The following is a 144179-nucleotide window of genomic DNA, read 5'->3' as shown; positions in this document are numbered from 1 at the left end:
TAGATTACTAGATTGCAAAATTTCTGTGTCTACTCCACCGAAAGGTAACTAACTGCTCTTAAGAGTCAAGGAATAAATGACTGCAAAATCAGCATGATTGCTTTCTGTGTAATATAGATACATTTGGAAATGGCTTGTATTCAGAAACCTATTTGCCCCAGCGATACACTTTTCCTCTGTTTTAACTGACACTTCTCCTTAAGCTTATAACAGTGAATGGAATAAATTTTTTTCACCAATTAAACATTAATAAAGTGTCATTCATTATTATTTTTGCCATGACAGTTAGGGTTCATAGTTCATATGATTTTAGACCTAGAAAGAGACTTTAAAGGTTATGTGGCCTAGCCATGTCATTTTACAGATGAGGTAACTAAGTCACAGAAAGATTTAAACTTTCCTATAGCTAAAAAGTCAAGAAGAAGAAAAGCTTGGAGTAAACTCAGGAGTCACTACTGAGTCCAAATTCTGTCCTTTTACAACTGCATAGTAGTAACTGTTAGAAACAGAAATGCTAGGGATGAAGTAAATATGAGACATCATCAATGGCTTGTAACAGGAAAAAACAGCTAAGGATTACAGGTAGAAGAAAACTAAAGATCCTTCTAAATAAAGTTAGAAGTATAATAATTGAAAGAATGATGGCATTAGTAATGAGTAGAAAGTCAGGACTAACATTTTGGGTTATAAAGCAGTAGGTTTTATTTTATACATAATAACTACATTTTATATGGAGGATATGAACAGGAAATGAAGGACCATCTTCAATCTATCACAAAGGTAAGGCTATGGGGATTTGTTTTATTCAATCATATCCAACTCTTTACTATCTTATTTTGGGGTATTCTTGACAAAGATACTGGAGTGGTTTGTCATTTCCTTTTCCATTCATTATACAGATATGGAGCTGAGGCAAACAGGATTAAGTGACTTGCCTACAGATAGTCTGAGGCCAGAGTTGAACTCATGAAGATGATTTTTCCCAATTACAAGACTAGTGTTCTATGTATCATATCACATAGCTGCCCAAGGTTCTTAGGAAACTTAGTCCTAAATTAGAAAATCATCATAGGCTAGTTGGACAGAAATATTTTGTTGGAAATGATTCCCTTAATGAAGCATAATACTCCAGTATGGAATAAACATTCTCTTGAAATGTTTCTTCAGGGACAACGTGTTCTGTTGTTCAAACACTACCACCCACCTCCATATGCACCAGTTTATTCTCTGCCAAAATTTTTTTTTTGTATCATTTGTATAATGTTGGGTTTTTTTTTCTTAATTTGGGAGTGAGATGGATATTTTTGTTTGTCCATTATTTAAATAAGGCCTTAAGAAGTTGGCAAATGTATATTTCATACTTTAAGGTATAGTAAGAAATTAAATACCAATGGGGAATTATTGAATTTATTCCCATTGCTCAGAAACTATGGGTACTCTTGCTAAGTTACTAGCTTTCATAGCAAAACTAAGTTGAACCTTCCAGATAATTAATACAAATAACATTTTTATGAAATATGCCATTTTCTCTCTTTCTTTTGAGAGAAATAGCTTATTCTCTAGGGGGAAAAAGTCTGTCATCTTGCATTATTCCTTTCACTATAGTGTTAGCACATCTTCTTGGCAGTTGATTAAAGCTTCAAGTCAAAGCCATGAAGATTAGTCTAAATATCTTATTATGCCTTAACACCAGATTTCTGTTCAAACCAAAGAGATCAAACCAAACATTCATTCATCATCATTTGCCTGAGAGTTTTCAGCATGCCAAAAATAATAAATACTTGTGGAATATGTTGTAATTGAGAGAAACAGTAAATTACATTTTAAGTGTTCATCAAGGTGAGAATGAGATACTTCAATACCTATTCTTTTGTCCTTGTTAGGAGCTTTGCCAAAGCAGAGAAATGTGTAGTTGTGAAGTCTGAGTTATATCTCATCTACTCTTCTCTTAGAATATCATCAGTCCACATAAGTACTTTCTTTCAACACATACTATCTCTTCATATGTCAAATTGGCTTTACCCAAGCAATTGACTTGAATTCTGCCTCAATTCAAGAATTTTAATGCATTTTAATGCCTGTTCCAAAGCCCAAATTAACTTTACTTTTGTTCTTCTGCCACTTTTATAAAAAATGATCTACTGAAATTCATAAACTTTATTTTTCTCTCCTGGGAGAAAAAAAAAGATAACTAAGGAACAAGGTAAAAGAGTAAATGGAAAAAAAGAACTAGAAGTCACAGGAACTCATTCTAGAGAATAAAAAAAAAAAAACGGGATTTGGGGGACAAATTTACATGGAAAGATAGGACTCTCACTTTCAGCTATAATGATGTTAGCTCTCTGAATTGAGGCAATAGAACTGTCAACTCCTGCTTAGCAAATAATGACCTCGGCTTGAACATAGCTGGCTATTGGAAATCTATTCTAATGAAATATAACTAAAACAAATATATACATATACATATATATATGTGTGTGTAATATATATTATATATATATATATATGTATGATCTAGATAATTACAATTACAGGAATTAATAAAAATGTCTACCTATATGACTTTTCCCATTTGGTAACTTTTTTTTTCTCTTTCTTTGTTTTTAATTATCACATTGTAGTTCTTCCTGTTAAGTGTTCCCATAATTTATCATGGTCTTCTAACTAGTAACAGAAAGCTTTTCAACATTTTGTGTTATGATTTTTTGCTGTTTCTTTTAAAGCTAGGTTTAAAATAATTGCTATTGACATCATTACCAGATTCCTTATTGAAAGAAAAAAAGGGCAATAGAGCCTTTTTTTTTTTTTCATCTTCTAAATCATTAGGGTAAATATGCAATGAAATTTTGCTCCTGTTATGTTGGCTCATTTCTTGGGCAGTTATTACCTTCTCTTTCACAATCATTGAGTCTAATTCACCCCTGCACATAAAGTACCAACAAGACATTTGCAAGTATTCATGGGAAAACAGTATCTCTATTTTTCTTTTGATATCTAAATAACATGGATGATTCCTAGTGACTGAAATGTAAATTTTTAATCTGTAGTACATATTTAAATAGATATATTTCCATTGAATTTTAACATACATTATTTGATTTGTAAATTTATATATATATATATAGTTACATGAATTAGAAATAATATTCTAATAAGGGGTACATAATCAAATTTCCAAAATATACCATAATGCAAAATAATAGTAATAATAAATAATGTTAAGAATACCTGATCTTGTTTTTTTATGTACTGGGAGATGAAACTAATTAACCACATTACACAATATATGGAGTGGTCTCAATGGAAATGACAATGAAATTTTAGCACCTTTGCTACTTGGAGAGCACCCAAGCTTCATGCATATAAAAATCTCCTTTATGTCACTGTCACTAGTATATTAGAAAGAAATAGTGGATAGATATCTACATCCATCCCCACATTCAGAATCTATTGTTCTTATATAAAGTCAATAGATTTTTCAGACAATTCCTGGAAATGAATTTCAAAGAAGGTATATTATTTTCTAATGCCATAGGTCAATGGTTCTCAAATTTTCTTTTCTCATAACATCCTAAACATTTAAATTCACAAGAAAGAAGTTTTCCATGAAGTTTAAGAATCCAGATGAAATCATGAGGAAAGGAAAGGAGAGGAGAGGGAAGGGGATGGAAAGGGAAGGAAAGGGAGGGGAGGAAAGAGGAAAGGAATAGGGAAAAGAAAGGGGAAAGGAAAGGGGAAAGGGAAGGGAAGGAATTAGGGAAGAAAAGTATATTTCATTCTGCATTAGTCTCCATCAATTCTTTCTCTTGGAGGAAGATAGAATTTTTCAACATTAAGTCCTTTGAAATAGTATTATATCATTTTATTGCTGTAAACAGTTAAGTCATTCACAATTGATCATTGTACAATTGTTTCAAAGATTATTATTTTGGGGTATAACTTGAAAGCTTAGATGTTATGGGCCAGAACTCTGTAACTTGAAAGAAGGATTATTATAAGGTGTTAAGTTAGTGAAATTACAATGCTTATCTAGTTTAGCATGGTGACTAATAGTTCTCTAGTTCAGTACATGTACTTAGTATTTAATATAGTTCCACAAGATTTATACCTATGATAATGTAATTATAGTAGATTATATAATAGTCAGCAAAGACTGAAGGAGATTCATTCCATCTTCAGTCAGGCTCCTACTGGCTCTCCTGGGGGACCTAGGGACTGAGAGACAGATTCATTCCATAGTCCACCTCTGTGGTGACTGGAGGCTGAAGCACAAGCCCTCGGACTCAGAGACAGATTGATATCCTTCTGCATTTCCTCAACTGAGACCAAGGCCTGTCTAAAGGACCTCCAGAAAGCTAGCTAGACCCCAGACAAGGAAACTAGACTGTGAAGGAGATAATAAAGGATTTGGACTTTAACACCTGGCTATTCTCTTGATGATTATTCTACTGAAAGGAAGGCTGCTCCCAAGACTTCCAGAAAACCAAGAACACTACACTTAGACTCCTGAACTTTCTCAACCCCATTTCTCTCACTTATACACACACATACACACACACACATATCTACATACACTCATGTATATATATGTGTGTGTATACATATATATGTGTATTGTATGACATTATATTATATCATTATTCCCTTGAAAGTCTTGATTGTTCCTCCAGATGAATTCTATTATTGTTTCTAGATTGACAAAGTAATATTGAAGTAGATTGGTTTGCATAACATTAATGAGTTAAATTAATTTAGATTGTATTGTTATTTTTATTGTATTTACTCAGTCTACCCATGAACAAGTCATATTTATTTTATTATTTCAATGTATATTTATTTGTGCAAGAGTATTTTATAAAATATTCATGCAATACCTATATATGTCAAAGCAGTTAAACTTTCAAGTATTTTACATTTTCTGAAATTATTTTAAGTAGAATTTATCTGTACAGCTAGATTTTGTGCATAGAAAGAAATGCTCATGATTTATGTTTTTAATATTCTGAAATTTGACTAAAGTTAATTATTTCAATGAATTTTTGGTTGACAATAATTCTCTAAATAAATTATTATATATTCTTTAAAAAGAGTGAATTTTGTTTTCCCTTTGCCTATAATGATTTCTAATTTCTTTCTTCTTCTAGTTATACCTAACATTTCTAGCATTGTATTGACTAGTAATCATGCTATGGGAAATCCGTTAAAAAATCCCACTAATTTTTCACAATGTTGTACTTTATATTTAATCAGATATTACTTATAATATTTTAAAATTTATGTTATTCTGTGGCATTTTAATGATGATGATAATGCTGCTGTTTTAAAACAGAAATGGATTATAGGTCTTTTCATTATCTTTTTTTTCCCCATCCATTGATTATCATATAAATTTTATTGTTCTTATTTCTAAGATGGTTGACTAAATTTAGAGTCGTTTTAATAATGAACCAGTCCTGTAGTTCTAGAATCTGTACTATCTAGTAACATTGTATTATTTTTGACATGTTTTATTTATCAGGATTCACTAGGGATATTGGTTTATATTAATTTTTTCCCTGTTTTGACTCTTGTGTAAGTATCAAGAATAATTTTGTATTACAGAAAGATGCTGGTAAAATCCTCTTCTCTGATTTTTTTCAAACAGTTTATGTAATATTGTAATATGTAATAAACTGTAAACAGTTTAATTTTTGATAAAATTTACTTATAAATCCATCTAATTATTATTTTCCTCCCTAGAAGTTATATTATAACTATGAGTTTTCTTTTATTCCTCTGAGAATGGCTTAAGACATATATTTCTTGCACTGTTAATGTGATAATTTTATGTTTTTGTTACTATTTATCCACTGTTCTTAGATTGCCAGTGATATTTGCATAAAACTGAGAAAATATATCCCACTAATTTATTTGTTGTTCACAGGATTTGAATTTACTATTTGATATTGATACTGGTGATTTGGTTTTCTTTTTTCTATTTAAAAATGGAATTTGCTATTTTTTTCTGTTTTTAAAGACATAGTAGTTTTATTTTTTATATAGATATTTGTTTTCAATTTTTATAACTCTTGATTTTCTGGATTTAAATTTTAGTTGAATTCTAAATTCATTGATCTGATTATTCTGTTTTATTTATGAATGTGTTCAGAAATGTATTTTCCCCTAAGGATTACTTTTAGAGAATCTTTAAAAAATGTTATATGTTGTCTAATTATTGCAATTATCTTTCATGAAATTACTGAAGGACTCTAAAATTCATTCATTACAATTAAACTATTTAGGTTTTGGGTTTTTTATTTTGTTTTGTTTTGTTTTTACTAATTTAATCATTTCTTCAGTACATATTTATTGAAAATAACTTTTATTTCATTGTAGTTTGTAACATATACATACATTTTTTCTGCTTATTGGTACTTCTTTGCTTTTATGCTATGGCATTTGGTGAATTTTACAAATTCATGTATATATATATATGTATATATATATATATATATATATACATATGTACATATATACACACATAAACATGATTATACTAACATATATATTAAGTATTTCATATTTTTATATGTAAACATAATGTAAACTTTCAATTATCTATCCCTAAATGTCTGATATTTAACTTTTCTAAAATTCTATTATATCTTTTTTCTTTTCTTTTTAAAAAAATGTACCTAGTTTTTGAAAGAAATAAATTGATATTGTTTTATTATTCATTTCTCCTTATAATTTATTTAAACTTTCTTTTATGTATTTAGATATTATATGATTTTGTATATTTATGTTTAGCATTGATATTATTTCATTGTTGATATATTTCAGCAAAATATAATTCCCTTTTTTCTCTTTTCATTAAATGTCATTTTGATATTTTTCTGTATGAAATCATTATTGCTATTCCTTATTTTTTCCTTCAGCTGAATCATAATAGATTTTGTTCCAGTTCCTTTTTTAACTAGATGATAATTATGTTTCTGTTTCAAGTGTATTTCTTGTAAACAATATATATATATATATATATATAGTCAATTCCAAGTTTTATGAGGGTAACAGTCCTAAAAGACAGTGAGAAAATTAAAAATATGAATATTGGTACATTGAAGTTATAGGAAATAGAATTTATATTCCTGAACCACAAAAAAACTTTTCATAGAAATTGATGAAAATACATTTTTCTTCATTCAATTCTTTATAAAACTTTGATTTCAGTAACACCCACTTTTCCAAACACAACAATCATGAAATAATCCATAAAATGTAGTACATAAAATAAAATTGGTAACATGTAAAATAGTTTTACTTGTAATTCCCTAGAATTCTGCAAACTTTTGTGCTATCTCAATTTTAAAGAAATTCAGACAATATTCACTTTCTTCTGAATTGTTTGATTGCAAAAACATGTAGAACAAAAATATATTGAAAATATATTCTTGGCTTAAAAAGAGAAATAAAAAAATAATAAATTGTTAGATAAGGAATAATGTTGAGGTAAATAGAAATAATAATTATGAAAACAATTGTTGGGGTGTTAGCTGAACTTGACTTTCTGAGAACCTCTAATGTATTTCTTCCATTTTTCTGTTCTAGTTTTTAATGCATGATTTTCTTGTTAGCTTTTTTATCTCTTTTTTCATTTCATTAATTCTACTTTTCAAGGTATTGTTTTCTTCAATGGATTATTATTATTATTGCATTTAGTCTATTGTATTTTTTAAGGCATTTCTTTCTTCAGTGGATTATTTTTTCATTTGGCCAATTGCATATTTTAAGGAAGTTTCTTCCTTTTCAAAGCTGTTGACTCGCTCTTGCATAACTCCTGTTTCTTCTATCATTTTTAATTCTACCTCTATTATTTGCCTTTTAAAATCCTTTATGAGCACTTTCAAGAAGCCTCCTTGACCTTGAGTCCAATTCATATCACCCTTTGAGATTTCCTCTGTGGATATTTTATCTTTGTCTGAGTTGGTATTTTGGTCATCCCTGTCACCATAGTAGCTTTCATTTCTTTTATTTTTTTATTATTAAAAAATAATAAAGCTTTTTATTTACAAGATATATGCATGGGTAATTTTTCAGCATTGACAATTGCAAAAAGTTTTGTTCCAACGTTTCCCCTCCTTCCCCCTGCCCCTTATCCCAGATGGCAGGTTGACCAATACATGTTAAATATGTTGAAGTATAAATTAAATACAATGTATGTATACATGTCCATACAGTTATTTTGCTGTACAAAAAGAATTGGACTTTGAAATAGTGTACAATTAGCCTGTGAAGGAAATCAAAAATGCAGATGGACAAAAATAGAGGGATTAGGAATTCTATGTAGTGGTTCATAGTCATGTCCCAGAGTTCTTTCGCTGGATGTCGCTGGTTTAATTCATTACTGCTCCATTGGAACCGATTTGGTTCATCTCATTGTTGAAGATGGCCATGTCCATTAGAATTGATCATCATATAGTATTGTTGTTGAAGTACATAATGATCTCCTGGTTCTGCTCATTTAGCTCAGCATCAGTTCATGTAAGTATCTCCAGGCCTTTCTGAAATCATCCTGCTGGTCATTTTGTACAGAACAATAACATTCCATGATATTCATATACCACAATTTATTCAGCCATTCTCCAATTGATGGGCATCCACTCAGTTTCCAGTTTCTGGCCACTACAAAGATGGCTGCCACAAACATTATTGCACATAAAGGTCCCTTTCCCTTCTTTAAAATCTCTTTTAAAAAAAAAAGCCCAGTAGTAATGCTGCTGAATCAAAGGGTATTCACAATTTGATAACTTTTTGAATATAGTTCCAAATTGCTCTCCAGTATGGCTGGATGTATTCACAATTCCATCAACAATGTATCAGTGTCCCAGTTTTCCCACATCTCCTCCAAACATTCTGTATTATCTTTCCCATCATTCTACCCAATCTGACAGGTGAGTAGGGGTATCTCAGAGTTGTCTTAATTTGCATTTCTCTGATTAATAATGACTTGGAGCACCTTTTCATGTAGCTTGAAATAGCTTGAATTTCTTCATCTGAGAATTGTCTGTTTGTATCCTTTGATGATTTGTCAATTGGAAAACGGCTTGATTTCTTATAAATTAGAGTCAATTCTTTATATATTTTGGAAATGCATCCTTTATCAGAATCTTTGACTGTAAAAATGTTTTTCCAATTTATTGCTTCCCTTCTAATTTTGTCTGCATTAGTTTTGTTTGTACAAAAGCTTTTCAATTTGGTATAATCAATTTTTTTTTATTTTGTGATCAATAATTATCTTTAGTTTTTCTTTGGTCATAAATTTCTTCCTCTTCCACAAGTCTGACAGGTAAACTATCTAATTTTCCTCTAATTTATTTATAATCTCAATCTGTATTCCTAGATCATGAACCCATTTTGAATTTATCTTGGTGTACAGTGTTAAGTATGGCCAACGCCTAGTTTCTGCCACACTAATTTCCAATTTTCCCAGCAATTTTTGTCAAGCAGTGAGTTCTTATTTCAAAAGCTGAGGTCTTTGGGTTTGTCAAACACTAGGTTATTAAAGTTATTGAAAGAACTTGGACTGCAGACAAGAATAAACTACCCAGCTAAGCTGAGTATTTTTTTTCCATGGAAGAAGATGGACATTTAATGAAACAGAGGGATTCCATTTGTTTCTAAGGGAAAAAAAAACAGATTTAAATAAAAAATTTGATCTCCAACCATAGGACTCAAGAGAAGTAGAAAAAAGGTAAAAAGAACTCTTGAGAACTGTATTTCTGTTGTGGATATACATAAAAACCACATGTATAATTTGATTTTACTGACATAACAAAAAAGGAAAGTAGAAATGGAAAGGAGATAGTGTCAGGAAAAGGGGAAAGGGGAGATAAAAAGAGGGAAACTACATCCCACAAGGAGGCAAAGGAAACCTATCATATCTGAGGGAACTTAGAGATGAGGAGGAACATTGTATGAATCTTACTGTCATCAGAGTTGGCTCAAAGAGGAAATAATTGACATATTTGTTTTACAGAGAATCTTCTCTCACCTCATTAAAAAGTAGGAGAGGAAAAGGGAAAAAGAAAAAGAGTAAAAAGGGAAGGGTGCAAGAAAGGGGAAAGGATTTAAAGGGAGGAGGGAGGGGATCCCATAGAGGGAGAGCTGCACTAAGCAAGTGGGACCCATAAGTTTAATACTAAGGAAGGGGGGAAGAGGGGAAAGAAAAAGAAAAGCATAATCTGGGTATATTAGGATGGCAAGAAATACAGAATTAGTCATTTTAACTGTAAATATGAATGGGATGAACTCTCCCATAAAGCAGAAGCAGACAGCAGACTGCATCAAAAGTCAGAACCCTACAATATGTTGTTTGCAGGAAACACATTTAAAAGAGGGAGGTACATACAGAGTAAAGGTAAATGCCTGGACCAGAATCTATTATGCTTCAGGCGAAGTCAACAAAGCAGAAGTAGCCATCCTTATCTCAGATCAAACAAAAGCAAAAATTGATCTAATTAAAAGAGATAAGGAAGGAAACTATATCTTGCTAAAGGGTAGTATAGACAATGAAACAATATCAATACTAAACATATATTCACCAAGTGATATAGCATCTAACTTACTAAAGGAGAAGTTAAGAGAGTTGCAAGAAAAAAGAGACAGCAAAATTACACTAGTGGGAGATCTCAACCTTGCACTCTCAGGATTAGATAAATCAAACCATAAAACAAATAAGAAAGAAATTAAAGAGGTAAATAGAATATTAGAAAAATTAGGTATGATAGATCTTTGAAGAAAACGGAATGGAGACAGAAAGGAATTCACTTTCTTCTCAGAAGTTCATGGAACCTATACAAAAACTGACCATATATTAGAACATAAAGACCTCAAAATTAAATGTAGGAAGGCAGAAATAGTAAATGCTTTCTTTTCAGATCATGATGCAATAAAATATACATTCAACAAAAAGTTAGGGGTAAATAGACCAAAAAGTAATTGGAAACTAAATAATCTCATCTTAAGGAATGATTGGGTGAAAGCAAATTATAGATAGAATTAATAATTTCACTCAAGATAATGACAATGATGAGCATCATACCAAAATTTATAGGATGCAGCCAAAGTGGTAATAAGGGGAAATTTTATATTTTTAGAGGCTTACTTGTACAAAAAAGAGAAAGAGAAGATCAATGAATTGGGCTTGCAACTTACAAAGCTAAAAAAAGACCAAATTAAAAACCCCCAATCAAATACTAAACTTGAAATTCTAAAATTAAAAGAAAATTAAAAGGAGAAATTGATAATATTGAAAGTAAAAAAATCTATTGAATTAATGAATAAAACTAAGAGTTGGTTTTGTGAAAAAGAAAACAATAAAATAGATAAACCTTTAGTAAATCTGATTTTAAAATGGAAGGTAGAAAATCAAATTGTTAGTCTAAAAAATGAAAAGGGAGAACTTTCCACCAATGAAGAGGAAATTAGAGCAATAATAAAGAATTACTTTGCCCAACTTTATGCCAATAAATTTGATAACCTAAGTGAAATGGATGACACCTTCCAAAAATATAGGTTTCCCAGATTAACAGAGGAGGAAGTAAATTACTTAAATACTCCCATTTCAGAAAAAGAAATAGAACAATCTATTTATCAACTCCCTAAGAAAAAATCCCCAGGACCACATGGATCTACATGTGAATTCTACCAAAAATGTAAAGAACAATTACCCCCAATGCTATATAAACTATTTGAGAAAATAGGGAATGAAGGAGTCCTACCAAATTCCTTTTATTACACAAACATGGCACTGATACATAAACAAGGTAGGTTGAAAACAGAGAAAGAAAATTAAAGACCAATTTCCCTAATGAATATTGATGCTAAAATCTCAAATAAGATATTAGCAAAAAGACTACAGAAAATCATCTCCAGGATAATACACCATGATCAAGTAGGATTTATACCAGGAATGCAGGGCTGGTTCAATATTAGGAAAACTATTAGTATAATTGACCATATTAATAACCAAATTAACCAAAACCATATGATCATCTCAATAGAGGCAGAAAAAGTATTTGATAAAATCCAACATCCATTCCTATTAAAAACACTTGAGAATATAGGAATAAATGGACTTTTCCTTAAAATAATCAGTAGCATCTAATTAAAACCATCAGTAAGCATCATATGTAATAAGGATAAACTGGAACCATTCCCAACAAGATCAGGAGTGAAACAAGGTTGCCCACTGTCACCACTACTATTCAATATTGTATTAGAAATGCTAGCTTTGGCAATAAGAGTTGAGAAAGAGATTAAAGGAATTAGAGTAGGTAATGAGGAAACCAAATTATCACTCTTTGCTGATGATATGATGGTATAGTTAGAGAACCCCAGAGATTCTACTAAAAAGCTCTTAGAAATAATCCACATCTTTAGCAAAGTTGCAGGTTACAAAATAAACCCACATAAGTCATCAGGATTCTTATATATCACTAACAAAATCCAACAGTTAGAGTTACAAAGAGAAATTCAATTTAAAGCAACTACTAATAGTATAAAATATTTAGGAATCTATCTGTCAAGGGAAAATCAGTTAACTATATGAGCAAAACTACAAAACAATTTCCACACAAAAAAGTTAGATCTAACCAATTGGAAAAATATTAAATGCTCTTGGATAGGGCAAACAAATATAATAAAGATGACAATACTGCCTAAACTAATGTATTTATTTAGCACTATACCAATCAGATTCCAAAAAAAAAACAAAAAACAAAAAACAAAAAACTATTTTAATGACCTAGAAAAATAACAACAAAGTTCATATGGAAAAACAAAAGGTCAAGATTTCCAAGGGAACTAATGAAAAAGAAATCAAATAAATGTGGCCTAGCTGTGCCAGATCTAAAATTATATTATAAAGCAGCAGTTACCAAAACCATTTGGTATTGGCTAATAGTCTAATTGGAATGGGTTACATTCAAAGTACAAAACAGTCAATAACTTTAATAATCTAGTGTTTGACAAACCTGAAAACCCCAGCTTTTGGGATAAGAACTCATTGTTTGACAAAAATTGCTGGGAAAATTGGAAATTAGAATGGCAGAAACTAAGAATTTTCCCACACTTAACACAGTACACCAAGATAAGGTCAACATGGGTTCAGGACCTAGGCATAAAGAATGAGAATATAAATAAATTAGAAGAACATAGGATAGTTTACCTCTCAAACCTGTGGAAGAGGAAGGAATTTATGAGCAAAGAATAACTAGAGATCATTATTGATCACAAAATAGAAAATTTTGATTATATCAAATTGAAATGGTTTTGTACAAACAAAACTAATGCAGATAAGATTAGAAAGGAAGCAATAAACTGGGAAAGCATCAGAACTCAAAGGTTCTGACAAAGGCCTCATTTCCAAAATATATAGAGAATTGACTCTAATTTATAAGAAATCAAGCCATTCTCAATTTGATAAATGGTCAAAGGATATGAACAGACAATTCTCAGATGAAGAAATTGAAACTATTTCTAGCCATATGAAAAGGTGCTCCAAGTCATTATTAATCAGAGAAATGCAAATTAAGACAACTCTGAGATATCCCTACACACCTGTCAGATTGGCTAGAATGATGGGCAAGATAATGCACAATGTTGGAGGGGATGTGGGAAAACTGGGACACTGATACATTGTTGATGGAATTGTGAATACATCCAGCCATTCTGGAGAGTGCTTTGGAACTATACTCAAAAAGTTATCAAACTGTGTATACCCTTTGATCCAGCTGTAGTCCAAAAAGGCCTGCGCTACGGCATAGTCCTTTTCATTACATCAGAAGTTGTCTTTTTCCTAGGCTTTTTCTGAGCTTTCTACCATTCAAGGGAGTGATACTACTGAGTTTATATCTCAAAGAGATTTTAAAGAAAGCAAAGGGACCTATATGTGCAAGAATGTTTGTGGCTGCCATCTCTGTAGTGGCCAGAAACTGGAAACTGAGTGGATGTCTATCAGTTGGAGAATGGCTGAATAGATTGTTATACATGATTATTATGGAATGTTATTGTTCTGTACAAAATGACCAACCGGATGATTTCAGAAAGGCCTGGAGATACTTACATGAACTGATGCTGAGCGAAATGAGCAGAACCAGGAGATCATTATATGCTTCAACAACAATACTATATGATGATCAATTCTGATGGACATGGCCATCTTCAACAATGAGATGAACCAAATCAGTTCCAATGGAGCAGTAATGAATTAAACCAGCTACACCCAGCAAAGGAACTCTGGGAGATGACTAAGAGCCATTACATTGAATTCCCAATCCCCTATATTTTTACCCGCCGGCATTTTTGATTTCCTTCACAGGCTAATTGTACACTATTTCAAAGTCCGATTCTTTTTTGTACAGCAAAATAATGGTTTAGACATGTATCCTTATTTTGTATTTAATTTATACTTTAGCATATTTAACATGTATTGGTCAACCTGCCATGTGGGGGAGGGGGTTGGGGGAAGGAGGGGAAAAATTGGAACAAAAGGTTTTACAATTGTCAATGCTGAAAAATCATACATGCATATATCTTATAAATAAAAAGATGTAATAATAATAAAAAAATCTCTAATCTTTGCCTTGTGTAAAATGATATATTTCAAGTTCTCTCCATTGTAGTAATTGTCACTAAATGATATGTAATGCTGCTTATGATTTCTTAATATGTGGATTCTTTCTTTCTGGATGCTCATAGTATTATTTTAACCTGAAATCTATGGATTTTGATTCTAATATTTCCTGGGTTTCTGTGGTTTCTATTAAGGAAGTAACTGGTAATTTGTTTCCCTATTTTCACTTTGCCTTCTGATTTTAAGAAATGTGGGAAGTTTTATATTTTCTTAAAATATGATGCCTAGATATTTTTTTTTGTCATAACATTCAAATCAGATTTTTCTCAATCTATTTTTAGGCAATGGTTTTTACTACAAGATATTTTCATATTTCTCCTATTTATTTTTGTCTTTGACATTTTTTTATCTGGTGGAGTCATAGTCTTTTATAAGATTAATTCTAATGTTCAGAAGTTTGATTCTTGGGTAATGTTTTGTATCTCTGGTTCTAGGATGTTAACTCTTCCCCCTCCCCCAATTTTTCCTTATATAACTTTCATTTCTCTTCCCATTTTTATTCTAGTGCTTTCATTTGGTTTTTAATATAAATTTTAGCACTTCAAAAAAAGGAAAAAAATACTGCTAAATCACTTCCAGGAATTTTATTAGAATTTTTGCTCTAGCTATGTATTTCTTTTAATTTTATTTTATAGCTATTTTGGAATTTTTTTCCTCTCAGTGTTTTGAGCCTCTCTGTTGTTGAGGTTCAAAGGAGACTCCCCAGAGTTTGAAGTTTCAGACTGGTGTTAAGAGGTGTCTCAAAAGAATTTGCAGGCTTGGATACATCTCCAAATCAAGTGGCAAAATGTATTACAATCGTAATGCCAATTGAAGATGGCTAAGTTCCAAAAGACTTTACCAAGGAACCAGGAACAGGAAGATAAATTTATAATAAAAAAATTAGAGAGATTAGGTCCTTCATGTCACTGACATGTTAAGTTTATGGCTTAGAGGAGGATTTGAGGAGTGCTCTGGTATACACTTCATGAGCCACACATTGTTATCTGATAGCCAGCAACATTTGTGGAACAACAATATTCCCAAGGCCAGGGGACCTTAATGTTGTTGCAATATCTTCTCTAGAAGCTAGGGGAAGAAATACATCATTTCTAATAATACCACTCCCAAGACCAGATGGCCTTAGGGTTTTTGCTACATCTTCTCTATAAGGTACACCCCAACACTGTTACCAAACATTCCTTTTAAAGGGATTTCTTTGTGTGATTGCTTCTTCATTCTACTTCCTAACTTCAAACTTCATGTTAGGGCTATGCTCTGTGCATGGTTTGTGCTTGTGCCCTCCTGTGTCTAGTGTCTAGTATTGCTTAAATGGGAAAATGATTATTGCATTATTATAAGATATCAGGGACATTTTAGACTGGGGACTTGCAAAATTTCAGTGTATTTAAAGTGGTCTGATCCAGGACAAAAGTATATCATTGCTGCACTTGTATGAGTTCTACAACTTTCTGATTTGTGTCTGAGCCTGTTAGATACAATTTTTGACTTGCTCCTTGTTGAATTTTCAATAAATTACTGTTGGAAAGCTTTTCAGGTTCAGAAAGATATAACTATAGGATTCTGAGATTCTATATTTTGAGAATACTACCCTGTTTTTCTTCTGCAGGCCTGAGATTGGACTAGAGAGTATAAATGAAATCTGTTCTGCTCTTTGAATCAGAACCATATTTGTTTGTTTTTTTAACTTGCAAATTGCTCAGTACATAACCTATTGCCTATATATATCCTCTCCTTATCTTAGAATTCCTGAAAGACCCCTTTAACCCTAGGAACAGATCTTCTCTTCATTCTATGCTGGATCTGAGCCCCAGAACTTCACTGTGAATAACAGAGCTATCATTTGGCATCTCTTCCTCCATCTTCCATTCTGCCATCCACACCACATTCTGCCTTCTTCTCTATAGTTCTAGGCCCATTTATTTCCCTGGGCGTACCTCGGTACTTTCAGTTTACTGAAATACACTGTAATGTTCTATATCGTACATTTCTAGTGAAATCTCCCTTCCCAGAATTTACAGAGTTATTCATTTCCCTCTGCTTACCTAGGCTGAAAAATATGATTTGACATTTTTCCCCTTAAATGGCTGATTTTCACTTAGTTTGACACATTTTCTACATATTGCCAAAGTATTTGTGCTTGAGAACCTGGCTATACCTCTTCCTGACACTCCTCCAGCTTGACTCTACCTCCTCCTTTTTGAAATTAAAGCTCTATACATCCTGGCCCCAACCTATCTTTCCAACCTCATTGGGATATAATGATCTTTCCACTCTCTCAGATCCTCCCCAACTGAATATCCCATCTCTGTCTTTTACTAGACCTCCTGCATTCCCACAATAGACTCTTTCCTACCCTCTGCCTTGTAGAGTTTCTCTTTTACTTTAAGGTAGAACACAAGTATCATATTCTGCATGAAGACCTTCTGATCCTCCCTTACTTCCCAAACCTTCTTGCATTTAATTTATTTGTATGCATTTAAATAAATTATCTTTATATTTTTCTGCATATCATTTATCTATATCACATACCATATCACATAACTAAATGTTTACAAATATGGTTATCTCTATATTTATATGCAAATGCCTATAAATACATCTATACAGCCTTGTCAATCTAGCTTTCCCTTTCTATATAGACAACTATGTAAAAGTAGCTATAGACATGGACATAGATATAGATACAGATATGATATAGGGATAGATACAGATAGATTTGGATACAGATTCAGATAGATATAGATAAATACACATAGACATATACATAAATATTGGCAGAGACATAAAAATAAGTATATATTTTATAGTTTTTGTCTCTCTAATCCAATTAGAAAGTAAGATAATTCCAATAAAAGGCTGTTTCTTTGTTTTGCATTTATATCTCTAGTTCCCAGAACAGTATCTGGCATGTAATAGGCAATTAATAAATATATAATAATTTATAGATCAATTCTTAATATCAGGTAGGAAAAGGAAGCAACAATTTGTTTTCTTAAAATCTGGTCTCTGATGTTCCATAACATTAAAATTGCAAGCTCAAAAGTACCTGAAATTATGGTCAAGGCCAAATCAGGTGGTTGATAATTCATGAAGTTTAAATGGATATATGGTGAGCAAAATTGCCAAGCACTCCTAGAGAAGCACTTTGCATATTAGTGTACTAGAACACGTTTTGCTAATTAGTTCCCTGGGTGATAGCAACAAAATTTAAAGATAGTTTCAGCATTATACTAACAAGATACACTATTTTGGTTATGTTTTTGTTTCTTAGTATTAAAATATGTTTTAATTGGATAATAACACAAGGAATTTAAAGATATCCTCAATGCTACAAATAGATATTCTGTCCTGTTTTAGAAAAAAAAAACCGGTGCTGGGTTAGGACATAGATACATTCTGGTTTTCAGTAACATTACCTGAATTTATTGTGTGAACATGTACACATCACACTTTTTTTCTGAGCCTCTTTCCACAACTATAAAATTGGAACAATAATACTTACTTTTAAAGACTATTAAAAATATTGCTATTAAAAATAGCAAGTCTGCCAGCCATCAGTCATTAGATTTATAATTTATTAAGTGAATAATTTTAATGATTAAATAAATCATGTTCATGTATATCTTCTTCCTTATGTAGTATAGGTACTTCTGGAAAAAAAAGTATATTTTATATTTTAAATCATATTTTATTATTTGTGATTATCATTTAAAGGAATCCTATTGAGGGTAGTTTTCTTAAGCAAAGAATCATTTCTTAATGTAAATAATAACATATAATTTTTCTTCTGTGTGAATCAAAAATTTTAAGCAAGTTTTGTTGAAAATGAGTTACATATATGTATTGCCACAAAGTGAATAAATAATCATTGCTATTATACCATAATTTTCATATATGGCCTTTCTTCTTCCACTATTTACTGAGAAATCCATCTCTTATGTAATTAGGGTTTGAGAAATGACCAGTGTCATGATATTTTCAGTCCATAGGGACAAACATCTTTCTTTGAAGAGTATTTGAAAAGTATTTTGTGATTTATAGAGACCTTTGGCTCAGAAAGAGAAAATGACATATATACACCTATGAGTGTGTATACATATATACATATATGTAACTATGTATGTGTGTACAGATTGGATATGGAGAAAATAAATGAGAATGAGGAATTTAATAAGACATTTAAGCTGTAAATTTGAGTGACTAAAAAGGGGTTTTGCGGAAATTGCAGCTTTGTATGATGTGAGACATCCCATTAAGAAATCAGGAGAAAAATTGAGACTGGGTAACTATATCTGAGACTCTTCTTCTTAGAGATGAATCTTAAATACATGGAAGCTAATTAGATCAAGAAGAGAAGTAGCACAAAGGGGAAAGAAGGAAAGGAGAAAGAGAAGAGAAGAAGGCCTGTGGTAGTCTTGTGGGATGCTCATTACTAGCAGACACAATTGAATAAAGAGCAAGCAAAGAAGAATAAGGAGTCAGAAAGGTAGTAGAAAAACCAGCTGAGAACAGTGTCACAACAGCCTGAAGAGAAGAAAATTTCAAGAAGAGTTTCGTTGGCAGGGTCAAAGGTTTTAGGAGGTCAAAAAGAATGAGGAAGGAGAAAAAGCCATTAGACTTGGGAATTAAGAAATTATTAGTATCTTTGGGGAAATGATGTGGAAACATTGATTGAAGATAGCTTTCTTGGAGAGGTTAGGAACAAAATAGAAAAAATATATAGGATAATAGATACCAAGAATGGATTGATGAAATAAACATTTTTAAAAGATATACAGAGACAGAGAAAAACATTTCAGTAAAAACAAAAAAAATGCATTAATCAAATGTGGTAGTATATATAAAGTCATATTTTAAGTTCTTCTGCAGAGAAATATGACTTTTCTCATTTTTTGAGAAAAAAAACTTTATCACCATAATTATAAACCATTCAGTTTCATTTTTTGTTTTATTCATCCCTAGCTCTATTGGGTGCCCTTGGACAAACTATTTAACTTTCCTGAGCATTAGTTTTCTTATCTGTAAAATGAGAAGTTTTGATAAGAAGAATTTTCAAGGATAATCCCAGGAACGCAGAGTTTTGTTGTTATTCAGTTATTTTCAGTCATGTCCTACTCTTCATGATCCTACATTTTGGATTTTCCTGATAAAGATACTGGAGTGGCAAAGACATTTCCTTTTCCCGCTCATTTTACAGACGAAAAATTGAGATAATCAAGAGTAATTTATTCAGGGTTACACAGCTAATAAATGTCTGAGCCCAGATTGAACTCATGAAGATGAGTCTTCCTGACTTCAGGCCTAATACTCTCTTCTCTAACACCTAGCTATTCTGGATTTAGAAGTAGTCTTTAATACTAACTTTTGATAATACTGAACATTTCATAAGATTTATTGTAACAATTATTTAGTTCTTTTGATGAAAAAATATTAGGAGAATGTCAAAATGCCAAAATATCTTCCTTATTTAATGAGCATTCTGTGTGATCTTAGGTTTTTTGAGCTGGGGTGCAGTGGAATGGGAAGGTAGAATGATAGACCTTGACATCAAGACTATGTTTCTGATTTGTCTCTCAGTTTATGAGTGACTTTGAAATTCTATATTTTTTTATTTTTTCCCTTTGAAACTTAGCTTAGTCATATTTGTTTACTTAGTGTGAGTCTTAAGAATTCAAATGTTTTGTAAAGATCTGCAAGAAAAGTAGCTGCATTTTTCCTCACCATAGACTTTCCTTTCACTATTAGCACTTCAAATATTTCTTGTTTTAAAAATAATTTACCAGTTTCTTTTTCTACAATATTTCTCTATATTATAATATTCTTTATATAATATAATTTTATATCATATTAGTATATAATATAATGATGTAATATTCTCTATAATAGATAACATGATATTCCCTAATATTTTGTCCTTTTAAAAAACATTCTCTACCTTCTTTAAATTAGCCTATATGACAGATATATAAGCACACACACACACACACACACACACACACACACACACACACTGTTGAATAATTCTCACTCTTGCCACCTCATTCATTTGTGATCTTATAATTACAGGTATTGGATTTTGCACAAAGCTGAAATCAAGGATAATCAGTTACTTAATGCACTACTTTCAGCACAACATAATTATAAAAGATTTTGAGCAAAATCTGAGGAAAGGTCAATTCATTATCTTAAATCAGGAATAGTTTCTGTGGAAATAGTTATTTATCCAAAATTACATTAGAACAATATTCTTTTCTGGTGTTTGACTTGACTCTGAAAAATCCATAGTTTTAACAACTATCTGAATCACATAACAAGACTCAATTACACCAGGTGGTATTGACTGATGTATTTAATAATGTAATAAATATGCCAACCTTGACAGAATTTGTTAGTTTGGAAATAGGGCAAAATGCCATTAGCCTGCTAAGTTGGCTAATGAGAAATATTGCTTGCAAAGTGATGAGACCTGTCAAGCAAATTTATGGTATACAATATTCATAAGCTACCACATATTTTAGTATAGGCTGGCAACATAGGCAGCATGCATTGCGCCCGCTGTATTTACAAAGAATAAACAACCTTGATGGTTGGAAAGGGCTGACCAGGAAGCAATCCATATAATATTCTAATTGGACACCACTAACACTGTTGGTATTTCTTTGATCCAAAATTTTCTGCCTTGTGTGTCTATATTCTAAATGAAATGTAGTCTTTAACTTTCACATTACTTAGCCCAAGGAACTAAAAGAGATTTTAGTTCCTCCTCTCTTGAAGGAGTTTAACACTACAATTCCGATTTAGTTACTTTGGGCCTAGCAGAAACTTGGCAAAAGATGAAATCAGCTTCTGGGTTGCCAGGATTGATGGCCTAGAGCCAGTTTCTAATTCTGAATGTGTGGCATGCATTTCTTGGTCTCAATTAAACCATATCTGTATTTCTAAATGCAAAACTCAGAAACAACTTTATATAACACACATATTAAGGTACTGGTCATCAGAAATCACATTTGAGTCCTGAAAATATAAAGCAGCATGTGCACATGCATGCGCATGTGCATGCGTGTGTGCATGTATGTGTGTGTGTGTGTGTGTGTGTGTGTGTTTAGGGAGAGAACAACAAATTTCCTAGTCTTAGTTTGTCCTCCTCTTTTCACCTCACCCAGACTAAATTTTCATACAACTTATTTTGAGATCTTCTAATAAGAAAAATAAAGGGGAAAAAATTGTCCCATCCCTCAATTGAAACAAAAATTAGAGAATATGTGAAAATTATCATGTCTCAGTGTTCTTTGCTTCATCCAATATAAGTTAGACATAAAAGCTTTTTCATAAAATTTCAAGCATTAGTTCTTTAAGCTAATTCTGAAGAGTTATAAAACAACATGTAAACTGCAGATCAGAGAAAAATGAGTTTCAGTATCCAAATAATGAATGAGAAAGTTTGTTGGATTATCTGTATTGGTCCCTAATTTGCATCATAGTGCTGTTTTACTTTGTGGTACCTGACTAGAATATTTTTCCCCCTAGATTCTTCTGGGAAGAGAAGCAGATGCTTTGGGGAGCATGTATAAGTCTTCTGGAAGCAAAATATTTTCAAATGGAACTATAGAATATACCAAGCCTTGTTTTGGGGAAGAAATCAATGCATTCATTCTTCCCCATTCTTATATACGAGTTTACAGGGGAGCCAACCTTTTTTTTTTTTTTTTAATGTGGTTGATATTCCAAATGAAAAATGGGCGTTAGAGCAACAAGGAAACACAGTAGATTGATGGACTGTCTTAATGTACTGGCCTTGAACTCTATGAACTTGCCTGTGAATCCACCCCAGATTAGGGAGACAAGAATGAATCAGATTCAGATGGCCATAAAAGTCACAATAAAACAGACAACTCTTGTATATTTATGGTCTGGGAGCCACACACAAGACCCCTGTTGCAGTAATAATTAAAAACAACCACAACAAAAATTCTCAACTAAGGAGGCTAAGTCGAAAAACAAGGCATAAGAAATTCTGACCTTTTTGATCAGTCAAAAAATCCCATTAGTTGAATGATTGATTTTCTTCTTAAATTCTTTTTTTTTTTTATTTTTCTTCCTCAGCATTTATTTTTGTTCCCCTTTTTCTGTTCCTTTTGTGAAATAGCCTTAAATAGTTTGTCACCCCTGTATATTTAACTGAAAAGAGTGGGTCAAGAAAACAGGAGACCAAAGAAGCAACTTGATTTGGATTTCATTCTTAGCTAAGCTTCTTTAACCTTCACATTTTATCAGGTTGGATGTCAGGAATTATCCTGGTTTTTTTCAAAAAGAGAAAGATCTTGGTCTAAATTTTGCCATTTTTGCCAGTATGGTCACATTTTTTCTTAAGTAAACACAAACAGAATATTTTGATTCTTCCAAACAATAACCCCGAACAGTTTTTTGAAGTAGTCATTGGCATGACTTTGAGTGGACAAGGATGATATTGTGTGCATTGAGGTCATATATAATGTAGATGAGACTGGTAGAGATAGACATCTCTTAATTTATTCATTGTACCAATGTAATGCCAGCCACCCCCTGCTTTTATTATACCAATTTAATGCCAGCCATTTCCTGTTTTCATTAGACCATTGTAATGCTAGTCTCCTACTGTTCTCATTAGAGCAGGACTGTGTAATGGCAGCCACCTCATGTTTTCATTATAACAGAGCTGTATGGTGCCAGCTGACACTTGTTTAACTTCATTGAAGAGCATTTGACCAGAGAGGGTATTTTTCCTATGAAGTAGTGGCACGTGAGACAAAGGCCTCTTTGGGTTCTTGGAGAAATGATGGTGAGTGCTGCCATCATATAGTGAGCATTGACAGGAAAGACCTGACTGATCTTATTAACACCAAGAAAATTAGATACTGATGTAGATGGCAAGATTGTTCTAAGGAACATTTTAAAAGAAATTTTAACCATATAATGTGTGTATATATTTGTGCAAGCGCCAAAGTTGTTTTGTTTTCCTTTAATTCACTTAGGGTATATTTTCTATGAAAACTTTGAAATATAGTCTCCTTAGAACTGAAATAGCCTTTATTTCCATTTACCTTTAAGCCTTAATGTTGCACAGGACAATGTTTCTTAGAGTAGCCTGCTAGAGGGGAAAGTACTCTGGACTCAGAGGACTCCTATTGTTGTCAAATAACTTAATCTCCCAAGAGCTCAGATTCATCATCTAAAAATTATACAAGTTCATAAGTTAGCAATAAGGTTTTCTTGTTCTTTTTATTATGTATCCAAGGATATTAAATAATCAACAATATAAAAATGAAATGTATCTTTTTAAATGTCTAAAATCATTCCTTGAAAAAAGCGGAGAGGTGATATTTAAATGTAAGTTTGTTTCATGTTTTTCATCCCTTAAAAAGGAAATGTTATAGATTAAAAAAGAAAAAAGCTTTCTGTCATTCGCAGATTACTAAATTATTAGCATTTCTGAATAGGGTAATTGACATATGCGTATAAGTTTTGTTAAAATGATTAAAAACTGTTGAAAATCATAACCTGACAAGGTTCCCTGGGAAACAAAGACCTATCCATCTGTTAGGGAACTCTCTAAATGACTGCAATGAGTCACCTCTAAAATGATAGCTGTCACCCCAGGATTTGAACCTAGAAACAGAAAAAATATATATAACGAATATGATTCAGCTAAAAGGAAAAAAAAATCCCCACTTTTGATAACTTTCTGTGGATAGAAAGAGGTCTAAAGTTTATAGGGCACAGTTACCTACAAGTACAGATCTTGTCAAAACCAAGAAAAAGCAGTTCTTCATTTGGCATGATTTTCACATCTGATAAGCCATATCTTATCTTTTTATATATCATCATTTGTCTTTCACACTTCACCTCATGATGATAGAGTACATTAGTATCATTTCAGAAAATGTGAGGTACTGAATTTCAGCAACTTAAAAATAAAACACCACTAAAATGCTGGAATGAGCATTTTCTCTTTATGCAAAATCATGAGTGACCATTTTACCAATGAGCAACAAGGTTAATATTGGTAGAGCCTAGGAAAGAGTCTATCTTATTTGTTTTTTCTTTTTCTGATTTAACTGTCCCAATCTGATCTCCTCTATTCTTGTACACTAGAAAAAAGATGACAGGTGGACTCATAACATTCTTTGAGAAAAATGTGTGTTCCAGGATGCAAAGGAGCTATTAAGTAAGTAAATTAGATTGAATAATGGTGGCAAACCAGCAATTATATTGTTGTTGTGTTTTTGTTGTTTTGTTTTGTTTTTAATAGGAAGATTACAGAACAAATAAAATTGAACAAGTTTTCCATTTACATTTGGACTAATAATATGAATCACCAGTGGAAGGAAGAACAACCAGAGAGACTGTGATATGTATTACTGGAGCTAGTATAAGTTGTAAAATGCAGCTTTTAAAGACAAAAAGTGTTGCAAAAAGCACTCCTGGTCTGTTGGCAAGACTCAATATTAATTACAATTTATAATAACTTCAATTTTCATCAAATTATTATATATTAGGACATTCTATGCCAAATAAAATCCTTATTATGGACTGGGGATGGTGATTAATATTTGTGCTAGATTGCCAACATGCTTGCTTTTAACACTATCACTGTCACTCTTTCAATATATTATCATTATTATTATTATTATTAAAGCAGTGTCACTTCAAGGGTAAACTCATAAAGTATTTAAACTGCCTATCAGTGCCTATAGATGTATAAAACAATACATATAATCAAGAGACTCTTTTTTTTTTAACTTCCCCTAAGCTATCCCCTATCCCTCCTAATTTCACTTTAAAAAGCTATTCTGTGTTTTTGGTACTCAATAAATGATCATTATGATAATCACCAAAGGTAATATCTACATTTTATATTTAAGGAGCTAAGAGTATAAGAAGTCAAATGATTTGTTAATGTAAGGAAATAGCACATAATCATATAATTTTTCATGGACAACATTCTATTTACAATTCTCTTAATATTTCAGAAATTGTTTCTACATTTTCTCTAACGCTTGACTCTTGAGTCTCTCTTTCCAGTGAAAGGATTAAGATATAGTCTGCATTTTCTAATATTGTAAATAATTATTGGAATGTTCCTTTGCTGAGCTTGTCAAATTTTATATATGTATGTGTATACACATGTGTACATGTGTATACACATACACAACACAGACATGTATTATATACTGTGCAATGTACATATGTAAACAGATACACATGTATGTATATGCATACATGTGTATGTGTGCAGTGTATATTTATACATGTTGTGTTCTTATGCATGTATGTGTATATATAAAAATGTATGCTTATATATGTGCATTAAATGTATGTAATTTCACATAAAGATACATGTGTCTGTTAACACATTTTGTATTTAACATAATTTAAAGTAAATTAACATAATTTAAAGAATTGTCCCATGACTCCTCTAATAGCGGCAAAAAGTGAACAAACAAAACAAGAGCTAAGTGGGTTCATGGAAGCTATGCATACCAAGTGTAGACTGCTAATCAGAACATTTGGTATATATTTATTTCCATGCTTTCCTGGGATATAGGAATTTGGGATCATAAATTTAGGTCAAGGAAGGCTTTGGGGCAATCAAGTCTAACTTCTCCCTTTGTAAATGAGGAAAGTAAGACTCAGAGAGATTAAAAGATTTTCCAAATTCACACAACTAATTAGTGCACTGCCTTTGACCTTCTTGCAAGGATAGCATAGGAAGTATTGTTAAAAATGAGAATAATAAACTCCACATTCCATCTGCATTATTCTGTTTAGTTATAACGGATGATCCCCAAATATGTGATACTTGAAATTGAAGCCTGGAGAGAGGTAGAAAACAATTCAACATCATTTGAATATAGAGATATTTTGGAGAAAAATAGCACTAAAAGGTTGAAGCAACTCCTTCAGAGAGAAATGTATGAGTTTCTCAGTATTCATAGTAAAATAGAGAATGGGGCAGAAAATTAGGTTTATTCTAACAGAACAACTGTTAGAAAAACTGAGATATTTAGCAAGCAGTTGAACAACATCAATCAATATGCTTTACATCTCATAGTTGTGTAGAACTTGGTTTTCTAAATCTTAAAAGTAGTTGTTATCAGTGATGAATCATTGAGGTATTTATTTTTTGCCTTTTGAATTTACTTAGTAATCCTTGATAAATTATAACTTCTTTTAGAATAAAAGTGTCTATTATTTGGAGGGACAATTTAAACCCAAGGAAAAACATTGATTATTTTCTCAGTACATCCATTTTGAGAAATACATGTCATATAACACAAATTAAAAATGGCAACTTGAAGAGAGTTTCATAAAAGTTTCCACACAATTAATCTCTTTAAGAAAATACTATTTTTGCTGTGAAAACTGAGGAAAATAATTGAGGAAAATAAACTAACTCTGAAATTTGAAGACTAGAAAATTGCATCTTTTAATTCTGGATAGCACAGAATCTAATCATTACATATAACATGAGTGTTACCTGGAACTATTATTTTTAAACATAAAAATGAATAGAAGATGTTATTTTTTCTTCTGTGAAGTCTGCTATAAGCATCCTGGAAAGTGTACCTTAAAAGGCTTAAAGATGGTTCATTAACTTTCTGGTCTGTTTCTATGTGCACTGCTGATACTATCCTGACCTTTAAGAATTCAAGCTGCACATCTCCTGCACAGAATATTCTGTGTTATTGTCAAGGAAATCCAGCCTTTGGGTACTTATGACTGAAAATATATGATTTAGGTAATTTTCATATTTCACTGATGAGGAATAAAGCTGGGAGAGCAGTCCTGTGCATAAGTCTCTATAGCATATTCTGAGTGACTGGAGATCTAGGAACCTCTAGTTAATTAGCTACTACTATATAACAATGGACTCTCTACTAAATGGTTTTGATGTGCAAAGAACTACACTCATGAACAGTTTGAATTAAGAGTGCCATCTATATATACATAGAATCAATGATTGGATTGCTTTAAAAAAAATGGGCCTTTCCTTTAAAGAAGGTATTTAACCAAGTTATTTATATTATGCTTGAAGTTAGTGACTGCAAGAGACAAAAGTTAATGTTATATACAGTATGGGACAGTTGGCAGGACTATACTAAAATGATGTCTTTGGTTTTCAGATTATGCCAGTTTAATATAAAGTATAGCATATTAGGCTGTGTAAATCATGAAAGTTTTTTTTCTCGTTTCACTTTTATGATTTTGAATATCACTTTTCCTCTCAATGTGATACTTCTCTCATCTATAAAGTGAGGAGATTTAAATAAATAACCTCAAAGGTTGCTTCTAGCTATAAAACTTCTAAGAATATTTCAGAGGAGCTATGCAAATACTAACCAAAGTAACTTTTTTTTCCTGTTAGATGAAATCAAAGTCTTACCTGACATGCTAAAGATGTGTTGTAAAGTATAGACCTATTGTAAAAATTGTAAACTTATTGTAAAAATGAAAATATTTTCAAAATGCTACTAATTATACCTTAGCCATATTGATCTGATTATGATATGACTTGAAAAACTGTTTTCCTGTTAAAATGTTCCTTTCTTTTAGTGACTTTTCACCAGGAGATTACAAAGATTAATTCCCAAATCTGTCCATTTCTTTTTTAACTATATTAATTACTTTTAGATTGGCCTGAACAATGAAGCACATCTTTTATATGACAACCATAAGAGTGTGATTTTTGTCAGTTAAAAATGTGAACACTCAGGCTTGAGGTCACTAAAAAATAGTTTGTTTTTTCATTGATTTCTTTGAGATTTGACTTGTTGCGGAATCTATATTAGTTTATATTTCTCCAGCCCCATGGTTACTGCATGATTGACATTTTGAACACTCTAAATCTGCAGATTCCAAATTGTCCTTCTGAGAAAACACTGAAATACTATTTCTGATCTACAAAAAAGGAAGATTCATAGGGTTGTCCATATCTTTTTTTTTTTTTTTTTTTTTTTGGATGAGCAGAGAACTAGCAGTAACAATTGCATTGCCACAAGTTGCTTTTCCAAAGTAATTACACCAAGCTCCCTGTGGTATGCAGTGTTTAACACATTGCTTCCAGTGTTAATGAATGCAAGAAGAGGCAACACAGCTATTAGTAATTGCTTTTTATTCGTAGTCCTCATTTTCCAGATAGATCACATTAAACACAGCCATTAGACAATAGCGTTGAGATAATCCATACAATGTATGCTGCTTTTGTTGTCCTTGTTCACCAATTTCTTGGTGCAGCTCAGAACTTTATGGGAATGATGAAGCTGATAAATGGAATTGCCAACCTGTGGAAAAATGGGGCCAGGGGAATCAAGACTTGAATCAGGTCGCATTCAGTTCTGTTTCAAATCCACAAATCTTGATAGCCAAAACTCTCATCTGAATTAATGCTCTGATAAATGCTATCTGTTGTCAAAAAGAATGTAATTAGACAATAATGAGTGCATGTATATTATGTCAGACCTTAGACTACTTGTTGACCTCAGCAACTTCTACTCCATTAAGTAACATTCAGTTTTAAAGCTGGTTTTAATAAAGCATCCTGCTCCATTACTGGTCATCACATGATTTTTATGGCCATATTTCTAAATGGGTACCATCTACAAGCTCTAATGGCACATCATAGTTAAAAAGGTCTCTGTTAATTGGGGGTATCAGTGTAAGCCAATTTTCTGACCATGAATCCAGTTAATTTATGGTGTGGTGAATCAACCTTAACATATTATCATCTACAGTAAGGTTCATTACAGACACTAAAGCAAAACTATTAAAATATTCTTTGAAATTGTTGGATTTCCCCCTTTAGCACTTACTTTGAGAAAGACCTAAAAAACACTAATTCTCCTTCCTTCTAAGTATTGTATGCAATGTTATTAGCAGTAAACAATTGTCGGAACATTATCTTTCAAAAGTTTCTACAAAATGTCATTTATTTTGCTTGACCTCAAAAATAGTACTTTTTTAGTAAGTGAGAAATGAACTAATCATTAAACTTTTATGTATGTATATGTATGTGTTTGAATAGGGTGGAGCTCAATTTGATGATGAGAGGTTTTTTTCCCTGTTTTATATATGATGTAAGGCCCCTTCAAATTCCACTGGTTGATCATGCATTGCCGGCTGATACAGGCTGTTTCAAAAGTGTGAAGTTGGCAATCTCAGATGGCTTCATGGGAAGCAAAGCACCAGAGGTCTATGACAAAGGTAGCTGCTGGCCAAATGAATGAAAGCAAGATTCCCTCAACTCAGCTAGAAAGCTCAGAGTCATGGGTGCTGAATTACCTCAGTCAAGTAAATAAATAATCACTACTAAATACATATAATGTGTTAAACACCTAAAAATAGTAAATCACTAGTGACAGAGAGCCTAAAGGTAAATTCTTCTTACATTGGCACAACCAATTCTTAAAATCTCATGTTTCGTGGTTCATTTATTTTGAACATATTCAGACACATACAATGAATGGTGTAGCTGGTTGGTCAGGGTTAGGAGTGTTGAAAAAAATGAACCCTATTCGCTCTTAGTTAATTTCATGTAAACACCACCTTTTAAAAAAATGTGTAGTTCTCTGTGTCTAGTAAAAGAAAGACAATGCTTAGTAGAATTAAATAGCACAGTCACTTCTCCATTAAATTTTAGCTATCAAGCTAAATCAACCTGTAGTCTCCTGGCAAAATAATATTGTATAACAGAGACAACACATTTCAGATACATAAATTGTCCAAAATACAAAGAGCAATTGGGTTTAACATGTACAAGTTCCCTTGTTTATTTTTTTTGTTTGTTTTGTTTTCTAATTTAAATATTTAAGAATAATAAAAATCAAGAGCAGTACTTTGGAAAAGTTATTACCAGGAACCAAAGACAATTCTTTGCAAGATTGTAAGGTTGATGAGATTTGATCGTTCTTCCCTCTGAAAACAGTTTTGCAAGAGGTACTGTCCAAAATCACATCTGAAATTGATGGAAATAGCTTAAATAGAACTTTGTGAGGTCTGAAATTGCAAAATTGAATTTGCATCATCATTTTTAAATGTAAGGACTCCAATAAATTTATATTGTTTCTGAACTGGCTTGGTGACCAGAAAGAAAGGCACGGAGTTCTCCCCTACTTTCACAATAATGTATTTCTCTGTTCCAGTGCACAAATAGTTTTCATCTAACTCCACAGCACTTTTTAAGGTATAGTTCTAATATTCTGTTATGAAATTGTAAAAAGCCAGATATTTAAAAACTCAAGGGGAAAAAATAGTCAAATCGTTTTCTCATTTCCTGATTCCTCTTACTGGGTTAATTTCATGTTTTGACCATCTGAAATTGGAGGGTTTCCCATTATTATTTGTAAGTAATTTTGATGTTCGCTTAAAAAAAAAAAAAACAGTAGAAAGTAGGGGGAAAAACACTCTTAAGCTACTCCAACAAAGAAAGCAATTGAGCTCTTCAAAATAGAAAGAATACTATTGTTTTAAAAGCTTGTAATTTTCAGATTGCACATAAGAAGAAACCATGGGCATAGACAGTGCTGGTACCTAGACATGCACATGGCAGCATGAGTTTTGAAGTCCTTAAAATACTTATCAGGGGCAATATATTTACACAAACAAAAGCTAAGTGTATTGTTATGAGGGGAGAAAGAATCCAAGGACGTTCCAGGTATTGGTTCAAGTGTAATTTTTTGTTATTAAACATGAATTTTCAATAAGAAGCTTCTACAAGGACTTGCACATAACCATGACTGATGGATGTATTTTCTGACCTTTTCAGTTAGCTCCATCAGCTCACTCAAATACATTTTGAACAGATTATGTACTGTAGTACTTGCTAGACCATACATTAAACAAGAGACTTTGCTCTGAGGCACTGCTTCCCACACTCCATGGGGAAAAGGAAGCAGGAAAAAACAAAACTCATAGAGTTCGACAGCTACCGAGGCAACACTTGCCATTTACAATATAAGCCCAAATATTTTTGCAACACAACTATATATTAATTTAATAAAATACACAATATAGCTCTTATACACTCAACAATTTGGCTCATATGCACTGAATCTGCAATAAATCAATAAAAATATGTCATTTGATGTAAACACATTGAATCTTCTTACATTTGCACATTTAAATGGTCATGTGATTCATGTATGTCTAAGACATTTTCACTTTCCTGAGCTATTTTAGTGTCCACAAATGGATAAAAAAGTGTTAATAATGTTAATTTTCTCTGTATAGTACCATCCAATGGTAACTAATTTTTTTTTTCTGAAAACTTCTCTATAACTTCAAGTTTAAAACATTGATCATTATTTATATGTTTGTTGGACACTAAAATGCTAAATAGGCATTTAAACCTTTAAAATTTTTCATCTTTAATGAAGTGAAATAGTAAATGTGTGTGCAGGACAAAATGGACTATATCATTTTTACACTTAACTTTTATATGGCAGGAAGTGTATTACGAATGACCAGGATATGCTTTGTTGACTAATGATATGGAATGTTCTTTGTGTATTCATGTGTGGCAGGTAACTTTATACAGAAACGTTTACCACAAATGTGTGTTAATGTTTGGCGTAGCTTGGACTACTGCAAAGATCTTTTCAGGACTTTCAGTAGAGACCTGTGATGACTGTTGGAGTCACACATCAAATTTTGTTAACCCTGTTTTTCACGGGGTTATAGGTAAACAGTAAAGTCAGCATTAACCATGGAGGACAGTCTTTCAAGGATCAGAAAGATTTCATTCCTCTCATCTTAGACTTTCTTAACAGATTGTCAAAAGATGTTTCTCCCTCCCTTGTTTCCTTCCTCTCTCTTTATTTTTATTTTTTCCGTCCTTCTTTAAGCATACTTGACTCTATCCTAGTGTAAGTTTGGTCAAAATGAAACCAGTGTTATCTGTGAAAAAGAAACAGCAGTGAAAAGAACATACTTGTGGGCACTTCAGATGTTCACTAAAAGCCTTAAAGCAGCATTGGTCTTCCTTCATCCCTGTCAAACTGTAATAACCAGGGGGGGATTGTTTCTAAATCAACAGAAGAGGCAAGAAAATGCCAATGCTTTTTTTTTTTTTTTTTCCTTTCACTTTCTCACTGCCACAGGGTCACTTCCCCGGCAATCTTGTAAAAGCTTATCAATTTCTCTCACAACTTCCTCCGCATCCACTGACTCTCTGCCTAGATCCTGGTTTGAATGGTCTAACTGCTCAAGAACAGAGTCCATCTCATTGGAGTCTCGACTCACTCGGGAATGCACATCCGCAAAGACTCTAGCCATCTGATCGGAGGCCACGAACGTAGTGTCTCTTGACTGTTTACTAGGCGACAGATACTGACTGTCAGCAGACAGGTATTGGTTGCTTGCTTCTGCCAGAGTTCCTGGTTTGGCGTCACAACCATCTATCGGTCCTTTAGTTGAGGTGCAAGGCTCAATGCATGTCTTGGTTGGGCTGCTTGATGCTGAGGGAACCTCTTGGAGAAGAGGGCTCAGGGCACGTTTGGCTTTTAAATAAGGTTTAACATTGGCAATGAGAATAGTGTGCTCTCTCTTGTCTTTTCCAAATGTACAAAAAGTCTTTTTCCCAGTGGGATTCACAGTTTCATAAGTCTCAGTCTCAACGTTAGCTTCCACTGTGGGTACAAAGAGATTTGTGCGGTAATCTGCATTTTCAGCCTGATTGGTTGTAGGGAACTGGGGCATCCAACACCTGTCAGAATGACCAAGGACTCGGCATTCATCTGTACAATTAACACACTCTTCTTGCTCTGTAAAACAAATGAGAAAACAAGTCCAATCATTAGATATTCCTTTAAATTTCTATAGAGGCAGTGATCAGTCTCAGTGGGCTTGCTTGACCCCTGGTCTTTTAATTAAAAAAATAAAGAAAACAATAATTAAAACATTTCAGTAGGGTTGCATAAACCTTCAGGCTGAGACAATAGTTTTATTTAACACTATTCTCTAGATATTAAAGAATTCCCATAGCCCAGAGGAAGTGAAAGGCTGCCACTGGAGAATCATTCTCAACAGAATTGAGAAAGCTTCCCCATAAACTAATCTGCTACAGAAATCAGTTAGTCTTTGTTCAGAAAAACTCATCTTAGAAAATGGTGAACAGTACTTAAGCAACTCAAAAGGTATTATCAGGATTAATTTTTCAAATCAAATAACAGGGCAATGACTGGCTTTCAGACTTTCATAAAAATCTTCAAGCTGGTTTTTCATGTTTTACCTCCACTTTGCTTGTAATTGTTATTTTGGGTGACAGTCATAAAATAAAAGGTTTTCTTAAAAAGTCTACTTTTCCTGCTGAGAATGGAGAAATGGAATTTTCTTTCAGAATGCATTATGAATAAGCTTGTCAAAAAGTGCACACTGGTATTTTATTAGATATGCGTATGGATCATGTAATCAGTTTTCTTCACTCCTGCTTTTTGTTTTAGTGCAAGTATGTGAAAATGGATTTGCTCAAGAGATAGAGCTCAGAATGAATGACAAATCATGACATTCTGTTTCAAATGATAATGCTTTCTGCAAAAAAATGTTGCTTCCCTGTTTTGCCAATAGGCATATGGAGTATCTAAATAAAACTTTTTTAATGACTTCTGTTTCAAAGATGCTGAACAAGAAAATATGAAGGAAAATTTCTCTCTTCTATGCAGTTTAATTGACCCCAATATTCTGAAGTGTAACTATTCCCCACTAAGTTGCCTAAATTGGTTCTATTGCCCAAAATAATTACTCCTTTCATGTAGAAAGAATAATTGATTTGGGAGCTAGAGGACCTTGGTTTGGGATAGCTGATATACTGTTAAAAGAACTTTGCCAATTCACTTTACTTCTCTGAAGCCTTAGCTTACTCATGTATAAAACAAAAGGGTTGGGCTAAAATTTATAAGTTCCTTTCCAGGCCTAGATCTTATAATCTATGGAATTGATCCATTCTAAGCCAATTGAAGTTCCTTGTGAAGAAAGAGTATATATATATCAAAGGACTATAAGGGAACTAATTTCTTCTGCACATTTGAGAATTCTATGAATTTCTTTAACTGAGGGTAAGTAATACTCTCAAGTGATCAGAATGTGGGATAATCTCTATTAGCTTGCATAGCCAAATTTTTCAAAATAAAAATGCATTCTTAACCCATAGGTAACATACAGAATGGGGGGAGGGGGAGAAGTACTATAAAAGAAGGTTTCAAATCTGAATTTACATTGACAATATAAACATATTTCTGGGTATTTGAAAGTTACTTTAAAAATTCAACTATATAAACTTCTTTCCTCCATAACAGGAAGTTTCTGAGTATCTTGCCATTATAGAAAAATATGTCATTTCATAGCATGAAATATTCACACTTTGAAAATGGCAAAAGTATTTTGGTACATTGTCTCACTTTCATTTAGGTCAATTTTTAAATTTTATTTTCAGTGAATGAGCTAAAGTGTACACACATATATACATATGTTAAATACATATGCAACAGACTATAAAAGAGTTAGTTTGTAGATAATCTGAACAAATGAGTTGAAACATTCTGTTATGCATAAACACATATACATAAACAAATCTTGAGAATTCATCAGACTTTCAAAAAATCTTTATGGCCTTATAAGGTCTAGTCTACTGAATTATCTATAGATTGGTTGCTTATCATATACAGCTGATATTTGTGACAATCACATTTGCTTTCTAGAAAACAGTTTAACAACAGGCTTATTAGAGTAATATGGATTAATCTGCTGAATTTATATATCCTCAGCCTTGTTGAACCAAGAACCACAAATCTTCAATTTTATCTGGTCCTACATCTACTATTATATTCACCTACCACAACCCTACACACACACACACACACACACACACAGAGAGAGAGAGAGAAACGGAGAAAGAGAAACAGACAGAGACAGAGAGAGAAGAGAAAAGAAAGTCACTATCTATTATTCCTTGTAATATAGTTACATGTTTTAGAGCATAAATTTCCAAGTTTTTCAACACCTATACATACTCCTTGAAATTGCATATACAATTTTATGTTCCAATCTTAACTAATCTTTCATTTTTTCAAGTTAGCTTGCCTGATACTGACTGAATTACATATGAATAAAAATGAAATAAAAATAGCAAAAAAGATCTGGGAGGGGAAAAAAGAGAATAATGTAATCATTTTTTTAAAAAATCTAAATTGACCCTGAATGTGAAATCATGAGTTCTGTTTGTATAAGCATCTTGAATTCTAGTGCTAAAAATTTTATAATGTTTATTTTTTCTTATTTTAGTCTTTATGCCACATCCTACGAAGCAAATTTGTAGTATTAGATATAATACATTATAAGCAACTGACCCCACCATTAAACTATAATCTGAATTGCCACAATTCTCAGACAGAAAAGTAAATAGAAGAGAAACTTTTATACCAGTAGTACGGACCATAAACCAAAGTGAATTATCACCACTAAGTGACAGATTAATATTTATAAAGGGGAAAGAGTGGAAGGGAAAGTAAAAACAATGTAAATGTAAGCATAAAGAAATAGATACACAGAAAGATAAAATTTGCAAAAAGATATATGCTTATTCAACACATACATATTCACATATGTGTTATACATATATGCATAACCAAAAGGTTCTATAGCAAGTTATTGCCTTGGTCTTTTCTATCTCTACTCATTCCTCATCCTGTAAAAAATATGTCCTTAACAAGACATTTGAGTATAATAAATAAGAATAGCATAGAGACTTCCCTAAATCTCTGGAGCTTTGCAGGTAGACAATCAAAACTGCTTTCTATACCTCTGGGAGAACAAATTTTAAAATAGATATGTAAAATTATTAGCTATAGAAAGAAAAGGAATGTAAGCTCAGTGGAAAATGTATACTTGCCTAGATTGAGAATTTATAAAAGACAATATTTTTAAAAATTGGGAAAAAGTATAGGCAAATAAATTTGATACAAAATGCATTTTTTTCCTTGGAAACAGATAGCATTTACAAGTCAGTGTCTTCTTTCCTGAGATACAGGGAGCTGGACAGACATGCTATATGAGAAGGTCCAAATAGTCTTCAATTAGATTTCACTCACCAAAGATTCATTTGTTAAGCATCTATATTACATACAAATTATTCTGTCACAAATTTGACTGAGATTGATTCATGTTTTGATTTCATACTTATCCAGCAGAATAATAACTCTGAATGAGGGTGTAGCTATAGAGAAAGGTATTGTTTATTGAACAGGATGGAGATTACACCACTATTCAACTGCTAGGATTCTGGGACAGCTTTGTCTAAGGGATATCCCTCAGAGAAAAACAGAGAAATTCCCCTGTTGTAGTAGTGCTAATAATAATAACAAAATTTAAAAAGAGATATTACATCTGGAAGAAACAGCATGAAGGATACTCCATATAAACAGAATGCTAAACTATCTTGTGTCCAAATGGGAATGATCATTTCAGTTCATGATCAAATCCCAAAGAAATATATTTATATTATGATATAACTCTGACAACAAGCCATAGCTGAAAAAAGAGGGAAGTACTTATGGATTCTGATAATGTGGCATTTTATTATCAATCTATTCTTTGGCTGAATAAAGATTTGAAGTTGTTGGTCCCTTTTGGTAGCTTTAAACATAGCTCAAGTATAATAGATTGATTCAGACCTAGATTTGTGAACCGTCTCTGGTACTGAATATCTACATAACTTAGATTTTCTGAGTTTCAATATCTCATCTGTTAAATGGTTAATAATACTTGCCCCTATTTATTGAATATAGTTTTTGTGAGAATCCCATGAAGTAAGTTGTGTGAAGTATCTAATAAACTCTAAAGCATCATATACAAATAAGGAATGACTATAATTGATACTTAAGAAGCATTTTACTTTAGTCTTGAGCAAGCTGAAGCAATAATCTAGAAGACCTTTAGACAATTCCTGCCCCTCTCTACTCTTACCAAAGAAAAAACCCTAAATATTTTTCCATATTAATAAAATGAAGTTTTTTCATAATGCCTTAGTACTTGAAACATTTTAAAAGTCTATTCTGGTAGACTTTGTAGTAATATTAGTGGAATCTCCAAAACGTTATTATGAAAAAAAATCTATACTTGTTTCCTATAGAAGTTGATTTAATATATGGTAAATGAAAATATATATCCTGCTTTCACCTAATCCAATAATAAAATGTATTTATGGATATATATTTTGTCCCAAAAATACTATATTCTAAAATGAGTCAGTAGTTAAATGCATAAAATGCTGTTGTCTATTTTACAGCAGGGGGATTTTTTTTGAAACTGCATACTCATTATGACATTTCTACAATTACTTTTTTTTCCCCTTAGAAATATATCTTTAAATTTCCAAAAAATAATTTCTTCAAAATGGAATTCATTTGGTTTAGCACATCTCTAACAGAAAACAAATATTTTAAGTAGATTCTTATTTTTATAAATTTTTAAAAATGATACAACTGTTAACATAAATTCTATATTAACTCTAGAGATTTTTTTAAAATCCTAGTTCTGCATAGAGATGAGAAACAATCCATCTCAAAAATGCACACCAATGACTCCACAAAGTAAAACAATGTAAACTATTTGAGGGTAGAAAATGATATTCATGTTATCTTTGAAAAAGTTGATGTTAAATTAATATTTTTATAAAATAGAATTTTGTGGAATCATTAAAGAAGAAAAATTGGAAATATGTTACATTTTCTGTTAATGTATTTGAAATGAAATATAAAAAACACTTATTGGACAGTGCTATGAATTGCAAGGATCATTTTTCAAAGGGGGAACTGAGAAAGCATTGACTTTTACTCTAAACTTTTAGATATTGGATTATCTGATGTTTATATTTACTTAGATCAACAATTGCAATACATTTGGTCTGAAGTTTAGATGTATATACTTGATTTGGAAATAAGGGGAACCAAAGCAGTAGTTCTCTTCACAAGACAGAATGGTAGAGCTGTTGGAAATTTGCATATTGATGTAGCCTTGTTTATCTGAGGCACTACCAACTAGACTCAGAAATACAAAATGCATTGGCTTTTTTTTTTTTCTTTTCAGCTTTAGCTTGCCTTTGATTTTACCTCTGGTATGAGGATTATTGTATGCATCAAAGAATTATTATCTTTATATTCCTTTTAATGTTAGAATGTATCTTCAAAAGAAATAAGTCACTGGAAAAGAATTTTGTGCCACATATACACAAAGAAAATTACATGCAGGTAAAACTTTAAGCAAATTGATTGTTGTGATATCAGGTAATTTTGACAATTTTGCAAATGGCTACAAGAATGATTTTGATAAGAGTCCCTCTGTGCTCTGAACTGAACAAAACATTTCTGGAATGTTCCAGGCAGTCTTGGTCAACATATTTCAAAAGTGATCTTGACAATGTAGATTATGCTTCAAAGAGGGAAGTCAGGATGATTAGATTACTTGAAAATCATATTATACGAATGCAGTGCAGGGAATGGAACAATGACTTAGCATTCAAGTTCTTAAAGAGAATTTTTTTCTTTTTATAAAGGTGCCAGAGAGCATAGCAAATCCCCAGAGATGAAAATTATGGGGATGTAAGATTTCAGCTCAAAATTAGGATTAAAAAAATCATATTAATTAAATCTGTCAAAAATAGAATGGGCTACTTAAGGAAGCAGGTAACATGCCTGTCAGTGCCCAATTTTAAACCAAAGAGAGATGACTGTACACATCTCTGCCTAGTAAGATTATTACCATTGCCCAGTGTTGGAGTAGATGATATCTAAGATCTTTATGAGTAGAAATGATTTGATTTGTTGGCAGTTAGTTGGAAAGAATGTCATAATTGGATCCGGAAAGACCTGAGTTCTAACTTTGCAATTACTTAATCTCATTTCAGCTTCATCTTTAAAACTGAGATAATAATAGATAATACTTATCATAAGGTTAACATGAGGATGAGATCAGATGGCTTGTATAAAATGCTTTGTAAACTTCAAGGAGTTTTGTCATCATCATCATCATCATTATCAACATCCTAACATTTATACAGCACGCCCTATGTTCCAGGCATTGTGCCAAGAGCTTTACAATTACTATTTCATTTGATTTTCACAAATCCTGGAAGGTAAATGCTATTATTATCACTATTTTATGGAAAAAGAAGTTGAGGCATATAGAAGTAAAGTGACTTACTCAGGATTACAAAAATAATATCTGAGGCTGAATTTGAACTGAGATCTTCCTGGAGTCAGACCCACTGTGCCATCTAGATCATCATCATAAGCAGCAGCAACAACTTGTGTCTCTAGCTCTTAGTACAATATTTAGCATCTAATAGGCACTAAATATATCCTTTATTGATTGATTTCGCTCCTTTAAGATTCTATGATGCCATTGTTTCAAAATCCAGTGAGTGTTCCACAAATTTAATAAATATAGGATTTCCATATTATTATGCATCAAGTATCTATTTCTTTAATAGATGAAAATTCTCCCAAACCTATAGATAAATGCCTATGGTAGGTAATGCACAGGAAGTATTGTAAAGGTTAAGTAATTCTACACTGAGCTCCATTTGTTTTGAAAAAGCATGGGAGTTTTTTTTGTCTTACAAGATTCTTTCCTCCAAGCTTACAGAAAGTATTGCAGAACTCTGACATACAGTGTTATCATGCCCCTGTCTTCTGATTTCAGTACAAGTTCACTGCTGCATCACCATACTTTCTTCTCAGCTCCTAGGCAGTCAGTTAACTTAAAAGAAACAAATTGTAGGTTTAAACTTCTCTTCCATGTCATAGTGCCCCTGTGCAACTCCATCCAGAGATGAATGCTAGGCAACCCATCTTAAAACACTAACAGGAAACACTAAAGAACATAAAATGATACCATTCCCTTAGCTTCTAATGCCCTGGGAGCCCACGTATTTGTAAATCAGCAACCATGCATATGCTTCAAGCATAAGAACTTCACATATACATATGCTATCTGCCTCTGCAGAACAAAATTAATTGTCTTTTTATGAAGATATAAATCTCTGTCATGGAAATTTGAAAACAAAATAAAACAGGACATGAATGGGGACATTCTGCTTCTTGGTGGCTAAGGCAGTAAGTACCCAAATCGACAGGGAATTTTCTCCACTTCATGGCTGTCAACAAAATAGTTTTATTTCTGCTTTGTGAATAGCTTTAAATAGAAAGAGTGCTCTTTTCTTAGCATAGTCGGTGCTGTTTCTAGCAGGATCTGAAACTTGGTGCTGTTTCCAAGTAGAAAATTCTATAAATGGAAGTCCATTTTTTATTTGTTCTCATTTTTCTTTTTTATTTCGAATTCCCTTTCCTTCACCAATATAAGCTTTCATAACACCCAATTAGTTTTTTGACAAAGTAGGAAGTCAGTACCAATGTTCAGTAGATAAACGCCATATGTAAGGTGCCCCATCTCAGGTACTTCTCCTGATTGAAAACTATGAAAAATCAAGGTTTCTGATGCTGGCATTCAGGGGTAATAGTAGATTAAATTGCATGTTCTGTGAATCTGAGCTAGTATACAAGCACAGATAAAATGGAAAAGCTAAAAATTAGAGCTGGAAAGAAATTCCAATATTTCTTGAATATATAAAGATCCATTTCTCTGAAAATATTATTATAATATGTCCTGGCAGGCAGCTTCTTCAAGACAAAATAGGTGTTCCTCTTGTGGTGTTGATTATTAATCCATATATTCCACATTAATGATGAGGATAATTGATAATTATTTCCTGAAACATAATAACCTAAATATATATCTATATTCATCCTTTTCATCTATGACTCTGATATTAGATTTATTTAATATACTAATCCTAATATGTCTTCAGGTTTTCCTCTGCCTAACTAAAAAAGAAAACACTTCCATCTGTTACCATTGCTTAACAACTACATGTATAAAATATACTTTGGTCATCAGAAGAGAAAGGGTTATTAATATCAGAGTAAATTGTGCCCTGTGCTTCATATATTCAGTCCTTTTTTCCATCCCCCATCATCCACATATTCAATATTCACCTGAGTAGGTTTTTAAATTATTTTTAATAAGCTAGGTTTACCTCTAGGGCAACTGAGAAGAAGAATGGGTGAGGGAAAATGTGACATAGGAGGAATTAATCACTTTATTTCAGCTGAATGATCTTTCATATATTGCATTGTATTACCCATGATTCTCAGCTGTGCATGGGGACCAACAGTTGGTTAACTAATAAAGTAGGTGAATTACAGATGCAGCAGTTTGTTTATGACTCATTTTTGGAATATGTGGGCAAAATGTTAGCTGTTGCAAGCAGTTCATCTCATATATATCCCTCCAATAACGGCTGTTATGTTACAGATAATAATTATTTTCATGAGTCCTGAGGTTCAATTCTTTTTCTTCTGCTTCATTAGTAACCAAATGCTGATCAATGTTCAAATTATTTACACAAGAAAAATTTGATAAATAACTATGGCTATAAATGAAGGCTAAACCCTCAGAGTGTCATATGACTTAATTGTCAATTGACTTCCATATATTCATATCAGATATATGTGTGTGTAAAAATTTCTTAAAATATGGTTGAGTTGGGAAAACATGGGCAGTTTTTAAATGACAATCCTGAGGAATGCACCTGCATCATAAAATTTTCCTCTGATGCATTAGCATGAGAGTATTCAGATGCTAGAATCTACTGGTCTACATCCTATTTGAGAGAATCCAGCAGCAGCTGGATGCTCCAAGCGGCTTCAAACATTTTGCAACCATTGTTGAGTCCACCTGCATGCCTTCAGGAAACATTCATGAGCCTCTGTGACTCTCTGGACAAAATACAGGGACTAAAATCCATGCTATTTTCTGAAATTACATTGAAAAATGAGCAGCATATCTTTAAGGTAGGGGAAATTAAAGTAGTAATTGCATAGAGAAAATTAAAGATTAAAATAGAAGGAAAAATGATTAAAGAGAAAACATAGAATCAAAACCAGATATTGGCAACTCATAGCATTCATGTTTCTGGAAGCAAAAAGAATGCTGAAATAATTTTGTTATAATATTAAGATAGGATCCACTTACTACTTGGACCTGACTGCACCTCTGTGCAGGGTAAGATTCAACCCAATGAAACCCATAAGTGAAAAAAATAGCTGCAATTTAGTGGGGAAAATGTCTGTCAATCTAACAATTTCCTCAAAGTACCTTCCATGTTTATGTCAACACTACCAATACTTTAGGTACCGGAGGGACAAGTGGAAAAAAACAACAACTATTAAATGTTATCATTGTTCCCAAAGTAGATTAAATTCCCAAAGAGGATTTGAACATGAGATGATTTAAGAAAAATTACTCATTAAAGTATATAATAATTACAACAGTATTAAAAAAATTCAGGAGAGATCAGAAAGGTTTGAGTTGTTGACCTAATCTGAGATAGATCTTTAAGGATGTAGAGAATTAGAAGTGGAAGAGGCAATAATGGAAGACATTAAAGGCTGAAGAAAAACATCATAGGCAAAGGTAGAGAGAAAAACATAAATATGTCATGTAGGTGGAACAATAAGGAAAGAAGCCTGATCAGAATAGAAGGTTTGTGTTGGATAATAGTGGTAAAAAAAAAATCAGACATAAATGGAATGTGAAACTAAAATATAAAATGTCTTTGAAAATCATGGAAAAGCCTGTCATAATGGTGTGTGTCTGAAATCCATCCTACTGGATGAGCCCAGAATTACTGAATTATTTGAATTTAGTATATCTGTGGTTGGTCTAAATTCTACCAGGTTGCCTAAGGAAGTGTCAACCAACCTCAAAACTAACCCAGTAAAAACAAAACAGATTCAGCTTTCAATCTGATAACATTGGGATCAATATTGAGTGACTTTCTAGTATAGGTGACATAGGGAGACCCAGTCTTAAAATAAATAAACAAATAAGTAAATAAATAAAAGCCAAATGAATATGTATATACATTTTAAAAAATCACACTAAGGAAATGTTGACTTAATTCAGGAAACCATGAAGTCAATATTTGATAAAAACTATATTTGAGATTTGAAAGGGTAGACAGACTGGTGAAAATAATGGATTTGAAGGTGACTAGGATGAGGCCTTGGTGGTGAACTCAGAACAATTTTATTATTCATATCAAATAGGTTTTGAGAACAAGAAACAGATTGGTAAATTTGAGCAAATTTTCTAAGGGAATAAAAATTGTTGATATAGATGGTAGGAAATAAAGAAAAGGGAGGAAATGAAGATAAATTAATGTGTCAAGCACAGAAAACTAAAACAACAGTGATAAAATATTAATTTTCTTTTGAGTAGAATTTGTTTTGCCCAGTATAGATTAGTTGTTTAATAAATGCTTGGTAATGTTCTAATTTTTTCATGTTTGTAATTTTGGTTTCTCCAATAACTATCTTTCAGGACAAAGATAATATTAGTCTATTCTTATTTCATTTATCTAATTATTTTAGAATATTTTATATTTCTTTATTAAGACATTGTGTAATATATAATGTTATAATAAATTTAAATTAATTTTAAAATTAAAAAATCAATTACATGCACAGAAGCAAAATTGGACATATCATCAAAAGGCTCAGAAGATAAAGAGTAGGTCTAATATTATTGCATGGAAGTTGGAGTTGCAAATTTATGCTTGAAATTAAAAGGAAATAAAAAATCCTAAGCATTAATAACATTTAAAAGTACAATAGGCTCTCTCAGGGAGGTAGCATGTTTTTCCAGTGGAATTCTCCAAGGGCAGAATGACTTGTTCAAGATAAAAACAGAGTTTAGCTTGTTTCTTTTTTGCTCAAGTCAAGAAGCATTTATTAAGCATTTACTATATGTTAGGCATAGCGTTAAGTACTAGAGATACAAAGAAAAGAAAACCACTCTTTCCCCCCCAAAAATTCCTGCTTTCCAGAAACTCAAAGTTCATCAATAATTGATTGAATCACATGTCACAGGAAGTCTCTTTCAACTGTAATTCTTTATTTGAATCTGAGTACTGTCATTTAAAAATCATGGAACTGTATGCAAGTCATTTCACCTTTCTAGACATTGGTTTCCTCACTTATGAAAAAAAAAAAAGCGTAATAGTCGCAATGATATATCTGCCCTATCTGTATAACCTACTAGTGTTATTGTGAGATTCAAATAATATTTTATATGTAAATGTTTTTAACATGCAAACTATTACATTTGTTATTGTCATTTATTATGATACAGAAAGCTCCCTCAATTTCACTATATGATATTAAATCTGTTCCATTGCAAACTGGTCTAAGATGAATAAAAGGAAAACTAACATTTTGTAGAGCATTCCATTTTCCCATCTTTCTTCAACTTTCACAAATATGGGTAATTAATAAATTCATGGCATAGTGGAAAGAATTCTGGACCAGGAAGCATGAAATCTAATTTCTATCTCTACCTCTACCTCTGCTCCTGATCACTTACCAGTCTTTCAAAAATTAACTTAACTACTCTGGGCCTCAGTTTCCTCATCTAAAATGAGACTGGATTAGAAGACTTCCCAAGTTCCTTCCTGCTGTAAGATTTTGTGAGCTAGAATATAATTCCTGCCTAAAATATCATTCAGATATGGAGGTCAAAAGGTTTGCTTCTTTGGTAATTTTTTTATCTTAGTGCTGTTGTTTAAATCAAAAACAATATTTAAATAATAGTTCATTTATAATATCAAATTATAGAAATCTATGAGTTGGCCATTAAAAAAAGAAAATTATACTTTAGCACATAGTTATAACAATCATCCTGTCCTCTCACCCCTTCTTCCCACTGTTACGTTATGCAAAATGTACTACTTTCTTGTTCAGTATATCTCCTTCTTCAGTGATTGTTAGTCAGTAACTGAAAGTTTAAGTAACTCTCTTTTTAAGGCTCTGAGCCTTCATCTTGATAATTTACTACAGGAGCATTTCCACAGTACCTTCCAAAGGGTTAACACAGCTGCCAAAAGTATCTGATTTACATTCAGAGAGGAACTGATGCTTTGGCACAGAGTTCACAAAGATGCTATTTGGCTTACAAGGCCAAATTTTAAATTCTAGCCATTGAAACACTGCAATGAAATTCAGGCATAAAAAGGATGTTAACTCTATTACTGTTTTTTCATCTTTAGAAGAGGAGAATTTCCCTTATGTTTTCAGTGTCTCCGTTTGTGAGTTCTATCTCTGGTTGATGACATGAATCTTTGATGATATGGATGAACACATCTAAAATTCAAGTCATCTTTCTGGCAAAGCTCTAATCCTGTAAGGAAGGTCAATGAAAACATGCCTATTAAGCCTAACTTGTTGTAAGTAACAAACAGGATATTCATATTAGGATTTTTTTCTCTGCTTTGCTATCTGATTTCTATGGGGACATGCATCTATATACCAGCACAAATCTTGTTGTTCAGATTCTGTAACTAACACATGTTCTTTGTTCAATTGCTAGAGGTGGGTTAACAGAATCGGTATCATTGTTAACAGTCTCTACAGAGTTAATGCAGATGTAGCTAATCCTCTCCTGCTTATTATTCAGTAATCAGTACCCACCAATAGGATTTGGGATTCCCAGAAGTTCTGTAGATGTATTTTAAAATGAAGGGTTAAATTTTAATCTTTTAATAGTATTTCTGCTACAGCGGATATTGGTTCAATATATAAAAACCTAATTTTGCAGAAATGTCTGAAATTTCTCACTGAACCCCTTTCAACTAAATGGGCATGTATGCAAAGGAACAGCAAGTATTATAATGCTCTAAAGCAATGTTTTACATTGCAAAGTTCAAACTGCCAAATTTTCTGAAGATAGTTGTGGTTTAGCCAAGCTTTCTTGTGAGCTGTAGGGAGAGTGGTAAGGAGGAATGGGAGAGAATGACATTTAGAATGATATTCCCCCAAAATTCATTCCAATATGATTAGTATGGGGATGGGGGGGTGGGAAACAGTGATTGGATCAGACTCCCACCAAAAAAGGTAAAGAATCCCAAATCAGTTGCTGGCAAGTATTTTTTAACTGAGTTTTATCATCTGTAATGCCTTTGGGGAAGAATAAACAGAAATATTTACTTGGTATCCATAAAGAGAAATCCATGAAACAGATACAGACAGTGCAAATTAAATTTAAACATTAGTCTATAGTTCACCTTACATAAAGCACTCTTTCTATATATGTTCTTCCAACTGTTATCATTGTTACATGAAGTAGAAAGCACCTGTTGGAACTTCCAACTCCTATCCAGTCTACTCAGTTGTCATCTGTTACCAAAAGATATTTAGTTGCTCTTTCCCCCCAAATCACTTTGCATTTATTTTATACAATGGATGACATTTTTTCGTATTCAAATGTCTCTCAGTGTATTGTATTATTTCTGCCATGTCACACTCCAAGGAGAATGTAAACTTACTTACTTTACAAAAATTGTCTCATTTTTGTCTTCTTAGCCTTAAGACCTAGAGTTTGCATAACACAGTATATGAGATAGAGACTCAGAATGAGGAAATGGATTCATTCCAAAGATAATAAGATCTGTATTCATGCCCCACCTTTGATACTTGAAAGTTCTGTGATCCTAAGCAACAATCTCTCAGTGCTCCAAGCATTGCAGAAAATCTATTCACCTATACTGGTAAAGGGAATTTGCTCATCTGGGAGATCTCTAGATCAATGAAGTCACAGATTTTCCAACAGCTAGCAGTGTTTTATATATTAGATGTTTAATAAATGGGGATAAGCACTTATTAAACATATACCCTGTGCCATGCCCTTTGCTAAATGCTTGTTAAATTGAAAAGAATAAAATAAAAGATGTTAAAAAATTTTTTTAAGTTCCAGGTACTACAGATACCAAAGTTGATTACTGAAAGCTAATACAAATTAGTTTTTTTTTTTCCCCCCTGCTACATGTTTGGCTTGATTTAAAAAAGAACTATATGTTAACCCCTTCCTCTCAAAAAGTGTTCAAAATTCATGAGGATATACATACATATATATTATATATATACACACACATATATATGTGCGTGTGTGTGTGTAAGACACACATATATATTATATTGACTGTAGAAATGCGGTTTTCTGAATGTGTATTAGTAACAGTGAAATGCTAGTTTCCTAGAAACTATTCTCCTGTTCTATAGCCATCAGAGTATATTGAACCAGTGAGGAAGATAGCAGAATAGGTCAAGAAATTGACAACATGCAGAAAAACAAGAAATCTGGCCCTCTGGATACATATGTATAATCAAAGTTCAGCCAACAAGCCACTGATGAAGGCAACCACTGAACCAACATTTCAATGACAATGCATTTTTAAAAGATTGGAAAAGCCCCATGAAAAAATAGAAAATATATTACAAACTGCCACAGAATTTAAAACACATTACAGAATAGTTTCTATATTACTGGAAATAAAGCATTAAATATGTGAAGAGTAGAGAAAAATAGCACGGATATAAACATAAATAATTTAAGGCCATTTCTCATTTTAGATCAAAAACATGACCTATGTCAGAAGATTTCACAGAGAGTTGTAAGGATTTTACTATTTAATATTTAAGGATTCTACTTTCAAACTCTTTTCTATCTAATTGTAATTTTTCAGGTCTACATTATGGTTAGAAAGTTAAATGATGAGTCACCATTTCTATTCCTTTTATGCCCATATTAACAAATATTTAATTTTTAGCCAATGGTCCAATTAATCCAAATTAGTCCAAAATCCCTTTCTTTCAAGGTTTCAAAACTTTCCACAATGCTTTCCCAATTATCTTTCCAATTTTTTTATTCATTTATTTCCAGTATCAATCTTTTGCTTCAGTAAAACTTAGAATAATCACTGTTTCTGTACTTCTAGAGCTGAGCCTTTCTTCACAGTTTTCCTGATCTAAAATACCATTATCTTCCATTACTTTTAACTTCTAGCTAGCCTTCAAAATTCAATTGAAGCTCATCTCTTGCTATGAAGATCCCTTATGACTCCTTATTGGTATTGTTGTCTAAGCTACTTTTCTGGCTTCACAATCATAGATGAATATACAATGTTTTAAATCTCTAACAAAACTGCTACTCGTCTGTAAGCTACATGTTTATATTTCCAACTAAGCTTTATTTAGGGCAATGATGCCATATTATATTTGTCTTTACTTTCCACGGAATATAATCTTATTTATATTAGCAGTTCAATAAAATAACCTTTGATGAATTCATTAACTTTAAAAGAAAAAAGTTGTTAAACCATTTTGTCATCCTTAGAAAAAAATTTTTTTCATGCAGTGTCCCAGGAACAAAAGGAAATAAATTCTAATCCTAGACTAAATATATACTGAATTACTCCCCCCCCAAAAAAAGAGTTTTAAAAATCACTTCTCTGAAGCTTATTCTCCTTACTTTTAAATTTTAAATGTGAAGGTTTTTAAGTCTACTATGTGTGAAGTGCTGTTAAGATAACTATCTTTTCTCATATGGGACTATTACAACAAAAGCCATTTATGTGAAATATATTTAACTCTCTAAAACAAAGATATTCTTGAATATAATTGATATTCTCTGACCTTTTGAAAGAGAAGCTTTTCTGCTTGGGGATAAAAATAATTATTAGGAAGTTTTCTTTAGGGTGACCCTAAATCTACCTCTCTACCACTTCTACCCATTTTATCTAGAACCTCTCTCTGATAACAAATAGCTAGGTAATACAGTGAATAGAGTTCTAGACCTGGAGACAACAAGAACTGAATTCAAATCCAAATTCAGATATTTTCTAGCTGTGTGACACTAGAAAAGTCACTTTTACCTTCTTTTTACCTCAGTTTCTTCAACTGTAAAATTGAAATAATTATAGCACCCACGTACTAGGGTTATAGTGATGACAAAATGAGCTAATACTTATAAGGCATTTAGCATAGTGCCTGGTACATAGTAGATAGGACATAAATGTTCATTTCCTTCCCCTTAAAAAACTTCAAGATAACTATAATGATTCCTCTCAAACTTTTCTTTTTTCATGAAAATAATGCAAGTTTCTTTAACCAAATCTACCTATGTATGTTATACAAGGTCTTCACAGCTCCAATTCTTCTCCGCTGAAAACTTTCTAATTGTAATCCTTCCTCAAATTTAGTATCTAGAACTGAATATAAAATATTTAACACTAGAGCAGAGTCTGGGAAGACCATCATCTTCTTGGTTTTATTACCATGTCTCTCAAAGCCATTCAATGTTATATTAGCTTTTTCTTTATCTTATTTTATTGCTGACTCATTTGAATATGCACCAAAACCACAGATTTTTTAAATTGCTCCCTAACCATGTCCTCCATTATGTATTTGTGAAGTTTCATTTGTAAAACTGGATATGGAGCTTCACATTTATTCTGATTATCTTTATTAGTCTCAGTCATGTTCTAGCCTATGGAGTCCTTTGGAATCCTTATAACCAGTATGTCAGTTAAATCTGAGGTTGTCTAATTTAAAAAAAAAAAATTGATGAACATGACATCAATGTGTTAAATGTTGTTCTAAATGTTAAATGAAAGAGTAACAATAACAGAGCCTTGGAATTCTATACCAGAATTCTTTACAAGTGTACACTGAGTCAAATAAGTATTCTTTGGATCTAGCTATTCAGCTAATGGCATAACCCATATCAATACATGCTGTCCACAAGAATACCATTAAAAATTTTATTATACTCTAGGTAATCTATAGCTTCAGCATTCCTTTCACCTAAATACCTACTAACACCATCTCCAAAAGAAATGAAATTAACTTGGTATGACCTATTTTCAGTAAAGTCACATTAACTTTTTGTTCTTACTATTTATGATATTCACTTACTTCCTGTAATAATAATAAGAACTGATATTTTACAAGGAGTTGTATGTAGTCTGAACCTGATTATCTTTTTTTTTTAAATAAGTACATTTATTCTTACTCATTCTCATTACAGTTCTTCTTTTTTCCCACCCATGATCTTTCAAGGATCACAGGTAGGGGCTCAGCAATCTCATCTGCCAATCCTTTTAGTATCCTGGGATTTGTCCACCTGGGCCTCGTGATTGAATTCATCAAGGATAACTAGGTTCTTCTAAGCATCTCATTAATTATCTTGGCTTATAAATTCCTATCCAAATATCAGTCTCCTTGGCAGAGAAAATGGATGGAAAAAAGAGATGAATAGTTCTACCTTCCATCTCATTTCAATCTGACCACCCTCAACAATAATTCTATCTTTGTTAGGATCCTTCTCTTTTCCCTGATATATCATTTTTGTTAATGTGGGCTGATTCTCAGATTTATTCCTTTTGATATTGTTTTTACAAGACCATGCTACATTTTTGCCTTTCTTATCTATTTTCACCATTGTTTCTAGCTTCTGTGCATTAAAAAAAAAATTCAAGATAGTTTCATTACTTTTTGACACATCCACATCAGTCATTTTAGACAATTCTAAACCCTTTCCCCTCTCATTTTAATCATTTCAATTTGTTGTAATTTCCATATACTTTATTTTATGGCTATGGTACTGATGTAATTATCACTTCAGATTAAACAGGACTGAATAACCAAAATTTAAGGTTGTTTGAGAGAGAGGAATGAGTCCTAAATCCCTGGATTCTTGGGGGGGGGGGGGAGAGAAGGCATAACTAGAAACTAGACTATAGAAACTATAAATTCTAGAAACTATAACTACAAAAGAGATACTTGACAACTATATACTGGAACAATAGGGCTGAGATTCTATACATATGTGCTTAGGGAAACTGCATAATATTTTAATCTTCAGAAAAAATACCAAAGGTTTAACAATTATATTCTGAATTTCTTTATTCAATCCATAATTATACAGGGAAGCTAAATATATGTGGCAATCTCTATGTATTTCTAATTGGGGTAATGAGGTCTCAGCCCCGAGGAGCTAGCTATATCAGAATCACTTTTCCAAGAATAAAAATACCTAAAAAATTAAGCTGATCTAAAATTTCTTGTGACATGTTAATTTGTCATCATCTCTTATTTCAAGATATTTAGTTAACCTTACTAATAACTATTGAAATCTATTATTTAGTTTTTATATATAAATCTTAAAGTAATCTTGAATTAAGATATATCTGATAAAATATTTTGGTGGGTTATTATATGAATTAATGAGTTCTTAATATATCTCCACCCTAAAAAAATTGCCCAACAAAATGCTATTAAATGAATCAAGATGTTCTGATTGCTGTAAATGTGATCCAGGAAAAAAAAAATATCAAGTTCACAATTAGTCTGGGTGGGACATAAACAGAGTTAGAACTCAATTCTCAAATTATACATATATAAATGCTATATGATAATATAAAAGATGTATTAGAGAAATAAGCACCTAAACAAAGATCTCCTCCAACTTATGTATATATTTAGTGTGCAGGTTTATTTATGTCTCATAAAGTAATTCAAGTGCTGCTTTAAAAAAAAAAGAAAAAGAGATCTTATGTACTGGGGAGAAAATACTGATAAATTAACCAATGAGAAAATAAGGGAATTCTGAAAGAGAGAGCTTGGTAACTTTCATATAGATCCAAAGTGATTTTTAAATTTCATAATACTTATATTTAAATAATTTAAAATTATATTTTAAATTTATGCAGGGCATATCCCTGCCCTGCTTAAGGTTAATAACTTCTGAAAAACATTTACTAGTTGCAATAAAAGCCCAAACCACCTTTCAACACTTTGGTTTTCCTTGTGCTCAAACACAATTCTCTGCTTGCTCAGCTTATCACATTGGTAACAGTCTCAGTTAAGAGCAGTTGTGAGTGTGTGTGTGTGTGTGTGTGTGTGTGTATGAAACAATTGTCTAAACTGACAAAACTTACAGAACATAAGAACTAGAAAAAATCCAAACTAGGGAAGCACTAATTACTTTTTAAACATGAAAATAAATGTGTTGTCCACTCACATGATTTTTTTTCTTTTTATCTATCTTACAAGTTCTCTTATCTCCAAATATTTAAATGATTTTTTTAAATTTCAAGCGTTCATACTTAAGATTCTCATGATAATATATATTTTGAAACATTTTTAAAATATTAAGCCTCTCTCTCCTAAATCATTGTTTAAAAAAAAAGCATATACAATGATTACGCCTTCCTTCAAAGTTAATGTTTACCATATTAAAGTGGTTAAAATGATTTTAAGTAATGCTCATGTGGGAAAATGATTTCATTTCCATTTATAGTTTATCAAGTTCTGACTGACACACATTAGCTTTGTAACTCTGTACAAATCATTTGAACTCTTAGTGATCTAGACAATTCTCTAAAACCTCAGTTTCATAGAAAAGGCCATTTTGCATTGGCAGAGGATGTTGCCTTACTATGGAGTTGCTGATACCAAAATGAAATCACAGATCTTTGCCTTTCTCTGTCATTCATTCCCACCTTCTCCTTTTTTGACATTTAGAAAACATGAGATAACAAGGATTTTTAAGAGTTCTGGTTTTGTAGGCAGTGATTTCAAGTATTACAACAATTACTAAAATGATGTCATCCTTTTCTTCAACACAAAATAATAATTTTTTTTTCAGAATACATCAAACAACCCAGAAAGCAAACTTACTTCCCATTTGTCTTCCCGTGTAAGAAAACCTTGGCTTTTTCTATATCATAGAAGCATAGATATTGAAAATAAAAAGAATATTTAGCCATTTAATTATATTTCCCTACCATAATTCACAAAACCAATAACCTAGTAGTGACAAAGAGTTAAAGCAGTTTCTAAAGTTGCTTGATTTATTCAATTATTGGATTCAATTGATGGCCTATTAAAACCTCAAAGGTTTTTCTATGATTTTTGCAACAAGTTTCTTCATTCCAAATAAGTAGTTTTGTTTCTGCTTCTGACTTCAAAATTTTTTTGTGTAATTTTAAATGGGATAGGAATAATTTTGTCTTTAGTTGCAATCTGTTTCTTTGGAGGACAAATGCAAATTGATAACATCTCCATTTAGAGCTTGGGAGCAAATGTAGACAATATATTCACCAAACTACCATTTTAATAAAAGTTATAAGATATGAAATGTCATATGGTACAAAGGATGATTAGCTCTACAAAATAGAGAAAGGTGAACTTCAAGATGAACTATGTCATGTTGATGGTTCAACTTCTAAATCATGGAATCTATTCTACATCTAACTTAAAACATAAAGGAGAGGGATGAACAATGACTTCCTTGCCAAGTTTAGCTATTTTTCCCTTGTGGGGGCGGGGAAGTTTTTTAAAACTAGTTTCATCAATTTCCTAATAAAAAAAATACCATAAGATTAATGGTAGAGTGGCTTTGCAGATGTAACTATGATAACTTTAGAATCATTCATATTCTCTGATAATTCATTAACTGGAAAGACTAGAATAAATACATTTAGATAAAACTGTATATAAATGTTTACATATGATTATTTTTTCTCCATTCCCTCCAACCTCTACTTTGAAGATGACACTTTGTCAAACACTAATGGTTACAAAATAAATATAATAAACTGATTTAATTTTAGGATTATTCAGATGAAAATTCCAGTAACTTGATCTGGAAAATAATGCACATTTGAACTTGTTGTTCTTTATTTTTCCCCAAAATTATCATGTTATTTATAAGACCACAGAGAAATAATCATCTATCAGTCATGAATTTAAAATATATTTGTATATACTCATGTATATATAAGTTTTATCATCTAAAATGTAACATTCTGTTTACAAGAGAAGATAGCTAGCAGATGAAGTATTTGCTCACCTGGCAGAAGCAGATCAACAGACTGAAGTCTACTTGTGATGGTGTGTAGGGTGAGGATAGCAAAGGAAAGCAAAGTCGGGAATGCTTGAAAAATAAAATATTTTTAGTTAACAAATAGAAAAAAAAATCAAGTTGGAGAAAAGGGTCCAGCCCAATTATAAGGTCTTCCTTTAACCTGGTCTCCATTTTAATATTACTATTTTTAATGATCCCAAAAGATATGGTACTATATTCTCATAGAATCATGAGACATATCTGAATGACTACTTTCTGGGATATTTCAATTCTAAGTGAAAACAATACATCTGCTAACCCTACATATCACATTCAAATTCATATTTTGTAGTGTTACAGTAGTTCTTGCTAAAGGCATTTAAGATAAGCAGCTCCAGATTTTAATATCACCAATGATAAAATACTACTTTTAGGATGATAGTGAATTCATTTTGATTTTTCCTTAGTTTAAGAAATTATCTCCTCTTTTATTGAGTGCATTGTGAGAAACAGCTTCATATATGTGGTTAAAGATAGCAATAGGATTTCAATCCAAATATTGCGCTGAAATCTTAGTCTTTGAGAGATAAATGTCTTGCTCATGTTCACTAGTTATCTGTTAGGGTCAGGATGCTAAAAGGTCAAGGCTACTTCTCTAGCAATGTTTCTATATTTATTCTCACTATAGTTTAGTGAATTTATTAAACATAAACCATGTAGTCAATATGCTACTTGTTGTTTAAGTCTCTGCATAGGTTAGATATCAGAACATGTTAAGTGTATTTTAGAGGCTTTAGAAGAAAAAAAATGGATGTGAAAGGGAAAAAAAAAGATTGCTATCTAACATTCTTGCTCTGCCTCCTCAATAAAAAGGTGGAGCTGTAAGCAAGTATTGTTTCCCTTTTAAAGTTTCATTTGCTTATTTTCAATTTTTATTCAGCATCTGTTGTTCCCCCTCCCCTGAAATGTAATTATGTAAAATTCCATTATAAAACAAGTTGAGTACTTAATAATAGGCAGCTTAAACATTTCTTCACACTGTTGCCCTGCAGATGTTTCTGTCTTTTTTTTTTTTTTTTCCTGGCATCCTATTTAATTTCTCTCCCATTCTTAAAGTGTACTCCCACAACAGATGGAAACACCTGAAAATAAGTCTGGCTTGTGCACATGTTTATAAGACACCTATTATGATATTCAGCACATTGGAGAAGGAGAAAAATACAGAATATTTGTCAAATTGAAGCAAAAGAATTAAACTGTGAGTCACATTGTTGCCACATTTAGATAAATGTCCTCAAGTGATGCTGCAGCTCTTGGTAAAAGTGCTTAAGGTAGGAGCCCTTACTCTTCAGTATTTAGACCCACTCTTTCAAGCAGACTCCCTTTGGCTTTACTACCTTTGGAGTAATACCCTTCTATACTCAATTTTTTTTATTAAATACTTCTCATTTTGGATAATTTCATTTGTTAATAAATTTCATTAAATGAAATTTTATGTTCAGTTTACAAAATGTAGGGCTGGAGTTTGAATCACAAGATGGGAATTTGAAATCCAGTTTTCCCATTTACTAGGTGTGTGATCTTACAGAAGTCACTCATACCTCTATGGGTCTTAGTTTTTTTTTTTTTTTTTTTTTCCCCAAATTAAAAAAAAATGAATTAGATAATGTGTAAGGTCCCTTCCAGGTCCAAAATCTATGATTCTATGAAATGTAAAAGGAGGGGGATTGATAAATTTATCTTTAAGTTCCCTTCTACTACTAGACCTAAGAGTCTAGGTTTCAACAGGGATATAAGATCTCTAAATAATTCCTTTCCCATAATACAACTAAAAGCTTGTGATGCCTATTAGCCTTTCATCTCCTGGTACAGGGTAGTCTCATTCTAACGAAAACAACATAAATTATCATGTGAGGAAACTTAAGCTCAAGAACCCCAGAAAGTCATAAAAGAAACTTAAGAAGGGCAAAAAGTCAAATTAGAAAGTTGATACTGAAAAAGAGATTTTTAGATGAAATGGATAATACAAACCCAGTCTTCCTTTTCATGGATCTTAAATGAAGAAAGTCTGGTATGGTTTGATAAGAACATATGCTAGCAAGATAGATGTTGCTGACTACAAAGCTTAGTAAATACCTTGACTAAGATCAGCCAGTGGAACACAAATTATTTTATGCAAGATGGATTCAAATCATATTGAATAATTTAAAATGGAGTATTTGCTTCATAGGGTTATAAATTAATAGCTCTTCAAGTTTATGCTCTGCAGACCAATGGGGGTTCTCTTTTCATCTTGAAATAGGTTTGTTTTGTATAAAATCATATTTTAAATGCAATATGCAGTTTCAGTTTGTGTAGTCTCTCACAATAAACTATCAGGCAATTATACAAACTATAAATTTTAATATTTATATTTATTTCTAAAGTAAGCTTTACTTATATCTTTACTATTTACTTTATAGTTGAAATAGATTACCATTATAGAAACAGAATATCATATGACTTTGGTTTGGGCATGTATGTTCGTATATATGTGAATACATGTGTATATGTACATGTGTATTGTAAATACATTAACACATTACATTAGTGTGTATATACATGCACACACACACTAAAGCATATGTTTTACATGCATTCATATAAATGTATTTTATAGCTAAAGATCAAAATGGGATCAATGTCTAAATCTTGGGGAGGAGGAGGAAAAATCATATATTTGTGCTCAGTTTAGCTCAGTCACCCATTTGGATGCCTTGGGACAGAAAGTAGATATGAAAATGTGAGTTGAATCAAGTAGAAAATTATTAAAATCACATTTTGATTCAATCAGTGAAATCAGCTTTAAGAGTATCAAATTATTATAAAATTCAATTCAACTTGGATAAAAATTACTCAACATTTATCATATGCAAAACTGTATACTAGGCACCAAAATATTTAAGATTATGAATAAGAAATAGCCTTTTATTTCAAGGAGCATCTTATAGATGGAAGCAAAATTCACATGCCCACAAAATATAATATAAAAAGTGCAAGTGTGTCAGAGAGATAAAAACAATGTTATGAACATTTGAAAGAGGGATAGAATCACTCTCTCCAAGGGACTGTTAAGGTAAGCTCGATGAAAGAGGCAACATTTGAGTTGTACTTAAAAAGATCAGATTCCAATACAAAAATATAAAGTGAAAATGTTTAAGGACTAGGGCATGATGTGAACAGTGGTATGGTTATGAGCAGTGAAGAACATAGGGAAGATATGATTTGGCTAAAGAATAAGAAATATAAAGGGAGGCAGTAAATGTTACCAGTCCACACTCATTTACATAGTGCTAGCATTACAAAGAATTATGAAATTTCAAACACAGGAGAGATATTTAGAATTTTTGTCCAGTTGTCTTATTTAGGGTTAAACAATGTAAGAAATAGCTCAAATAAACTCTTGTGCTTCATTATACCTTTCAGTACATGGAAGTATTAATTTTCCATGTATTCCTATGAAATACTTGAATTTAGACTTTATTTAAAGCAATTGAGTAGCTTTAACAATAGAAATACAAATAGATTCATTATATTTAAGAGTTGTTCTTTGCTTGAGTTATTAGCTATCATTGTCAAAGGTAAAGCATGCTATACTAATATCTTATGTCATAAAATTATGATTTTTGTGTCTAAAAAAGTTGAACAAAAATTTAATTCTTTAACTTTTGTTTCTCTCATTTAGCATGTGTCCGATTGTCATGCCTCAAATTTATTATGTTTTCTCCAAACAAAAATAACTCCAACATAATACTGAATTTCTGAAATCAACAAAAGAATGTTTAAAAAGAAAGGAAAAGTTTAGTAAATTATAACTGGAAATGGAATTAAATAGTTCCAGCTATAATTATATTTATGTGAATAGAATGTATGGCAAACCTTCCTTTCAAAACACAGAGTAAAATCTTAATCAATATGATTTAGTTTAAAATAAAAAAAGTGTCAGTCCTATTTCTCAATACTTGTTTCAAAAAAGCAGTATTATATTTCAAAAGCTTAATGTCATCATACTGAAAATAATACTTATAAAAAGGAGCCAAAGGTTACAATTTTTTTTTCTTTTCATGGAAGACTGAACAACCAAAAATGTTTTTGAAATATATTTCCCCTAAAAAATTTATGAGGAAGTAGTTAACTTTGTTTTTCATAAATGAAAGAGAACAAGATGTGGAGAAAATCTTTCCTTAAGACCATAACATTGTTTTGCCAAAGCAAACTGTGAAATTGAGTATGTGCATTATTAATATAGAAATTTCTTTTGAAATGTAAATTTAACTTCTACAAAAAACAATATTATTGTGTTTGGGTTCTTTAATATATGATATAGCTCTTTTGAATTTTGCGTCTAAAAATATTTGAATATTCAGTGCCCTTTTCTAAACAACCTTTTTCCTATTTTGAGAAGAAAATAGCAGAAAGAATAGAGTGGAAATATCAAAGAACATTAAAAAGGATTTGAAACAACCTATACAGGAGGTTTATTTTGGACCTACCCAAGAAAACTGAAAGAAATCTACATTGTACAAGCTGCCACATGTCAGTACACAGGTAGTTATTGAGCACTGATGTGTGCCCAGAAAATGCAGAGTCTTGGAGTTGATCCAACCAGGTTATAAGTTGTAGCAAGAGTATTGAACCTAACGGTGTGTAAAAAATGACAATGGTATCTTCAATACAAATGCATGAAACTATTGGATACAACTGTGATATTGTTTATGGTATGGTTTCTGCCCCATTATTGCAGTTTCTTTGAATGAGAAAGCAATGCATACTGTATGGTAGCATAGCAAATTACACCCTGCTCACTTAGCTTCAAATAACCTCTTCCAAGCCCTGTGCACACATCTTAGATTTCAAGGTTTCCTGGTGGGAATTCTATTCAGCTAAGCAGGCTCCTTTATAGAGAATTACACAGCTATTTAATTTAATTTTTCCTGACATTTAGCCCATTACTCATTATTTTGACCTGGAAAAAGATACTGAAATCAAATTTTTTAATGATTCACATTATCAGAATTATGATCAAAGAGAGAAAGCCATGATCTGTATTAAATTTTCCGCAAAATTTTCCTTTCGTATTAGAGCACTTTGTTGAGCAGACTTTGTAATGCCTGCAAAAAACATCATGAAGGCATAATAAGCCATGTAATCATCATTATCCTTGACTATGGCTACAGGGAAGGGGAAAAAAAGAATTTAAACCTTTTCATTTTAATGTCAAAACAAAATGGCACACTGACAGCTCCAGACTATGCTGTGATTAAATCACAGAGACTATTCAGATTTAGGTATGAAATCAGAGGACAGGTATCCAAGAGTATAAAAATATCCATCCAGCTCAAGCATAATGATTGTCTGACAATTTCTATCTGGGTTTTCCCATCTTTAAAACAGAAAAGGGAGAAGAAAGAAATGACAAATCTTCTTCCTATATAATGTAGAAATGAAAGCCACTTTTTAGCACTGTGGAAGTCCAATATTCTCATTTTCAAGATTTAAAAAAAAATAAACTAAACTAAAGCCTAGTAAAGATGAAGTAAATTTTCAGAAGCCAACAGTCAGGCTTCAAATCCAGATCAGACTATAATACCATTGTTCTTTATTAGGGAGAACTTTCTTTATCCAAGCAGAAATAATAATTAATAACATAAGTAGAATTTATGCCACAACTACCACATACAATACACTGTCCATGCATACAATGCACTGTCCATGCACTTCAAAAATTTTAATAGGTGATACAATACCCATTCACAGTCTTACTATTTGTTCCCAACTTAGAAATAGGGTTAGGTTCTAAGGGTTTGTTTGCAAATCTATTATTTGTGTATGAGTCCACATTATCTAATAGAAATACTACTATGAAAATAGGGGGTTAGTTCTAAGGAATGATTTTGCAGCCTAATTCTGTCATTTCTTATTAGCTGTGTGACTTCGGTAAGTAAATCTTTCTGAATCTTGTTTTTCTCATCTGTGAATGTAAATAATAATATGGCTTACTACCCAGGGCTATTATGAGGAGAATGATTTTTAAATCTACACGTGAAAAGTGAAACATTTCCAGGTTAGACCACAAAGGATTAACATTTTTAAATGTTCCTTAAGGACATGAATTTAATTAATTAATTAATGTTTCAGTTATATACCCAACACATAGAAAAAGATTTAGTACATGGTAGGCTCAATAGATGCTTGTTGGTTGATTGACTGTTAAAATGTATCTAAACTACAGTATTAATAGTGACAGCCTGAGTTCTGCAGGAAGCAAATTTTAGTTCTCCACAAGCAAAATCTTCTAAAAATTAAAGTTGTTCAAAAGTGAAAAGAGCCACCTTCATAGCTAGTGTCTTGCAGCCTATGAGGTTTCTGTTTTGTTTACAACTGTTATGATTAATCTCAAATAATATGAGTTTAATCATTATCTCCAGCAGATAATTTCTAGGTATGTATGCATATATGTACATATATGTTTATATATATATATATATATATATATATATATATATATATATAAAATGTGTGTGTGTAATGAAATCTGTCTCTTGACCTACATAATAAATTGCCTATAAGACATTTTAAAGGAGATGGTCTTTTCAATGTATCAAAAACAACTCATTATTTTCTTCCACAATGCTACTTCTCTTCTGCATTTCCCTATTTCTGTTGAGGGCACCATCACTCTTCCAGTAACCCTGACTGCAGCCCTGGTGTCATCTTCAATTTCTCATTCTCACCCGTTCCACATAACCATTTAATCAATTCACACCTCCACAACATTTCTTATATATACCCCTATTTGCTTTATATATGACCACAGCACTATTTCAGCATTCATTATATTTTGATATTATTACAATGTCTTCCTAATTGTTCTTCCTGCCTCATGTTTCTTCCCTACTAATCTAGTCTCCATATAACCATCTCATATAGGAGGTGATTTCCTTAAAATAAAGGTCTGATTTTGTCATTTATCTATTCAATAAATTCCAGTGACTCCCTATCACTTCTTGGATTTAATGTTCAAGAACTTTCACAACTTGGTCCCACATTTCCTTTTGTGATGTTATTGTTTTCCTCATTTGCAAAAAGGCTAGATTCTACCTGATCAGTCACTTTAATCTCACTTCCTCATTTTGCAAATGAGGAAATTGAGGCATAGAAAGGGTAACTGTCTTGACCAAAACCAAACAAGGAGAATGAGGGAAAGATTAGAAGCCATGTTATTTTCTAATTCCTATGTCAATGTTCCTTTCCCTATACCAATATTGGAGGAGTCTTAGGTGAAACAGGGATTATCTTTGTTGGGGGGAAAGAGGGTTAACTTGGCCCAAGAGGGCAGAATTGAGGGCTGTGGGATGTGAAGAAAGGATTTTGTGATAGCGAGAAAGAATAATAATTCATCAAAGATTTCAGCTGAATTTAAAAGAAAAAATAATAATTTAAACTATATAGAATGGGTAGTCCCAGAATTTAATAGACTCTCTTTTAATGGAGATCTCCAAGAAGAAATCTGATGAGGATTTCCAGAGTTGTTGCATGTTACACTACTAATCAGTTGATTCTACAAGTCAGGTGACCAATGAGGCCTAAACATCTGTCCACATTGTTGAATGTGAGATATTATAAGGCCAATTCTATGCACGTATCTGAATGAATTTCATTTTTATGAATTGCAGGATTGAAAAATATGTATGTCCATGTTATAGTTCAAATATTTCATTTTATAGATAAGGAATATAAGGCCCCAAAAAGACTAAATAATTTGCTAAAGGCCACATAGGTATTTACTTTGAAAAATCAAGATTATAATATATGTCACTTCATCCACAGCAAAGGGATAAAAAGGTTGATTCTGCATGATACAATTTTTTCTTTCTATTCTTCTTTTGTCATTAAGTTAAAGGGACAAACTAAATTTCTATAATTAGTTTGTTCTAGAAAAGGCCAAATAAATATTTCAATATTTAAACTGGAAATGTTTCAATTTTTCAGATTACATATATATATATATGTATATATAGATATGGATATAGATAGATAGATAGATAGATACTAGCTTCTAAGCCTAGAGAAAATAATTTAATTCCTGAAATGGGAAATCATAGCAGAGAAATTATGTTACAAATATATAAAAAGATGGAGATCATATGGTCAAGATTAAAACTGAAAGGATCTCAAAGATGATTTAGTCCAATCCAGAGAATGATATGAGTTGCCATTGTTAGTAGTAGACCTGCAATTCAAATCCAAGTCCTTTACCTCCACATATAATTTGTATCATCCTTCCTGCTTGCCATGAATGAAAAATAACCAATGCAACAAAAACAACAAAAAAGTATTCAGATGATCAAGTAACAACAGCAACCAAAAAATAAATAAAAAAATAACAATGTGCTAAAAGTTATTTGAGACAAAAAAGGAGGGTTTTTTTTTTAAAAATCAACCAAAAATTATTAAAGCTTTGGCATCAGAAAATAATAAGTAGATATGAATGATTAAAAAGAAAGTAAAACTGAGAACTCAATCAGGAATAAAAATCTAAATGCTTGAAGAGACAATACAAACTAAAAATGCAAAGCTAAAATGTGATGAAATGCAATGTAAAAGTTTGATCAAGGGATTGCAGCAGAGTTCAAATGAGTACTAGGAAGAATGACAGACTGGTAATTAAAATTACAAAGATGGCTAAGCAAATGATTTCTGGAGGTCAAGAACTTGTTACAACCTTTCACCTTTTGATTTTTGGCAGAAATCAAAAAGAACAACATAGAAATGAAAATTATTTCTCACTAGAGTCACTCCAATATGCTAGTGACATTCATACAATATACCTGAGTATATATTAGACAATGCTTCTATTTCTATATATCAAAAAGAAAACTCATGTATTCCAACAATGTAGACTTAAACTATTCAGCTATACCTCAGATAATAATTATCTGGGACACTAAAAGATCATGGCAAAAGCTAATCTAATAAGTCTTCCATTATCCTTTAATACTTTAACTCTGTGCCGTGAGCTAAACAGTTGTCAAAATTGAGCTCTGTTTACATCGAACTGGATAATAGTGAAATAAACAGAGATCACTGCTGAGCTCTAATTATAAAAACAAATTGTTCTCTCAGTAATTGAACTGAAAAGGTTAGCTGGTATTTTCTTCTGCCTTTGTGGAAGGTATAAAAGACAGATGAAAGATCATATAGCATTTCTTGTGAAGATATGTGGAATTGAGAAGATCTAATAGGAAGATGCTTGGGCTCTAGACATAATACTCCAATGCCTCATTCAATAATAATCTATGTAATTCTGTAAGGTAACATAGCAAATAAGTGGCATAGCTATGTAATGTATCAAAATGACAAGGTCAGCTACATGTGTTTCAGAATATATAAAAGAAATTCCCTATAAAATATATATGCATCCATTTATATAAATACAGATGTGATGATATATGTGTATATATGAGTGTATATATGCCCACATATATATATATATATGTATATATATGTAATGTGCATAAAATTTTATGTTATACATGTACAATTTCAATGTTATACATGCATGCAGATATACATGTGATTCATAATAATTTTGCTCAATTATGTTGGCATTATATGTATACAGCCTTGAAGTTGTTTTGAGGTTAGGATCTATATATGTCATCCATACAAATTACAATAGTTATATGGATCTGTGATATATATTTTTGAAAAAAAAAAACTAAGAAAACTTTAAAAATAAATCATTAAACAGTACAATAAGGTTTTTAAATTGGATTTGGGAATATGAGTTAATATTTGGTTTTTTTTCCACTAGATGCAGATACAGCATCAACCGATATGGTTAAGTATGAGAAAGATCAGTGAAAAATATACATTAAAAACTATTTTAAAATGTATGTATTTTATGTGATAAAAAATGATAAAAAAAACAGAATTATGTAACAATTTAAAGGAAAGAAGGCAATATTTTATACTAGTATTTCAAAGTTATTAACATACATCCAAATTACATTAACAAATATCCAAAAACAATCATACTTCAATATTGTGCGTGTTACTATACAAGGTAGTAACTAATCCAAAGTAAAAGATAGGTAAAACATGCACACATGCATAAATATATACACACATGTTCAAATAAGTAGATTTACATATGCATATTTATGCATGGATAAATATGTGTATATCTACATGTGTATATGAGATATGAAAGACAACATTGTACAGTGCATTGCATACTGAACATAGAGTATTGAATACCTGTTTTCAAATCTCATCTGGCTTACTAGCTATTTGACCAAAAGAAAGCTAGTTAGCCCTTATAAATACCAATTTGCTCATTTCTTAAATGAAATAATAAAAGATATAATATTATGTGACAGAAAGATATATGTTTGTGTGTATTAGCAAAATGCATATGCACACACACATATATAGATCAAACCAAGTATTCTAGTATTCATTGCCATCATCATTATGAGAATATCCTACCACAATCAGACTTAAATTCGTTTTATATAAATCATTATGTATTTGGGGATTAGAAGTAATACTAAATGTATTGCCATGAACCTGTTGCTTATTGACATCATCACTGCAATCTTATCTCTCAGTTTGGTCCTCTAGAGATTAAACCTGTTAAAGTGTAGCTCAAAAAAGATAACTTAAAAAAAAATAAACAGAAGAACAGTATCAATTCTTCTGGGGGAAAAAAGGCCATCTTAAATTTCTAATACGGAGCACTCATGCAAGAAGGCTGCTAAATTGCTGTTCTGCAACACTGCTAATCTGCATAAAAACAATTTTATTTTATGAATAAATAAAAGCTACTTTGTATACTCATGAAGGACTAGAGTAAGAATAAATGCCAGGCTAAATAGCACACAGTAATCCATTTAATGAAAACAAATGTACACAGCGCTAGCCAGTGAAGAATGGGGTAACAGAAAACTTTACTAAGTGCTCTATTGGTGGAGAAGATTGTCTCTGTGAATGGTGGACAAAAAAAATAAGCAATTAAACCTATTTAATTCAACAATTTCTTCAAATCAGCATCAGAAATCCTAAAAATTTTAAGGATCATTTATAACAAACCAAGTGGGCAATTAACAGCTTGTTGAAGATGTCAATCAACTGGGGATGTGGGTGGAATTTAAGTAGCGGAAAGTACTGCCAGTCTTCATGTTTGACTTCTTTCTTCTATTAAACAGGGGAAAAAAATCCAGCATCATTTTATCTGTCTTATAGAAGGAAAAACTTTTTTCCATTGTAGGTTTCTATTTATAATTCTTTTGGAAACCACATTTTTAATATCCAAGACTTGAAGAATTTTATACCTTGAAAATGAGAACCACTGCCTTCCTTTATCTAGGATAATTAATAAAAATAAAATTCAATCCCATTATTACGGCTTTGGAATATTTAATGTATTTTACTCAATATAGTGAGTTACAGTGAATTAGTAGAAGCTTTTCTGCTAAGAATGATAAGATACCAATACCCTTTATTCAAGATTATCCATATCTCCCAATGCCCCTGAACTGGTTTGTTTGTCAACAGCCCCAACCTGTTTCATCATTAGTAAAGGAATCATTTTGCGGCAATGTTTATGGTTTATAAGAGAAATGTTATTCTTGAATCTCTCGTATAAACTATTTAACATAGTTATCCTAATTAAAATATCAGGGATAGGAAGACATTGTTCTGAGTAAAATCATATCTTTTTACCTCAGATTAAGATATTTAAATCTCTAAATATAAGCACTTCCTTTGAGACAAGGAAAAGACTGTTCTATGTCATTTGCAGTTGGAGAAAAGATATGCATTTTTAAAAGAAAAAAGTATAGGCAATATTTAAAAGGAAAAAGTAATAGGTAAGATTGCTTACCTATTAAAAAATGAAGGGAATCATATGGGAAAAAATAAAACATATGTCTTCTATATCATTCTTCTCCATTCCTGGAGTTACCTTGAATATATTTTCAGTGAACTTATTTTTAGTAGAGCTCATATTCCAATATATTGATTCAATTCACCCCCCAAAAATACTTTATTTATTCAATATTATGCAGTTCATTAAATATGAAATAATAGCAAGATGGCAGTTTGTTTTAGGACCAAGTCTCTCAAACACCATTAATAAAAATAATCATGAAATAAATGATCATAAAAAGTTGAGAATAAACTCATCATCATTATTATATATGTATGCATAGTAATAACACTAAAAATAGTTGAAATTATTATGGAGAAAAATTTATATATATATTTGAACTTCAAAAGAGTACTAGGGGCAAGTGATGAAAGTATGTATTCTTCCTTTAAAGAGTATTATATAATTGTAAAAGCATATATTAATTTCTGCCTCCATGTTTCTTAGACTATTTTGCCCATATTTACATTTTATGTTTCTTGCTCTCTATTCAAAGTCAGAACTCTTGCATTCTCACAAAACCTAGGAGCAGAGTAATGGCTATTTTGACTGCTGTGTTGACTCTTAATACACGAAACAAATGGGAGAACATGTTCTTTGGGTACACAGTCAGTAATGATGACCAAAAACAAACTTGTCATATTTATTCACATTTTCTGGTTAAAGCTTTCTCAGAACATTAATAGTTCATCCCCAAAACTTTCTATTCTAATCTCTTAGGAAGGAGACAAGAAGACTTTCCCTTTTCACTTATTTCATATTTATATATTAGAGGATCTAAGATCAAAATAAATCCAGCCTTAGCCCTATGTAAGGCATTCTGTACTATAGAACAAAACAGCATAAAAAGGGGTCTTGCCAATTTGACTTTGATTCTGAAAAATATAAAATCACATTCTTTGAAAAGGTATTCACTTGAAATACTGATACCCTAAAGTCTGGCAGCTGCATAGAACCAGAAGTGTGTCCTACTTAGTAAATGCACAGGACAGCAATCAAGTGGTTAATAAAAGAGAATGTAACAAATTTTATATGACACAAAAAGAACAATATCTTTACACTTCTCTCGTGAGAATCACGCACTTTATAACCTAGCTCCTTGGACACATAGGATTTGCTATACAGATTCAGATCCTTGATTAATCTACTCTAGGAAAATACATCTGCAATGGCCTACATCTGATGTCTCAGAGGATTCATGAGGTGGAGACTAGAAGAACATAATGTATTAGACCTGAACAATTACAATATCATATACAGCATTGCCCTAAATACAACAGGGGATCTTTGCAGTTTATACAAAATAAAGCAGATACAATATGATAAATAATTTTAAAGATTAATCAAATGTTGATCTAAAGAAACAATAATTTCAGTTTATTACAGAACAATGGAAGAAAAAAATTGCATCATAGCCTTTTATTTCAGAATCTGTAGAGTGTTTATTTACTTAATATCCAGACTTCATGTAACTTTTCTTTTGAAAGATATAAAATCAAGATCTCTGAACATTACTTCTCTCTCCCATCTTTTTTTTTTTTTTAAATAGCATTTTCCTGACCTACATTGATTGCACACATTTCACGTGTTTTAGCCTTGGTGAATAAAAATATGAATAGCTTTACGTAAACATAACTATCTTTATAGTTTTCAAATGTATTATCTTTAAGAGATTTCAATCCAGCAACAATCTCCTGTTGATGTAGGTAAAGAATTATCACTATTTTTTAAATAAAGAACATCTCATCAGTACTGGTCTCTATCAATCTGTCATTAGTCCTTGTCTGTGGCATACAGCATTGAACTAGATGACTTTAAAAGTCTCTTATACTTCTAAACATCTAATCATATGATTTTATAAATAAGAATTTATGATCATGCTTTGGACACTGTGGTAGGCACTGAGTATATATTTAAAAATGAGTTTGTTTCTAGAAATAAGGAGTCTATAGTGTACTAAAAAAAAAAAAAAAAAAGTTATTTGCATTCCCCTGGCCATATGTAAAAGGCTTGATGTAGTCTACTTTCTTCCCCTAAATCAAGTTGAACTTGGTCAAAAAAAAAGGTGGGGGGGGAGGGGAGTCATTTGCTTAACTTTCTCAAAACATGAACCATACTCCTTATATTTAAAAAAAGTTATTTTAAATTCTATGTAATAGAAGTTACTTAGTTATGTTGTTGTTATTACCTTATCTCAAATTGAACACAAGCCAGTGTTAAGAATGTACAGTACCAGAGTATTTTGGTGCTACCAATTAAATGGATTTATTTCTCAATCTCATTATCCTAGTAGTTGCTTCAATTCAATAGCCCTAGATATTTAAGACACGCTTTTACAGTTAAGAGTAATTTTTTTTTTTCTCAAGAATTCATCTAAGGGCATTTTCACCGTGGTGTGCTGTGGAAACATATATTAATTCATGTTTTAGGAAGAAGTTTTAAAATTTAAAAATGAGAAGGTGGCATATTTTATAGACCAGACTAAACATATGAAAATTTTAATTATATATCTGGTAGAAATGTGTTTTCCATGGAGAAAAAAAAGGTCTTAAATACTTAAATCTGTCTCAAAGCCTTAAGAAGGTAAACAAGTGCTTTGATTTTGTATAATTGCACTGGATTTTTTAAACAATCTTTGAATTTCCAAAATGTATACTTTTAAAGTATCATTTGTGGTAAAAAGAAAAAAATGACTGAAACAACATGGAAAGAAAAAATTCTAAGTAATCAAATAAATCACTATATGAAAAACAAAAAAGTCATGTATAATGATTTTAATCTCTCCTATGAAGGGTAATTCTCTGTAAGCCTGGGAAATTTAGATTAAGTCTCAGTTTTTGAGTTATTGCTTCCTCAGACAGAAAGTCTTTGAAATAATAAAGTACAAAGTTTTCAGTTGACTTCCCTTTATCTCCAACTTTGCCACCTAAGATAGAGAGGATTCATGTGCTCCATGACCCACCTGCAATTCCTTAAGAATAGAGTGAACCTCTAACAAAGAACTGTGAAAAGAGGGAGAAAAGGTTTGAATGGATTGGAGTCTTAGAATGTGAACATTTATTCTGGTTGAGAGGAGAAGAAATGGGTCATTGGAAAGACATACTGAATGCTGCTATCATAATAAATGGACATTAGCCATGGTGCTTTTGCATCTTAAAAAAACAATACCTAGTCCCCTCAATTTATAGTGCAAACATTTAAATGAGGACAGTAAGAGCTTTGTGCTCAGACACTAATTTCACTCCCTGCTCAGACCTTGAAAGTCTGAGAGTTATGATAATATACTAGATAATGTTGGCAACACTTTCCATCCCTTATGATAAGCAGTTAGAAACTGGAATCTCTAATCCAAACTCTGCTCTGAACTAACTTTTTGGCCTTGTAAACTGAGAAAGTTATGTTTCTTTATCTATCCTTAAACACCAAACATGGGTCTTTGTAGTTAATTAGTTAAATGAACAGAAAGCTTTCTGAATATTCAAAGATCTATATGAGTTCCAAATTTGATTTCAAATGGGCCTAAGCCATCTATCTGAAAACATCACCCTTATTCCAAAAAAAAAGTGAAAATAATTTTGAAATATTTTATAAGTCCCAAAGTATATTTTTCTGTTTTGCTTTGTTTTTAAGACAAAAAGGATATAGACGCAAGACTTATAATTTTTTTTGTTATAGGAAAATCTGGAGAGGAAACCCCTTCTACTAGTACAGATCAAAATCTCTACAATTTGTAGTCAGCAGTGCTGCTCAGAGCATTGAGAGACTGTGATGTGCTCAGGATCATATTGCCAGTGTATGTCAAAGATAGGACTTCAAACCCATTTTTTCCTGACTTAGAAGCCAGTTATTAATCCACTATAGAAAAGTACTTCAGAGGACTATTACAAAATAAAAAAAGGAAAGAATAATGGTTCTATGTGATATGAAGAAACATTGAACACAATATAATTTGCTTTCTACCTTTCTTTTCTAAACTCCCCATTCCCATTAGTTCACCTAGCATTACTTCATTTCATTGCCACTTTCCAGAAATGCACAGCATAAGGAGGATATAAAATTCATACAGCATTTTAATGTTCCCTGATGTAGGCCTTTTATATTAAGTAAAACATTTAAATTACTATGTAAGTAGGTGAATGAGGGCTTATGCAGCATCTTGCTAACTTTTTATTACATAGGTGTTCACATCAATTATTTTGAACTTTAGTAAGTCTTTTCCAGTGTCAGCCTAGATAACCTTAAAGGAGGAATTAAAATATGTAAAATTAAAAAATTAAAAGCAAATGAATATTAACATTAAATAATGGTAACTAAGTCTGCATTCAAGGAAGTCTGCAGTAATATATAGCAGGCATTTTGCTGAAGAATGGTATTATTCTTCCTGATAAAATGTACCAGAGAGTCACTTCATTGGTATAGAAAAGAACAAAGAGTTTATAATAGGCACACAGGGCTGTTATTTAAAGACATGAAAACATTAAATATCTATATCAGAATTCTAGAGAAGAGAACAAAAAAGAAAAAGTAGAAAGAAATTTTCAATACCTCAGTACATTTAAAGATTAGTATTTCAAGCTGGAGTCCTCCTTCCAGATTTTATAATCCCCATATCATCCAGTTTTCATTGATATTTGTGAAAGTATATCCCTTTAAATTGTTGAATTTCTATGAAATTTAAATAAAGTTCAATATGGCACCAAAATATTAAAAACATGGTCTGATGCTTATTCAAATGAAATTTTCATATTAATTCAAATAAGGCAATTTTAATCAGATTATATAGTGTGTGAAAATCTATGGACAATTTAAGGGGAAATTTTTAAGGATGATATATGCTGTAGTAGACATAGAAATTATTTCTTCTAGGTTTTATGATTAACATTGAATTAGATTCCAAATGACTCATTCTCATGAATTCCTTTGTATCCTAACTACTTCCATTTCTCAATATGCAGGAGAAATATATGTTTACTTCTAAAAGTCTTGGATTTGGATTGGCATATACACATAAAATATTACATCAAAGAATAATTAAAAATAGTCTCCATATGTTTTTTTTTTTTTTTTTTTTTTCTCCTGAGGCAACTGTGGTTAAGATACTTGCGCAGGATCACATACCTAGGAAGTGTTAAATGTCTGAGATCAGACTTAAACTCAGGTCCTCCTAACTTCAGGACTAGTGTTCTATCTACTGCAACACCTAGCTGCCCTGCCATATGCTTTTTTAGTTAGTGTGTAAACGTACAAACTCATGACGTTTTCAAAGAAAGTCACATGGGTACAAAATTTGAACATCATCTATGTTTTTATTCCGAGATTTTTTTGCTCATTCATTTTTTCACTTTAACTTCCTGTATACACCCTTAGGCAGGCTTAGGGATGCTATGAAAATAAGAGACTGAGAAATAAAATAATGAGATTTATTTCAAATTACCAATTCAGTTGAAAATTCAGGAAAAAATTAATAAGCATTTACTATGTAAAAGTTAGTATGCTATAAAAATGTATACTCTTCCTGAAGATGAGGAAATAGCATTAAAGGAGTGAAAAATTTTTTTCCAATATCACACAGTAGATCCCGGAAAAACTAGGGACCAAACTTAAGTCTTCAATCTGCAGACCCTTTCATGTATACATATATTCACAAATATATATTTTTCTAAGCAGATACTCTAGAATTTGAACCAATGACTGTGTTTGATGAAATTATAATTTCAAGTAGTACACACTGAAACACATACAAATATACAGAACTTTCATGTTAGAATACTCTGAGAATACTCAAAATATTACATATTTGGCTCCAAATTAAAAGTTTTCATAATTATTTATGGTTACTTGGAAAATAATAAACTCTCCTAAGTTCAAAAAGTATACACCAGGGGCTTACTACCTTACAAGCATTTTTCAAAAGATATAATTTTTAGCAGAATATATGTGCTGAAAAATTCCTCTTAGGTTATTCTGACAAAATGCTGATAAGTATACTGAAAAATGACAAGAATCATTTTTCAAAGGTCATACAGTTACATGTTACATGAAATGCATGAAATATAGCCAATAAAAACAATTAATGCAATTAGTGAATATGCCATCATTGGATTATTTTGGAAAATTAAATTTGACATCAAATAAAGACCCTATGATTTATGCATTAGTTTTCTATGCTTAAATAGAAATAATGCACAATTATAGATATCTAAAAGTTTATAGTTTAATAGTTTTATCTATATAACTAAATAAAATATTGATCCTATTTTCTTATATTATTTATAACTAAATATTTAACAATGTTAACTTGGTCATCAATAGTATTCCTTCATTTTAAGATAAGTGGAAATCCATTTAATATACAACTATGTTAAACTAGTTAGAAGACGAAGTCTATAACAAGAAAGATACCAATGTTTCTACATATATTTCTATTATTTACTGGCTTTTCCTTTGTGGAAATCTTCAAAGTCATATATAACTATTTTTTAAAGTCACTGTATATTCAAGCCACATTTGTACAATTGAATAAACTATAATAAATAAATAACAATCTTACGGAGGTCACAGAAAATATTGTTTTGTACTTGTTATTTTGTTCAGTTGTTTTTCAGTTGTGCCCAATTCTTCACGACGCTTTCTGTGTTTTCTAGGCAAATAATAAGTAGTTTGCCATTTCCTTCTTTAGCTTTAAGAGATGAGGAAACTGAGGCAAAGAGAGTTAAATGACTTGCTCATTGTCACATAGCTAGTAAAAACAGATCTGAACTCAGATTTGAAGCTTTTTAAGGTTTGTTCCAGAATTTTCCATTGTGCTACTTAGGTGTACTGATAATATGAAACTTTGGTTTCTTTTTCTAATTCCTACATTCGTTATGGTTGATCCTGTTGCTTCTGAACATTACTACAATATCATATTGTAAACATATTTGAACAATTGCTTACTGTGATCTTTACACTTGAAAAAAATTCATCTTAGCAGTGACTCACAAAGAAAAACAAAAATTTATATACTTTAAGGAAAAACACACTTTTGAGATGGCACTTTCAAAATAATCTCTACAAAGAGAATTCTAACATGAAAGTTCTGTATGTGTTTCAGTGTGTACTACTTGAAATTATAATTGCATCAAACACAGTCATTGGTTCAAGTCCAAGGAAAATATGCAGCATGAATTCAAATAATGTGACCACTTCACAGGAGTCTTTATTCACACTAATCAGGACACAGATGGCAGTTTCATAATTCCATTAAAATACACATACAGAAAAAATAGTTCTGCTTTTTGCTTTAGCTTTTCTCAAATTCAATGGACTATATTTTTACCTGTTTACTCTATTAACCATAGGCTTGCATATGTTAATGTATATTAAAATATAGCTCTTTCTTCTATAAAGATGCTAAAAATAGTTACATTGAACAATAACAACCACAGAAACTGAGATACCCTACTCCATATTTCCATAAGGATTTGAATGTGGAATACACTTTCCTTTTGGACATATCACAAATATTCTTGTGTTTATGACTTTAATTAAATCATTTTTAATAATATCTCTTACTTGTTCTTCCCTAAAAATACTGTATCCACATAGTTCCAAAATTCCTAAAAGTAATTTGTATTCTGTCAAGGGTATAGAATATATCTAAAAACATAAAATCTATATTGATATTTTTGTGATATCAAAATAAACTAAAATCTGAATATCATGTTATATCTTTATTTGAACACCCTTCCCAACAAATCTTAAAACTGGAATACAGTTCAGGAGTTTGCCTTGCCTAACATATAGCAAGACCATACCTGGCAAATGGATACCTAACCATCAATTTAAAGTCCCCAGTGACAGGGAATAAATTCACTCCCATAGTACCTCATGTCTCTTTATGAAAGCTCTAATTATTTTCTCCCTGTGTGTTGAAACATTTTAGCTTTTTGACTGACAGTTTACTCTTGCAAGTCAATAAACAGCTTCCCTTGCCCCATCTCTCTCTGTCACTGTCTCTGTCTCTCCATCTCTGTCTCTCTGTGTATGCACCTGTCTCTGTCTCTCTTAAATGTATGTGTATGTGTGTTTTATATATATGTGTGTGTGTGTGTATACATATATATGTGTGTATTATATATGTGTGTATATATGTATGTATACATTTATATACATATATCAAAGTTTAATTCAACAATCATTTATTAAGTGCTTACTACTTCACTGCTAAGTGATTAGAACACAGAATACTAAGACAATAACTCCTTTCATTTCTGCACTCAAGGAGCTTATTCTACCTGAGAGAATAAGAGAGGTACACTTGTCAGAAAATATAAAAAGGATTGAACAGAGTTAATTTCCCATAAATTTACCCCATTACATATCTCTATTAGATTTCCCCATTAAATTTTTGCCCCTCCAGTTAAAATCTTATGGAATTGGAAAGTATTCTAGGAATGTGGTAGAATAGGTCAGTAAATTTCAAGCTCTGTAGATTTTCCCCACTAATAGAACAAATTTGCACCTCAAGGCAATAAAGACTAGTGAAAAATCAAGAAGATTTGGGTCAGAACTGGGGTCCTCCAGATATAACCTCAGAAGATCTGAAGAAAGGCCCCTAGTTAAGGATTAACCTGTCTGAAATGCAAACAGCTCCAGGTTAGCTCCTCAGAAATTTCAAGCAGGGACCTTCAGGCTAGCTGGGTGTGGCTCTTCAGAGTGAAGAGTTGAAGGGAAGCTTAAGGCACCATTCTTCCACTCCATGATTAGAAGAGCTTACACTAATACTGCTCATTTAAAAAAAAAAAAAAAAAAAAAAAAAAAAAAAAAACAGCAAAGAAGAAAACCCCCCACCTTTGAAACATATTATGGGAGTAAATAAAAGGCTATTAAATAATAATAATAAAAAAAGAACCATTACATAGAATTCCCAATCTATGGGAACAGATAAGATTGGGATTTATCTTCAAAAGAGGATACTTTAGTTTAAAAAACAAAACAACAACAAAAAAACCTTCTACCCCAAAGAATACCATGAAGTGGCACCCTGTCCAAAGATAATTTATTGAAGAACTCAAAAAAGGAAAAAAAAAAAATCCAACCCTCCCCCTAAAAAAAAATCTCATGAAAAAAAAAAAAAAAGCTAACCAACTAGAAAAAGAGGTACAGAGTCTCTAAGAAACAAATAATGCTTTGAAAATTAACTTTGGACAATGAAAAGCTAGTGAAGCTATGAGAGGCCAAGAAATAACAAAAGAGATTATAAAGAATGAGAAAATAGAGCAGAATGTAAAGCATTTTATAAGAAAAATGACAGATCTGGAGAACAGATCAAGAAGAGAAAAATATAAAAATAATTAACTTCCAGAAAGTTCTGACCTAAAAGAGAACCTTGACACAATAATGCAAAAAATAATTGTCTTGAAATGATAGAACATCAGGGGAAAGTAGGAATAGGAAAAATCCACCGATCACCACCTCAAAGAGAAACTGTATGAAAAACATACAAGAATATTATTGCCAAATTTTGAAACCCCCATATGAAAGAAAAAATTTAGCAAGAAACAAGGAAAAGACAGTTCAAACATGCTGGAGGTACATTTAGAATTGTTAAAAAAAAATTATAAAGACTGCATGTCTTGAAATCATATCTACTGACTATCAAAATAAAAAAAATTGCAGCCAAAAATATAATATCCATGAAAATTATCTATAATCCTAAATGAGAAAAAATGGACATTTTAATAAACTTGCAGATTTTCAAGACTTTATATCAACCAAAATCAAGCTTAACAGAAAATTTAAATATAAGTCATTATGAAAGATCAATTTTAAGAAACTTAAAATGAACAAATTGTTTAAACATGGACAAATTATTACATATATGTGTGTATACATGTGTATATAAAAGATTCACATAAAATTATATATCTCCAAAGAAAATTTGGCAGAGTTAAGGTAAAAATAGCAATGATGTTATACAAATGAGGTGCAGAGGAAGAATAGACAGAGAGGCATTAAAGGGGGGAGGGGGACTCATAGCTCTGAAAATCTATTCACATAGGCAATGGGTTCAATAGGTAACACTATATATATATATATATATATATATATATATATATATATGTATGTATACACATCATGAAGATTATAGCACCCCCAAAAAATCTATAAAGAAATAAAGGGGGAGGAATGAGCAAGTGGGGAAGCAAAGGTAAGGGAAGAAGACAAGGGAGAGATTCTTAGATAGGGAGAAGTTAAATAATAGTAAGATAAATTATGGAGCAGAATTTAATTAAAGAATCAGCAGGGATAGGAAAGACATGTGTGTGTATGTGGAATGGGTATAGATGTGAGCGTGTTTATATATCTCTATATGTATACATAAATATATCTTTTCTTAAATGGAATTGGTTTGGGCATGGGGGGATGAAAAAGGGAAAAAACAATAAAGTAAATAAGGTGAGCAGCAGAGCATCAAAGGACAGTTTATGAGTAATTAAAGAAAAAATGATCATTCATGAATATAATTTCTTCTATTAATATATGTATTTTCTTGATCTGGTAATTTGTTGTTATATATTTTTAATCTTCCCTGATGTTCTTCTGAGCACATGACAATGTCCTCTTCTGTTTTGCTTTATTTAGTTTTGAATTTCTTTTCTGTTTTCCTTTTTTTCTTTTTTTTTTTTTTTTTTTTTTGCAAATAAAAGGGGAAAAAAAATCTTACGGATCCTGATTCTGTCTACTATCATTCTCATCGCAGTCTAATTAAGGAGTATAGAAAATAATGTTCTGGGTCTTGAATAGGGAAGACTTGAATTCAAATCTGAGAAACTTTGTAATTCTGTGACTCTGGGAAAACCATTTAACCTATATCTGCCTTCATTTCCTCAACTATAAAATGGGGATAATAATAGCAACTAACTTGTAGGATAATTGCAAGGATAAAATGAAATTATATTTGTAGAGAACTTGATGCAGGTTCTGGTACATACTAGGTACTAAATAATTGCTTGTTCCTTCTGTTTGTTTCTTCTGTATCCCACCAACATCTTACATTGACTCAATAATTTTCAAATATTGTCATTTGTCAATTATTCCATTAGGATAGCATGTCCCAATCAGGAGACAGAGAATTAGGATGGTTTCACAATTCAACAAATTCCCAGAGCCCTTTGTGGGCATGGGTACTATTTATTTTGAAACATCCAGAAGGTTTTTCCAAGTTAACCTGGAACATTCAAAAGTTTCTAAGACAGGCACATGAGCATTCTAATCTAAAGATTGCTGTGTTCTGGAAGTATGTGTGTATGCACATGCATACACACACAAATATAATCACACAAAATAAGACATGACAATTGAGCATCGGCCATTCTGTGGAGTGGACACAGTGCTCATATGAAAAGTATTTAGTTTTCAAACTAACCTGAATCAGAGACATCTACCACATAGCCTTTTTTCTACTTACAATGTAAATCAGAAAAGTACCCCTCTCCTTAGGCTACAAATCTAATTTTTAGAATTGTGAACACCTCAGCCAAAGATTGAATTTGCAAGGGCAACATGTCTTCTAGGAGGTTGCCAGGCACAATGCTCTGCAACTGAAACTTCAAACCTAAGCAAAATTCAGAGCTAAACTCTGAAACAAGAAAAAAAAGGTTCTGAATTTCCTCTGATTGGGGAGACATACTTAACATGGAGATTAATTCTGTTTCCTGAGGAGTTTCAACAATATCCTTTATTGAACATGGAAGGGCACTAATGATGACAGCTCTTCTATCCACTCTTAAGCAACCATCATAAGAGAAGGCTACTGGTTTGACCATGAATACATAGATGACAGCACTGAAATTCTAACCTGCTATGGTGAAGAATTTTGCAAGTTGAAATCTGGGGACCTGAAGAAATGCTTTCATGAGCCACAATCTAATCCTAGTTTCAAGAAAAGAGTCATATCTAGGAAACTTATAGGAGCTGAAGAAACAATATTCAATCAAAAATAAAACTACAATAAAATCATAACATAATTCAGCAAAAAATGTAAAACAAACCTTCAAGATTTTGAGGTGATAGCTCAAATACAAATCACAGGACAAATCTCATTTTGCAATATTCCCTGGAAAATAGGCTAAGAGTGACACACCATTATATGTAGCAAGATTTTCCCAAATTCCTTTTGTACACCTAGAAACATTTTAATAAATATCAAGTGCTTTAAAAAAACAGAAAGTAGATCCACACCTAACACTGTATACCCAGATAAAGTCAAAATGGGCTCATGATCTAGACATAAAAAATGATATTATAAAAAAAATTAGATAAATATAGAATAGTTTACCTCTCAGACATATGGAAGAGGAAGGAATTTGTGACTAAAGAAAAACTAAAGATAATTATTCTTTATAAAATAGACAATTTTGATTATATTAAGTTAAAAAGTTTTTGTACAGCCAAAACTAATGCAGACAAGATTAAAAGGGAAGCAATAAACCGAAAAAATGTTTTTACATTCAAAAGTTCTGATAAAGGCTCATTTCTAAAATATAAAAAGAAATGACTCAACAAGAATTCAAGTCATTCTCTAATTGATAAATGGTCAAAGGATATGAACGGACAATTTTCAGATGAAGAAATTGAAATTATTTGTAATCATATAAAAAGGTGCTCCAAATCACTACTGATCATAGAAATGCAAATTAAGACAACTCTGAGATACTACTACACATCTCTCAGATTGGCTAAGATGATGATATATGTTGGAAGGGATGTGGGAAAACTGGAACACTGTGGAATTGTGAACAAATCTAACCATTCTGGAGAGCAATCTGGAACTACGCTCAAAAAAGCTATCAAACTGTGCATACTCTTTCTACTGGGCTTATATCCCAAAGAGATCTTAATGGAGGGAAAGAGACCTACATGTGCAAAAGTGTTTGTGGCAGCCCTTTTTGTAGTGGCAAGAAACTGGAAACTGAATAGATGCCCATCAACTGGAAAATGCCTAAATCAGTTATGGTATATGAATGTTATGGAATATTATTATTCTGTAAGAAATGATCAGTAGGATGATTTCAGAGAGGCCTGGAGAGACTTACATGAACTAATGCTAAGTGAAATGAGCAGAACCAGAGATCATTATACACTGAATTATACACTGCAACAACAAGACAACAATGATGAATTCTGATGAACATGGCTCTCTTCAACAATGAAATGATTCAAACCAATTCCAGCTGTTCAGTGATGAAGAGAGCCATCTACACCTAGAGAGAGGACATGGGAGCTGAGTGTGGACCACAGTATAGCATTCTCACTCTTTTAGTTGTTGTTTGTTTGCATTTCGTTTTCTTTTCCTGTAATGGGCTGAGGCTTGAGTTGATGCATTGAGGTCCCAAGCAAGTGAGGCTAAATAGTAATTGGACTATACTCTATTAATATACATGCTTGGATAAAGAATGGCCCCTGCCCACTCTCTGTGCAAGTCCTGATGTATTGTATAGGAAATGACGATTTTGGTGGGTGGAGGCAGGGAGACAAGAAAAGAAGCTGGGAGAGATTGGGCCTGGGTTCTATGCTCCTAGCTGCTGGTCATGTGGCTGCTGGTCTAGCTAGCTTCTTGACTCAGCTATACACATTGCTATTGCCCATTCTCTTCCACCTCCAATCTTTCTTCACTGAGAATAAAGACTGACGATTTTCCCCTAAAATGAATTCCTGACTCCGGCTGATTTTAAAATATGCAGTCTTCACATTTTCCAGTTGTTTTTTTTTTCCTTATTGATCTGATTTTTCCTGAGAAGCAAGATAACTGTATAAACATATAAACATATATTGGATTTAACATATATTTTAATACATTTAACATGTATTGGACTACCTGCCATCTAGGGAAGGGGGTGGGGGGAAGGAGGGTATAATTTTGAACAGAAGGTTTTGCCAGGGTCAATGTTGAAAAATTACCCATGCATATGTTTTGTAAATAAAAAGCTTTAATAAAAAAAAAAAAACAGAAAGTAGTAGGCTTTACATCATTGAAATTAGTTTTAAATTGTTTTAGAGAATAAATTTATGAAAGTGTGAAAGATGAAAAAATACATGAGTCCCTCTAATGTCTCTGAAATGTTCTCAGTACATTTTTTATTTAATAAAAGAGGATACTTGTATAGGGATTTAAAAATAGCTTTATAAGTCAACTTGCTTGTTACAGATTAACAGCTGCTTCCAAGGCAGTTGATCTTTAATGAACATATGATAACTCTCTTATTAAATCTGAGAAGCTAGATTTAATAGTATTGGGAATTATTTCAAGTCAATTATGATAAAAATATCTTTATTAAGGATTAATGCTAAAATAGTTACACATGCTTTATGAAGTGGTTAACCTTAAGACTAATACATATTTGTAATAAAAAGGTGAGATTTAATTAGTGAATCTATCTAATCGAATTTAAGAGTTCTCTTCAGTAGGGAAGGGAAGTGATTAGTATTGTTAAGAAAATTGGGAGACTATTTTGATTTTTCTAAATATATGAGATAAAATGATTCTTATGATGTCATAATACATTTTTTGAAAAGAGCAACCCATTAGAGTAACAAAAGTAGGGAAATATTACCTCTCTCTTTTCCACAAATAGATAAATAGTAACACTTAAAGACAGAAGGAAGCTATAGGGGGCAAAAACAACCATATTTTTTTAAAGGACTTTTTCTACCCAGTATATAGATTTAATATTTTAAATTGCTAAATAGAGCATTAAGAAGTTCTTACCCTTTGAAGTCTGTAAACTTTTGAAAGCTATATTTCAATGTAATTGTTTACCTTAATAATTAGATATGTATGTAATTAGGTGATAGTGGATAGAGCACTGAGCTTAGAATCAAGAAGACTCATCCTCATCAGTTTAAACTAAGACACTTAATAAATATGTGACCCTAGGCAAGTCACTCAACTCTGGCTCAGTTGCTCATCTATAAAATGACCTAAAGAAGAAAATGTCTGTGCCAAGAAAATCCCAAGAAGTAGTCACAGAGAGTTGGACAGAATAGCAGTAACAATAAATTTAAAAATATTCTGAAAAGGGATCTGTAGACTTTATTAAATTGCTAACGGGGTCTTTCATGTGGGAAAAAAAGAGCTAAAATTCTTTCAATTAGAAGTTTAATTGTATTTTCAACTCTATCTAGGATCAGAACAAATTACAATAATTGTTCACAATCATTTAAAGACCTCATCATCTCTTCTGGTCTACTGCAAAAAACTTTCTAGTTAGACTTTCAACTTCTAATGTCTTTCCTTTTTCCCTCCCCTCTTCTTCCAAACAATTGCAAAAATAATTTTCCAAACCCATAGTGCTGACCTTGTCATTTCTTTCATTGTTGAGATATACTATAATAAATATAAAATAATGTAATGTAAATAATATAATATAATATAATAGTTCTTTATTGCTTCCAGAACTAAATAGGAACTCTCAGATGACTTGTAAAAAAAGCCTTGGAAAGTTGTTTCATTTATCATTTTTGTACACTATACACCCCAAGTCCAAATATCCTACTTTTTGTTCCTTAAAATTGACAGTGGATCTCTTTTTAACAGCCTTGCACACATTGTTCCCTTCATTCTCTCTTCTCTATTTCCACAAAATTAGTTCATGTGCCATTTCTTAGGCTAAATTCTTTTTTTTTTTCCCCAGTACAGTCTGGCATAAAAATCAGTGTTTAATAATTGTCTGTTAATTAATTGATTTCCTAATCTCTCTATTGCTAATGCTACCTCCTTTCTCAAATTTTCTTGCCTAGCAAAAATATCTCTCTCCTCCAGATGTCATCACATGTAATTCAAACATTATTGTATAGGTCATTTAGACATCACCAAAACTCCCCAAATCTTAATTATTCAAATAGAGAATTCAAGAAAAAAAGATTTCAGAATTTTGCTGTGAGTAAATTCTCCAGAGAATTTAATATCACCATGAATATTGTAACGGTTCATTCTCTAGATCTGTCTACCTCTTCCTTTCTCTTCCCCTGCAGGTATCACTATTTACTAAGAACTCTCATAGGATTTTTGATTGTCCCTAATGTATTTGCACCTGACGGAAAAAATTCTATCATCTTCTAGGGACTTCTTTGTCCTCAGGGAAATCACTTTGCATCTGGAGCCCTTGGATATCTCCAACTGTGGTGAGATGGAAATGCATTTTTACTTTGTAGAAGTCTGTTACCATCATTCCTTTGGGAGTAGAGACATAGTCACAATACTTATGCTGTAGCTTTTAAACTTAGTTGTTGGCTGACTACTTATCTATCTTAATTTAATGACAGGAACGGACTGTCCCATCTTAATATAGTTTGCACTGTCAGAAGATATTAGAACAACAATAATAATACTAGTTCATATTAATATAATACTTTAAGATTTGTCCAGTGCTTTACATACATTAATTTGAGCCTTAAAATCCTGTGAGGTAGGTGTTTTTTTAATTCCCCCACTTCTACAGATGAAGAAACTGAGGATTACAGAAACTTAATTGATTTGCTTAGTTAGGCAGCTGCTAAATCTCTGAAGCTCCTTCTGACTCTTAAGTCTAACTGTGTTAACTATGCCTTGCTGCCACTAATTGTGTCTAATTTGGGTACTTCTTTTTTTTAAGATATAAGTTTTTTAAAAAGATTATGGAATACAACAAGCATTGAATGTAATAACTGAAAATAAGTAATGATATCTAGGACTTAAGAAACAAACCCTAACTATAATTCTATTATTTGGGAAAGAATTGATAAATATCTTCAAGAAAGATGAGATGGAAAAATAATAAGAAATGTTTTTCATAATAATATTAAAAACTATTCATTAAATTAAAAGTGAATTTGAAATAACAGTTTAAGCAAAGATTCTGCACTTTTAGATCATTACAAAACAAAAGAAAATTCTGTTACATTCATTGCTAGGCTAAGATATGTTTAAATAATTGATAACTTTTAAAATTTAGGTGAGGTTTTTAGTCTGCTAAGAGAAACATGTACTGTACAAAGTGTCCCAAAATATTAGTGATTTTAAGCTAATAAAGATTTGTGGACATTTTATATAGCCAAAAGTTCCTTCTAGTACAAAAGTTTTATACTACTAAGCATTCACATTTATATTGTTAAATTTAAATTTGTTTTATCAATTTAAGCATTAAATTTATTATTTATAATCAAACTACTCTAATAAAATTATACAAATAATGAAACATGCTATATATATAGATATAGATAGATATATATCTTTCCCCCTTTGAGTTCACACATTAATAGAATCACAGACTTAAAGTTTAAACCTGTAATTTTTACAGAGGATATGCAGATCTAAAGAGGTCGATGTACTTATTTGAGATCACACAGTAAGTGACAGAGCTAGTATTTGAACTCCAACTTCTCTAAAGTAACAGTTTTTCTATGCAGTTTTAAATTGGCTGAGTTATAAAGAATAGACCTAAAGAGCTAGGAAATTGTTATCTTTTTGGATCATATGTTAACGGCCATTTATTCAGTTTATATAGGCCTTTTATAGATCTTAATGTACTGCCTAAATTTTATAATTATCTATCAATATTTTATATTAAATGCATTCCTCAAATTTTTCCATTGATATCAAAGGATATTTACATACAAATCAATTGTCCCTGAAGAATAATTTCAAATGTATATATTATTGTCAAATTTAATATTTTTAATTTTTTTCATTTTGCAGTTTAAAAATTTAATTTTCAACTTCAATCAAAGAACCCAAATATTTTGTTTTAGGCTGACATGAATTTTTACTATATTTGTATTCATCAGTTCTAACTGATCAAAAGCATTATTTTGGGTCTCCTGTGAAGGAATAGATCACACTTATTTAACACTTTCCCATAAATAAGAGTTGTCATATCTATGGAGGTGATTCACAAGTAAAAAAGACCTGAAATTTTTTTTTCAAGATATCCAGACCTGTGCTTACATCAGTATATAACTACTTCCAACTTGGTGTCTCACTTTGTCCTCCAACTCAACAAATGAACAAAGAATATCTCCTTTTTTTCTGAATGTCTTTATGTCATCTTACATCACAATATCTTTTCCAATGGTACCAACATTTACTCAGTCTCCATATTTAAAAACTTAGTATAATGTGTAAAGTACGGGATAGCTCCCTGGAGGGCCTCAGAGTCAGCCAGAGTCAGGATAAATCAAAGTCTTTGTTCTTTTGGGGGAGAAGTGAAGGAGGCAGGCCAGCTGCCATGCAGCTTGGCAAAGATGTATCCTAGATTCTGGAGTCCAGAGTCTCCAGCCTCTCTCCTCCTTATCCTGCCGCCATATGCCTCTCACTTCTCTCCCTCAGCCCTCCAATCCTTGCCTACAATTATCTTACTACCAAATATTCAGCAAGCATGAATGGTGAGAAGAGCCATCATTCAAATATATGCTAATAGAGCCATTATCTCACATAAATAGGTAGCCTTAAGTGCTCTCTTGTCTGATTCAGAGTTTCAGCCCTCTACAATAATGTATGACTTTTCCCTCTTCTCTAAGTCTAATATTTAATATATTATCATTACTTGCAAACTGAAATAACAAAATGTATGTCTTCTCCCACATTATTCTTATAGGTACCGCCTTCTCCCTCTTCTTTCCACATTCATCTCATCATCTATTGAAGTTTCCTTTTAATAAGTTTTCCTCCTTAAATACATACAAATATATATATATATATATATATATATATATATATATACATATATACATATAAGCAACTAGGTGAGCTAGTCATTCAACTGTTTGTTTCAATACATCAGGCGTAAATGAAATGGAGGAGGAAATGGAAAACCACTCAAGAATCTTTATTAAGAGAATCCCAAATAGAGTCATGATGAATTGGATATAATCAGCTGAACAACAAAATACATATATAGTGATGTATACAAAGATATGCATTTGTATTATATATAAATATATATATATATATACATGTTTGCATTTATAAGTGTATATGCATATGTATGCATACAAATGCACACATGCTGTCCCTTTCTAGTAGACTGAATAGGAGGGTTTTGCTTCTGTATTTGTATCCTTGGCATTCAATACAGTGCCTAGTATATAGCAGACATTGAATAAATGCTTGGTGAGTAAAATTCTCCCCACTTTACCTTTATGTCCTTTATGCCAAAAGCAAGGATGTTACCCTAATATATGGCTTTATAACTGTTCAAAAATAATCACTGGCTTTTTTGCTAATCAATTAAAAGTCAAATTTTGTCTGAAGAAAATGAAGATTCTCCTCTTTCTATCTTTATCTCATTTTTCTTTTTTTATATGAGCCATGCTATATTCAAATGAGATTCCACATTGCCCAGTTGTTTACTTTGGGGATTGGGTCTGTTATTGTTTTCATTTGTACCCCAGCCCTTAGCAAAGTGCCTGGCACATTACTGCTAGTTAATTGTTCCCTGAATATAGTATTAATATTTTCTGCCTCCAAGTTTTAATTTAAATTCTTTATTATGTCTGAATCATTCACTTTCACTTTCTTCGCCACCTGAATTACTACAAGAGCTCACTTCAAATTATTACTTCTCCATGAAGTCTTCCCTGATCCTCCAGAATTCCCCACTCAAAATTCATGTATATTTTATATATTCAATCTTCTATTAAAGTCTTTCTTTGATGCCTCATAATTTGGCAGGTTTCATAGTTTCTCAAGGGCTATTTAGTTCCCATCAACTTTAAGCATGCTTCTATTGAGAGATCTTATCTGTTATACCAAGATCATCATCCTAACTCCAGCCAGAAAAGTTCTTCATGAATTTGACAACATAGTGATTGCGTTTTCATTCAACTAAATGGAGAAAATAATTCATTAGATTATAAAGGGGCTGGAACTTGCATTAGTAAAAATAATACTATACCAATAAATGGAAATCAAGGGATTCCTATCAATTGGAGAATGTCCAAACAAGCTGTGGAATATGACTATAATGGGATATTATTATTCTATAAAAAATTACAAGCTGAATCATTTCAGAAAAACCTAGAAAGAATTATAAGAACTTTTACATAGTGAAGTGAACAGAAACTGGGAGAATATTGCACACAGAAATAGTAATAGCCACAAAAACAGCAACACAATAATCCAAGACAGTCCCAAAGTACTGCATCATACTGTTTTTTTTTACTTTCTTTCATTTTTCCCCTTTTATTCAGGCTTTTATTCAAGCCTTCTTATATAAAATGATTCATATGAAACTGTTTTATATAATGGCACATGTATAACCTATATCTGATTATTTGCCATCTTCAGGAAGAGTGAACAAAGAGAGAAAGGGAGTAAAGGATAGAATTTGGGACTCAAAACTAAATATTTTTTAAAGGGAAAAATACTATATCAATATATTGATAGATCCCAGAAGTACTGAATCAAATGTTAATAATTTTTTATGTTTCAAAAATCTATAATGCCTAAACTACTAAAGGTAAAATGCCTCAAAATTTTTATTTTAATTGAAAAAAATTTCTTTGGAATTTAAAAGAATTTTCCAAATAAATTTCTTTAGAGTGTTTCTGTTCTGATCAATTAATTTACAAAATAGTTCTGATAGGACATTTGCTTGAGAGAGATCATTGTATGGACACAAATTTTTCAACTCTTTCTCTTTACAATGCTTATACATTTCATGAATTCAAGGACAAGTATAAAGGGCACCTTATAATAATTGAGGCATAAGCATGATAAATTTTGAAATTTATGCTACAAAGAATATTAGCTAGATATACTTTAAAATATCTTTATAACTTTAGCTTATAAATGAAGAAAGGTAGTTTAGGGATCAATTGTGAGGGAAAGAAAATAAAACTTATCTTATGAAAGTACTATCAGTATCGAACTTAGTATAGGGACTTAATTTCTGGGATTTTATCTAGCCTAGTTTTAAATGACTCTTTTAAAAAATTGTTATTTATCCAGATTTGCAATTTTGTGGATTTATTCTCATCTATAAGGAAACTACCTTTAAATTTTGCAGAACAGCAACTTTTCTGCAATGTTTAGTCTTATAGAGTTGTACATGTCAATAAAAAATTATCGTATGCTGTGGGTCATAGGTCCCACACAAATAATGGTCACATGCAGGGCTTAAATGCAGATATTTCTAATCTTGAAACAAGCTCTTCATTTGCTACATGATACTACTTCATTTTTAAAAGAGTAATGGCAAATATAAAATAAGAGAGTAGGAAGAAGCAAGAGTTATCTACATTACACACTGGAAACTTCTTAACAATTTTTATATTTTATGCATTCTTAGAATTGGAAGGAATCTTTGAAGAAAATTTTGGAGCATTGCTCATTTCAAGAGAAGTTATTGCTAAATTTAGTTCAATTAGTTTACTCCCTTTAAATAGTGAGAACCATGAGTACAGAGATGATTATTATTTCTACATTGTTGTTCAATTGTAAATTACACTTCATGATCTCATGGAATATATTGTCCATGTGTTGGAATCTTTACAAACGTTTAAGCCATTAGAAGTGATAGAGACAATAATTATCTAATTTAGATGGTTCAATATGATTGATTTGATCTTAGAAGGAGATATTTTGGGCCAGAACTTGAAACAAGGTACTAAGTACAACTGATAGAAACGATGCTTGTGTTCGCACCTTTAGAGAGCTCATAGAAGCAAGAAATATTTAAATACTCATTGGAGTTCACACGGTTTAGTATGAGATATCCAAATTTACACCTCCCTTAAGCCCTGCCTCCAGAAGGAGGAGTTAACCTTTGGGAGATCATATATAGAGAGGAAGCTCTTAGAGCTTGGAGGACTTACTTCGGAACATTGACTGAGGTCAGAGAGGAGCACCCTGGAAGGAAGCCTACAAGCCCTCTCTCCAAGGCAAGAGAGATTCATTGCATCTTCCACCTTGATGCTGGCTGGAGGCTGAAGAAAGAAGAGGCAGAAGCAAAGGACAAAGCTGCAAGAGCTCTTAGAATCAAGGAGAGAGAGAGAGAGGCCTCTAAGAAAGCTAACCAGGATATATTGAAGGACACAATAAAAGGTCTGAACTTTTATCAGCTGGCTGCGATTTGGGGTGATTATTTACTTTTAACTGAAACTAAGGCTGCCTCCAGAAAACCTCCCCAAGAAATCTGCTCCCAGAGAGAATTTTTATATTATTATTTTAAAGAAGAAAACACCAACATCCATGGAATTTTTCTTGGCAAAGATACCAGACTGGTTTTTCATTTCTTTCTCCAGGGAATTAAAGCAAATAAAAGTTAAATGGCTTACCCAGGATCACACCATTAGTAATTTTTGGAGGTTGGATTTGAACTTAGGTCTTTCTGAGTACCAACCCAGTAATCTATCCACTGAGCCACATACCTGTTTTTAAAATTATTCCCTATTAAAAACCATTCCTATAATTTGCCATAATCCAGAAGAGTATGCTTACTGAAACCATTCTTTTAAAATAATTCCAGAGGCAAAAAAAAGCTCCCTTCCAGTTCATGGTTTGATCTTCTCATCCCTTTGCTTGTCACCTTTCTTTACCCTTAATTGTAATAAACATTTGTTCTTTATATCTCAATCCCTTCTCCATGTCATACAAATATTCTTACCTTACTTGGAGTCTCATCCTAAATCAATCACTTTCCTATGCCCCATTTCATCTGTATATTTCAAATAAATGCATATCATGTGATTACCCAAAACTGATTTATATATTTCAGATGTAAGCATTCTCAAAAAGATAAAATGAAACTATCACTTCCCAGTTCTTTGAAACCTTTACATACAAATCTAAAAATTGCAACAGCTTCTCTTCAACCTGAAAAAAAAATTTGCATCTACTTTTCTACCTGCTAGCTCCCCATAGAAACATTTCTAATTTTGTTCATTTCTCACTTGATTCACAATATCGATTTAATTACTTTTCTCTAGAATGTACATATTCCTTGAAATATCTGCCTATACATGTACTTAATACTATACACTAATCCTCTTTAAATCCCTTATTAGTTATAGTCATTCAAAAGAGCATTACTACACTGTCATCCATCTTCCCTTGACGTCTCCTTTCAAGAATGTTTGGTTCATGATACCAGTGACATGGAGTGGAACCAAAAGTAAAAAAAAAAAAAAAAAAAATTGGTAGCACTCTACTTCATGCTCTATTAATTTTTTTTATTCTTTTTTTTTTTGTTTCTCCATTTCTCTCATTCAAATATGTCAGCTGCTTTTTTTTTAACCTTGATTTTTCTTTCATCTTTATTTCTCCATCCCTTATGCCTTCCAGCAATGCCCAATGACCCAGAAGAATTACTTACAGTGCATCTGGTACTTAAAACTTAAGGGACTGCCAAGGCTAGTGTATTCTTTTCTCAGAATGTGTGGAATCCTTCTTGTGCATGACTTAGTTTATGATCTCTAGAAAGATCAGTTTGACTCTACATTTAACAAATGGATCAATCATGACAAATACTAAAATGAAAACATTTAGCTGTTTCTATATTGAATGGATTAGGATGTTCAAAATCAGAGGAGATGCCACTGTAGCATCTGAAAAAAGCAGAAGTATATTGGAAATTTTTAACATATATATCCCTGACAGGTTATATGAGTATGAGTCCTATTCTTTATAACTGAAGATCAATACCATAGGAATAATATAACTATGTTTCCCTCTTGTAATAATGATAATTTTAAACTAAGCCATTTAGACTGTACTCTATAGTGCAATCTTTCTTTAGACCACTTGGAAAAGGTTGAACAAGGTTACTCTCCAGCCATGAAACCTAGATATTCATTGGGTAAAGCTAATTACTTTGTAAATGAGTCATAAAAGTCCTGGATTTTGGCACACTCTTTCAGAAAATGATATAATCATTCTATTAATGAACTATCAAGTATTTATCTAAGTATCAGTCAATATTCTTATTCTTGGAAAAAGACAAATGAAATTGTCCCTATCCTTACATTCTAATGACAAAGATAATACAGATCTACATGTAAACACATGATCTTCCATGTTAAACAATTTTCAGAAATAATAAAGCTCACTGTTTAAGTAGAAGTATATACATATATAAATATTGCTATTTCTTAGCATTATTATTATCATGGCTTATAACACCAACACATGTTCTGCTATCTGAATGGATATATTGATAGTTTTATTTGTTGTCTGTTTTAAACCTTCATTTAAACTTCACTTTTATGTTTCAGTATATTAAAGTTTAAGGGTCAGACATACTATAAGAGAGTTGCAAGATGAAAGCAAACTTCATAAGTCTCTTAGATTCTCTACCTTCTAGAAAGTCTCAGCTCAAAACCATGTTCTACAGATGGTTTTTTAAAATCTCATTAGTGCTAATTCCTCTCAATCTCCCCCCCAACCTTTCAGATTATTTTATATCTGCTCTGTATATGTCTTTATGCTGCTTAAGAAAATAGACTGTTTGGTTTTTGCTGTATTCTCAATGCTTAGCACAGTGCCTGCCTGACACAGAGTAAGCACTTAATGAATACATTTTGATTAACTTGTTTCTTGACTGATTGACACATAGAAACACTTCCTGAATATTTTCACATTAAAGTACTCTTCTCCTTCAGCTTCTGTTTACCTATTAACCTGAGCCATGAATAGAATGGATCCAATGACAGTTTTTGATTAAATAAATAAAACTTAATTCTCCTTCATAATAATATAAAAGGGAGAAATTCACCATATTTGAAGCCATGAGACATGACTTTCTGCCCCTGACTAGTCATTTGATCTTGGACAAAATATTTAATATTTCTAAATCTCTATTTTAAAAAAAAGTCTACTAAATAAGTAAATTATATTTGTTTTAGATTGTCAAGAAAAAATAGATAAGATGAAAAGTACTTTATCCACATAAAGTCCATATTTATCCACAGATAAATAAAAAAAAATAATTGTTACTCTTTTCTGATTCATTTATCAGTTTGGAAGCTACTTCTAAAAAAATGACAAAAATAATGGAATAAGTTAAAAAGACCAATCTCTATCAACTCATTTACATGAACATTAGAAATAAAGTGCAAAAACCCTAGATTTAGATTCCAGATATGCCATTTGCTACCTGTGTGACTTCGAAAACCCACTTTTATCTTCCTAGACACCATATTCTTTAGCTATAAAATAATTAGATTAAGCTGAATAGTTTAAAAGACACTATATGTTTAAAAGAACTATTGTTAAGTCATATCCAACTCTTTGTGACACAATTTGGAGTTTTTTTGGCAAAGATACTAGAGTGCATTTCTATTTCCTTCCCCTGTTCATTTTACTAACGAGGAAACTGAGGCAAGTAGTGTTCAGTTTCCCAGTGTTATACATCTAATAAATGTCTGAGGTCACATTTGAACTCAGGAAGATGAGTTTTCCTTACTTAAAGCCCATTACTATCCGCTGTAGCTCTAAATTCTATAATACAATGAAGCTGACAGCCATTTAGTCCTATAGATGGATGGTACCTTGTTGGCCAACATAAAGTTAATATTTGGAAATTGACCAAAAATATTTCTGGTATTGAATGTTTACCTGCACAGAATAAAGAACATCCACAATAGCAGAAATAACTCAGAGAGTGAACTGAAAAAATACCAGCTTTAAACTTAAATAAGTTTTACTGGGTTAGAGAAAGTTTTCCCAACATTGTACCTTGACTTTGAACTAGTTTTATAATATCTTAAATTTCTTGGCTGTTTAATTTTAACTTTTAACAGTCTTGGTAGGCCAAAAGAACAACTCAAAAAACCAAACCAAACATTTTAAAGGACCATATGTAAAGAGGATCTTCAAAATTAAAATGAGATATAACGTAGGCAAGGAGATTATGGATGAGGGGAAGCATTTCATATTATACTACAAACTTCTCAAATCTGAAAAGTTTCACATGCACAAATGCAAACTAAAAGTAAAATAGACCAAAAAATCACTTCAAAATATAATCTTTAAATTTATGTTAATTGCCATTTTTACTCAAAAAATTTTTAGGGCTTTGTTGTTGTATTTTCATTTGTTAGCTAATGAATTGACTCTTCTGCAGCTCATAAAGATTCTTACCAGGATGGGAATGGACAGAAATTACAAAATTAAATGTAATTTAATTAATCTTTAGATTTATTTTTTAGATGTGACTCCAAAAGTTAATTGTTGGCTGCTATGGTTTAAAATGGAAAATCTAGTGTTTCTATATCATAATCTATATTTGTAGGATATTATTCACTCAGAGAACTTTAATAATTCATAGTTTTTAAGAATTTTTCATCCTTCATTGTTCAATGTTACTTTCTTTTCTTTTCTTTTTGTATGTGTATCACAGTGCCTAGGATATAATAATAAGTGCTTTATAAATGCTGATTTATTAACCATTATGATAATATCAATATCAGTTAATAGCCTTCAACATCCATGGAAAGCTGCTAGCTGCTCAAGAAGGCTGTTCAAAATGCAAAAGATTTCTTTTTTTCCTGACTAGCTTGAGAAGGGCAGATTGTTAACTTCCTCTCAAATTCAAATGGATGACCTGAACTTGCATTATTTAGAAGACAAACATATTCTCTAATATGAATGATTTAATCACACAAAGCAGTATTGGGCTCTGAGGTCAGAACACAAAAAACAAGCATTGGCTACATTTCTGAGAATTTGAACCCCTATGAATGAAAGCCCAACTATTTATTGCATCAAATATCACAATTTTGAAGCACATGACAAATGTGGGAAAAGACTCTTCATATCTCAGGAACCTAAGTAAAGTGTTGAAATAATTTATTCTTTAACACAACACAGATGAAAATGTTGGGTTACAATGGCAATGGGTTCTTATTTACAAAGATTAGACTTTCCCATATTATAATTTATACAGGAAATCAAAAGCATAACACCCACTTTCACAGGAAAAATAGGCCCTTTGTTACTTAATGATGGTGAGAAATATGTGATATAGTACAATTGAGTTGTTTGATATCTCACTTTCACTGGAGGTTTCTCCCCAAAATGTTTTCTGACTTTGTATTTAAGAACTGGCTTAACATAGTACTATATCAATGTTTTACTATTTAATACAATGGTTTCTTCCTATAATTATTCATTAAATAATATCCAATCAAAACTTCTGAGTCAGAGAATAGAAGCAATTGAGTAATAATTTTGTATTTAACTTGTAGGATTTTTTGCTCAGATCATAAGTTAAAGAAGAATGGGAATATCTATATCTTTCTATGTACACATGCATATAAAATAGTAAAAATAACAGCAATAATGATAATTGGAGAAATGTGTTATAGAACAGAAGTAGCATAGCATTGTGAAGAAAATCAGGCTTGAAGTCACAAAGACTTGTATTTAAATCTTGCATCTGATACAGAACATCTGTATGATTTTGAGCAAGTATTTTGAACTCTCAGTGCCTCAAGAACTAATATTATAAATATCATAAATGTTGATGGGCCATATCAATGGAATAATTTACCATATACCAGCCAATCTCCTCACATAAATAGGTACTTTATTGTTAAGACTTGAGAATAATGATAAAACTTCATACACACACACACACACACACACACACACACGTACATATATAGATAGATAGATCTCACTTTAAAATTTGAACTTGAAAGTTAGTTTCTCTTGATCATGATACCAGATAATTGTCTCTCCCATAGATTTGGAAAGAAACCAGGAACAATGGAATCCTTGTTCAGTCTCTTTATCATATGCATTCTATTCTTTCAGTCTTAAGATCTTTTGAATTTACTACTCCATGTTTCTGCAATTTATCCAAAACCAAAACAACAACAACAACAACAACAAACAAACCCTCAAAATCACAAAAAGAGTATTTTGTTTAAAAACAATCTTTAAGGGGATCACAATAATTACATTCAGTTATGGTATTTGCTAAAGTATTTGCAACCCATTCACCCCCCTGGGGAAAATATGGGAAGAAAACTAATGACCAGTGGGGCTGGGAATCCTGTGCCAAAGATTTCCTAATTAAACTAATAGACTATATGTTCCCTCTTGAAACTCAGATTTTGTAACTGTGTGATGATTAAAAAAAAAAAAAAAAAAAAGTAGCAGGACGACACAATAGATAGTGCTGAGCCTGAAGTCAGGAAGACACATCTTTCTGAGTTCAAATGTGTCTTCAGACATTTACTACCTGAGTGACCTTGGGCAAGTCATTTAATCCTGTTATCTCAGTTCCTGCTCTATAAAATGATCAGGAGAAAGAAACTATGAACCATTCCAGTCTTTGCCAAGAAAACCCCAAATGGAACGACAAAGAGTCAGACATGATGAAAAATGAATAAATAAAACAAAAGGGCATCTTTCAAACTGTCCTTTAGATTAGTATAGTAGCTCTTCTACAAAATTGCAAGTTTTAGGAGTTATAACTTGATGGTATATAATATAGTATGCTCCATTCTCTCCACAGCAGAAATACAAACTGAAGACATATAGGTGATCTTTTAAAAGAAAGTTATAATAATTCTTTTGATCAATATATGATAAAACTGCCTTTACCTAGAACCTAGACAATGTGAAATTATTTTTACAACTTTTATTTTTAATGGAATTAAATATCTCTCCCTCGTGTTCCTTTCTGTCTCTCTGTTTCTCTCTCACTCATTCTCTCTTGCTCACTTTCTTTTTCTCTCTTTCTATTTTCTACCTATGTCCCAGTTTCTCTCCACTTATTTCAGTTTCCTTCAAATACAGAGAAAAAACAAAATTACTAATTATAATAAACTAATTAATATTAATTTAGTCACTCAAGATTAATCATAATATAGATATTGACTATGTCTAGAATCATGCATTGAAAATTAAAATTGAGAATGATAATAGTGTGGCATTATAATACTTATTCCCTAAAGAAAGATTTTGTTTTATTTATCATCCTATACTTACTGAAGCAAGGAAATATATATCTTGTAACACCCAAAGAATTTTCCACTTAACCCTCAGCTAACTACAAAATTCATTAAATGAGAATATACTGTTCTTTGTAGATTCTAAGTTCATTTACTGTAGCTCTGCTGATAGAGAAAGTCTATATTCATTTCATATGTAATCCATCATCTAAATATATTGAACTATAACTACTCTAGTATTCTTTCATTCAGCTTATCTAATTCCCTGCTGTACCTTAAGGAAAGAATAGAAAAGGGAAAAAAAATCACAAAGTTTCATGAAAGTTTTTATATTAATATTAAAAGATATGGTAGACATTTCATCCACAAATACCAAGAGCATTACTATATATAAAGCAATCATTTAACTCTTTAGTTAAGCTAATTTGTTATAACTATCCCTTTCCATATCAAAGAAAACTAACAACATAATTATAATCTTGATAACAAGTACCAATAAAGCCTGTCCTAGAATTTCAGAGGAATTAAGAAATCGTACATGTCACACTAAGTACTCAGGATCTAACAGCAAGATTCTCTGGCAAACTATCTCTAGAGCTAAACCACAGAATTGGTCAAATCTCCAGGACTTCATGGACTTGAGCATGAATTGAGGTTAATCTGAGACTCTCATGGCAGCAATCAAAAAGGTAAACATGTTCCATCAAGATTGGTCCAGATCTCAAAGCTAAATATTTTATCCAGAATCTAACCATATTTGAAGAACTATCAACACTCTTTGAAATATTATTATTGGTTACTAGATGGCATTTACTGAACTGAACCATAAAATGTGGTTTAATCTAATTATATGGAAAACATAGAGATATTAAACCAAGTTTCCAAATAATTTCACTCCCTGCAAGCCTTAAAACTGTTTTGCTTTAGGAAGACCTCTACTGTGTTTACTAAAATAAATAAAGTTCAAAAACCACTGCCAGTCTAGTATAAATCACAAAATACTTTACAGGATCCTGCACAGTGAGGAATAAATGTGATAGTAATAGCAGTTTTTTCCAATTTGATGCGGTTGGCTTTTTAATTCTACAAACAGATGTTATTAGTCAAATAAGATTGTCATTTAAACTTTTCAAATGGGACATTCACAAAAGTGTTCTAAAATTTCAGTCACTCAGTACGAAAAATCTAATATGAAGTAAAACAGAAATTGAGAATTCCTTTAAAGGGCCTTTAAACAGCATTTGGTGATTAAGATTAAAAATAGAAATGTTAATGTGCTATTTACTAAGAACCTTTTTTTTTGGGGGGGGAGACCCTTTGTCAAAATTCAATAAATTCAGAGGAGTGGAAACATTCTATAAGTTTAGTAGCAACCACTTATTCTTAGATATCTACTTAAATAATAATAATAATAATGATGATGATGCAGGAAAGATTCCAATCTTTGATTCCCACCCCCCCCCCCCCCCCAGCTAATGTAAATTATCCTTTGACTCACAAATTCTGGTCCCTTTGAATTCCAATAGAAGGTCCCGACCTGTCCCAGCCCCACCTGGATCAGAGCCAACTTTGGGGCTACATCCCAAAGCCCCTCGAGCTAAGTCTCCGACTTAAAAGGACCACACTGGGAACCCCTCTTTGCAGAGATTCCAAACATGGTCGCCATATGAGGACCCTCTGTCCACTGGACCCTCTGTCTAGTGCCCTCCTTATCTCTACCTTCACCTATCTCCTACTTCTAAACTCAGTAATAAACCTCTTTTATTAATCTAGCTCTCTGGGCCAATAAATGCTTTTATTGGGAATTCCATGCCGCTTCTAGACCTCATTTACCGCCGTTTCCTTGCACCAAATCCAAGGGGTTGCAGGGGAACTCTGTTTGACACCCTGTACCCCAAACCTGCCACTAGACCTTAACTAAATCCTAATTTCATTTAGGTACACCAAATGTAGACCTCAACATGTGGTCTACACCTCAACATTTGGTTCCTGACCTCAACAATAATACAATGAAGCTTTCTTGAGAAGCTTTTATGGAATTACTTTTTAAAAAAGGAACTATTGAAATTGAAGGAATGTTTTATTGAAGGGGAAGTTTTTAAGAACTTGATGTCAAATATATCCTTAAAAATCTATTTTGCTGAGTTGTTATAGCAACCATCCTCTTTCTCCTCCTCTTCCTCTGAATCTGGGAGACTAGAGTTCTCAAACATTCCCTAGCTGTGTGACCCTAAGTAAGTCACTTAAATGCTGGCTGCCTTACTTTCTTCAACTGTTAAATGAGGAAAATAATAACATCTACTTCCAAGGGTTGTTGTAAGAACCAAATAAAATATTGTAAAGCACTTAGCACAGGACCTGGCACAAACTAACTGTTATGTAGATGCATATCATATTGCTATTATTGCTACTAGAATAATAATAAGTAGGATTGAGAAGACAGGTATGGGGAGAAGGAGGAAGAAAAGGAAAAAAAGAGGATGAGACAGAAGAGGAATCATTTACATAATGCATTAAGGTTGAAATAACATTTTTTAATTTTTCTCACACCTTGAGATAAGTAATGGAATCATATTTTGCCTCATTTTAAAGGTGAAGATAAGGAAACTGAAGCTTCTCTCTAACAAAACTTTTAAAATCATCTTCCTATACATTCCTATATATTACATCTTCCTATACATCCTATACATCTGACTATGTCACTTCTCTGACAAAAACAAAACTTTTAATGTCTATTGCTTATTGAATAAATTACAACTTTCTCGAGTTGACTTTTAAATCCTTATACAGTTTAGCATCAGTCTATATTTTGAGATTTATTTGATATTTTTTCCATTATAAACTTAATGTTCTAGCCAAATTTTACTATAACTTTTCCCTAAATTTGACCCTTCATCTCTTAAGTATAGGCATTCACAGAAAACCATCTCCCTATGCCTTACCTCAACCTCTAAAAATTCTTGCCTTCCTTTCAGGTTCATTGGCTAATCACCTCCTCCGAAAAATATTCCCTGATTTCTTCAGTTGTATATTCTTTCTCAAGTCTTTTCTATATGCTGACGGCACCACCACCATCACCACCACTAAGTCATATAACTCAGAAAGAACAGGAATAGTTTATTCCATGTTGTCTTTGCCTCCCTACTATCTCACTGTATCTCCAGTTTAGTATATGTTGTTATATATAAGTATTATTATTTAATATATTATAGATATTATTTAAATTAATTGAATAAGAAAATTATCTACACATACTGCTGGTAAGTTATATTTGGAATTCAAAAGAAAAAGTTTACTAATCATTTCCTATGATTGGTGACATTTAAGTTGGTTGAAAGGAAAAGATACTTCGCCAAGAATGGCAAAGGAATAGAAAGAAAAACTTATTAAAAAAAAAAAAAAGAATTGGGTCTGGAAAGTTAAATGAAGAGCACAGATCAAAACATGGAACACCTAGGAAAAGATTATTTTTTCTAAGCTTTACTAGTTCTATCCAAAACTGTCAAGTAAGCAGGTATTGCTCTGAGTTTCTTATCTCTGTAACACCTTCCATTGTCAGAGAAATAATTTTCCCAATACTCACAGTACTAACATCCTTATTATTGTTTACCAATCTTCTCACCAAATTGTATTCTTAAGTCCATCTTTAATAGGAAAAATATTAGCATAGAGTCGAACTTCTCAAGAATATTCTAATTAGTGGTAATATCAAGTATCATTGTCAGTGATTATTTGGGGAGATAGTATGAAGACAGAGGATAGCAAATATTTCTAAATCATATCATGGTATACAAACACTTTTCTGCCTGCAATAATACTAGTCTTGCTATAACTTTGAAGGACAACAGGCCTTGTGATTTTTGTCTGATCATTCTCCATTGTTTGTCCTTTAAAAAATACTCATGCACATACACAGACACACACACACAATATATGCTTTTATTTCAGTGTCTAGAAGGTGATGAGAAAAAGATATTTAAAATTCATATATGATTTATATATGTATAAGTATTTATGTATATATGTATTTATATATGTATATATATATATATATATATATATATATATATATCTTTACATATAAAGGTAGACACACAGACATAGAAACAACATATTCCATAAATGTATGTGTATGTGTATATATATATATATATATATATATATATATACACACACACACACACACACATATAAATTTAGGGCTACAATTCTATAAGTTATTTACCAAATTAAGATTTCTATTTGTCTTATTGGGTTTTAATTAGTGATCCCATTATCAAAGGCTGACAATAATAATAATAATAATACCTGACATTTGTTTAGAAATTTAAAATTTGGAAAATGATTTACATTTATCTCATTTGTTCCTCATAACCACTTTGTGAAGTAATTACTCTAATTATCTTCATTTTACAAGTGGGAAAACTGGGAAAAGAGATATTAAATGACGTGCTATGGGCCACAGCTCATAAATGACTTAGGCAAAATTTGAACCCAGATCTTTCTAATTTCAAATCCAAAACTCTATTAAGTATGCCATATTACTGCCTAATAATGAGAGACAGAGACAGAAGGAGGACAGAATAGAAAAGTAAATGAAATGAAATGAAAACAGAACCAAAAGTTGAAGACAAAGTTGCTCAAGGACAAGGAAGGTTCTAAGAATGCTTCCAGAGGGAAAAAACCTAACAGTCCATCACAACAGTAGAAAGCTGAGGGCAGCAGCCTTTGTCCTTTTTGAGATTAGAGGACAACAAAAATAACAACTTAGAATTCTTTTCCACTTCCTTCAGGCAATAAATCCCTGATTTCAGTTAATTTTACAGATATTAGAGAATTGATTATTAGGGGGAAATAGAGACCTAAGATTGGGTTACCAATGAGGAACTCACAGGATTTGTCAGTTAACATTTTTAAATACTGCACATTTATTATTGGAGAATCAATGAAGAATGCTGACTTTCAGTCAGTGATTACTGAAATCTTACTTGGAGGGTAAAAAGTATCAACTGCCAGTCAAAAACCTATAATTTATATGGCATAGTTAAGCAATTATGGCTCCTATGTAAAGAGTTTCCTTTAAGAAGTAAAATCCATTAATAATGTGTAAAGGCATATGAACTATATATACTCTTTCAATTTTTAGTCTAAAAGCAAAAGTTTTTATCCTTCATAGAAACAATGTCGTGCATTTTTATTTATGTTGATTATTTCATCACTACTTCAAACTTAAATGCTTACTGAATCCCCAAATAAATACATAATTAGATAAATATCTAAAGGGGAAAACATTTTTGCTTCATTTCCTGAAATCCTATTTTCTTTTTTAAAATAGAAAAAAAATTATTTTAATTTAATAAAATTTTTAACTAAAAATCTTCACTTTTTTCATTTGTCTGAACTATTAGAAAGATGATGTGGTGATTTTCAAGAAACAAACAATCCTTACATTAAAGATGTATTATTAATAGGCACTGTATAATTAATAGATATATTAATAATACAAATACCAATTACAAATGTGGGGGAAATGGGAGGAAGCTCAAGCAAAAGATTCTAATAACTTCCACCCTAATCAATTAAAAACAATATAACCATACATAATTTCCAAAGGAATGAAATTGAATTATTTGACAAATTAAGAAAGCAAAAATAAGTAACCTCCCACACTTCCTATTCTGGCTGAAAGATTATAGGAGTTATTGGTGAACTATTCTTGCCATTTTCTAATGATCTATCAACAACAATATTTCTGTCATATTTCATATTCAATTCAGCAGTAATAATAAATTTATTTTTAAAATCCAAAATTTTGGGATTTGATCAAGATGACAAAAGCCAACACTCTAGCATCATAGAGGAAGATTATTAATAAGTAAATAAACTAAAGATAACACACTCAAAATAAATGATGTTACTCCTGTAAGACTAGACCCTACTTAGAAAAATTCTAGCATTTTAAATATTGGCCACTGCAAGAGAAATTCACTAATTTTGTACAAAGTTTAATAAGAGAAATGAAACTGATTCTATGATTTAACCTAAGCTAAATGAGTCTTACTATTTCCCTAAATATATATAAAAAAGTACAAGGTAGAATTGTAAGAATCATTTACTTATAATGACATTTAATCAAGAATAATAATCCCATTAGTTCCATTCAAGAATAGGGATAAAATCGGTCTCCAATAAAAACTCTGGAATACTAATACAATGTAAGGAAGTGTGCCAAAGTTTACTTGAATTGTTAAGAGGATGTTAACTTTAATTTCCAGAAGATTAATAAACAGGAATAAAATGTATCTCTTTATATTTGATCCATTCTACTTTATATTTATGTAAATCCTAATTTTGTCATCATTTATTCATCAGCATAATATTTATTCTAATTTGTAGCTAATATATAAAGGTGTTAAATCAATTAAAATGGCATTTTAAAGTATTATTTAAAATAGCAAATATTGCCTTTAAAATAAGCTGCTGGGGAACTGTATAATGCCATATAAATCAATATAATGCAAACATACATTTTTTTGTGTAAAGAGAGAACAAATATTAAATGTGGTAGCACCTCACTGGTCAATGGACAGTGGCACATATTTTTAAAATTTTGTTGAAGTGGTCCTCCATTTTTCAAGTTCATGTAATGATGAAATTTAATCATTTTTTTCATATGTAATCAAAATAACTTGAGAGTAATGACTTTTAACGATTAATTGCAAGTTCCCTTTTCTGATTGCAGTACATTTTGAAAACTTCTTATATATGTTATTCTAATTTATATAATTTTCAGCCATATTTATAGGGAAGGCCCTGAAATGACTGTTTTCTATTGATATTGTATCTCTTTCAAAAGAAAGGTATCTTTCTTAAAGGGAAAACAATGTTCAAGTACATTTCATCCTCAGTTGATTCTATAGATCTTGATTTTGCACATTTGAGTCTTGCCTATATATCATTACATCTCTATACCTATGCTAGAAGCAGAACTTCAGTTCCTATCCTAAAATTGCTAAAATTCTTTTGCTAAAACCCCAAATGTTCATTGGGACTATTTGTGCCCAACCTGTGGCAGAGCATTCTGAGTTTGCCTTGGTTTGATTGGCCACAGCCAAACGCACTATAACTTGATTCTAACAGTTATGTTATTTTGGTACTCTTCGAGAAGGAAGGACAATAACCAATCAACATTGTCAGGCAAAAAAGACTCTCTGCCCACTTCCCACAATGATTTTTCCCCTGGTATTTGTTAATTCCTCCTAACTCCTTCCTCTTAAGACCTAGAGTTCAATTTATATATGAGGAAAAACAGAAATTCATGTTAAGAAATAGCATGACCTGCTTTTTGATGAGTCAATATATGATAATAAAAGCAAACCTTACACTGATTTTGTTAAATTTACAAATTAAGTAATAGGAATATTTGGTGAAATGTGCTTATGTATAGTACCTGAAGGCAAAACTGCAGATATATATATATATATATATATATATATATATATATATATTATACTGCATATGCTATGACTCATGCTATGACTCAAACAGACCATCATTTAATCCTTTTCCATAGAGCAAAATATCTTATATAATGTGGGTCTTTTTTTCATATCAATATTTGGAGACCCTTTTATAAGTCAACTATAAAGAAACTTAGGAAACTCATCAGTACTTAAATCATGTCTAAAGAGAAAGAAGGAGGCATTACATCTTTTATACAGATCAATGTCCAATTAAAGCAGGGAAAAAGTCTTTCTGGCACTTGATTCTTAGAAAACATAATCTTAACCCTTTCACTATACAAAATAATTTTATCACAGTATTCGAAATAGTATACACAACAAAAAAATAAATTATAACTTCAACTTGATAAAAACTTAAGTAGTTATATTTACTTAAAATTATGATTACAAATTAAACACTACTAAAAAGAATCTGAATCCAATTAATAAATATTATTCCTGAGTTTAAAGATTCAATTTAATATTCTTACCTTCTACAAATCAATTTCTAGATAAAAATCTTATGTTTATCATTAGCATTCCAAAGTTTAAGTCAGAATAACTTAATTGTCCTTCTCCCTTTTTTTTCCTTGTGAGATAAGGAAACTAGAGCCACACATTCCTGGGTCATCTTAACATTAATAGCTTAATTATATTTAGGTGACATTGTTAGCTAATGTTTAATTCTTTTATAAATTATATGTATTAAAATTAATAAAGCATCACTCATTTTAAAAGAAAGCATATATATAATAAAATATAATTATTTCCTTTGTCTAGCATATATTTTAGAATTTATTCAGTTTATAGAATTTTCTATTAGTTGCAAAATGTTTCCTTTATTGGTCATCAGATTTTGCCATTGTTATATGCTGTATTTCTTAAATTAACAAATATTTCAAACAGTAAATTATGATACAATATGGCTTTGTTTTTGTAAGACCATATTTAGCCAATATTACCATTTGTAATATTCCATTTTCACCTCAACAGAAACAGGGCATAAATTGTAACCCAATGTGGTACAGCTTGGATACTTTGTATAAGTACTAAGGATTTCTTAATCATTTGTTATGTTAAAGAAAAATCTGAATAAGATGAAAGGCTAAGGCCTTTGGAGACCAATATTATGTTGTCTGAAATATTGAATAACTTTTTTTTCTTTCTGAGACAATTGCAAGATTGATTATTTCTTTTGATATATTTTCAATGGGCTATTATTCCACTATGACAAATTGTGACTACAGGACCAATAGGTTTATAACGATTGCTTAAGAGTTCTTTGGATTTTATAGGCATTGGAAAATGTTACTCACCTTGTTCAAGTGGTTGGCTTTTAGTTGAAGTAGTTTTCATCTTGAGTGCCTCCCTAACAGACATGTCACAGCAAGAGCCTTTGTTAGTGTCTTGGTCACTGTCAGCCTGATCACTGTCCCCATGCCCACTATCTCTCAGGCTGGCTCTTTCTGGATCCTTGAATGTGGAGCTACTGTAATACACAGAAAAAAAAGATGAAAAAGTGTTGTTTCTACTAGTTTCAATCTGAAATGTAGTTTCTAGCAAAGCAATTTTGACAAGAATGCAAATAGGGAAGCTGAGAAAGTTATTTAATAGGCCTTACCTTTGAACAAACTGCTGCCTGCTGCCCATGTAATTGGGCTCTGCGGGAAAATTGTCTGTCTGTGAAAAAGAAGGAAAAAAATACGTATAGTTGTACACTGGACAAATCTCCTGCAGAGCAACAAGATTTCCTAGTGGAGAAATGATTAATAATTCAAAAATTCCCTTAATCTTCAGATTTGTACATTTTAATTAAATTGGAAAATGCTGGCATGTAATTATGTACTCGGAACAATTAAATGATTCCGGTCCACAAATTACCTGCTAAAGTAAACAATGAGGCTGTCATAACTGGCATTCTCTGTTAGGAACCTGATGGATGACACTGTTTATGTTGTTTCATTAGTCAGATATTAAGATTGAATGTTTGTGGGAGGAGTGGGGAAATGACCTAATTTCTGCATATTACAAAAATGAGTTATTTAATAATGCTGGTTTTAATCATAATTATATCATCGGTGGGGGATTCTGAGGCCCTTATTGAGGTAATATAATTTAAAATAATCTACTGCATTGGTCTTCAGTGAAGAAAAACAGGGTGCTCTTCCAGGAGTCTTTTCTTCAAAATGTGCCCATAACAAGTACAAACATTGCACATATGGTTGATCTCATCTCTACAATTAATTCTTTTTATTATTAATAGTCATGTTGAAAGTATAGCAATGGCATCTGATCAATGCCATTGGAATGTTTGCTACTGCCAATTTCTTTTGAATAATATATGTATGAATTTACATGTTAATAATTATTATAAAGCAAAAATAATGCATGAAAACATGTTGTTTCTAAATGTAACTAAATATTTCAAGTGACCAAATTGTGGAATTACTACTATTTTTTTTTTCTTTTCATCTCTTTTTTTAAACAGTACCCAGGCTAATGTGGAGATCGGCCAAAATGAACTGAATTCTCCTTGTATCATCAACTGGAGTCTCTTTGGTGAAAGAGACTAGATCTTTCACTGCACTCCCTATACTGTACATTTATACACATCATTTCTCCTTGCAGCTGACTTAGAGACAAAGCATCTCCTGTTTTCTGCATCACCATATCACGCCATTATGCTGTGGATAGCTATGGCTTTTTTAAAATCTCCTCCAAATACATAAGTATTAGTAATGGGGAAAATGTACAATTATTGAAGCAAAAAGCCCAAGATAAGACAAAATATTATGTTCTATTTTAATAAACAACTAATTGTAAATACCTTTGTGCTTTTTTACCTTCCTATAAGCTACTTTCTTAGTACCTTACTTTTCTGAGTTATGCTGATAAAAAGAAAAGGCCTCCAGGAACAGAAAATTTTAAAGTATTCCCACAGATTACTTCGTTGTTAGAAGTTTGGAAAAGGTAAGAGGGCAAACACCCAAAATCTGAACTATGCAGTTTTTCTTTTTTGTCCAATTGTTTGCAAGATCAGGGCAATGAAGAGGATTCTGTCTTTTATTTTTTCTCACACTTTACTCCTTGGCAACAACTTTTGGTATTTTAGGCATGTTTTCATTAACATACTGCACTGGGTTCTAATTTCAGAAATATGAGCCATTAGCCTTGTTTCTCACCTTTATGTACCAGTAACAAAAAAGCTGAGGTAGCCAATGCCAAAGGTAAAGTTGTCTGAATATAGAATATCACTGATTTCCTTAAGGTAAATAGCTTTGTAAAACTCCATACTTTGAAGAGTTTCCACAGATCTTTTAGACCACCTATATAAGCCAACTCATTGCTATAGTAAATGAAAAATTAAAATTGGATACTAAAAAAGTGTACAATTATGAACAAATTAAAATATTAGGAAACTTTTATATTGCAAGGTGAGATTCAGGCTAGCCTTAGAATATTTCAGATGAGTACAGTTCTAATATTGTAAAGAACTTCAATTATGTATAAATCTATATTATAAGATTCCAAACTTTTTTCAGATCAAAAGGAAAGAGTTTGTGAAACATTTGCTTATCAGTTTAGCAGAGAAATAATTCAGGATCTTTTCTTTATAAAGAAAGTTATAGATATGATTAGTGAAATGGGAATCTTTAAACTGATCATTCAAAATTTAAAAAAGGAAATTAGTTAAATTTTAATTTTAAATGGTTATAATTTTATAGCAATATATATATATATATATACACACACACATATATATATACACATATGTATATATGTACATATGTTCCTTCCTAACTACTCTTTGCATCAGAATCTAAGAAAACAGGAAAAAAGATATCATGGCGTGTTATCATTATACCAATATTTAACCAACTGTTTTCTCTTTTGTGAAATAACACTATTCATAATCTTTAAGTATTCAAGAGAACAAAGAAAAATACTCTTACAGAAAAGGCTCCAAAATGAAACTAACAAACAGAAAAGCAAATAGAGTTAAGGAGAAAAGGGAGAAATTTTGAAAAAAAAATGAAACTGAAAGTAGTAAAGAAAACACAATAAGAGTGGAGAAGTATGAAAAAAGTTAAAAAACAAACAAATAAATAATTTAAGACAAAACTTAAGTCAAGAAAACAGCTGCCAAAGAAATTGAAATACTAAGTTATTTTCAAATAAATGGATTAATGGATAATATTTAGTTTTACACTCTTTTTACGGAGTATTTTTACTATAGCTAATGATAGTTCCCACCCAGAAATTTATCTAACTATCTGATATAAATGAACTGAAGCTGTCATCTAAGAAGCTATCACTCTGTTTAATAGAACATACTATCTCACTTCTCTGTCTGTCTGTTTCTGTCTCTGTCTCTCAGTCTCTGTCTGTCTCTGTATTTGTCTCTATTTCTCTGTCTCTCTGTCTCTTCCTCTCTCTGTCTCTTTCTCTCTCTGTGTCTTCCTCTCTCTTTCTGTCTCTCTCTCTCTCTCTCTCTTTCTCTCTCTCTTTCTCTCTCTCTTTCTTTTTCTCTATGTCTCTAAGACAGTTGCTAGGACTAGATCTAGACTTTGTATGGGCCAAGATAATTTTTAATATTCCTAGGTGGTATATGTGTTTGGTTTTGATTTTGTAGCTGACTTCATTCTGATGCTCACTCAATAAATGCTTCCAATGACAATGTTGGAATGGACAGCCTGGCCACATACTCAGAAGCATTGTGTTTAGAAAAAAGTTCAGACAGTCCCTACAAAGAAAGGAAGGGAGAAGGGGAAAGTAGTATTCTTTTGAAAAATGCCAATGAAAAGGGAAAAACTCAGAGTGAAGAAAAAAGGCAAGAATGAATCTATTATGCTACAGCTGAAGAAGAAAGAAAAGGAAAATGAGAGGAAGAAAGAAGGAAGGAAAGAAAGAAAGAAGAATAAGTAGGGTTAGCAATAGTAATCTCAGAACAAAAACAAAAATATCTCTAATTAAAAATAATAAGAAAAGAAATTACTACTTGTTAAAATATACTAAAGACATAGATAAATAATATCCATAATAAATATATATGCACAAAATGGTATAGCATCCATATTCTTAGAGGAGAAATTAAGTGAATTAACAAGAAGAAATAGACAGCAAAACAATCCTAATAGGAAGACTTGACCTCCCCCATCTTGGAACTACATAAATATAAATAAGCAAAGAAACTAAAGGAGGTGAATAGACTTTTAGAAAAGTTAGCTTTGGTAGATTTTTGGAGAAAATTGAATGGGAATAGAAATGAATATGATATCTTTCTCAGTGGTACATGGCAACTACATAATATTAACCACATGTTCATTAGGGCATAAAATCATCACAATAAAATGCAGGAAGACAGAAATATTAAATGCATCATTTTCAGATCATGATGCAATAAAAATTATATGTAATAAAGAGCCACAGAAAGATAAATTAGAAAATAATTATCTAATTATCTAATCTTAAAGAATGAGTGGGTCAAACAATAAATTATAGAAACAATCAATAATTTCATTACAGAATGACAATAATGAGACAATATACCAAAATCTATTAGATGTAGCCAAAGCAATATTTAGGGGAAAATTTATTTCCCTACATAATTATATAAGCAAAATAGAGAAAGAAAGATAAATGAATTGTATCAAAAATGAAGAATGAATTCACTACCAAGGAAGAGGAAATTAAAGTAAAAATTAAGATCTATTTTGCCCAACTGAATGTAAATACATCTGACAATCTAATTGAAATGGATGAATAGTCACAAAAACGTAAATTGCCAAGATAAATAGAAGAAGAAATAAAATACTTAAATAACCTCATTTTAGATAAATTAAACAATGAACTCCCCAAGAAAAAGTCTCCAGAGTCAAATAGAATTACAAGTGAATTCTACAAAACACTTAAAGAATAAATAATTCCAATATAAAATAAACTATTTGAAAAATAGGTGAAGAAGAAATTCTACCAAATTATTTTTATAAGACAAATATGGGTTTTGCACCTAGCCCAGGAAGAGCAAAAACAGAGAAAAAAATTATAGACTGATTTCTGTAATGAAGACTGAGATAAAATTTTTAAACAAAACATTAGCAAAGTGATTATAGCAATTTATCAGCAGGATAATACCCTATGACCAAGTTGTATTTATACCAGAAATGTAGGGCTGGTTCAATATTATGAAAACTATTAGTATAATTGAGCACATCAATAAGAAACCAACAAAAACAATAGATTTATCTCGGTAGTTGCAGAAAAAGCTTCTGACAAAATGCAGTACCCATTCCTATTTAAAACATTAGAGAGTATAGGAATGATGGAGCTTTCCTTAAAATGATAAGTAATATCTATGTAAAACCATCAGCATATAGTATCTTTAATGGGAATAAGCTAGAAGCCTTCCCAAAAAAATCAGGGTTGAATTAAGGATGCCCATTGTGACCAGTATTATTCCATATTATATTAAAAAAGTTAGCTTTAGCAATAAGAAAATAAAAAGAAATTGGAGGAGTTAGAATGGATAGTGAGGAAACAAATTATCACTCTTTGCGGATGATATGATGGCATTCTTAGAGAATCCTAGAGAATCAATTAAAAATCTAGCTAAAATAATTCACAACTTTGGGACAGCTACAGTACATAAAATAAACCCACATAAATCACCACCATATTTCTACAAATTACCAGAAAAAGCTCAGCAAAAAGAAAAAAAAAGAAATTCCATTTAAATAACTGTAGACAATGTAAAATATTTGGAAATCTACTTGCCAAACAAAACCCAACAACTATATGAATACAATCATAAAACATTTTTCGCACAAATAAAGCCATATCTAAACAATATGGATAGGTTGAGCTAATATGAAATAAATGGAAATTCTGCTTAAGTTAAATGATTTACTCTCTGTTATGTTATAAAGCTAGAAAAAATAACAAAATTCATCTGAAAGAAGAAAAGTTCAAAAACTTCAGGGAATTAATGAAAGAAATGCAAAGGAAGATGGCCTACCTATATTAGATCTAAAACTATAATATAAAGTAGCCATCACCAAACCATTTGGTCCTGAAAAATAAATAGAATGGTAGATCAGTAAAGTAGATTAGGTACACAAGAAGTGAGCAGAATCAGGAGAACATTATACAAAGCAACAACATTATGCAATGATCAAGTATTATTGATCTCAGCAATTCAATAATCCAAGACACTTCCAAAAGATCCATGATGGATAATGCTATCCACATTCAAAGAGAGAACTATGGAGTCTGAATGCAAATTGAAGCATATTATTTTCACTTTTATTGATGGATTTTTTCCCTTTTGTTCTGTTTCTTCTTTTACAGCCTGACTAAAGTGAAAATATGTTTACACGACTTCTTGTCATCTTGACAAGGGATAATAGGAGGGACAAAAGGAGAAAAAACCCTCAAAATCCTATTTTCAAAAAAACAATGTTTAAAACTATCTTTATATAGAATTGGGAAAAATAAAATATGAGTTAGGTGAAAAGAAAAAAGAAAGAAAAGAACAAAAAAAATGTCGATGGTTACAGATAGCTTTGATTGTATACACAGGTAACATTAGGTAGCAAATTGGAATGAACTTTTCCTTTAATTTACAGGTACTACCTTCTTCATTGATAACAAGTATTCTTTTTACCAGCAAACAAACACAAGGGAGTGTTAAGAGGTGAATAATTCACTTTAAGCCTTTTCACACTGACATATCTCCTGATGGCTTTGCCTTCAATGGAATATATGTTGTGCTTCTCTCTATAGAGCTAGAGTAAACAACCGTTTTGTAAGCCACCACTTATAAAAATATCTGACAGAACCTATAGCTCCAGAAATATATTTTTAATACAACATGTAGTGTGGCAATAACTATATTTATCAGCAATTTCTAAAATAATACATTTTGCACAGGTATAGTGTAGTCAACATCTGTGTGGGATTTTTTGTTTGTTTTGTTGTGGTTTGATTTTTTTTTTTTTTACTAAAGAATAGATAAAAATCTGAAAATATCTTTTCTCATTCAGAATAAAAAAATGAAGTTTCCTCCAAACTAAAATTCATAAATAAGTACCCAATTTATTTAGAGTGGGCAGGGATTAATTAACCTAAGATCCATCAGTAGAACACAAACTTCAAGGAAGTTAGTGAAAGTTTGAAACCCCTCCCAAATTGAAAAAAAAATCAGTTCTATATGCCATTGTTATTGCTGGTAATCTCTTCAGTAATGCTATTTAATTGTGTAATTTATAAATCATAAAAAGACTCTTTACCAATATGAAGAAAATTAAGAAAATCAAAAATATGGAATAGATTTGTCATATGTAAAAGCAATAAATGCAGGAACTCTGACCAAAAGCTTTCAATTATTCAATGTGTCCCAGGCTAATGTACACTATTCCACAGAAATTAAGTCTGTGTTTTCAAATTTTCAAAAATGTCTAGGTTTCTGGGAATTTTAAGTTTTAAAAGGTTGGGTAACGTGAGATTATAATTGCAATTCATAATATAATATATTTGTTTACTTTCTACCTGATATAACCTTGCTTTTACTTTGTCTATATGTTACATAAACAATTTTTACATGCTGTCTTCTCCATTGGAATATGACTGCCTTGAAGTTTGGGGCTGCATTTTTGCCTTTCTTTGTATCCCTATTACTTAGCACAGAATCTGAAACTTATTATGTACTTAATAAATAACCATTGATACATGCATCTATTTTCTCTCTCAAATAATCCATATTTATTGTGCATACGAACTCATTCAATGTTACTTTTTTCTTTTCTTTTTGTATGTGTATCCCAGTGCCTAGGATATAATAATGTGCTTAATAAATGCTGATGTATTAACAATTATGATAATATCAACCAAATTATTGATTGAATGATGATCACACATTTTTACTTCCAGAGACTAGTATGGGTGTAAAAACATATTGTTGACATAAACTTTGCAGTTATTAACTGAGATGTATTGATTACTTTAATAAGTAGAAAAGAAGAGCTTATAATTTTGACTGGGAAAGAGAAAATATGAAGGGGTCAAACAAGTAAAATAAGCATTTACAAAATATATTTAAAGTAGATACAAGTTGAGTGAAAGAGACTAGAACCTGGGGGATAAGGAGTCATATTGAATTTGGGGAACTTTAAAGGAATTCAAACATGAGTGATTTGGGTGGGGTAGTATGAGGGCATAAGTCACTTGTTCTGTAACAGGAAAAGACAAATGAGGGGAAATGAGGGAGATAGGAAGAAAAACAATTGGCAGAGTCAAAGATTCATTTGAAATTTTGCTTAGAGAAAGCTGGGAGCCAGAAAGTATTGAAAATTGTTTTATTACACTGTCTTGGCCATATAGGACAAATGACATCGTCTGAGGATCTGAAGCAATATTTTTAAAATGCTATTTCATTGTCTTTCATTAAATCATATACATTCACATTTTAAGAATAACTTTGTTTTTGAAAAATCTGACACGTTTCTGTATGGGGTCCATAAATACCAGACTATTTCTCTATCCTCTAAAGACTAGGCATTTAATTCCTTTTTGAAAAGGAATGAGAGATATCTATGACTACAAATTTTATTGATAAAGGGAGGACATATGAATAAAATCACAGGTTTTTTGAAGAGTTTAATTAGCAAACTATTATTTATCAGTGTAAGAATATTTATTTTAAAAATTCATGTACCTAATTTTCATATCTATAATGTAGAATTTGATCTATTCATATGTGTTGCTCTTGAGACCTTACAGATCCTTCATATTCTTCCAGCTCCTTTCCAACCCATCCTCATCATGGCTTATTTATATGAATCTTCTTTCAAGCATATATTTCCATCAGTAGCAATGTCAAAGTCATACTACCAATGGATAAACCAAAAGAGAAGGACTATTTATTTTCCAGGTTCTGGTTTTTTGGAATGTGTACATATTAGGAATCATCTTTAAGATGGATATGGAAAAACTCCTGGGAATAGTCTGCTATGAAATTGCTTGTTAAGACCTCAAAATGCTACTAAAATTTGAATTACTGTTGGAAGGCCAGTATCATGTTAAAAAGATGGCATCTAAAAATAGGTTTTGTTTTTGAACTGAGATGTAGTATACATAACAAGGATTAATAAGAATGTATTTGCCTTTAGGCTTACAAATTTATTCAAAATGATTTTAAACAGAAAAGGAAAAGAGATAGGGGACACAACTGTCAAGAAATCCTGAACAAGTTGAATAGTATAGAGAATACCAAAACCATGGAAAGAAAAATAGAAGCAGAAATAACCAGAAATTCATAGGAGAAAAAGCCAAAAGAGAAAACATAACACCCATGATCTCAGATGATTAAATCCAGATACCCAAAGTGGATGTCAATGTATTTTAAAAGGCAAAATGAACTACCACAAAAATGTAGTTAATCACAAATTATATTGAGAATTGGTAAAACGGTACTTATAACTAGAATATGACTTTGGAAGCATATTCCAAATATGGAAGTGGAGAGTATCACAGTTATTTTCACAGAAATGCATCCACAATAAAAATAGTAGACAATAGTAAAGTATATTAGAGTGAAAATTAATAGAGAATTAAATGAAAGTGTTATTTTCATCACATCATACAGAGATACAAATGCATATCACTATAAATGACTTAAGAAGCAGATTACAAGATTTAGATGAATTCATGATATAAAGGAAATTTCAATTGTGTTTATATCTAGAAACATATGGGTATATTTTAATGATAATTTCATTTTTAAAAGGTGAAAGAAGATATTAAAAGGGATAGTGTGCACTTGAATATTACCATCAAAGAAGAATTCACTGAAGTAGAAATAATAACAATCTGCTGATTTAAAACAGTGACCACTGTTTTTGTGATAGAAGAGGGGGAAAAAAGGCTGTGTATTGTCTTACTAGAGATTTGTAAGAGCAAATTTCAAATGGTTCAGAGAAAAGATGGCTATTATTCCATTGCATAAAATTCAACATAGAACATCATCCCAGAAAAGTAGCAACTTCCCAAGAATCAAATCCCAAAACCTCCTCCTCCCCCCTCAAGAAAAGGCTGAAGCATTGAGCTGTTTAAAGAGAACAATTTTAAGGTAATAGTAACTTGATAGGCCTTTTAAATATATATATATATATATATATAATTTTACCTTTTCAATGTATTGAGTAACTTTGGTGAACCTTTTTTATCCTTGTTACAAGAAATTTGTTGGTATAAACAAATTTATCCTCCCAAAAGAAAAGGGATAGAAAAACTCAGTACTAAAATGGGATAAAGCTGAGCTTCCTGTTTAACAGTTTATTTATTGTAATGGAGAGAGTCATCTGTATCCAGAAAAGAATGGACACTGAATATGGATCACAATTTAGTATTTTCACCTTTTTCTTGTTGTTGTTTGCTTGCTTTTTTCTCATTTTTCCCTTTTTGATCCGATTTTTGTTGTGCAGTATAATAAATGTAGAAATATCTTCAGAAGAATTGCACATGTTTAATCTATACTGGATTACTTACTATTTAGAGGAGGGGATGGGAGAAAGGAGGGAGAAAAATCTGGAAAAGGTTTTGCAAGGGTGAATGTTGAAAACTATGGTAGCATATATTTCATTTTTTATTTTTATTTTAGCAAATGCTTAATATTTATTAATAATATTTTGTTAATTTATTAATAAATAAATTTGGTATTTTAAAACATAATTTATTTGTTTTTTTTTTCTCTTTTGTCATCTCAGATCCTGCCTTCTACATTCATCCATTCTGCTCCAGTTGCTAAGGCCTTCCTCTTTCAGATTAACTTAATATACCCTGTATCAATATGTAATGTTATCTTCTTAATCAAAATATACATTCCTTGAAAGCAGAGACTTTGGGAGGAGGTGGGAAGGGACTCCATTTATACCTATGTACACAGTGTTGTTTGGCACAAAGAGATTAATAAATGCTTTTTTGATTATTAAGTGACTGATAACTGAGTGCTTTCTGGATATAGAGAGATGAAAGTATTTCTGCTAGTTGATGATTTATTTAGGAAGATATTTACAACCTTTAGCAGACATTTAAATAAATTATAGGTTATTTGAGTGAATTCTGACAATTAACAAATCTGAAGAACTAAATGTAGGCCTCCAAAATGTCCTAATTAAAGCTAAATTTTAGCCAAAAGCTTTAGTAAACTTGCGGGAATAATTTATAGATCCTAATAAAAAATGAAGTATAAAATTTAAAATATCCCATTTCTTACGGGTTCTAATGTAGAGGGGAAACGTAGGGAGGAATGTAGGGGAGGAATGGGGAAAATGTAGAAATTTGACAATTATAGAAATTTGAAAAAATATTAAATGCAAATATTTGGATAAATTGTTCTGGGAAATAGTTGTCATAAAGAAACATATAACCATAAAATAAGAAAACATAAATATTGGTCATATCTGAGTATTTAGCCTATTAAAAATCATCATTTCTCCCCTCTGAATTATAAGAATAAAAGCTTCAAAATGTATGTCAATGCAAGTCTATTTTATTAGGTGTTTTTACCTGAAATTAAAATGAAATAAAATGTCTTTACCAACTTTAACGTCTTTTGAATTAAACATTAGTAGAAAATAAAATGAAACATCTCCCCTCTTTATCAGACTGTCACTTAATATGTAATTCAAGCATTTTCTACTTCTTTCTTTTCCTGAAGACCTTAATTCTAAGTGTTTTTCTGCTCTTGTGAAATGAGTGATCTTATATAATGGCAATCACTTTACAAAACAATAGGCCTATATCCTTCCAAATCTAGTTTTGAAAGAACAGACAATGGTCTTGATTTTGTTAGAAATGGTTTATAATCTACATGATACATTTTTTTTTCTAAAAAGAAAAATGCAGATTTTTAAAAGGAGATAGATTCCTTGAAAAGACTGCTTCTGCTAAATGCCTTATCATACAACTTTTAATTCTATTCCATAATCTTAGATGTGAAATCCACAACTAGCTTTCTATAAAGGAATATATTATAAATAAATGATTAACACTTTGCCTACATGGAAACTTAAATCAGTTTACAATTTAGGGGGAAAACAATTCTAGGATTATAGATCGATATAGATATATAATAAGGACATAGATATAAAAAGATTCAATTATTCATTTATTTTTCATGCTCTTCTGTAAGTTATTAAAGTGTATCTCATATAATCAGTGCCTGGGTTAAAAATCTATATAGACATACTTTTAAAGTGTATTTTACTGTTACACAATCTATAACATGTTTATATTCATCACATGTTATTTAAACTATAAGAAAGCTCAGTAGTACCAGGGAAACACCAGCAAGCAGAATGTGCTTAAAAAATTAAGTGTATTGGTGTATTAGTATTTACAATAGAGTATATTTTAAAATACTTTCAGTGACCCAGTCTTGTCCAGAGAGATATCATCCTGGTATGATCTAGAAAACGGCCTCACTCCTACAAAATTTAGGTGTTGATCTTTCCTCTGTTGTCCCAACTATTTTCACAGCATAGTATCACTATGACATTTAAATACCCACAGGCTCAGCAGATGACACAAGGAATATTTCACACTTGTACATAACCCAGTTTTCATTGTGATTTTCTTTAATATTATCCTCATTCTAAGAAACTTGCCTATACTCTGGGTTAAAAGAGTATATTAAGAGAATAAAACAAATTCATTCAAGATATTTAGGTCAGCTTATATGTTCTAATTCCAAGGCTACCACAGCCACAGCCTTCTCTGTGTGTCTTTGAAAGAAGGAACAAGAGCAGGTTTACTTTTAAAATGTTATATATCAGCTCAGGGATATTCTAGGGCATCATGGTTCTAAGCAAGTTCTATAAACCTCTTTAGCTTGGGAAATCTACTCTTACTACAAAACCATTTCAAACCAAAAGTAGCCTCCCATCAGGACTTCCTACAGTAGTATTTTATTTCTAGAATTCAGTAGGTAGATTGACATGTGTAGGGTACATCTGAAGACTGCCATAAAATTATGGAATCAGGGTGATACCTGGGTTAGATCATATTTATAATATACTTTATGGTTTCCAAAGCTCTTTGCATATATTATCTTATTTGATTTTTAAAACAACCTTCTGAGGTGTCTGCAATTAGTACTTTCAACTAACAAGTGAGAAAATTGAGGTCCACACTAGCTAAATGGCTCATATAATCATAGAAGGAGTAAGTAACTGATTGGATTTCAATATAAGTCTTTCTGACTCTAAGTACAATACTCCATCCATCATGCCATCCTCTCTCTGTTAATAATGTTTGGAATTCTTTTTTTTTTTATTCTGTGAATTAAATTAATTTCCCATCACAGCTTTGGACCCAATAAGGTTAAACAGACTCACTTTTGAATCCTACAAACTTATACAGGTCAAAGATAGCAACAATAACTATAATAACATTCATATAATGTCTTAAGATTTATTAACAAAATGCTGTGCATACAGTATCATATTTGATAATACATCTTAAAACCATATCTTCTATAAATGATGTACAGCAATTAACCACTCCCTAAAATATTATAAAATCCTGTATTTCCCAAAGCTCCAGAATTTAATAAAGTCCTATAAAATAATGAAATGTACTTTACTTTTGGAGTAAATGTACTTAGATATGGAGTAAAAAGAAATGGATTCAAATCTTAGATCTATCATTAATTAACTGACTTTGACTAAGTCATTTTCCCTTTAGCAATAACATTTTTTCATATGTAAAATGAAGATATAAGATCAATATCCTCTCTAAGATCCCTTATGGAACTAAATAGTTAAGGATCTATTCTTTATTTCATTATTGCTTTACTATTATTTCTCAGTTACCTTTCATGCTTTCCTCATTGCTTAGTGGTTCTTTTTCTTAAGTCTAGTCTAGATACCAACAAAAAACCCAACTATTTTATGAGAAAGTTAAGCTTTGGAAGCATTTCATTATTCTTTTTTAATCGTCAAGTCTCTGAGCTTCACAGACCATTATCTATTTTATCTTCTTTGTATCCTCTCCAATTTTTTTTTTTTTATGATGGCAGCCCAGTCTGTTTATGCAGATAATGATAAACACATAAAACTAAAGGATTATATAAGTTCACAAATTAGGGTGACAGGAAGCAAATTTATTTGTTATTTCTTTCCTTTGGAAAATCTTTTTTATCTATAATGGAGGCCTGAATTTTAAGACCCTACAAGAGAGCCCTAGGCCTGGAAGTAAAAAAAAAAAAAAAAAAAAAAAAAAATCACCTTCCTGAGTTTAAATCTGTCCCTACTCCAAGTCATTATTAATCAGAGAAATGCAAATTAAGACAACTCTGAGATACCACTACATGTGATGACTGCGTATTTTAAAATCAGCCGGAGTCAGGAATTCAGGTTAAGGGAAAATCTTTAATCTTTATTCTTTGTGGAGGTGAAGGGGGATGCGAGAGCAATGTGAGCAGCTGTGACAAGAAGCCAACCAGCAGTCTCTCCCTGCCTCTCTTCCTGCCCCACTGCCTCCACCCACCAAAATCATCATTTCCTATACAACACATCAGGACTTCCACAAAGAGTAGGTGGGGGCCATTCTTTCTCCAAGCATATATATTAATAGAGTATGGTCCAATTACTATTTAGCCTCACATGCTTGGGACCTCAGTGTATCAACTCAAGCTTCAGACCATTACAACTACATACCCGTCAGACTGGCTAGAATGACAGGGAAAGATAATGTGGAATGTTGGAGGGGATGTGGGAAAACAGGGACACTAATACATTGTTGGTAGAATTATGAATACATCCAACCATTCTGAAAAGCAATTTGGAACTATGCTCCAAAAGTTATCAAACTGTGTATACCTTTTGATCCAGCAGTGTTACTACTGGGCTTATATCCCAAAGAGATCATACAGAAGGGAAAGGGACCTGTATGTGCACGAATGTTTATGGCAGTCCTCTTTGTAGTGCCCAGAAACTGGAAACTGAGTAGATGCCCATCAATTAGAGAATGGCTGAATAAATTGTGGTATATGAATATTATGGAATATTATTGTTCGGTAAGAAATGACCAACAGGATGATTTCAGAAAGGCCTGGAGAGACTTACATGAACTGATGCTGAGTGAAACGAGCAGGGCCAGGAGATCATTATATACTTCAACAACAATACTATATGATGATCAATTCTGATGGACCTGGCATCATCAGCAATGAGATGAACCAAATCAGTTCCAATGAAACAGTAATGAACTGAACCAGCTATGCCCAGCAAAAGAACTCTGGGAGATGACTAAGAACCATTACATTGAATTCCCAATCCCTATATTTTTGCTTGCCTCATTTTGGATTTCCTTCACAGGCTAATTGTATAATATTTCAGATTCCAATTGCTTCTGTACAGCAAAATAACGGTTTCGTCATGTATACTTATTGTGTATCTAATTTATACTTTAATACATTTAACATCTACTGGTCATCCTGCCATCTAGAGGAGGGAGTCGGGAGAAGGAGGGGAAAAGTTGGAACAAGAGGTTTGGCAATTGTCAATGCTGTAAAATTACCCATGCATCTAACTTATAAATAAAAAGCTATTAAGGAAAAAAAAAATCTGTCCCTAGATACTTCCTAGCTGTGTGACCCTAAATGGGTCACTTAACCTTGTTTATCTCCTCATCTATAAAATAATCTGGAGAAATAAATGACAAACCACTCTAGTATCTTTGCCAAGAAAACCCCAAATGAAGTCACGAAGAGTGGAAACAACTAAAACTACCATACAATAACAAAACAACAAAAATTAAGTTATCACAGAATGTTATCTACCAATTGCTCCAAATCTAAGCTCTATTAATTATAACTTACTAATATAAATATCAGCTTCCTTGGGATGCAAAATATGATGAAATTTGCTTGGGGTTTGTTTGGTTTTTGCTTTTGCTTTTGCTTTTGTCATAGAGAAATCTAATTTTATAATGGGAATAGAGAATTGCAAAAAAAAAAAAAAAAAAAAAAAAAGAAAAAGAAAAAACCAAAACAAATGACTAAAATTTAGGAGAAGAATAACTAACCTTGAGGTAGCAGATTACCTTTATAACCATTAAAATTTTAAAAATAACAAGAAGACTTTCTGTTGCAGTGGATGGAGTGCTGGACCTGAAGTCAGAAACACTCATCTTCCTGAGTTCAAATCCAGCCTCAAATTCTTCCTAGCTGTGTGATGCCAGGCAAATCATTTAACCCTATTTGCCTCAGTTTCCTCATGTGTAAAATGAGCTACAGAAAGAAATGACAAATCACTCCAAAACCTTTCCAAAAAACAAACAAACAACAAGCAAAAAACAATGCTATAGAGTCACACAGTATGTGAAGACAAAACCTCAATTAAAAGTACCAAAGCAGAGAGTTTTCAAGATTGGCAATATCTCTGAAATATCAATGATGGTCTAACATTGTAGTCCTAAGGCTCGTTTTCCTATTTGATCTCCATTTGATTAACAATCATTGATGATATTGTCAATGGGCAATTCTGATGGCTGTCCTCTATTTACTATCCAATCTTTGAATTAATTCCATCTAAATAGAAATTTAATAAGCAATTCTGAAGGAAAACTGGCAAATGTAATAGTTAATAGTGCAGTATAATCTGCTTTATTCTATACCTCTTCAACCAAAATTATTTCACCATATTGCCTTGCATTTTGAAAAAGAATGATCACCCTCCCTTTTTCTCTTCTATCATTCCTAAAAGCTTATTCCAATAAATTTCAAATAAGTTAAAATTTTAAACACTTGCTACAAAGAATCTAAAGGACAAAAAATTTTACCTCATTTAATTTGATTTGTGTATCCTTGATTCTGCTATTCTTAAATCATCAGAACACCTCTCATTTTCAAAACTGCCCCCAGCACCATATAGTGAAACATTAACACTTATTGAAAGCCTAACAATAGTTCTGAATTTTATTGCAAAGCCAATAAATAAATATAATGAAAATCATGGCATATTATTATATTACTTTGAATTGCCTCTATTCATTTAAAAAACTGATGAGCCCATTAAAAATAATTTCACATGTCAAATTCCAGGAAACCTTTGTATTTGAGATGCTACTAAGATTGTAGGTTGGTGAAGATCATGTATATACGCTTTTGTGCCATATAGCAAAGTGAAAATGAAATCTGGCATACTCAACAATAACCCCTTCATTCTCACATAGTAGTAGTAGTGACAGAGTATTAGATACATTTACATCATACATCTAAGGTTTGCACTTATTGACACAATATTGTCAATAAAAATTACATTCAAAAACCTTTTGAAAGAGCTTCCCCATCAATTAGCCTGCAGATGCATTCTGTCATTGTATTTTCCCTTGTCAATTTAATATACTGGATCATATTAACAGCAATGGCTTGTCAAAAAGGCAGATATGAATCCTATTAATGGAGTTATGCTGCCAATATAATTGGCTTCCTATTTATTGAGCTTCCCAGTATTTGAAAAAGCTGTGAAATGGGATTATAAGGTTATGTTGTGTACATCTGGCTGTTCACTATATAAATATTTCAAGAAATTTGATCCCACAGGCTAAAGAAACACCTGTCTAATCACTTTCTTTTCACCATTACACAAATTTCAGATAATAGAGCAGGCAAACAAAAACTTGGAGAAATTATACTGCCTTGTTTTAGCCCATTTCCTTTTTATCCAAGGAATACTGTCATTATTCTAAATATCCCAAGCATGTACTAGTTTTAAAAACAGTAAAAACAAAACAAAACAAAATAAACAAATTAAAAAAAAAAAAAACATCTTACTGGGGGGATGAATCTCTGCTCTACTACATGTAAGAACTAATGTCTACACCACAAAAGAAATGAGACATAAAATTAGGAAAAATACCTGAAATACTCCATAATTTTGTACTTATTAAGTTTCTCTATCACGCTATATACTCTTGGTATAATTATAGCTTGTAACTATAATTTTAGTGTCACATGGAACCATGGAAATAATTAATGAGAGGTAGTGGTTCATGCATAAAATAAGTTAAAAAGTTCTACAATCCTTCTAGTTAATATAAGCCTTAATGGAGTTGAACATTAGTTGCTTTTAAGCACATCGAGTATTAAACAACTATATCGACTGGATTAGTAGAATATACAACAGCGCATTAAGTCTGAATATGTGTGTATATGTGTGTGTGCATGTATGTGTATGTATGTATATACCTTAAAAAGTAATTGCACTACTTTTTAATTGCTTTACTAATTAATTGTTTTAAAAAGTAATTTCATTAAAAACAATTTTGGTTTTTGTTCCAATCAAATTAACTCCTGGACCTTAACTTAAAAATGCAGATTTTTTTTAAATGGTCCAAAATGACAACTAAAGGTCAAGGAATCAAGTTACCGATTATATTCCCTGGTAGCAGGTGGGTGCAATGAAGCCTAGTGACTGAATTTGAAATATTTTACTGAACCTTTTATCTGTTCCCAGTATGATGATTCTACCTTAGTATTCTTAACAAGGTATTATGCTTATTGCAATTTGCTGATTGAAATGGTATCTCCACTCTTCTGTCATTCATATCATATTACTTTGAAGCAAAACTACCACTTCCCTTCTCTCCATTCATCCATCTATCCCATGTCACTGCTAAAAGTAACAACCAAAACTATTCTGCCTTATAATATTGTAACATTTCTTTCTTTATGGTAATGATTTTCACAAACAAGTAGGGACTTTTAATCAGTGAAAAATGATAGAAGTTATTAATGCAAAACTTCTGGTACACAAATGAATGCATTGTGATCAACAAGCATTAAGTACTTATTGCACATATAGGGGAGATTAATATATACCTATCAAATTGAAATTAAATACAAATTGCAAAGGAAAACTAAACATAAATCCTAGGAAATTAGAAATAAAATAATATCTTTCAAGGTGATTTTCCATGCAGTGAACTGTTTTCAACTTGACTTCACTTGTATTATGTTCTGTGCTTTGCAAGCTCAAATCTTTGCCCTTTTTATTCTACCGCTGATCAAAGAGAATATGCTTTATTTTCTTACTGCTGATTATAGGTCCAGGTGGCATAAACCTGTAAAGAGGCTTTCTTAAAGAGTAAGAGAATTCTACTCTTTTTTTGAGGAGTAGCAGATGGAAGTTTTTATTCCCTAATGTGTCTTAAGAATGCACATTGTTATGCCCTGAAGAACAAACAGGAAAGAGAAAATCAGGCTGAGGAATTTATTTTATTGCTTCTTAGGTAAATCAAACTGTCAGCATTTCATTTACTTCTTAAAATTAGATTTAGCATATTATGAGGTAAATAAAGATTCCCCTTTCCAAAAAAAAATGGTAAGATTTTCATATTATATACAAGTTATACTTCTGTCCATTGCCCTACAAATATCTACTAACACCCCTCCCTTTCAAATTCATGAAATAACCAGGCCTAATTTTAAAAAATAATAAGTGAAATCCTATTGGATTAAGATGAAGAATATATTACCTAATGTTCTATCATTGTTTCAGTGAATTTACAGAAATTAAGTTTATACACCAGCCATGAAGTCAGGAGGATCTGAGTTCAAATGGGCAAGTCACTTAACCTCAATTGCCTTAGCAAAAAAAAAACAAAAGAAAAGAAAAGAAAAAAGAAATTAAGTTTACATTCTAATAGTTCTATTTAATTACAAAAAGCTGTAATTCTATTTACCTGCTCAATATTCCAGGTTATTAAATATAACAATAATTTCAGAATACTGTCTTATCCTAGGACACTTTCTATCTGAACTTTATCCAAAAGAAAAAGATGAAAGGAACAAGATAATAATCACAATAATAAGTATTACCATCACTGTTGTTATTACTCCCTAACAATTATATTATGCTCCGACTTTTTAAAAAGATCTCACTTATATTATCTCATTTGAACCTCATAGTAACCCTGTTGAGTGTATTAGTCAAAAGAATCAACTATATCTGTGATTTCAGTTTTAACATTCCTTAAAATTATATACATAGAAACAAAACTCCAATAAGACATATCTTCTTCATATGTCAAAATTAAATCAAGAATCTTCAAAAGATATAGTAACAGAGATAACTTTCATTGATGAGTGTCTTATTATTATTATTATTATGAGTTATTAATTAATAACTCATGAGAAAAAAAAAATTAAGCAGACAAGTGCTCACCAAACAAGATCTTCCTTGTCATGGCTCAGACACAGTGAAAAGTTCAACTCTTTGATTGTATTAGTTACTACTGGCACCATACACACTTACCAACCTTTACAACTTCAAGTCTAAAACTCATGTTTAGCATAGCATTGGACTAGAGGGACTGCTTGCCTAAAGAAAGTGAGATGTTCCAAGTATTCCTCTTTGTAGATGACATTCTGCTCCCAGTATCAAATTCTATAACACTGTAAATTCATTATAATGAAATCTATAATCACTCAAAATTTTACCCTAACTATTCACAAGGGGAAAAAAATTTTGTCTAGATCACGATACATAGCTGAATTGAGCGTCTAACCTGTCGTCTGTGAAGCATTCGTATACACGAGTTTAGAATGTGCATATGTTAGTATGTGTAGAAGTATATGAAATAGTATTATGAATACAAATTGCACTTGAAGCCAAAATAGTCGTGTTAAAGACTTATTTTTGATTATATATATATATAGAGAGAGAGAGAGGAGAAAGAAACAGAGAGACAGAGAGAGACACGGATGGAGAGAGACAGAGACACAGAGAGAAAGAGACACAGACAGAGAGAGACAGAGAGACACACAGAGAGAGAGAGAGAGAGAGAGAGAGAGAGAGAGAGAGAGAGAATGACCAGTCAAATCATTTAACTTTTCAGTAGTTTAGGTTATTCTCCAATGCTTTAAGTTATATAGAAGAAGTTGCTGACATGGACTGGTAGAAGAGCTTTCCCTTTATCAATGAAATCACAGTATTACTCTCTGTCCTATCCCTAGGGGAGGAAATCCAGTGCTATGCTGAACATGAGTTTTAGACTTGAAGTTATAAAGGTTGGTAAGTGTGTATGGCTCCAGTAGTGACTAATACAATCAGAATATATTGAAAGAAGTATCAGCAGGGAAGCCTGTACATAGCTGACACCAAGAAAGTCCTTGCTTAGACTACAGCAGACTCTTCTTTCCTGAAACAATATTTAAGGACAGTTTCCAGCATCAACTTCATTCCTCAAAACTAGTCCTATTTCTCTTTCAAACATTCAAATACTTTAAGGGAAAATTATGTTTAGTGTTCAATTGCATTCATTAGTTTTATGTTGACATAATCCTACAAGCAAAAGATAATTTGGGAGAGCAGGAGTGGGCATTAGTAGAGTTACTAAAACACCATATTCTCCCTTTCACTTATATTTTTTAGACAATCCTCTATTTGAATTTCTTACAGTTTTTCAACTTGGGATTCCAAAGCTTGTCAGTTTTGTATATGTCTGCTATATGTCACTCGATCTACTTTAAGAAATGAAAACTTTTAGGCAAATGAATGAATTAGAAATGTAATTATTCTCCAGCTCAATCTAAATAATAACTCTGGTTCTATCTTTACAGAAAATCATATTCTTCTTCTTCTCCAAACCAAACTTTAGGACTATTTTATATTCAAAATCCAAGTGAAATTTAAAGAGTCAGTGTAATAAAATTTTGTTTCAGGGAATTTTCTACAGGCTGAGCTTTTTCAATAGTGATTTTAATTATTTTACCATTTTATATTGATTTAATGAATTGATTTAGTGAAAAGTTTGTTTAACTTCGCTGATGTGGGAGTTGTTATTTAGTACATAGTTACTATGCCTTGCAGCCATTCAGGATATATATATAGATTTGTTATAAACCTGAATCTAAACTGATTAAAGAAGCAGCTACATGCCATAGTGGAGAGAGCACTGGACCCGAAATCAGAAAGACTTATATTACTGAGTTCAAATCCTGCCTCAACTGCTTACTAACAGTGTGATCTTATGCAAATCACTTAACCCTGTTTGCTTCAATTTCCTGATCTGTAAAATCTTTGCCAAAAGACCCCCAAATGGGATCAGAAAGAGTCAGGCATGACTGAAACTAATGAATGCCAAAAAAAAATAATAATAACTGTATAATAATTTTTTGAGTGATAGAAGTAGCATTGCTGAAGCATAACTATTCAGTAACAAGGATAGCAAATGATAAGGTTTATTATAGTGTTCTTATCAAAACTGAATAGCAGCTGAAATCAAATATAATTTTATAGAATTTATTTATTTGTAATTTATGAGTTTAAAATTCTTAAAATTATATGTTAAAAAAAGCTTTGATGCATTTCATGAAAGGTACACAAAGATACTCTTTAATGCCATCTAGGAATAGATTTAAGTAATATAGAATAAAATTAGTGACACCTTTAGAACTAGCATCTTGTTTCCTTAATTACCAAATAAATAAGGCCTCCTGACAAAATCACATTATGTAGAAAGAAAATTATACTTGACCTAAAAAGAATCATTTTATCACCCACAGCAAGAAAGGTTGGTTATTACAGTACAAATAACAATATATCTATCTATTAGATAGACTGTTTGCAAGGTGAAGATACATGTTGAATTCCCGGCTTGAAATTGAGAAATATAGAATAGGTCAATACTGTTTAATAGATGACTTTGTTCAGTTATTTTTGTGTATAATTGGAATTAAATTAATATCAGTACATCTGTTTTTATTTTGAAAAAGTGTTTTCAAACGTATTTTGAAATTATTAAAATATGCCAATTCACTTTTAATTTTTTTTTAGTTCAAACTACTACAAGATGCTTTGATTGCTCTCTAAAATGTAATGCATAAAATTATATGCAACATGTAGTGTTAGTATTATCTACAGTTTTCCTTCTAATATATTATTAAATTATAACTCAATAATATATATTTATAAAATTTAATCTATTTGTAGAAATCATCCTCTAAAAAAACTGTCAGTTTTGATTAATTCCATTTTTTCCTAAAATATTCTCGTATTCATATAACTCTTTTTTTTTTAAAGGGCCTTCATGAGATTATAGAATTGGTACCTCTTCTCATTACTTGGTGGGTGGAATGGGTGTTAGAAATATACTTCAGCTGATAAAGAAATATAAATCTCTTCTCTACCCTTCTCCCTTTCTCTTTCCCTAGGAAGAGAAACAATTTTTTTTTTCACTTAGAATCAGGTGCCATTTGGCACATTAAGAATTTACAGAGCTTTTGGAGTATTCCAGTCCATATCAATTCCTCAAATACGTATTTATTTATTTACAAGAAAACAGAGGTAAAGAGACTTCTCCTAATTTCTAATTTTTCTTTAAATTAAGAAATATTAAGTAACAGAAATATACTTTTACTTAAGTAAAAATCAGATCAAAGTAACTCCTTAAGATGTTCTATATAGGGATGTTTTTATTCTCCAAAGGGCTCCTTAGTACTTGCCTGCTAAACAATTCTGACTGTCTCAACATTGGCAGTTAGCCCAATTTCCTTTTCTTCAAACTCAAAGGGGGCAATAAGAAAGGTTGGAGGAATGAGGGAGTTAGGAGTGAATCTTTACTCCCTTCTTAGACCTTCTTTACATGTCAACTTTTGCCCAAAGCAAAATTTAATAGGAGATTTGTGGATCTCTATTTCTAGAGATTTACTATGGAAACACTGACATAACCTTTAACCATAGCAAACAGTGCCACTCTAATGAGTAGGCAATACCAAACCACTTGCAAACTGAAAACTACACAAGGAACAGACAGATCCTGGCAGGAATTAATCTGCCATTTTCACACATCTGCCCAAGGGAGGTATTGTAATTGCAAAAATTTACTCTTAGACTGCTGAGACTCATAGTAATTATGTTTCTTTTTTTAATAGAAATAGCCACAGGTGGTAACAAATTGGGTTTTGAGATGGGAAACTGGGCATGCATTCTAACCCAAATTACTATGTAATTGTCTTGATTATAAAATACTGTGGAAAGCCTATTGCTCAAAATTTAAATCAGAACAAAAAAAAGTATCTTTTAAATGCATCCCCTTCCTCCCCCAGCTTCTCAATATGTGGGCCTATTGCCTCATTTGTTGGTATAGCCACATCTAATGCCAATCCAGGCAATTTACAATAGATTTGCACCAATAACTATCCCAAATTCCTGGGGTTTATATTTGTTTAACAGCATAAATTCTTGATTTCCTTTCTTCTTCTTATCTAGGGATAAACAGTAGCTTCACTAAAAAGGTCAAGATCTGGAAAGTTAGCTAATAATTATCATGAATGTAAATGCCAAAATTCAAACTGTAAACTTGCATACTTTAAATATAAGTTAAAATTAAAATCCTATTTGGTCATTTGTAAATCTGTTTGACAGAAATGTGTCTTTTTATTTATATACTAAACCAGACATATATATTTCCCCACACAACACAAAAGCCAACTTATTATTATTATTTATCTAATCCTGCACAATATATATAATGTTTATAATGATGACTGATATTGATGATGATACTTTTGTTTAATTATTTTCTTAAAACAGCTATTTAATCCACCTGGGCAAAAGCACATAGAAGAATAAATATAATAATAATAATAATAATAATAATAAGCAATAATGGGATTATACTTTGTCCTAGTCCTATTTCTATCTAAACTGTTGTAAAATAAAAAGTGAGATTTATTTTTGTTATGATTGTTTCTTAAGTCCACAATTTCATGTGATCACATCATGCATTGAGATAGAGAGAAAGAGAGAGAGAGAGAGAGAGAGCTTAAAACTAAAATAGCTCATTTATAATACAGACAAAAAAAATCGGGTAGATTTAGAGCAATCAGAAAGCAAACAATTATAATCTCATACCCACTGGCTAAACAGTTGACTGATTAGTACCTTACCTTAAAGCTATGTGAATTCAAGTTAATGTGTACTTTTTAATACCCACTGCCATTAATAAAAATGATAGAGGGTTGATTACTCTGCACTCTGCATGACTTACACTTTTTCTTCATCATTATTCTCAGTCCTGAAGGTTGACAGTGGGATGTGTAAGTTTAAGGAAGATGTATATACTTAGCTTCATAGTAGAAACTGAAGCTTTCCTACACTACTGCCATCCCAAGACAACATGACAGCACAATTCATCTACAATTAGACAACTTCTTCTGTTAGCTATTGGTGGACTACTGAATATCTAATGATGTTTTAAAGCCCAGTTAGAAAATTTCTATGAATTGCCTTATTTATGCTTATTGAAACCAATTAGAAGCATACTGTTTAGTATCAACGTTACATATTTTTAACATTGTAGGTTTCTCTTTTTAAAAAATCATTTTCATTTGTTTGGTTTGAAGGGCAGTGTAAATATTGAGATAATTCACTAGAATTTTATCCCAATATTTTAGGCTTTTAAACTTTTCCCCAAATACTAGAAGTCATGCTTGTTATTATTTTTGATCTACTGAAATGATATGATCACAGTAAAAAGCATACTGACTGGATATTGTACAGCTGTGTCTAAATAATCCTTCTCATGATCATTAAGGCTGAATTGTTTTTATGATCTTCAAATCTGCATATCAAATTATACAAGTGTTATGCAAAACAGCAAATCTATAAAATATTCAATCATCAGAATTAGCTTAATAGGCTGCTATCGGATGCACTATGAAACTAAATGAAATTAACAGATTTGGGGGATATATTTGTTTGGCCATTTGTAGAAAATAGTTATGTTTAGGTGAAGTAAGCTGTATGCTTTGGGTATGAGTAGGCTTTAAGCACAACTCTATGCTAAATAGGTTCACATTCTAGACTCCTAATATACAATTTTATAGAATGATATTATAATCATTGAATAAGAAAGATTCTTTGTAACTTTGTACCTTATGGAAGTTCATATATAAATATATGTTAAGCAACCTGTAGCTTGAGTATTTTACTGAGTTCAAATATTGGCACTTGGAATGCTTTCTAATTCAATTTTGTGTACTTCAGCATGTTTTATTGAACAGCAGGCTACAATTTTATGTTTAAATGGATGCTTAGTAATCTGTAATGATGCATGTAGAAATATTATAAGTAACAATATTGATTAATATGTCTTAAATTTGAATTACCATGTTTATTTTTAATTACTGCCAAGAAAAGTTAAGAAAATCTTTTAAAAAAGGTAATACTGCTGTAAGAAATAATTTAAAGGCTTCATAGTGTGATTCTGAAGTTACTTTTGAAGATGTCATTAGCTATCATTAAGAATACATTTAAATCGTTCACAATTATGACAAAGCCATTATTTACTATTTATTTTAATTTCCTTGACAAGCATGCATGCTATGGTTTTTAAAACAGTATATATCTACAAAGCAAGTAAGGGTTTATAGCTTTGAAGACTTGAAATTGATTTTTAATGCTTCAGCTTTCAAACAGTACAAAGGCTGCTTTTAGCTGATAAAGACAGTAAACAAGAAATTGTCCCTTTAATGTTTTTCTTTAATTAAAAATCAATCAAAAAGCCATTTCAAGTTTTTAAAACGTTACGCATTTTGGACACAATGTGCTCAAAAACTAAATGGAAACTTATGAAATGGTATTTTTGTTTACCTGAGCTGCTTCACATCGTCCTTCCACCATCAATAGTGTTCCTGGCTATTGAATTGAATAGAAATTTAAGGGAAAAAAAATAAGATGGTGTAAGTTTTGATGTTATAAAAATGACTGAAGCAAAATGTTTTTAATACCACTAAATTATTTTAATATATTCCTTTCCTCTAATCAGACCAAAGCCTATTTATGTAGATTAGTTACATCTAGAGTCTCATTTATCCAACCTGTATTTATCCTTTGATCACAAAGCTTGTTAACTTAAATGGTCTTTTATTGTTATGATTCGTTTTCCCATAATTATGCAGTTTAACTGCCTGATTTTTTCCGAATAAATATATGCAAACGCGCCAATCATATTCAGCAATGTTATGCTGGATGCTCAATGAACTGTAAGAGCCATTTCAATACAATAAAACTGCCTGGAAGAATTCCAGGGCAAGGACTGCAAATACCAGTAATCATAATGTCACTAAGACTAGAACAGACAAATAAAAGTATGTTACACATTTATCAATATATTTTCTCAAACACAATCTGAAAATCATTTCACATGTCTATCACTGAAAGAATTTACAGTATTTTTATGAGTGATGCCACCCACATAACAAAATGGTACATTTAATTTTGATCAAACTCCCCCCCCCCCATTTTATCTTGAAAATAATGGGTAGTTTTACAGTAGAAGGCAAAGGAGACTCTAACACATTTTTGCTTAGTCACAGATTGTTGATACCATTATAGTCTTTGCTATTAAAGGTAATTTATTTTAAGTAACTGGAGACCTATGATATGTCAATGTCAAAATCACCAATGAAGGTTGTAACTAACTGCAAAATACTATGTTAACTGCAAAGATATACTTGTGTGTATTACCATGACTGAAGTGGATTATTAGTAGATGAGAAAAGGACTGATTAATTTAAACTGAGGGAAGGGTAAAAGCCAACCAATATTCATAGTGACAGTGACAATCCAAGAAATTTTATGTTATGCTAAAATGTGAAGGCATTATTTAAAGCATACAAGCATATATCAATCCATCATGCATGCATCCATGCACATATTTTTATTTGCACCTCTGTCTTCATGATTATATATGTACACACATATATGCATGCATGCATGTATATGTATAATCATAAATGTCTTACAAAAATAAAACTTGAAGGTAGTGCCCTTGGGGTTTTAATAAACAGTAGCATTACTGTAGGGAACATATTCTAAAGCAATGGGAATAACATAATTAGCTGGGGATGTGTAAGAATTTTCCTGCCAACATTTTTAAGAGACTAAGTTTTCATTTATAATTGTGAGAAGCCCAGGTCTAGTAGTTTATTCCTTCTTTACTTTTTATTCTAACAAAAACTTTAATTTCCAAACATGTGTGTATGGAAATACATACACATGCACATATAAACATACATATATATGCATATATACTTATTGGTATATATAAAGACACATGTATATTTTACATACATATTTCATTTTCTTGATATATTTAGCATTAAGCTTAAAGTATATCTATAACATCTTTATATACATTGTTCTGATTTTTATAGCCCTCTCCCTTCTTTTAACTGATTTAACTTTAGGATTGTTAAGGTCTCACTTGTTATCCAAATGTAACTGTTTGGTGAAATGTATATCCTATGGGGTGGGAAAGTTTCCTAATAGCTATAATGTTGTAAGGAAGTTATTTATGTAATGAGGAAAAATTGTAGAAGGATATTCTTGCTGAAATGAATAAGTATGTATGCATTATACATACACATGTAAATATATACATGAATTACATTTCAAAGCAGTGCATTTCTTTAAAAAGTGAAAAACAAATACTTTAGTGCTTTACGTTATATTTAGAAATGACTTTTCTTTTTCCAAACATACAAGCCATCATCAATTTAGATCTTGTCTATAATATATTTTGGTAAATGGCTTTGTTTGGTTTGGATGGTTTTGTTTTTTGATAATGTACATATTTGTTTATGAAAAAATGTGATGACATTATATAACATGCATTGTCAATAGCAAAAAAAATTAATAGTCTTGATTAATCTATAAAGATGAAACAGAAAAATCTAGTTTTGAATAATGCAACTGAGGAAACCTTAATTCAGAATTTTTCCTTGAATATGTGAATTTGACCTAATCCTTCAGTCTGCTTGATAATTGATTGCTTTAAGAGTAATATATGGAAAGTTTAGAATAAAATATGTAAACTTTAAGATAGCATCAATGTTTGCCTTTAAAATAATCATATATGCCCACTACATACTGAGAAAATAATTAAGTATATGTGTATATATATATATATATATATATATATATATATAAACTCTCCCAAGTGAAGTCATTTATTCACCAAGTTGTGCCTTATACAGCTTCTACAAGTTACCTTCTCATACATTCTAATTTTTGATAAGAATAAATTAAAATTTAAATTCTTTAGGTGAAATTGAAAGTATTTCCTTTTCTTTAGAAAAAGGTTGTTGAATTTTCATCTGGGGGCTACATATGGTTCATATGTAAAAAATATAAATGACTATAGATATCATTTTGCTAATTTTATTAAAGGCTGTAGCTAATTCACAAAGTAAATTTTTAATTATATCAAGTCAACATATCAAATTAAATATTTGAAAATCAAATATTTCTATATATCATTTTACTTCTATGTATCATAATTATTCAATTACTTCTATAATTTAATATTCATATTGTGCTGCTAATTTTGCATTTAATAGGATTATTAAACATTTGAAAAATGATAATTCAGGGTCCTATTTCTCAAATGATTAATAATAACAACACAATTATAATTTAGATTCACTCTAAATTCTTCAAGCACTTTTGTGGCTAATACATCATTTTATCTGATTTTTTTTTAACCTGATATGTTTTTTTCTGTGTCATTTTAACTTCATCTTTAAGAACTTGTATTAAGCACTTAAATTATATCATTGACCAAGCTAGGGTCTGTTTTGAGATATATCAAAGGATATTCTCATGTATAACAAGTCCCAGATACTCAAAATAACTCAGGGTTTTGGTCTAAAAAACACTTGACTGGGAGTGAATAATCTTAGGTTCTGCTCTGGGCAATAGTGCCAATTAGCAATGTATCCTTTGGCTTGTCACAGCTTCCCTGAATCTCAGAGGTATTTTTGTTTGTTTGTTTGTTTGTTTGCGTGTATGTGTATGTGTGTGTGTGTGTGTGTGTGTGTGTGTGTGTGTGTGTGTTTGGTTGTTTGTTTTAAGTTCTATTTTGTAATTCCCTAAATGTTATGAGGGAAAAAAAGAAATCAGGTTGCACATGTCTGTGCAGTTTGAATATTGATTATAATAATGGGTGAGTAAATCGGCCAGTTAACCTGTCATTTATGAGCCAAAGGGCAGAAATGTTATTTTACCTTACAAAAAATAAATTGAAAAATATTTTAGCATAATTCTGTATAATTAACAAAGTATGAATCTGGTGAATCTCCAAACTCAATCTTTATGGCTCCTGAGAATTTGGAGGGGGTGAATACATACAAATGTCCAGTAGAGTTAGTTGGCTGTACCACATCCCCAAGTTAGCTTCCAGCAACTCAAAATCATTAATTTGCCTTATGGATTGCCTTAGGCATTTTCTAATGGGATCAATAAAGCATATAGAAGTTTCTCCTTACCTTTTTTCACTCAAAGGTGCTAAGGCTACTTGTGACCCTCTCTTTCCACACAGTTCATTTACCTATTTCTCACTGATTTAATCACATTTAGAATTTTGGGCAAACATTAGAGACTACCTTAGCTAAATGGTGCATATTTCAAATGTGCATTTTCCTTCTGAAAACATGTACTTCATTTTCTTTGACTGAAAAGTCTGTAACAAATCAAGAAGATCTTACACCATTTCTATAAACTCTATGAAGTTGAAGTTAATAGGAGTTATTTGAAATTGGAGTTTTAAAACACTAGAAAAGAATGCAACTGCTTTTTTTTCTTTCAATTATTTCAGTTGTACTAAAAATGTAAACTAAGCATAATTCCTTCTAAGGATGCTCATAAAAGTTTCTTGCAATAACATTATAGAAAGTCTGAAGGCATTAGAGCAGCAAGAAAATTTGGGATTCCTCCAGCTTCTAGAGGATTATCTTCCTCCCCCACCCCAAATCAGCTCCTGATAGAGTTATTCTGAGACTTATTACCTTTGTTAACAGGGCATGAACAGTGGCTGCTTTCAAGTATCATTAATGATTGGTGCTTCATTTTAGCATGCCACATGAGAATTCCCTAAGGTATGCATATTTGTCAGAATGTAGATAAAAAGACACTTAAAGCCTCATTTGATCTTTTCTAGTAAAATTTTTATCTTAAGCCTAAAGTCCTTTTGTTCCATCAATGTTCCCCAAAGAAAGTGGCCATTGAATGTTTCCTAATCATATAATTTAAATTAATAAAATATCTAAACATATGTTTAAAAGCATTTCTACTTCCTGTGAACATTGGCTAAGCTTTGGACTACAACTAGCTGGTTAGAAAAGTGTATATCCATCTTTTACATCACTGTTTCTCTATAAAGAATCTATGGAGAAAACACCTGATAATTAGATGTTTTTGCACAGAGTTTGGTTTTCTGCTAGTTTAGCTGACAAATAAATAGTGTATTAGAATTTGTCCTGATGTTAACAGTGAATAAAATAGTGCTTTATTTTGACTGTGGCATGAATAGAATTCTTAATGTTACATCGAAATTCAGTTAAAGTATGGTTTTGACACAGGTGTGCCTACAAAATATAGCCACAATTTTTGGAATCTGTACAGTTCTTATATTTATTATATATATGATTCTACTTTGGACAGACATAAAATGTGAGATTTAGTAGTTCTGTTAGTCCTTAACATACTTATAAGTAAACCTCAGTACTTCAGTACTGAACTTCCTTTGCTTACATAAGTAAATCAAACATATATTACATAGCTATAATATCTACCCAGAAGTTCATGTCAAGTTTTTATTCAGTTGTATATTACTGCAGGTGAGTAACAAGAGTGTAAAACCATCTTATTGACCCAAAGTAAGATGATGGTATACCTAGGTGCTTAAAGTATTATGCTCTGTTTTAAAGCATTTGCAAAACAATAACTAAATTAAAAGGACCATTCATTGTCCTTAATTTAATACATCAAATACATTATATTTAGGGTTAAACCATATACATCTAAAAAATAATTAAAAATAGGTGTGCAACATAAGCCAAAGTGTACCATGCTAATCAGGTGGATAATAAAATGAGACAGGTCCCCAAGGGTGTTCTTAAAGGCCTTCCAGGCCACATATAGAAGCACCAAAGGGAGGACAACTTTGAAGAAGAAAAAAAGAAAAAATGATGTATGTAATGTTGACAAAAACGTTAAACAAATTTTAAGGATAAGCGGATAGGCCTCAGAATTCTGAAAGACTGAATTCAAGTCTGACACAGCATCTGACAATGTCTGATTGGGCAAGTCACATAACCTCTCAGCCCTCTTTCCCAAATAAGTGTCAAGACTACTTTAGTAGAGGTCCCACATCAAAGAATGTCATGTCCAGACCAACGCTTGTTTCAGCTTCTAAAACTAAAACTAATTTCTCAAACTATATTATTGATTATTTTGCTGAAATGTATTTTAATGAGGAAAAAGGAAAGAACAGGGATGAGATGTTCTTTGCTTTCTGCAAACTAAATATGAAATTTTCTGTGTTGGAATTGATATATATATATATATATATATTTTTTTTTTTTTAATTTTAAAGGAATTCAATCTACTAACTAGGTTCTAGTTAAGAACAGATAAAAGCCTTTCCAGGTGTTTGTGGAAACACTTGGAATCTGTCTCCTCAAAATAGTATAGCTGATTCAATCCCAGATATATCCTGCCCAAACTAACTAATGCCTCAGACTCTTTAGGTATGTATTCTCCTACTCCAATTCCATTTCTACTGGAAATTCCAATAAGAATTTGACTTGTGGAGATAAAAAGTGAGAGCCTGAGGATTTATCTACCATATTACAACTTTTTAGGCAAGGAAGTTTTAAAAAAAGTGAAGGCAATTGAAGGCAATATATTTGTGCATTTATCTAATAAATACCTACATATAAATTTGTTAGCATAAAACTCTCTTCTTCTTAGAGATGTAGATAACCGTGAAAAGAATATTTAATAGCCACAGAAAGACTTTCATAGAAACCACAAAACACCTTTTCAAGGGAGGAATTTCCTCTTTGAGTTTTATATAGATCTCCAAAAAAAAAAAAAAATCACGTTTAAGTATACAGTAAACACTGTAAAAAATGAATAAATAAATAAAAATTCCAACCATTGGGATTTAACACTACAAATGATAGCTTCAAATTCAGTAGCAATAATTAGTACATTATTAGTTACGTTATGGAGACATTACATTATTGTGGGAAAATATAATTTGCTTCTTTTTAGCAACTATTACAGTTATATGCAAAAACAAAAACAAAAAGAGTGGACTTAGCATTTTGAGCACTTAAGTTTAACAATAAATAAAAAACTACCCAAAACAAGTGCTATCAAAAGTTATTTGATTTTTAAAGCACATAAGTGTAAAAATCAATTATCTTGCTTTTACCTCCAACATAGTTCATTTTCCCTAAAGCGTCACTTTCTGATAAGTTCAATTTTAGATTTCAAGTATTATCTCCACTAAAGTAAATTGGTAGCAATGCAAATGCATATTTAACATAAAATTAAGTTGCTGTTGTGAAACAACTCCACAACGGCTTGAGGAATAGCTCCAATTGACTAGTGCAGAGGGAGTTTTCCTACATTTATCAAAGTATCTATGCTATTTCAAAGTTCAGGATTTTTCCCTTTAACATGTGTCAATGGCCTTTAATTTAAAGCATAGAATATATGTGTGCATATATGTATTTATATGCACATATCTATTTAAAGTTCTGGGGAATTTGAAATTTTCTTTTCATATCAAATATACATTTCATGAATTTAAATGCATTTTAAATATTATTTTATTTTATTGTTAATTTTTTTTTTTGGTACATCAAGTGACTATAGTGCAATTTTTCCTCCCATTTTCAGGAAACACAAAATAAGTCTGTGTCAGCTTTTTTTTTCTTCTGATATACTCAGTTCACTTCTCCAAAGATTCAGAAGAGAATATTAGGAAAACAACTGGACAACATAAATGTGACATTTTAAATATAGTAATAGTCATTATCCAGAGCCTTTCTTCATCCAAACTTTTAAAAAGTAGCTTCAAAGTATATCTGTGATTTGAAAAGTAAAAGTACACTAATAAATTAAGATGTACTTCAATCTGACTGTTAAATTAGATCCATGTACGATTAAAATGTGCTTTGATAAAACTAATATTTAAATACATTAGTGTAAACAATAGTTCACACTGATTCAGGCTACTGGAAATCTGACTGCTATTTTTGTTGTTCCCATATAACATCTTCATTTTGTAGCATACATTAAAAAAAATTTTTTTTGCAGTGTTAACAAAGAACCACTAACAAATCAAACAAAAGTTCCCAAAGTTGGGAGGGTTCTTTGTTATTCGTTATAAAGTGAAATATGTACTAATAAAAAATAAAATAAAACAAACCACAAACACTGAACACTGCTCAATGATTTGTTTTAAATGAAGTCTCAAAAAAAAAAAAAACACGTTAAAATAAGTAACAGAAACAAGACATATACATCTTGTAATTTTTGTGCTGTTATTTACATACATGGATGATACTTCTGTGTATATATTATAGTATGTACACACACAGTGTTCAGAATGTAAACCAGAAGGTTTCACTGCTGTTGGCAGTGTCTCAGTCCTGTTCGATAGGTGTCAGGACAACTCCAAAAACAAATCTTTAAAGTCAAGTCCCAGGTTATGCTAAAAGTCTCCTACCTGAATTATGGACATCCGAGTGGAGGGTGTCTCGGTTGCATTAGTCCCTTGTCCAGTGAAGCTGGTGTGGCAGCCCCCATGCCCCTGAGGAACAGTCAGGTTGTTGGAGGCAGGTTTCAGGTACATCACCTCAGACCTGGGCGAGCTGAGGGGCAGTCGTGTCTGATAGTCAAAGTACATGGGGGAGGTGGCCAAGGAGGGGCTGCTCACCACATTCATGACATTCATGGCATTTCTCTCCTCCACCTCGCTCTGCACTAACATGATATCATTCTTGTTGATCTTCTTCTTTTTGCCTTTGCCCCCGCCTAGCTGCGGGTGGCTGTATTCTGCGATGCGGCAGTTGTAAGTCCGGATCTCCTTGTTCTCCCGCTTGCACTTGACCGCGATGGTGATCATGGCCGCTAGGAGGATAATGGAGATGGTGCTCAGGGTGACTATCAGTGGCAGGGACATGTCCCAGTGGCGCTGCTCTCCATTCACTCGGGGCACACCCTCGGGAAGAGAGCCGCTCACCGAGCGGATGATGAGCTTAGCGACGGCTGAGAGGGTAGGCTTCCCGTGATCCGTCACTTTTATCACTAGCTCTACCACTGGGGTCACGTCTTCCCAGAAAGGGTGCAGGGTGCGGATCTCGCCGCTGGACGCGTCGATCTCGAACAAGTTGTCCTCATTGCCGTCCACAATCTCGTACGTGAGCCTCCCGCTCTCCCCGAAGTCGTTATCCAGTGCCCGCACAGTGCTCACTAGATAGCCTAAGCCGGCATTCCGCGGCACCTGCAGCTCGGCGGTGTCATTTTGCAGAGTGGGAAGCACTATCACAGGTGCGTTGTCGTTCACGTCCAGCACAGTCACTCGCACCGTGGCATTGCTCTCTAAATGAGCCGGGGCGCCTGAGTCCTTAGCTAACACTTTAAACTCAAAGGCTTTGGTCTGCTCATAGTTGAAGGAGCGCAAAGCATAGATGGCTCCGTTCGTGGGGTTCACGGACACATAGGTATAGATGGACACGTCCCCGATATGTGAGGGTATAATGGAGTAGGACACAGTGCCGTTTTGGCCCAGGTCGGGATCGTGTGCCAGCACAGAACCCAGGTACTCACCGGGGATGTTATTCTCGTGCACCTGCAGCACGTAAAGTCCCTTGGTGAAGCGAGGCGGGTTGTCATTCTCGTCCAGGATTTTCACAGAGAATGACTTCGTGGAGTTTAGAGAGGGAGAGCCTCCATCCCGAGCCACGATGGTGACATTGTACTCATCCTGAGTCTCTCTGTCCAAAGGCCGGTCAGTCACTACAGTGTAGAAGTTGTCATAGTTCTCTTCCAGTTTGAAGGGCACCGGGCCTCCGGTCCCACTCCCTCCAAGTACCCCTCCCGACCCTCCTCCGCCCAGGACACGACATTGCAGCTGCCCATTCTTGCCCGAGTCCCTATCAGTGACCCGCACCAGGGCGATGACAGTACCCGGTGGGGCGGCCTCACTCAGCGCCCCCTGGCGCACGGAGACAAAGCCTATGGAGGGCGCATTGTCGTTGCGGTCTATCAGCTTGACCGTGACCTTGCAATGGGCCGGAATGGGGTTGGGCCCCAGGTCCCGGGCCTGTACGTCAATCTCCACTAAGCTGTTCTCTTCATAGTCTAGGTTACCTTTGACGCGGATCAGTCCCGTTTCGGGGTCAATAGAAAAGAGTTCCCGCACCCGGTCTGGCACATAGCTGCTGAAGGAGTACAGCACCTCGCCGTTCTGGCCCTCGTCAGCGTCTGTGGCATTGAGGTCAATAACTACCGTGCCCAGCGGGGAATTTTCGGGCAGCTCCACCAGGTAGGAGGGAGCCTCGAAGACGGGACTGTTATCGTTGGAGTCGATTACCTTCACGTTGATCTGCATGGTGGCTGAACGGGGCGGTTCTCCGCCGTCCAGGGCGGTCAGCACTAGGGTGTGGTGATTCTGTTGCTCACGGTCCAGTGCCTTCTGAATTACCAGCTCCGGGAACTTGGTGCCATCTCCGCGGGACTTGACGTCCAGGGCGAAGAGGCCGTGGTCGTCGCGGGTGAGCAGGTAAGTGCGGAGACCGTTGTCACCGGCGTCTGGATCGTGGGCGCTGGTGAGTGGGAAGCGAGTCCCTGGAGCGGCATTCTCCGAAATGTCCATCTCAATCTGGTCTGAGGGGAAGGAGGGCGCATTGTCGTTGATATCTTGGATTTCCACTTTGATCATGCAGATCTCTTTGTCGTTGGCGAAGACCTCTAGGGAGAGCTGGCACTTGGTGTTGTGGCGGCACAGGGACTCTCGGTCAATGCGCTGCTTGGTGTAGAGAAGTCCGCTGTCAGCGTCCACATCCAGTAAGTGCGGCGCCGAGTTCTCCAAGACCCGATAGCTGCCCGATTTGCCGCGCCCGGCTCCAATGCTGACACCGCCGCCGCCGCCTCGCTCCGGGGGCAGAAGCCCCTGCTGTGGCAGCCTCGCATCTTTTCCGATGTTGCCTATCACAGTGCCGGCCCCTTGCTCCTCCGGCACCGAGTAGTTGAGGTTCTTGAGCGTGAGGGCGGGAGCCCAGAGCAAGAAACAGCAACAGATGGAAAGGTACATCCCAGACCAACGGGGTGGGGGCAGGAGCTGCAGGACGTGCGTGTCTGTGTGCTGCGAGCGTGCAACACAACAGGGTTGTGTGTGTGTGTGTGTGTGTGCTCCTGTGTATATGCGTGCGTGAGACAGGGTCTGTCTCTCTTCTCCCTCTAGCTGCTTTTTGATTCAGGCTCTTCTTATTTCTTCCCCAAGTTCCTTGAACCTGTTGAGCTACAGCATCTGCCCAGAGCGAGGAGCAGCAAATGGACCGTAGCTTAAGGGTCACTGAGTGAAAATAATAGCAGCTTCCGAGCGCAGGGGTAAAACAAGCACTTCGTATCTACAGGAAAACCCCAGCTCTAGTTCAGGATCCACAAACTTCAGCGATGAGGTGGATGATAAGGAGAAAAAATCGTCCGGGGGGAGGGGAGAGGAAGGAGGAAGGAGCAAGGAGGCAGCGATAATGGTTTTTAAAATACGCAGGGTTTTTCTTTTCTTTTCTTTTCCCCACTCCACCAGTGCGCTGAAAAGCCACTCTCACACGCAGTCTCAGAAATACTATTAAAAATAGAGGCGGAGGGAGATAAAGAGAGCGGGAGGTGTGTCTCTAAGCAGGATCGTAAAGTGAAATCCTTACTTGTTACTCATCTCCCGTGATGAGATTGACGGGGATAAGGGAAAGGAAACAGACGAGTCTCGGAAATAGATTTGAAGCCCTCCCTTGTGTACAGAGAAATGTCTGGTGGCCTCGCGGGCTTGTTGGTTTTCAGGGAGTGTTTTGCTGCATTTAGAGATCTAATCTTGCATTGCTTGCAGCGGCGGCGGCGGCAGCGGCGGACTGCATCTCGCTGGCAGGCGTAGTTCTCTCCCTTTCCTTTCCAAGCAACCCAAGGGAGGCGGGAAGGGGGGGAGGGGGAGAAGAATGCAGAGCAAAGAACTAGTGTCCGGATTTGTAGTTTCCTCCCTTTACCAGCCTCCGCCCTCTCGTCTTGAAAAATTCTCCCCCGAAACCAGGAAACCCCCAACCCGATCAGCAGCAGAAGCAGTGTCTATGCGTTATGTGTGTACAGGAAAGAAAAAATATCTCAGTCTATGTTCATTTGCATATACACTCTTGGATTTCTCTAAGACAGGCCAGTAGCAGCCGCCACCACCACATCCTCTCAGGGAACAGCACTTTGCTCGATGCAGTTTAATTCCAGTTTGCTTTCCTCTCCAATAGAAAGGAAATCAACAGGCAACCCATGGTTGAATGTTCAGATTTGAGGGAGGAGGGAAAAAAGGAGGAAAAGCGAGAAAATCCACCCAGTACTCACACACATACATACACTTTGTCTGTGGCTAAAAGGGAAACAGTCTCTGCATTCACAAGGCTGTGCTGTCAAGTGCTTCTTTTTTCTTTCTATTCAGCATCTCCTTCCAAAGGCTCTGCCACCTCCCAATCCTCTTCATTTAGAAAAGAAAATCTTGGCGATGAATAAAAGTGGTAAATATTTTAAGCGAATAAAGTATTGTCCTTTTTTGTTTTGTTTCGAAAGGGGAATGAATTAAACAAATACAAATTAATGTTTGGTGTAATGTATTCTGCAGTCTCAGGCTCAAACGATCTTTCTGGACATCTTGGTAGAGGGAGTAGCAACAGCAGCAGTAAGCCAAGTCAGGACGATTTACCTTTCGGGGGGCTATTAGATAAAGGTGGATTTTTTTGTTGTCGTTTTTTAAATTTCAGGTTCTTAAAATACCCCCAAAATAAGTGAATGACACATCCAGAAATTCAGGTGTTCCAATCTGCTGGATGAGTCAGATCCAGCGGAACAAATCGCATTCACTATCGCCTCATGTTCCTCCCTTCACAGACATTAGTTGCAGCTTCTTCCTAACACTTCTCTGACTCACTCTATAGATAGAAAAATCAGATTCATGTTTTGAAGAAGAAAAAGGAGGAAGGGGGGGGGGGGTGTTGAATCCAGCTGTACTTTACTATACCTCTTTCTCCGGGAGGCTGAGGATCTGGAAAACAAGGCTTTTATCCACAGCACCGAGAAGGCGTCTGCTTTGCTGGGTGTATTTTTTTTTTAATTCTGTCCTCTATTTTAGGCGTGAGTCACCCCGAGATCTTTCAGATTTTTAGGGAAATAAAATATGTATATACATATATATGTAGTAGGTTTCCAGTAACTCTCCACAGCTCAATCTCGGCTCTCAGTTCGGTATTCCCCCCCAATTGTCCTCTATTCATAAAGTCCAGACCCAACGTGCATAGTTAATTCTGCAATCTGTTGTAGTGGGGTATTTCCCCCTCTCTGTTATGGGTGGGTGGCCTCTTTCAATCAGGAATTCATCAGGATCAGCCAACAGCATGCAAAAGATGTTCTGATTTCAGAGAAAATAAATCCATCTCCGAAACCGAGTGAAGAAAATTAAAATTAATAATAAGAAGAATTCAATTCAACAGTTGGAGTAGCGTCTCTTCAGTCTCCCTTCTGCTGTTGCTGCATTTGCTGGGCTCCCAGCCCTCTAGCTCTCTCCCAGTGCCTCTTGCTGACTGACTCTATTCACCTCACGCCGCTGCTTAAACATTGATACTGATTCTCTGCCAGCCAATCAACGTTAAGAATAAGAACCTGCCTCCTATTCTATCTTCCAATGAAAAAGAGGTAAAAGGCTTGTGGAGGCGGTGCTAGAATCCCCAATGCTTCGGTGTCATTGATTAGATCAGTTAGATTGGAGACTAACAATGTGAGAAGGGCTTGTCGCTTGTAAACTGCAGCGCCTCATTTCTACACTGCAGAGTCTCTGTGGCCTTTTAACTATATATAAAAAGCTTTCTCCATGGTCTTCCACTAGAAAACGAGGTGGGGAAAGGGGGGGGTTGAAAGCAATTTATTTTTTCTCTGTGTTAAAGAAACATAGGAAAGCGGGATCCCAGGGTGTGTGTAGGATTCGGAACCTTGCAGTAGATGCTGGATTAGGTCTCTATTTCTCTCTCTCATTCTCTCTCTCTCTCTCTCTCTCTCTCTCTCTCTCTCTCTCTCTTTCTCTCTCTCTCTCTCTCTCTCACACACACACACTCACACACACACATACATGCACAGACGTCAGAAAACAGACACTCTTG

General features: G+C 32.2%; 1 protein-coding gene across 4 annotated transcripts; it reads right to left on the bottom strand.

Annotated features, from left to right (window-relative positions):
- Positions 1-28812: 28812 nt before the first annotated feature.
- On the bottom strand, positions 28813-143610 carry PCDH17 (protocadherin 17). Of its 4 annotated transcripts, XM_031958454.1 has the most exons (6): positions 138497-143610; positions 130564-130608; positions 104526-104584; positions 104221-104393; positions 54512-54595; positions 28813-33474 (listed from the first exon to the last, which is right to left on the bottom strand). In XM_031958454.1, the coding sequence occupies exons 1-6, from the start codon at positions 141083-141085 to the stop codon at positions 32792-32794; spliced, it is 3633 nt and encodes a 1210-aa protein (XP_031814314.1). In that variant the 5' UTR covers positions 141086-143610; the 3' UTR covers positions 28813-32791. The 4 variants fall into 4 exon arrangements, with proteins under 4 accessions (XP_031814314.1, XP_031814315.1, XP_023356349.1 ...); XM_031958455.1 differs by lacking the exon at positions 130564-130608; XM_023500581.2 differs by lacking the exon at positions 54512-54595 and having other exon boundaries at positions 32792-33474; positions 138497-141085.
- Between the last annotated feature and the right edge of the window lie 569 nt (positions 143611-144179).

The sequence above is a fragment of the Sarcophilus harrisii genome, chromosome 3 (genome assembly GCF_902635505.1).
Source record: "Sarcophilus harrisii chromosome 3, mSarHar1.11, whole genome shotgun sequence".
Lineage (NCBI taxonomy): Eukaryota > Metazoa > Chordata > Mammalia > Dasyuromorphia > Dasyuridae > Sarcophilus > Sarcophilus harrisii.
The sequence above is the reverse complement of the archived record's forward strand: the minus strand, read 5'-3'. Positions and strand labels throughout refer to the sequence as shown.

Coding starts and splice junctions, on each gene's coding strand:
- PCDH17 (XM_031958454.1), bottom strand. CDS start 141,085: ATGTACCTTTCCATCTGTTGCTGTTTCTTGCTCTGGGCTCCCGCCCTC. Junction 104,585..130,563: donor GACGATGTGAAGCAGCTCAG/GTAAACAAAAAT, acceptor TCTTTTTCACAG/ACAGACAATTTTCCCGCAGA. Junction 33,475..54,511: donor TGTTGATCTGCTTCTGCCAG/GTGAGCAAATAC, acceptor TTTGTTTTACAG/AGCAAGAAGAGTGTGTTAAT.